The sequence below is a fragment of the Haemaphysalis longicornis genome, unplaced genomic scaffold (genome assembly GCF_048455015.1).
Source record: "Haemaphysalis longicornis isolate Haplotype H1 unplaced genomic scaffold, Haemaphysalis longicornis Haplotype H1 scaffold_7, whole genome shotgun sequence".
In the NCBI taxonomy this organism is placed as follows: domain Eukaryota; kingdom Metazoa; phylum Arthropoda; class Arachnida; order Ixodida; family Ixodidae; genus Haemaphysalis; species Haemaphysalis longicornis.
Genome location: NW_027526422.1, coordinates 181,174,910 through 181,319,088, shown reverse-complemented (window position 1 = coordinate 181,319,088; position 144,179 = coordinate 181,174,910). Strand labels below are relative to the sequence as shown.

Sequence of the window (144,179 nt, the reverse complement as noted above, 5' to 3'; positions counted from 1 at the left end):
TTAAAGAATTAAAGACAATGACGTTGACCACAAAGTTAATACGCCTAAAGATGAATGTTTCGAATCCCACACGGTACACATGCGGCAGTAGACATCACAAGCAAATTGGTGCTCCGCTTAAAACACCGTGTCTGAGCTGGGCAACACAATGGTAACAAAACATAAACAAAAGGACGCCCAAGGCATAGTTTGTGGCAATATTTACTTATGCTGATGTACTGTCAAGTGCCATAAACCACCACGAAATTTTGCAACAGCAGTAATGTAATTGAGAAAATATTAAAGGGGCCATGAAAGGCGCTTTGAGCACACTAAATGAACTACCGCAATCGCTAGGTAGGGTGTTCAAAGTCACCTGTGCCAAGTATAACATTTTATGTGCAGCAGAAAGCTCAAACTTTCGTTGCAAAGTTTGTTGCCGCGTTCCCATTTTTTCCTGTGTGTTTTTGGGCTTCGACATCTTTCCGCAAGTATGTACGTCATGTATTCTCCCACTTGCGCCACGAAGCAGAAATCTTGCAATTGGACTGCTTTTTCTCGCACTTGCGGTGAAGAGAGAGAGAGAGAGAGAGCGATAATTGCTTTATTGAGGTAAGGAGGCCAGATTCCCGTGGGGGGGGGGGGAGAGGTAAAAAGGTGGGGGAAGGAGCAGTTCAGCGGATGCTTACTGTTCACACATTTCTCTGCATATTCGTGTAAAGGCTCGCTGTTAATGTGGGGTTCACAGTTCACCCGCTGTTTTCTTTTCACTTTTCCCGCATAAACCGGGCAGATGGAGCGTGTGTGGTGCATTCTAGGGGACTCGGACAAGCTACTACACAATTTTAGATGCAACGCATCTCATGCTCGCCCCTCTGTCCTTCCTGCGTCTGTCCGGCGTTGTCCGCACAGCTACGCCTCTCCTCCTCTTCTCTCTCCCGTAGCGAACACTATCTCCCAAACAGCTGCGGGTTGTCGCAGCGCGCTCTCACTCCGTTGCTAGGCGCCGGTGGGCGGCGCTGCGCTCGGCGCTGCGCGCACTGCGCATGTGCAGTACTCTCTCCGCGCTCTCCTCTCCTTCGGGCGCTGTGAATATAAAGCGGCATGCCGCGCTCCGACGGTCTCAGTCGACGGTCGTCCGCGCTACGCTTGCACTCTCTCGCAGTACTCGACGACTGCTTGATGCAATCGTCGAGCCCCTAACTGTGCACTTTACGGACCACAAGACACTCATTCTCGTCTGCAATAAAGACCGTACCTGAGCATACGTGTACTGCATGTGCATTGCATGGTGAAAATGGAAAATTACGCCCACCTCCCCTTCGCGTGAGAATCCCTGCTATAAGCGTAATCAATACGCTGAAAAACGCCAATGGAACCCCCCATGAGATGCGTTGCATCACACCAGGGTTCCCGCGAGGGGAGGTGGGCGTAATGTTTAAGAAACCATTCTCAGGAGCGCATTCTGTTATCTTTACAAAGGTTGACGGATCTTCCTGCACCCGGCGTAAGTGTTCGGAATTGCATCTAGGTGCAGGGCCAATAGCTAAAAGCTGTGCACTGCCTCGGTCGAAGGGCGGACAGAGTCAGATTAGGTGAAATAAATTTGGTGTGCCATCACAACCACAGTATGGGCAGTGGTGGAGCTCGGACCCTGCACGAAGACAAGCGTCGTCTGCTCTACGTCAAAGGTTCGCGCCGGCGCCTTTGGTTAATTAGCGCTCTTCGGAGCGCGCGTAACGCTATCGTGTTCGTTCATATTTGTCTTTTTTTACTTCCATTCCCCGCTCCTCGTTCAGGCGCATTGGCTAGGCTGGCACGGCGACAACACGACGGCGACGCCGACATCCGAGTTCGCAGAGCGCCTTGTCACACGACGCAGACGGCGACACGAACACGTTGGCCGGTCGAAAGTCCGCGTGGTGTGACTGGCTCGCTGACCGAAGACGCCGATGATACCGATCGGCGAGTGGTCGTGGGTAATCGTCTGAGAAGCGAAAACTGCTCCCCGATAACATTCACGCTGTAATGAATGCAGCTCTGTTCTCTTAGCTCCTGGAGTGTAATAGACGTAGTAAAGTCCATGAACTTCATACAACTCACTGGCGCTAATGCGATTCGCATTTCGGCTTACGACGCTTGGCGGTTCGCTTTGGCGACAGATCATTTACCGGTAGCTGTAAACTGCATCTTCGCGTGCAACCAGCAATGCTTGTAGAGAATATTAGCTGAGTTAAGGACAGAAGAGAAGTTCTGGAACGTTTAGTGGGTAATAAGGAATCAATATATACCAATGTTTTCAGGGTAAAGCGGGCCTAAACATGCGAGAGAGCTGACGGGCAGAGTTTACTTGTTCTAGAGCCGTTCAGATTCAAAAAATGTCTCTTGAGAAAGGCGGAGCAGTTTGGCATGCAGTGGAAATGAAAGCCCTGAGAACAGAACCCAGCACTCCATCAATACACTTAGAGGTGGTGTCATATAGCGCACGGTATTGCAACCCCTGCGCTTTGTTGCTGTAAATGACCCCACAGATGGCGGCTCATCACCATATTCACCAGCCTATCTGCGCCCACTGCAGGGCAAAGGCCTCTCCGCCGCGGCCGGCGTGGCGGGGTTACTCGAGTGAGCGCCCCTTCCGCATTCCCCGTCCTTGACCTTGACCTACTCCTCTAGCCGCCGTGGCTCCCTCCTTCGCCAAATGGCCCCTCTCCCGCTCGGCGCTTCTTTTCTTCTGCGTGTGCCTGCCTCGCAGCCGCCGCCATACCCAAATTATACACCTCCCTCCCTATCCCCCCATCAACATCTCTCCTACTAGTTTCCCCCGCTATACCATCCTTCCATATCCCCTCCTCCCTCCCCTACAGGCCTGATAAGGTGTCGGCACCCTTCGCCAGACAGTTTCGGGCCCTTTCCTCCTACCTCCCCCCCCCCCTTCAAAGCCTCATCGCATCGCATCGCAAAGGCCTCTCCCATTAATCTCCAATTATCCCGGTCCTGTGCTAACTGCGACCAATTTGTTCCCGCAAACTTCTCGATCTCATCTGCCCATCTAACTCTCTGCCGCCCGCTGCTACGCTTGCCTTCTCTAGGGATCCACTCTGTTTCCCTTAAGACCAACGGTTATCTTGCCTTCGCATTACATGCCCTGCCCACGCCCATTTCTTCTTCTTAATTTCTACTATGACCCACTCCACTCTCTCCATGCCCCTAGTGCTAAACCTATCATATTCCGTTACACCTATCAACTTCCTCAATTTAAGTTGAATCCTCTTTGTGAGCCACGAAGTTTCTGTACGTTCGGCGAGTGCCGGTAAGATGCAGCTGTCATACACTTTCTTCTTCAGGGAAAATGGTAGGCTGCCATTCATTTTCTGAGAATACCTGCGGAATGCATTCCACCCAATTCTTATCCTATAATTATCTCTGCCTCATGGTTGGGATCCGAGGTCACTACTTGGCCTATGTAGATATATTCCCTTACCACTTCCACGGCCTCGCCACCTATCTCAAACCGCTGTGCTGTCGAGGTTATTGATCATTACTTTAGTTTTCGGCCCATTAATTTCCAGGACCACGGTTCTACTATGCTTGTCCAGTGCGGTAAGGATGCTTTGGAATTCCTCCTCCGAGTTACTAAAAGGAGCCATGAAGACAAAATACAAGTTGGGTTTATTAGAAAGACTGCTTCTTCCCGATAACAATGATACCAATATCATCGCAATCTTCGCACAAATAATGGAGATATTAAAGAATACATGTGAAGCAGTGGCGACTCCCTAGTCAATTTCCCAAAACTTTTCTATGACGTCACATAACCTTGTTTGTGCGATTGGCGGCCACCTAACTGACCAGTCGCGAAGACTGTGGAGAGGGGGGCAATTGCGGAAGCCCGCGAGGGCCGGAGAGGAGGCGCCGTTCCCCTCGCTCCGCAGCCAGGGCACGTCTTGGGTCACGCGGAAACCCGGCCGTCCAATGGGGCGGCAGTGCGGTGAACATGACGTCATTCGGGAGGTGAGAAGAGGGCGCAGAGAGAGCGCGCGGGACTCGGGAGGCGACGACCACCGGAACTGGAGCCGGGCGAAACCGGCTCATCTCAACGAGCATCGACGAACATCGGCACCGGTAAGGTGGCTTTATCACCGGTAGCGCCTGAGGCAACCGACTCGGCCGCTCAAGCAACGCGGGACCCGTCGACGACGCCGAAGACGGGAGCGCGAGGGTGGTTTGGAGAATAAACCACCCCAGAGGATTACCGCCCGTTGTCCTTGCCTCTTGCCTGCCTTCCCACGCCGGCGCTCTCAACATGGCAGCCGCGTGCGGAGGATCGTCCGAGTTAAACCCACGCCACATTTTGGCGCCCCTAACGTGGGGCGTCGTCTGCAAACGCAGTTGAGGCGAACAATCAGGCAATATGGCAGGCAACGCCAACGAGTGGTGCGACCTGATGATGCTCGCCGGCCAGGCTGCGGAAACCCCTCACCGGCCGACGTTCCTCACGCCACCAGCGAACGCATACGTGAGTCGGGAGCACCCCCCCCCCCCCCCCTACGGCCGATTCATGAGCGCGGAGCGCGCACAGTCGGCCTCTGCACATTTTCGCGAGCACGGCGAGCAACTGGCGCCGACCGGCACCAGGCGCTCGCCTTTCGCGTACAAGGCAAACGCCTTCCTCCGCACGCCATTCCCCGAACGCAGCGAGCACCCCGCGCCGATCGGCACGGTGCCCTACCAAGCTGCTCGTTCGGCGCGCCCGACAGACCCCACGGTGCCGTGGACGAACGACGCCGCGCCGGACATGCTGATCCGGTCGCCCCTGCAAACGGTAAGTGAGCGCACAGAAGGGCCAGCAAACACGGCCGGTGTCGCAACGGCACTCGCCAGCGCGATTGAGCAAGCCCTGCAGGCTGTACGGCCGCCCGGCCCCCGCGTCAATCAGCCGGTTCCGACGTGCAGCGGCGGCAGCGACCAAACGAGCGCCAACGCGTTCTTGGTGGCGCTGAATCGGTACCGACAGGCGACCGGCTGCAGCGACAGCGACGCCCTGAGCAGAATTCTGCCCGCGGCCTTGGTGGGGGACGCTGCGCGGTGGCACAGACTCGTCGGCTGCACAGCGGCCACGTGGGATGAGTTTCAGGCGGCGTTCCGCGAAGAATTCCTGCCGTACGACTACCAACCGCGGATGCGCCGGGAGCTGGAACTGCGTACGCAAGCTCCCGATGAGCCGCTGCTCGAGTATGTCCGAGCGATGCAGGAACTGTACGAGTACGCCGACCCGGAAGCTTCGAATGCGGAGCGGGTCGAGCGCGTCGTCCGGCAGAGCCACCCCACCTTCGCTTTATACCTGCGCGGCTGCAGCTGCCGCACTCTCAACGAGCTGGCCACGGAAGCGCGCAAGGTGCAAGCCGCAATCGCGGCTTCTCGCGCCTATCGGCCACCACCGCCACCAGAAGAGTCGCTCGAACCCAGTTGCGCCTGGCACGGAGGCGCGCTCCTCGGGCAAGCAGATCGAGATATCCGGGAGCAGCAAACGCGGCTCCCACTTTCAGACCGAGCGCTGCATCCGTACCCATCCGGGCTGCGAAGGGCGGAGTCGGGAAGCCCGGACTTCTCGAGAGCGCTGATCAGCGGTTCAAACCAACCGCTTCGGCAACTACCGGCACCGCCGACCACCACACTAAACGACGACGGCGCGGTGCCTAACGGCCGCCGAGCGCCGGAACAGCATCGAGCACCACGGCGTGAAATACGGTGTTACGGCTGTGGCCAACCTGGTCACATAGCTCGCCCTTGCCCGTCGGGTCAGGGAAACGGAGCGGGCCACCGGTGAAGGCACCGGCGGCCGCACCAGCTAACGCAGACGTCATCACAGCGCCGACAGCCTTCCGAGTCGGAATCCCACCGGATTTTCCTGCGCCATTCATCGACCTCGCAATCGCGGGGCAGGAATTTAAGGCGCTCTTGGACACGGGCGCGAGCACCTCTCTCATAGGGGATGAAGTCGTCCACCACCTCAGGCGAAACGCCGTTCGGTTACGCGATCGAGGGAAGCCCCTCCAGCTCGCGTGCGGGGAAGCGCGGTCGGGCGGCGCCGTGCGCATCACCGTCCGGTGGAATCGGCAGAAGCGACGAATGCGCTTCGTGCACTTGCCTGGGCTAACTGTCCCGGTCATCTTGGGCAGAAACGTCATGTCCAAAACCGGCATCGTGGTCGACATCGGCATGGGAGGCTATCGGGAACCCCCGCTTATGTCACTCGTGCCGTTCGCCGAGCCACCGGCGGTGGCGGTGCCGACAAGCACCGTGCCGGAGCGCCGTGCCGGCGGCACACCCGCAAATGCGCCCGGAGGAGAACCAGCCGCGGGGCGGCCGCCCAAGCCGCTCGTAGCGGCGGCGGAGCCCCCGCCAGCTCGGGAGAAAGGGATCGCGGAATTACGCGCGCTCCTGGCAAACGCTTGTGAGCTGTCCACTCCCGAGCAAGATCGCGTCCTGTCACTGCTGGGCGAGTTCAAGGAAATGTTCACCGAGTAGCCGGGCTGTACCAACCTGGTACAGCACGGCATCGACACGGGTGAGGCCCAGCCTTGGAAATGCAATCCCCGCCCGGTAAGTCCCGCCAAGCGGTAGGCGACTGACGCCGCTTTGGATGAGTTGCTCAAAGAGGGGATCATTCGCCGCTCAACGAGCTCGTGGGGATTCCCGGTGGTGCTGGCGCGCAAAAAAGACGGTAGCTGGCGTTTGTGCTTGGACTACAGGAGGCTGAATGCAGTCACCCAGAAAGATGCGTACCCCTTCCCGAACGTACAGGAAATCATCTCAAACCTTGGGGGTGCTAGCTACTTCTCCATCTTGGACGCCAGCAAGGGATACCTGCAGGTCGAGATGCGACCGGGCGACGAATGCAAGACGGCATTCACGTGCCACCGGGGGCTGATGAGTTCGTCCGCATGCCTTTCAGTTTGTGCGGAAGTCCGAGCACATTCCAGCGGCTGATCGATCGGGTGCTTGGAGATGCCAAGTGGCAACACGCACTCGCCTACCTGGGCGACATCGTCGTGTACTCCCGCACCTTCGAGGAGCACCTCAGCCACTTGAGGGACGTGTTGGGGAAACTGAGGGCGGCAGGAATCACACTGAACCCATTCCAGGCTCAAATCTGCAGTTCTCAAGTGAGCTTGCTCGGCTACAAGGTCGAGCGAGGGCAAGTGTCCCCGGACCCAGGGAAGTTACAGGCAATCCTGGAATTCCCCGCGCCGAAGGATGTGAGCGGGGTACGCCACTTCCTCGGTATGGTAGGGTACTATCGTCAGTTTATTCCGGCCTGCGTACGCCTGCAAGAGCTCCTCACAAAACTACTCACGAAGAACGCTCCCTGGAAGTGGGGGGAAGCGCAGGAGCGCAGTTTCCGGCGGCTATCACAAAGCATTGCCGACACGACATCGCTAAAGCTGCCGCACGTCAACAAGCCCTTTGTGATACAGACGTACGCGAGCGACCTCGGCATAGGAGCCGCGCTCCTCCAAACGGAGGGAGAGCAGCTGCAACCGGTGGCGTTCGCCAGCCGAGCACTAACGCCCGCCGAGAGAAACTACTCGGTGATCGAGAAAGAGTGTCTGGCGATTATTTACGCGCTGCGAAAGTTCGAGATGTACGTAGAAGGGACCAAATTTACGGTCGAAACCGACCACATGGCACTAACATGGCTGTCCCGCCTACGGGAGCCTAGCGGGAGGCTTGCAAGGTGGGCCCTGACCCTACAGCGCTTTGAATACGAGGTAGGATATCGCAAAGGGGCCACAAACGTGGTAGCCGACGCGTTGTCAAGGGCACCATTACACGACAAGCAGCCGGCGGGAGAAGCTGAGGAGGAGGCCGAGGGTCAACGACCACTCTCGCCGCGAGAGGAGCGTGGCGGAGCGCGGGAGCATGCTCTTCCTGAAAGCGCAGAGCACGTGCATCTTGTGGGGACAAGGGCTCCGCTGACGATAGCGTTCAGGCGGACAGAGCTGCTACAGGCCCAGCAGGAGGACGAGTTTTGCCGGAAGGTGATCCGCAGTCTCAACCAAGAGACGGGAAACCGGGCAATTCAGAGGCGGGAGAACCTAGGAAGCCCTGAAGCCATGGATACGGCGGAGGGCATGAGCTCTAGCGCGGCTAGCGAGCTGGACAGTTTCCTGCTGGATGCCGACGGGGCTCTGCTGAAATACGTTCCCGGAAAAGACGACTCGGAAGAGTGTTTCAAGGCCGTAAATCCTCGCAAACTCAGACGGGCCTCGCTGCAGCACTACCACGGCGCAGACGGTCACGGTAGTGCGCCCAAGACATGGCAAAAGCTTTGTCGGCACGCTACCTGGCCGGGCATGAAAGCCCAGGTGTGCAGGTACGTACTTACGTGCCACGTCTGCCAAGAGCGCAAGCCGAGAGGAGGGAAACCACCGGGCCTCCTGCAGCCCATAGTAAGCACGAAGCCGTGGGAAATCCTGGCGTGTGATCTGATGGGCCCGCTGCCCCGCAGCAAACGGGGGTACAAGTACGTACTAGTGGTGACATGCCACTTCAGCGGGCTCGCAGAAATCTACCCGCTGCGCAAGGCGCCGGCGCAGGAAACCCTGCAAAGGCTGTCCGAGGTGTTTTGTCGCTACGGCTTTCCCAAGCAGCTGATCGCCGACAACGCCACGTATTTCACGTCGAAGGTGTTTCGGGATGCGTGCGCCGTCATGGTGGTCAGGCAGCAAACCACATCGTGCTACCACCCCCAGTCCCACGGGACAGAGCGCCGAAACCGGGATGTGAAACCACTCCTCGGGGCCTACGCGCGCACCCACCGGGATTGGGATGAACACCTGAATGCCATCTCCTTCGATCTGCGCACGAGTGAGAATCGCTCGACCGGCTTCACGCCGGCGTTTCCCACCTTTGGGAGAGAACTTCCTACACCCACCGACACAGTCCTGGCCAAACGGCCCGACGACGAGGCAGCGCGGATGGCAACGGCCGACTACGCGCGCCGCCTGCGCGACCGACAGGCAGACGCCATCAAAGCCGCAAATCGGAACCGGAAGGCCAGGGCGGCGCAAAAAGCCACATATGACCGGGCTCACCGAAATGTGGAGTACAAAAGGGATGACACCGTGCTGAGGCGTAATCACGCGCTCAGCGATGCAAGCGCGGGATTTGCCGCAAGTATCGCGCCCAAATGGATCGGGCCGCTTGTAGTGACGGAGAAAATCTCGCAGCTGAACTACATGCTGAGAGACTCCATCACAGGACGGGTTTCAGGGCCCATTCATGTGAGCGAACTCAAGCCGTACTTTCAAAGGAATGAGACGGCAGGAGACACGCAGGAAACCTGTAACCAAGAACCAATGGAGGCCCCATCCACGCAACCCCCAACGCGTCACCGTTACAACACTCGCTCGAGCGGGCGAAATCGCCCGGGGCGTAGACCGGCTCCCTGAACGGCCGGAAGGGAGGAGGAGCGGTCGCAGCTCAAGTGAGCTGCTCACCGCGGTCGGCGAAATCCAAGGTCTTAGTGAAATCGCTCCCCTGGCGCCCTCTTTCGACCAAGGTGGCATCAGTTTTAAGGGAAGAGTGTGGAGAGGGGGGCAATTGCGGAAGCCCGCGAGGGCCGGAGAGGAGGCGCCGTTCCCCTCGCTCCGCAACCAGGGCACGTCATGGGTCACGCTGAAACCCGGCCGTCCAATGGGGCGGCAGGGCGGTGAACATGACGTCATTCGGGAGGTGAGAAGAGAGGCGCAGAGAGAGCGCGCGGGACTCGGGGGGCGACGACCACCGGAACAGGAGCCGGGCGAAACCGGCTCATCTCAACGATCATCGACGAACATCGGCACCGGTAAGGTGGCTTTATCACCGGTAGCGCCTGAGTCAACCTACTCGGCCGCTCAAGCAACGCGGGACCCGTCGACGACGCCGAAGACGGGAGCGCGAGGGTGGTTTGGAGAATGAACCACCCCAGAGGATTACCGCCCGTTGTCCTTGCCTCTTGCCTGCCTTCCCACGCCGGCGCTGTCCACACGGCAGCCGCGTGCGGAGGATCGTCCGAGTTAGACCCACGCCACAAGACATATGACTGGACCACTGTAATGGGGCATCTTGTTCCATTTGACCGCATCACTTGAATGCTGACGTGCGGTTAACGCACTGAAAATTATGTTTTATTGTTGGGTTGGCTGGTATGACGTCAACGCTTGTCCATAACACGTAACTGTGGCGCAACATGTGAACGTTTTTGAATACTTCTTGGATTTTGTTCGTTAAAAAACATCTTTTGTGGCTGGAATGGAGCTGGGTGAGATACTGAATCCTAGTTCTGTCAAATTAAACGAAGTTGTATTTTCTCTTCATGGCCCCTTTACCAAGGCAGCGTCATAGGTTACTGAGGTATTCTCCATTAACCCTTACTCCCACCTGTTCCCAATCCAACGTTTTGAATACTTCTTGTAAACATGCTGTGAATAACATAGGAGAGATCGTGTCTCCTTGCCTGACGCCCTTCCTTATAGGTATTTTACTGCTCTCCTCAGGAAGATGATGGTAGCTGTGGACCCACTCTAAATATCCTCCAGTATTCTTACATAATGCTCGTCTACAACCTGGCTCGTCTACACCCTGGTTCGTCTACACCCTGGTTCTTACATAATGCCTGAATGACTGTTCTGGTTACGACCGAGTCAAAGGCTTTCTCATTGTCTATGAAGGCTATATATAGCGGTTCAGTATACTCAGCGCACTTCTCCATAACCTGATTGACCGTATGAATATGGTCTGTTGTTGAATAGCCTTTACGAAACCCTGCTTGCTCTTTAGTTTGACTGAAATCTAAGGTGGCAGAAATTCTGTTAGCGAATATTTTGGTAAATACCTTGTAGACTACTGATAGTAAGCTGATCGGCCTGTAATGTTTCAAGTCCTTCATGTCAACTTTCTTACAGATTAGTATGATGTTCGCGGCCTTCCAAGATTCCGGTACACTCGCGGTTATTAGGCATTGCCTGTACAGGTTCGCCAGTTTTACCAGTACAATGTGCCCGCCATCCTTCAAGAGGTCTGCTGTTACCTTATCTTCACCAGGTGCTTTGCATCATTTTATTTCTTTCAAATCTTTCCTTAGTTATTCTGTCGTTAGTGGTGGGATGTCTATCTCCTCTGAGCTACTTTCTCTTTCGGCATTGTCCTGGATGCCCCGGCTACTGTACAGATCTTTATAGAACTGCTCGGCTACATTTCCTATTTTATCCCTATTTGTAATGACATTGCCTTGCTTGTTTTTCAGTGCATACATCTGATTCCTCACCACACCTAGACGCCTCTTCACTGCTTTCAGGCTGCTTCCGTTCTTTACAGCATATTCGATCCTCTCCATATTATACTTCCGTATGTCAGCTGTCTAACGCTTATGAATTAACTTCAAAAGCTCCGCTAGTTCAATTCCGTCAGCTGGGGTGGAGATCGTCATGCTTTGTCGTTTTCTGATTAGATCTTCCGTATCCTGGGAATGTTTGCTAGTATCCAGTCTAGCCATCGTGCCCCCAACTTCTACTGCACACTCCGTGATAATGCGTGTAACATTGTTGCTGGCTTCCTGTATCGTAAACTCTGCTTCCTCGGTAAGAGCTGAATATCGGTTCTGTAGCGCGATCCATGAATTCTTCAACTTTACGCCTTACGGTTAGCTCATTGACCGGCTTCATTGATTTATCGGTCCCTCCTCAAATCTAGCCTAAACCGAGATCTCACCATCCGGTGGTCACTACACCTTACCCATCCGAGCACTTCCACATCCTTCACGACGCCAGGGTTATCGCATAATATGAAGTATATTTCATTTATATGCTCCCCATTCGGGATCCTCCACATCCACTTCCGGCTCTCCCGTTTGCAGAAGAAGGCATGCATGATGCGTAGATTATTCCGTTTTGCGAACTCGGCTAGTAGGTCCCCCCTGCTATTTCTAGATCCCAGACCATAGTTCCCAACTGCCTTGTCACCAGCCTGATTCTTTCCTACTTTAGCATTGAAGTCTCCCATAACAACGGTATACTGTGTTTTCACTTCAGCCATTGCCGATTCCACATCTTCATAGAGGCGTTCAACTAGCTGGTAGTCATGGCTGGATGTAGGCGTGTAGCCCTGTACCACCTTGAGTTTGTACCTCTTATTAAGCCTAATCACAACACGGACTACCCTTTCGTTATTGCTATAGTATTCGTTTATGTTGCCAGCTATGCCTTCATTGACTAGTAGTCCCACTCCATTTCTCTTCTGTCCACTAGACCACGGTAACAAAGCACGTGCCCATTTTTAAGCACCGTAAGGGCTTCGCCTGTCCTCCTAACCTCACTAAGCCTTGTGACATCCGATTTAATTCCCAGTAATTGCTCGAACAACACCTCTAGACTCGCCTCGCTAAATAAAGTTTTCGCGTTGAACGTTGTCAGGTTCAGATTACAATGGCGGCCTGTCTGGTTCTAGGGATTCTTAGGATGAAAATATTTATACCTAAATTGGCTCAGAGAAGCTGCCGCTGTGCACATGAGTGACAAATGAGACTGCGAGTACCGCAAAAAAGCAGGAAACTATGACATTTTAAGCAAACACTATGTCGCGGGGTGTCGGTCGTACGTTTTGGTAGCTTTTACAGAAACTGTGTGAACTACTACAGTAAAAGGCAAAGCTTGCTGCTGCCTAACAAGTTTGCCCGATTCCTAGTGGTAGAACGTCACAGCAACGAGCAAAATATTTTTCACTTCTGTACTTACTTTTGAGTTTTAAGGTACCCATGAAGTAAACGCCCTTACATACGGCCGTTGTAAATGCATCTGTCAGCACCTCCTGAAAAAGGGTATATCACTCGGAGTTACGGCAGCGATGCATGGCTGTAAGCATTACTAGGCCTTTTTGTGGTGTAATTTGCGACATAAAAACACAGTATTTCACGGTCTTCAAGTTCTGCAAGCCAGAAAACACAGCAAAGGCAAACGTTTGTATGAAAAGGTGAGAAATGCTGTACATAATGGCTCGGGTGATCGTTGTCTAGGAAGAAAATTGGGCATGAGGGTGAGAGCAATAAGCCACACTTTTTTATAACTGCAGTTTCGGATATACATTGCGTTATATTTATGGGACACAAAAAATTCTTAGTCATTTGTACGTAACAAAGCTCAATTGCATTTACTGAGACACGGATGTCCACACAATGTTACGTTTGTTAACTCCGTCTGCAGTAGAAAGCGCTACATTTCTTATACCAGTAAGAAAAGGGGTTGCCACGTGAGTAGCTCGCCCCTTCGTCGTCGAATTCGGCGCGCGGACCCGTGGTGTGCCCGTCGCTACAGGGCTCCTTCCCGTAGAGGAGGAGTCCGTTGTGTTGCCACGTGACGTTTTTGGACGGTTGATCTAGGGAATTCCGGGGAGGCGTTCTTCTACTCATGGTTCTCTTTTCTTTTTGATATTTGCGAAAGCATAACGATCAGCGCATAACGATCAGCGCGCGAAGAGTTGATGTTCCAGGTCGCAGCTCTTCGGGGCTTCATCCAACCGTGGTGAGATGGTTCTTAATGCCGCTTCCTTCGGTTGTTTGTGGCAGTCCCCCAGGGTTTGGTTCTGGTCGGCCGTCTCCCTACGGCAGACCTTATACCTGTCGGTCGGGTACGCTTCTGGGCACATTCGATGCATCAGGGCCGGAGTGGGTAGCGACCCGCTCTGTAGCTGTCTTAGAAGTACGGCATCCGCCCGGCTCAGCCCAGCCACGGGTACGGGTGTTTGAGAGCTCTGCAGGCCAGGCGATAGGCCTTTGATCTCGCCGTAGTCCGTCATGGGGTCTTTGGCTCCGAACCGCGCGGTAGGGTCGTTCGCGGCGGCGCGGTTGGTCAGAGCTCGTACCGCCGCGTGTGCCGTCCCGTTGTGGTTCGAGTTTCTCGCCGACGCGCACTCGCCCGCATGCGCCGGTAACCATACACTTGATCCTCACTGTTTTTTCTTTCAGTTTGGCTCCGCGCAGCACGCGCAATGCCTCTTCACAGATGCGTCCCTTGGCGTAGTTGCGCACAGCTGAGAGAGAGAGAGAAAAGACCTTTATTCGGCCGATGTTACAGGCCGAGCATGTCCACCGCCTGGGCGACCAGTCTGCGCTGTTCTTCTCCTTCAGAGCCAAGCCAGTCGGTCCAGGTGTTGATGGAAAGAGATGGGGAGGGATAGGAGTCGGATAGCTGAGCCACCGGGCAGTAGAATGAGCAATGAGGTTAATCAGCGTAGGCAGTGGGGCAGTTGGGACAAGAGGGGTCAGACCTATAGCGATAGAGGAAAAGGCGGGAGAGAGTGATCAGGGCATTCATTTGGATGTGCCGGAGGAGTCGAGCCTCCGTTACGGTGAGTGATGGGTGAGGAGGCGGGTAGAGGCGTTTGTCAAGACGGAGCTGAAGGTAGACCTCCTTGATGGTACGGCGAAGGGAGAGCCTCGCACCGTCCTCCGAGGGCCCGGGCCAGGGGATCAACGGTGCCCGGTGAAGAGTTTCGCGGGCGAGTTGATGCGCCAACTCATTGCCGTCAATTCCGGAATGTCCAGGGACCCAACGGAGGAAAACGATGGATGGCTGTAGAGCGGAGACCGCTCGTTCGACCTCCTGTTGAAGGATAGAAGGTAGTGAGCGATTTTGTATCTGTATAATAGCGGCGTGACAGTCAGAAAATACTATGTATTCGGGTACGGGGGGTAGAGAAGCAAAGGACTGAAGGGCATGGGCAATGGCGAGAACCTCAAGAGACATTGCTTCCGGAGGGTGAAGGTACGGGCCGCTAGTGTGGGTTTCTGCTTCAGCAAGGTGAGGGTGGTACAGAATGTAACCGCACGAGCCTCGAGGTGCCACAAAGGAGGCATCTGTGTAAGCAATTCCCTGGGTCGCGAAAAGAGGAGAATGATGCTGCGCGGCCGCATGACGGCGACCTGCATGAAGGACAGGGGACATGTTTGACGGGAGAGGGAGAATACGAAGGTTGGGCGCCGAAATTGCGTCGGGAGGGGTAATGGGGGAGACGGGAATCGGAGATATACCCGCCTGAACCAGTAACCATTGACCTTGACGGGTAAGGGAGAGCCGAAAAATCTGGGAATCTCGATGGAGATTGAGGAGAGAGCGAAGGGAATGAAAGAGGCCCGTGGCAAAAAGCTTATCTGTAGAAGTGGTGATAGGGAGGTTCAGTGCTGCTTTGTAGAGTCCCACCAAGGCGGTCTCAAGGGTATTGAGTTGAGTGTTGGTGAAGGAGATGTAAGGGATAAAGTACAAGAACTTGTTGAGCGCGAGGGCGTGAGCAACCCTGCAGGCATTAGCTTCGTGAAGACCCGCACGTCGAGTGACCACAGGACGTAGAAGGTGGGTTACCGAGTGGCAGGTCGCGGCGGCGCTGTGTAGGGGTTGTATGTTCTTGGCTGCATGCAAAGGAAAACCAAGAACCTTGCATTTGGTGACGACAGGAATGGGAGAACCAGAAATATGGAGAGAGATGAGGGAATTGTGGGCGCGCTGGTAAGAGGAACGGTTGAGAAGGAGAAGCTCGGACTTTTCCTGAGCAGGGGAAAGACCAACAGCGGTGAGAAAAGAGTCGATGAGATCCAAGCCACGTTGCAGGGTGCTCTGCACATGGCCCGGAGAGCCAGATGAACACCAAAGGGTGATGTCGTCGGCGTAAAGAATGTGATGAAGATCAGGGATTTTAGATAGTTGGGAAGCCAGAGGAGTCATAGCAATATTGAAAAGGGTGGGGGAAAGAACAGCACCCTGAGGAGTGCCTCGAGTGATGTGGTGGGGGTCGGACAGATGATAGTCGACTTGAAGCCAGCCACTCGGTGAGAAAGGAAGAAGCGGAGATAAGAGTACATGCGGGAGCCGCAGGACATTGTGGCAAGCTGTGCCAGGATATGGTCATGGCCCACACTGTTAAAGGCTTTACGGACATCGACGGTCACCAGAGCGTGGATTTGGGTGGGGGTGGAAGAGAGAAAGGTGTGCTGGAGAAGCAAAAACATATCCTGAGCACCGACACGGCGACAAAATCCGATGAGAGAATGAGGGAAGTCCCTCTTTTCGAGAAATTCAGATATGCGAGTCATAGCCATACGCTCAAGGTTCTTACCAACACATGACGTTAAGGATATAGGCCGAAGGTTGGCGATGGAAGGAGGTTTTCCAGGCTTGGGAATCATGGTAATAAGGGAAGAAGTCCAGGAGCTAGGTAGGCCACCACTGTCCTAAGCTTGATTAAAAATCTGGAGGAGGAACTCTTTCGCAATGTCGGGGAGGTTGCGGAGAGCCGTGTATGTGATGGCGTCTTCTCCAGGAGCAGAACGCTTAGCATTTCCAACCAGGGCCGCCTCGAGCTCCCGGAGAGTGAAAGGGCGGTCCAGATCAGAATTTGGTTCACTTGAGTAGTCCATATAGCTAGGAGTAAGAGGGGGCGGGAGATAAAGAGAGGCTAGTTGGTTGAAGAGGCCGGAGGCTGTTTCTTGAGCAAGAGCTTTAGCTAAAGTGGGAGCAAGCGTGGGCTTAGTGCCTAGGAGAGATTTAAAAAGAGACCATGTCGATCGTGAGTGCAAAGAAGAGGAGGAGGAATAAACGTGTATCTGAAGCTGTCAGCCCTGGGGAAGAGTCCTCATTCCAGGACCCCTTGAGTCCGTCCGGCTTCTTGGGCTCGCTGCACCAGCCAAAGCTGGTTGTCAGGGTCCGAGCTGGACAGTGCTCTCTCCCAGTGCTCAAGGGAGGGGAAAGGCAGGGGGGTAGGTGGGGGTTCTTATCCCAGCCCCACATGATATGGTAGAGGGTGCCCGGAGCCTCGCAGAAGCGGCATTGCGAGGAGTACAGGGTGGGGGGCCAGAATGTGGGCTCTAGTGGGGTGGGGAAATGTGTTTGTCTGAATGCCTCGGAGGTGGCGCTCTTGTTCTTTGGTGAGGCTTTTATGCGCAGGAGGATATAGCATTCGTTCCAGACGGTAATGCTGAGTGACTTCGTGGAACGACAAGAGAGGAGAGACCTGCCACTGCTCGCCGAACTCCTGGCTTCCCCGTTGGTCAACTCTCGGGCACGCTGATGGGCAGCTTCGTTACCAGACACGGCGGAGTGGGCTGGAGCCCAAATAATCCGTACGGGATGTCGAGCAGGATGCTCGAGTAGAATTTTTCGGGCAGGTCGGGATATGCAACCGCTGGAGAAGGATCTACAGGCTTGTTGGCTGTCTGTGATTATTTCTGCCGAAGTTTGTGCAATCGCTAGGGAGATGGCCGCTTCCTCCGCCTGCAGAGAGTGGATGGTGGTAATTAATACGCATGTAACGAGGTTTTCGGTTGTAGAAACCACAGCGGTCATAGCTCTTCGTCCGGGATATGAAGCGGCGTCTGTATAGACTGTGGCAGAGTTTCGGCCGTATTGATTAAGAATAGCTTTCGCTCTGGCTTCCCTACGAGCCTCGTGATGTGTCGGATGCATGTTGCGTGGTAGTGGGGCCACATCAATGAACTTGCGAACCTCATCGGGAAGCTGAGTCGGATCCGCCTGCGGGTGTTGCAGAGGAGAGCGCAGGTGTAGTTGAGATGGAATGGCTCTGCCGGTAGGGGTAGAGCTCAGACGTAAGAGTTGGCTCAAATTCTGGGCTTCCAATAATTCATCTAAGGTATTGTGGACTCCCAACCGCAAACGTTTCTGCGTTGAGGTGGTAGCAGGCAGTCCTAATGCTAGTTTGTACGCCTTGCGTATCAGGGCTTCCACCTTGTCCTTTTCGGTCTTGGAGAATATGGCGTAGGGGAGGGATTAAGTGACCCTAGACACGACGAAGGCTTGAACCAGCCTGAGTACATCCTCCTCTCGTATACCCCTCGTCTTGGTACTAATACTGCGGATCATGTGCGATACTTGCTCTGTGTTGTTCTTAAGTCTACTGAGCAGTTGCGTGTTCGAGCGATCCGCTTTGAAAAGCATGCCTAAAACTCTGACCTGTGGAGTCGGAACAATTACATGACCGTCCATGTGCAGGGAGATGGTTGGCGACACAGGAGAGAGTTTCTTCTTTCCTGAGACGATCAGCAGCTCCGATTTCTGCGGCGAGCATTCTAGGCCACACTGCCGTGCATATTGAATGACTATGTCAGCCGCCTGCTGTAGATTGTTCTCCATGTCCCCTACTGATCCATTAATGGTCTATATGGTAATATCGTCCGCAAATAATCCATGGCGTATGCCTGGTACGGCAGCCAGGAGCGGAGGGAGACCAATCAGGGCTATGTTAAATAGCAAGGGGACCAGAACGGCACCCTGGGGTGTGCCCTTGTTGCCGAGGAAAACGGGATCTGATTTCAGGTCACCCACCTTGAGAATAGCTTTTCGGCCTTCGATGAAGTCTCGAACGTAGGTGTAGGTACGTTGCCCGCAGTTTAGGCCGTTTAGCTGTTTCAGTATGGCTGTGTGGCTGACATTATTGAATACTCCCTTTAAATCTAGGGCTAGTGTGGCTTTTGGGTGGTCCCGGGAGGCTTTAAGCATGACCTCTTCCTTGAGTTGAAGAAGTATGTCCTGGGTACAGAGGTGAGTGCGAAATCCACACATGGTATGAGGGAACATGATGTGCTGTTCGAGATAGTTCTGTAGCCTTTTGTGGATGATGTGTTCCAATAGCTTCCCCAAACACGAGGTTAGGGAGATGGGGCGTAGATTATCTGTGCTCGGTGGTCTTCCAGGCTTTGGAATAAGGCGCACTTCTGCCATCTTCCATTCTTCCGGGAGTGGACCTGACCTCCACACCATGTTGAGATGGCCCGTGAGCTCAATAATAGACTCGTTATCTAAGTTAGCCAGCAGCTTATTTGTTATGCCGTCCCCTCCTGGAGCCGTGTTGCGCCTGATGATCTGAAGGGCTGCTTTGACTTCGTGGATGTAAATGTCCTCATCCAGTTTAATATTGGGCTGCCCTGTATATGGAGGTAGTGGTGTTTTGGGATAGACCGGGAGGTATTTATCCTGGAGAGACTTCATGAGGTGAGCGGAATCCCCTGGGTGGGTGTGAATCACCTTTCGCATGATGTGATTGGATTCTGTTTTGCATTTGGAAGGGTCGATTAGATATCGGAGCAGTCTCCAGGTTTTTTATGTAGTTAGTGTTCCCTGTAGACTGTCACAGAGGGACAACCAACTTTCTTTGCATAGGTGAGCCGCATAGCGGGCTGCTTCCTCCGTCAGCAGAGCTATCCTTTTTTTCAGGCGACGATTAAGGCGCTGGCGTTTCCACCGTTTGATTTGGCTCCTTCTTGCTTGCCATAAGTGGAGAAGGTGTGGATCTACACAGGGGGCCGTCGTTGTAAGCTGAATATTGTTTGTAACGCGATTCATGTCTTCGCGAATTTGGGCGGTCCACTCCTTTAGCGTGAGGGGCTGGGTGGCTGCACCGTCAAGTCTGGCTTGCTCCCTTTGTTTGCGAAATTTCGGCCAGTCCGTTAACTTGGCCGCACCTAGCGGGGCAGCGTATATATTTTCATGTATTGTGGTTGCAAGGACGAAGTGGTCGCTTCCCAGGGTTTCCCCCGTGTGAGACCACATAGCCTTGACGTTCCCTGTGGTAATCGTGAGATCAGGGGACGTGTCTTTGGAGACACCATTGCCCAAACACGTGGGAGCATGCGGGTCCGATAGCAGAATCAAGTTTTCTTCTTGGAGGAGGGAGTGCAAGGTGGTTCCTTTTTTGTTTGTGTAGCTGTAGCCCCATAAGGAATGTGTAGCGTTAAAATTTCCCATGATAACCAGTGGGTTAGAGGATGCAATGCGCTTTGCTTGTTTGATTACATGAGAAAGATTACTTTCCTGGCCTCTGGGGCGACAATAAATGTTTAACACGTATAAGCTCTCTGCCACTTTAACCTTACTCGGTACGATTTCAGTGAGTATTCCTATCTTCTCGGATTGCTGGAGTGGATGCTGTGTAGCTGTGAGTCGTTTGCTTATTAGCGTGGAGAGAGAGCTCGTGGGTCCATCTTCATAGGTGACGAAGCCCGAAAGTTTCGCAGTGTAGTTTGTTTCCTGAAGTATAATGATATCGGGTGAATCCCCAGTGGTGGCAATGTACTGAGCTAGTGAGCTTGACTTGTTCTTGTAGCCCCTACAGTTCCATCGCCATATGGTAAGCTTTGATTCCTGCTGAGAATTGCGCCTATTCTTGGGAGTCAAGATTGTCGCAGGGAGCACTCCATCGAGAATGTTCGAGGGAAGCGCAGTGAGCAACAATCTCGTCTCGTAGAGCAGCGATTCTGGAAGCGAGCTGAGTATTTTGGGGTTGGAAGCGGAAGGAGCGCTGCAGTCGTTTACGCCGGCGCCATAAACCGAGAAAGTGAGGGTCAGGGTCTTGGATTAGATGACGGATGCGAGCACGGCGACTGCTGCTCGAAAGCGCAGCGGCAATGCCCGACGTCCAGTTCTCATACGACTCAAAAGAGTGGGAGGCCAGAGCCGTGCGGAAGGCGTCCCAATCAATGTGAGTGACGAGGCGACGTCGCGGGATGTGGGAAACGGATATGGAAAGATGAATCAGAAAATGGTCGCTGAGGAGGTTTTCCGCTGTGACCCGCCACTGAACTGAAAGGGGCCCCCGAGAGAAAGTAAGGTCGGGTGTCGTGAGCCGCTGTGAGGCAGTGCCGGCTCTGGTAGGGGAGCCCGGAGTATTAAGAAGGGTGAGGTGGCGTTCCTGTACTAGACAGTGGAGAAGGCGGCCAGGTTTGAGGGTCTGCGGGAGCACCAAAGAGTGTGAGGTGCATTTAAGTCACCCCCAAGGATTAGATTGGTGGTGGACGGAAGTGAGTGAAGGAACTTGCCTAGCGCACTGAATAAAGAGGAAGTTACAGGCGGGTTGTAGAAAGAGAGAAGGGCGAGTGAGATTTTATAAGAAGGATCATATTAGACCACGCCGACTAAATATTTGAGAAGGGTGCAGGGTATGTCCAGTGGTGCCACGAGCATGTCGCCACGCACATAAATGGATGCTAGCGGCGTGCTTGTAGCGGCATGATGGGCGCGGTAACCAGGGATGGCACTAGTGGCACGGGCCTCTAGTATCAAAAGAAAATGGGGGAGAAAGTGGCGGTTAAGGAGGTACTGATGGAGAGGCGTCTTATTATTGCGTAAGTTTCGGCAGTTCCACTGCACCACCTCCGAACCCTCAGCACTGGACATCTAGGTAGCGGTGGATGTAGAAGGACGGTCCTTTTTTTTAGCCGGGGGGAGTGATTCTTGTAAAGAAATAGCAACCAAAGGACTTAAGTTGCTCGGATTGGGCATTCAGCGCGGTAAGTACTTTGAGGATGGAGGTTTCGAGCTGAACCAATCGAGTGTGCTGGGCGGTGGACGTGCTTTCGACTAAGTCTGCCAAAGGCATGAGTAGGGTTGCAGAGGGAGTTGTGGTGAACGTGGCAAGGTGCTGCTTGAGCTGCGCAAGTTGGGAGGTAAGACAGGTGGTGGTTGCTTGGAGTGTTTCGGTGAGAGACTGAATCTGCTGTTGCAATTCCTGGGAAACGCGCTGCTGCTCACGCAGCTGGCGTTCGAGCATCGCGAGTCGGAGGTCGAAAGAGTGACGGTTCTCCTCATTCAAGGACGGTGAGGGTGTAGCATTGGAGGAAGCGGGCGGTGGCACATACGGTCCTTTCAGTTTAGCAGCGTACGAGCCCGGTTGGGATGTGACCGGTGAGTCAGATGCAGGTTTAGAGGACGGAAGGCAAGGGGTGTCCTGCGTGAACCGGCGCAAAGCTATGCGGCGTTAGAACGCAGCTTTAGCACATGCGCGTTGCTTTTCGATGAGGAAGGGGCAGGCAGGGTCAAGAGAGGGGTGAGTGTTCACCTTGCAATGAATGCACCAGGGCTGAGAGCATACGTGGGTGCTAGGGTCATGTGGTAGAGGGGCAGCACAACGGCGGCACTTGGCCGGAGCACAATGCTGCGGGCAATGCTGAGCCCGGTGTCCCAGAGCGAGACAGCGGGTGCATGTGGTAGGTTTAGGCTTGTGGGGGCGACACCGACAAGCAACACGTTTGAAATATACGAAGCGGGGGATTACGGTGCCAGCAAAAGTAATGAGAACTCATTGGGTGCTACCCATCATTCGTGCAGCAAGAATATCGGTGGTATACGACTCTAGTTCGTGCATAATCTGAGGAGGAGCGAAATGGCCGCCGACGTTATGGATGACACCAAGGCAGGAGATGGGAGGGCTGTGAGCATAAGGTTTGATACTGATGGTCTTACCATGAAGCCGAACGTGAGAGAGGGAGAGAGAGAGCAGGAGGTGAGCGGTAAGGGGGGAGTGAGTTTTCAGAAACACAAGGCTCTGAGTGGGCTTCACCTGGAGGGTGATTTTTTCACTTGTCTTGGAAGAAAGTTGTGCAGCGGAGGCAATAGCGGTGAGCAAGTCGTAAAGAGGTAGCTTGGGAGTAACGGCGCCTGGAGGAAGTTGGATGCCGACAGTGATCAGTTCGGTGCGGGATCGGGCGGTGGAAACGGGTTTACGGGCGGAGCCAACAGTGGTCCAGGCGTTTTCCGAAGATTGCGTTGTAGCGTCATCTCATGGCGGCTGAGTAAGGTCCATTTCGGCCGGCGCGTCTTCAGTCGGAGGCACGGCGGGCTTATAGGAGGAGGCAGCACTACGTAAGGACTGGGTAATGGAACACACGGTAGAAGGTGTAGCTATGAAAGGTCCGGTACCGGCGGCAGCGTCCAGCGGCGACGCGGTTGGCGGGTGAGGAGGGCTCTTGACTTGTTCCGCGGCCAAGGTCATGTTCGGAGACGCTATGGCGGCGCAATCTGCGGTGAGGAACGCAGACGCCCGCAACGGGGCCGTCGGCCCTGCGCTGTCGGCGCCTCTCACAGCGTTCGGAGCTGGCATCGGGGCGTTTGCAGAGGCGACTTCAAAATTTTGGCTTGCGGGGTCGGCCATAGCACTGAGTGTGATGGGAGAAGGTGCAGCAGCATCGGAGGCAGGAGGTTGGAAGAACCGCGAAACGTCGGTGGTGATCGGCTGTAGGGGCGTGGTGCTGTCTTACATTCCCGGAGTGCCACGGCGACGCTGTAGTCTTAGCGAGGCGACGCGGTGCTTCGGACTTTTGAATGGGCATGGGGGCCACCACGTCGTCGGACCGGGACCCCGATGGTGGCTGAATGATCCTGAAGGCTTCGTGAAACGAAGGGTAATAACTGCGCGGGCGGGCAAGGCCCTCAGCAAAAGCAGGGGCAAAGAAAAACGGAGCACGATATGCGGCTATGAAACCTGGACTGCGCCATCTAGCGGCGTCCCGCACAGCTGTTCTCGAATCACTCGGCCCCGTGCGGCATTAGGCGTCGGCGATGGCCAGCGCGATGGCGACCTCCTCCGCGCATTCCGCCCTGGTGCATCTCACGCTCACCGCCGTCCGCACGGCACCCGTGGACGCCTCGATAACAGCCGTGGCGAAAGCCTATCGTTGATATTCTGCCGCGTCCATGAACTGCGCGTGTCCGTCATTGGCGTTAGGTCAATCAGGGCCTTGGCCCTCGCATCCTTTCTTCCCCTATTGTATTCCGGGTTCATGTTTCTCGGCAAAGGTTCCACCCTGATCTTGCTCCGGATCTCGTCGGGGATGGAGAGTATGGAGTGCTCCTCGTCCTCACGTCCGAGACCCACGTCTTGGAGTATCCTCCTCCCGGCCTTGGTCGCAGACAGGCGCTCGAGCTGAGCCGTTCGTTCCGCCTCCGCGATCTCTTCGAACGTATTGTGTACTCCTTGCTTCAAGAAGCGGGTCATGCATGCTCGTGAACTCGAACAAGCCCAGCTCCAACTTGTATGCTTTTCGGATGATGGCGTTGATCTTGTTGCGTTCGTGTTGCAGCCAGTTGTGTATGTGGCTGACGACGAAGGACTGGACGAGCCTGATCAGGCTGTCCGTCATGCCGGCTTTGTGGGGCGTGACTCTTCTGAAGAGACGCATCGCGTCGGCCGCCTTGGCGGTGAGACGGGCGATGGTCTTGCCTATTTTTAGTGCTTCTCAATGACCATGCCTAGGACAAAGGTTTGAGAAATGCATACATTCATGCTAAGATTGAATGCGTGAATAAATTCTTTACTGAAAATGACGAAGAAAAAGAATGGTGCAAGACGTCATGTTGTGTGGGTCATCTAACGTTAATACTGCTGTGAACCGAGCCCTAAGCTGCTAGCCTCTACTCGAAAAATTTCGTGTCGTAAACAGAAAAACCCAGGCTGGACCCAGCAGTTCTTGGTTAAGACGCTGACTGCATGCGTCAGGCTAATAAGGCATACAGCATAGAGCTCAGTATTCATTTAAAAAAAATTGGCTCCAATCCACGCTGTGAAATTAGTTGGAAAGCAAAGCTTTAAACGACACCCACAACAACTGTCCATGCGACGTCGCTTGAATTCACACACGTGGCTCTACGAAGAGTGGAGTCAGTGATTCTGCCAGCGGTTACCTGGAATTCGCGGCCACGGCCACGGCCGGGCTGGAGAGGCGGGCGCCGTTGCTGTAACCCGGCCGTGCGTCGGGAACGAGAAAACGGAGAGGAGGGTCTTTCGAAGGGGGAGACAGCGGAACCTAGCCGTCCTGATGTTCTAGCCGGGGGCTACACCACCGCGGGACACAAGCGCAGATACTGAAACAATTCGACATGTGAGCTTAATCAATGTCATTTGTACCGACTTAAACTAGTTGAGAATGTTTGAGAATGTTTGAGCTAAACTATGTTTTAGAATGGCGAGAAAGCTGAGGGAACTTCGCTAATCACTGTTTATTAGAGCCAGTTGCTCCTTTCGCCTTTTGTAATACCTGTTAAGACACAACCGAATTGGTATTCACCAATTTAGAAAACGGAGGCCTATTCGTGGCAAGCAGTGCTCAAAAGGTAACAGTTTCTCTAGAGGCCAGATGTCTGTATGTGGTCTCTACATTTTGTTTTCCCTCCCTTGAACCCAATCCTTAACGTATCTTTGCCCTACAACCACTTTATTCCGTCGGGTCCTGGTTAACCAGCGGGTGCTGTCGAACAAGTTAAGCCGTGCAAAGGAAGCGCACGATAGACGGGAAGCTGCGCCAAAACAGGCCCACAACAAGCGTCGCTAAACCACACGATAAAGCCGTCACGCCGACGCACCCGCCGGTGTGAGCAGCGCGCGGGGAACGTTGAACCATTCGCCGCGCCATCTACACTGTGTGACTTGAGGGAAAACCGCCCACCCCTTCCCCAGCCGCGTTGCGAGATTCTTGTCCCGCACTCCAAGAAGGAACCGTTAGCTGATAGAGGTAGAAAACTTCGCTTTAAAACAACGTAACAAGCATCGAACCCCATTGTGAATGATAAGGCGCCTGTTGTACGATGTAGTACGACGAATTAGTTTGATGTGGTACGATTGCAGTACGACGAACGGACAACAGGTGGACCACGAGGGCAACAGAATAGGCACCGAGAGACGGGACTAGAAGAAGAGGAAGGCCATTAACTCTATGGAGAGATGAAATAAAAAAAATCGGAGGCAAAGGATGGACTCGGGCAGCGCGGAACAGAAGCGGGTGGAGGTCAATGGGGGAGGCCATCTTCCTGCAGTGGAGGCCATCTTCGTGCAGGCTGTTGATGATGATGAGGATGAAGCCTCAAGTCTGTATATATCATGGAAGGCGTACAAAAAATAGTGGGAAGGTATGCAGAATCGCAAATAAAATTGGCGCAGAAGAGGTTTGGGCCATTTGGTGTAACATGCCTTAAATATAGCGCACGAACAACACAGCAGAACACCAGTACATTGGAGAAACGCAAGGTTCTCTGTACTTGTGGTCTTGTGTCCTGCGCGTGTGCTGTTTTGCTCTTTCAGAAAATTGGAGCGCGAGCCCGTACTCACGCCGCGAAAGGAAAACAGCAGTGCTGGAGGAGGAGGGTCGGCGGAAGATTCTCTGGGAGGGTAATTTAGCGTGAGCTGGGAAAGGAAAACACTGGCGCCAAAGGACTATACACCGCAGTCGTGCGTGCATTGCGAGCCGCTTTGGGAGGTAAAGCTAGCGAAAGCGGCAAAGAGGTGACTCTTGGAAGAGAGGCTAGTAAGCGGAACGAGCGTGGTGTGGGGTGTCTGTGGGGCTGGTCGAATGGGGACTAGAGCGGCGGCAATTCTAAACAAAAAGTTCAATAGCAAATAAACAGAAGGCACGACTAGGATTTGGCGATCACATTCTTTGAATGTTCTTGGCAGCCCAGCTGACACGATGTAAACGGAGACCAAGTCAACGAAGCAGCCACCAAGTATTTCTGCATCCAAAAAACAGCACTCGCGGCTTCCGCCGCCGCGAGCTTTGTCATGGTATTCCCTCTCGTAACGACATCTCCTCAGTCGTCAGAGTAGTAGCGTCTTCATATGTTTAGAACCTGTATATCAAGAATATATAAAGGGGCCATGCAAACAAAATTCAAATTTGTTTTGTTCGAAACATTTCGTGTTTTTTAATGCAATCAGCGTTTGTCCAGAAGGAAATGATGCTTTATTCTCTGAGAAATAATCAATTTACCTTAACATTTTGATTCTCCTGCCATCTCGTGTGCCTTCATGACGTCTGCACTGATGTCACAAGAACAGGTCTTCAAGCTGCCGCGGCACGGCCGGACTGGAGGAGCGGTGTGCGCGCACTTTCATACGGACTGCGCGCAACAGATTCTTGACAGAGTGAGGGTGCTTCGAACCAACCATCTACTCTCCCAACCCTCTTTTTGCTTTGTCGACGCATCGCCTCTGGCCGAGGGAGCCGACCACGCCTGCCGCACGTGTTTTAGATCTGCTGCGGAATATCAACTATACCAATGAATACATTCGTTGCTATATCTCACCAAGTATGCTTGTGGTGCGGTTCAGTTGTATGATTAGAGAGTTTTAGCTCACCGTTTTAAATGCAGAGCATTTCTTTAACTCACGATGTCACCCGTTCTTGGCGTCCGTAGTTGTCCGCATCGCTCGCCTCGACATGCCCGGCTCAGACGTTTCGCTATCGGCGCGATCAACATTCGATAGCGCGCCCAGGCACGTTTCAAGGACACTCTCTCCCCTCTCTCGGACTTAACGTGCGCCGAGGCTGCCAATTTTACTGCTGACGAGCGCTCTCTCGTCAGCAGTTGCCAGAAGTGCAACAACATTAACGTAACGCAAACTACTTAAAGGAGCCATGAAGACAAAATACAAGTTGGGTTTATTAGAAAGAGTGCTTAGTCCCGATAGCAGTGATGCCAATATCATCGCAATCTTCGAACAAATAACGGAGATATTAGAGAAAACGTGTGAAGCAGTCGCGACTCCCTAGCCGATTTCCCGCAACTTTTCTATGACGTCGCGAAACATTGTTTGTGCGATTGGCGGCCGCCTAACTGACCTGTCGCGACGACACATGGCTGGACGTCTGCAATGGGGCCTCTAGTTCCATTTCACCGCGTAACTTGAATGCTAACGTGCAGTTAACGCACTGAAAATTATGTTTTATTGTTGGCCCGTATGACGTCATTCTTGCTCATAACACGTCACTGTGGCGCAAAATTTGAAAGTTTTTAAATACTTCTTACTTTTTTTTTTGTTAAAAAACATCTGTTGTGCCTGTAATGGAGTGAGATCCTGAATCGTAGTTCTTTCAAATTAAACGAAGTTGTATTTTCTCTTTATGGCTCCTTTAACGTCGTGCGCCCCCGCAAATGCTCTGCATTTGATCGTGCCCCTCGCGAGGGGGATGTTTCACTGCGTCGCCATGCGAACAGTTTGCCACGCTTTAGTTTCACTTCCGTATCTCCCCGCCGCGGCCGTGGAGAGAATGCGGCCGGCCGCGACTTTCGCCACCGCGGCGCTGCGGTTGCGAGTTGCGCTAGGAAAGCGAGCGTCGTCTGCTAGCGGGGAGCGGAACGCGTTCCGCTCGGCATCTCCGGTCTTCGCCACTTCTGGCTGCGCACTGCAAAAGAAATTTTCTGGCCTGTTTAGGCTGAGTGTGGTCAAGCATATGCCGTAGTATAGCCCATGTGCGGCGCATGCTTAGGTTTCCCCGCATGTCATCGCGAAATTCGCCCCATTGCGTTCGAGCTAGTTCAGCGGCATACGGGTCGATCGTGCTACTTAGGTTAGCAAGTTTCAGTCGAAGGCGCCGGTTGTGCTTCTGCCGTCTCCATCTTTATTTGACAGTCCGCTCTACTGGTGCCGGCATGCGCAACCCGACCGGATCGTGGGCAGCAGAAACGCTTTTAGCTAAGTGATAACCGTATCCCTCACGACGGGGAATCACTCGCGTCACTGGTCGTGGCCTGCGCGTGTGCAAACCAAGATGTTATCCTGTAGAAAAAATAAGAAATGATATTTTAGTCAGGCAAAATGCCACGTTTGTTACCTGTTTAACCATTTTAATATAATGCAGTCGCCGATCAGATATATTCCTAAATATTTTCAAGGAAACCGTTCAACTTTCGAATAGCCATGACAAGGCTGTCTTTCTAGGAGCTGCATAGAAGTAGGCTCGCGCTTCAGTCGACGCTTTTGGCTTCCTTTCTAAACCTCGTTGAGGTGCGTGAGCTCTTTACCTATTCAGAAGCGCTAGTGTGGTTCTGTCGCTCATAATTTAACTGAAGAAACACGAGTTCCCAGTGGCGCGCTCACCGCGCCGGGGACAGCCAGCTTGAAATCCCTGGCGGGAGCGTAACGGCAGTACAGTGGCTGTAACGGCAGTGTGTTGCACACCTCGCCGACCCGGTCATGCTGACGGAGAGGGCGGAACGTGCGAATACGACGCTTGGACTTCTGGACTAAGAAGCCATCCCCACGCATATAACTGCTCAATAAAGTTTTCCTCTCTCTCGGTCGGCTCAGCATGCTCCGGGACCGGAGCGGGGCTCCGCTATGCTAACGCTGCTTCCGCCGGAGCGCTCCCGCTTCCTATCGGAGTGAAGCAGACCGTCAAAAACGGCAGCTAAAACTCTGTGTTTTCTTAGTTGCTTTCTTATTGCGTCGTCATAACATTTCCAGGGTGCATCGGGTTACGTTGGTACACGTGGACTGGTCGGCCTCTAATTGTGCACTGCTGCGTGCCCTTTTGCCGCTCGCGCCATGGGAAAAGCCCAGGAGTTTTGTTTTTCCAAGTGGCAGAGAGTTGTGCGCGAAATGCCAAAGGAACATTGCACGGAAGGATTTATCTATTAACGATAAGTCGCCGTCTACGGTCGTGTGTAGCAAGCTTTTCCTTCTGACTGACTACGCTTCTGGGTGCCGCATAAAGAAGCTTTTGAGAGAGAGAGGTGAAACGTTTACTTGAACTGAAAGGTCTTGATTGAACTAGGGTAGGTTCCCTCCATCCAGGGCCCCTGTTTCCTCTGCCCCAGTCTTGGCCCTAAAGATCAGATACTTCTGAACCCCAGGGTCAGAGCTGGCCAGAGCTGCCTCCCATAGCTCATATAACTTGGTGTTGGTGTTTACTGAGGGCCATATAGTACGACAACCCCAGGATGCTTGGAATAGGGTGGATATTTTGCCTTGCGCTGTACCCACCGTTTTTGAAGGCTATCTGGCGGACATGACGCCTCCCGCGAAAAGGCCTCGCAAGGAACCTGTTCCTCCGGTACCTACTCCAAAATAAATGACGCGTGAAGCCCAGCCGCTGCCAGTGGAAGAAAATGTGTCCGTCGAATACCACGAAAACACCAAAAGCATGAGCACGCAAACCACGAACAACGATCCCCAAAGTGCAAGGCGGTGCCTCTCTACAATCTCGAGGCTTCGCTCTCAAGTGGCATACCACCATTCCAAGAGTCGGAAGTTACTAGACAAACTCGCCTAGGCAAAGCAGCGCAGTGCGTTATATCTGGCAAACAAACAGTATGCTTCGTTGAGAAAAATCGAGGAGGACTCCGGAGTGGACACAAAAAGGCCGTGTTCCTGGTTCACAAAATTGCACGATACGAGAAGCAACATCTGACGTACCCTGAAGAGGTCATTAGAGAATGCGTGATATGGAGAGAGAGAGAGAGAGAATAAACTTTATTTAATGAGAGGAGTCAAGCGGGCGGTTTCCTCAGTTCAGGACCCCGTTGGAGCGTCCAGCCACCTCAGCTCGGTGGATCAGCCGAAGCTGCTCTTCGAGGCTAGAGCTGGCCAGCACTTCCTCCCACTGCTCAATCGAGGGATGAGATATCGGGGAAAGTGAGGGGTTAAGCTGGCACTCCCACACGATGTGATACAAGGTGCAGGGCGCGTTGCAGAATTGGCACTGTGAGTAGTATATTGTTGGCCAGAATAAGTGGAGTTTGGTCGGGTGGGGGAACGTGTTGGTTTGGAGGAGACGCCAGGAGCGCTCCTCTGCCTTGCTGAGGGAGGGGTGGCCAGCGGGTAGCATAAGCCTGGTGAGCCTGTAGAATTGGGTCACCTCCTGGTATGACGTTACAGGGATCGCTGTCTCAAGCCAACTTTCTCGCGGCGCTCGGTTGGTCAGACCTCGAGCAGTCTCATGAGCAAAGACATTACCGCAGAGGGAAGCGTGAGCTGGTGTCCAGACAATCGACACCCTTTTCCTCGGAGGGTTCTGGCCGAGGATCTTCATGGCGATGCACGAGATGCGGCCTTCTCTCACCGAAGGATTATGAACATGATCGAAGGTCAGTGCTCCTAAACGTACCAGAAAAATGCACAATCCAAAAATACATGGGCCCCAGTCCAACCACAACCGGAATGAGTGCTGCAATGCGAACAAGACTGGCTTGCGAAGCGTCACTTCTCAGCAGCATATGGCATCATTAATTACTGACGAAGCCGGTATTAAGCCAAAATGCATCTATGACAAAAAATGAGCTGCTGTGTTTGGTTTTAAGGACCGACCGGGGAGCAGCTAGCTCGTCGAACACACAGGAGATATTGGCGAAGAGGGTTTTGTGCTTTGTTCTGTGTGCCACTAACAGTCAATTTAAGATACCTTGCTCGTATTATGTTACGAAGCACCTAAGTGGAAAAGACCTTTTACAATGGGCGAAGGAAGTGATCACCGCAGTCGAGTCGTGTGGTTTCAACATCGTTCGTACTGTAACCCGCAAGTGCTCGGCAAACACTACGATGTCAAGCACATTGGCAGTGGCTCCTTGCGCATGGTTATCACGCACCCGCACAACCCTAACTGGTAAATATTTCTTAGCTTTGACCCGTGCCATGTGATCAAAAATATCCGAAGCCAGTTCCTCGGAAGGCAGCTCACAGATGGCTGCGACGTTATATGTGGTACATGCGTACAGAAATTGTACGAGTATAACAAGCCGATGACTGTGAAACTTGCTCGCAACCTAACACAAAAACATGTGTATCCGACAAATATTGAAAAGCAAAATGTGCGGCGTGCTGTCCAAGTGTTCTCGGCACAGTTGTGTGCGGCCCTACGACATCTGCAGGAAAATTACCGTGGAGGCAGGGCCCTGAATCATTTCGAAGACGCGGGTATCACCATTCGTTTTATGAAAACCATTAAGGAATGGTTTGGTATCCATGATACTTCCTTTGCTAGAAATGGTTACAAGGCGCTGATTTGCAGTCCACAGGATTATCATTTGCTGTGGCTTGAAAACAAGTTCACTGTGTAGATAAAAAATGTCAGTCGTGTTCAGTCGCCTCAGGCAAAGGTGGCCAGAAGAAAGTTTTGAAGCGTTCCTATTCACAACGCAATCTATTGTGGAAACAACACGCTCCTTGCTTCAAGAAGGCGCCAGTTATGTGCTGACTAAGAACCTAAATAGCGATCCGGTTGAGGCCCTCTTTGCACGAATTCGACTAATGTGTTGTGACAACGACCACTTGGACGCCAGAGCCTTTACGGCTACCCGTGATCGGATTGTGAAGGCTAAAGCATTACAAAAGAAGCCGAAACGCCCGATATTGATGCTGAAGAAGGGGCAGCCACATTGTCTGAAAAGTTTCACCATGAGCTGGAAAACGTGACGGAATGCCAAGCCCATACTTGAAGGCCACTGACTTACTCCGCCTTGTCATATGTTGGCGGCTACATTGCCAAGCTAATAACATATTTCGGTTGCGAATCCTGTGAAATGCTAGTCACAACATGCAGCAAGAACAATCCTTTGTACGCACTGTTGCAAGGCCAAGACAGGAGCGGGCTATATGATACACAAGGCCAGAGTTTCTTGCTCTTTTGAACAAATTAATTAGTTTGTTCGAGCGCGTGGCAACGCATCTGCCAAGAACGAATACGCTTGAAGTTCTTCCGCTACTCTTAGAGCCTCGGCTTGAACGTGCGAAAACAATAAACTGTCCAGAATGTGTTCAGGACAGACATTCGAAACGATTCGCAGCTTTAATTGCCGAAGAATTGATAAGAATACTTCTAATCAACCACACACGAAAAATCACCGACTCACAACAGAAGCCCTCCTATTATGCCCACAAGCCGTCCAGAAAATTCGTCAGACAGTGACAAAATAAACTCTCGATTCTCGACGAGGCAGCAAAAAAAAAAAAAAAAAAACCTTCTGCGAGCTGGTTCTTTGCGTAATAATGCCTTTTCTATGTTTTTATATTTTTCTCACTCCGGGCCCCAGTTTGCTAAAATGAATGTTTGAAGTGCAGCAGGTGCTATTCAATAAAAACTATTCGGAACAATCGCTTCGCATATTTTCCTTCATGGGGCCCGCGTTAAAATTTTTCTTTCAAATGTTTACGATTCGGCGCTTCCAGATGATAGTGTTACGCTGTTTGACCCTATCAGGCAGATAATTCAGAAGGGGGAAGGAATCGCCTATTTTAAGGACGCCCATAAAAATTAGCACGGACATGTATCACCTGTAGCCATGGCAGGAATAGAGGAGCGGCAAATGCTCACGCGCCGCCCCTCTACCCGCCAGTGCTATATCTCACCTGCCGAGGGTTTGCCCGCAGCGGAACGAAGCAGCAGCGGTGAAAGGTGGATGCGGAGCCTTGTTTGCCGTTAATCAACATAGATGGCGCCACCATACCGCGGCGGGCCGTTTTCTGATATTGCTTTGTCTTGACCGTATTTGTTTGTACCTGACTTGTTCGCTCGACACATATGGTCACGTAACGCACCGTCGCTTACGCCAATCGGCGAGTGTCGTCTGAAACAACCCCAAAGCGCCGCAGTGCTGTGAAGGTAGAACAAGCATAGTGCGCGCAGTACCAACAGCAGTATGAATCGGTACTGTTATTCGTAACTTCCGCTGTTCACCCCACCAATATTACTACTATAAAAATAATGTGCCCTAAATTTAGGCGCAAATAGCTCGTTCGGCAAGCTCATAAGCACGGCATAATTTGCGTTTGCTTTTGCTGCCATCAGCCAATCGCAGAGCTGGCACATATGACATCATAGGTTGTTGCGGGAAATGAGCTCGTGGGTCGCATGGCCATTCATTTTTTCCTAATTATACAGCTTATTTGAGGGAAGTGTACGTTAAAAGTGGTGTCACTATGATTCTAACGAGGCGATCGTTCGAAAGAACCAAACGTGTGTCTTGTCTGCAGGGCCCCTTTAACAATTTTTAAATTAAATTCATGCACAATAGGGGGGCGCTGCGAGCTGCTGAGACATGATGACGTGCTTCACATCGGCTCTGCAGGTTTTCGAAGATTGCGATGGTTGATCACCTTCTGCCCCAATTATTCTTTGCTCAAGTTATCCGCGAAGTCACCAGGAGTCTGTGGATACCTACTTTTGATGTGGAAATTCATTTTTTTGGACTTTGGAACTCCAGTGGGGCGAGTGGGCTCTAAGCCTAACCGCCAGGCCTAGCCGCCGGAGCCGCCGCTGTGACGGCGGCTTCAGTCAGACAGACGGCGGCGTCGTCGACCCACGTCAGCGATACGTCTACCATGATGCCAGTGGAGGTAGAGGAGGAGGATGTTACCCCCGACCAAGTCACCGAAGCTAACGGCTGGAGCATCTCCGCTGCGCGAAAGGCACGCTTTCAAGCACCCGGCCTGCTGCTGCACGACGGAGCCCGACTACAACGAGACCCAACGGAGCCACCCACCCTAAAGGAGCTCGAGACAAGGTAATCAAGAACGCTCGCATGCCTGCGCTACCGCGCGACGATTTCAAGATCGTTTTGAGGCCCGTGGGGGCATCAATATGAGCAAGATCGGCCACGCTGACATATCCGAAGCCGTGAAAGAGGCCGCAAGGATTCCAAAGGACGCGAGAACGAGGGATGTGATATGCCCCAACTATCAACAAAACATTGTCATCGCGAGCACATCGTCGCGAGAAAATGCGGGCAGGTACGCACGAATAAACAAGATCATCATAGGTGGCACCGTCCACGAAGTCAGCGCATATGAAACGGCACCGCACGGGATGATGAAGGGCGTAATTCGCGACATCCCCCTGCATCACACGCCTCAAGACATCAACGAAAGAATAGTCACCGAGTTCAACCCGACCGCGGTGGAAGCCAAACGCATTAGCAACACTAGATCCGTAGTGATCGTCTTCTATAGCCACAAGGTCCCCAACTACGTGAGATACGGAAACGGACTGGCAAAGTGCACGCTATACAGGAAGCAAATCGACGTGTGTTACCAGTGCGGCAGGGTCGGCCACCGCATGGACGTGTGTCCCAACCCGACGCCCGCGCCTGCAGAGGATGCCGTGCGCCGAACCCATCCGAGGTTCACACGTGTAACCCCAAGTGCAGCTTATGCGGCGGAGGCCATCCGACCGGTCACAAGGCTTGCCGCGGACGCTACAAAATTCCTTACGTGGTGCGCAAGCGGCAATGGGAAAGAAAGCACGCTAGCCAAGTCGGGAGAAGTCCCGGTAGACCGGCAAGCCGCGAAAAGACACCGTGGTTGCGGCGCCGCTCTCTCTCAAGAAAAGGGGAAAGGAGACGCAGCTGCGCACCAGGTCACTCAAAGAAGGCATCGACACCCGGCGCACCCGCAGCCGGGTGTCGACGATGGCACTGGCAGGCGCTCACGCTCCAAAACGAGGAGAGACGCAAGCGCCAACGGGCGACGCCCGCCCAGCGACGGAGGTGTAACCTGGGCGGACAAGGCCAAGTCGACCGAATTAAGGAAGAGTCAAGGTCAGTACAGCGAATGGCAGCCACCAAGGCCCTCAATGGCACGATGAGAACCACATACTCAGGCAAGAGAACGCCGTCATGAGGGCGAACATGCAAAAGCTCAGCGCCGAAAACGCCAACATGATGGCGGCGATACAAAAGCTCACGGAAGAGATAGAAACACTAAGAAGAGAAAGGTCGGCACCGACGAGCGCCCCCGCGTCATTGATCGAGCAACGCACGCCAGCGGTAGAAGACGACGAAGATATTGCGGATGAGGTCCAGCATGACACAACACCTGCCCCCCAAAAGAGGGCGGTAAGCGCATCGTAATTTAAATCCAAAACCCACGAAGCCACCAAGCAGCTTCAGTTGCAAACCAAGTTGTCAAGACGGAGGTTCAAGGCATCAAGTTGGAAATACAAGGTGGGTGTCAAGTGAGAGGTGCAGGGTATCACGGCAGAAATGCAAGGCATTAAAGAAACCCTCCGAAACATCCAAGAATTCATCACGACGCACCCCATCTTCGTGCAGTATTCCCAGGCGCAGGAGGTGCAGAGCAACCCCCCGCAACCGACATGGCCACCGAAGAAATAAAACTAACAATCTGGCAGTGGAACTGCCGAAGCTTTAAAAACAAAAAAGCGGCCCTGCAACAACACAGCAAGCATTGCTGTAACGCACCGCACGTTATTTTACTACTGGAAACCATGGAAGAAACCACGACCCTACTAGGGTATAAGTCGCACGCAACGGAGGAGGGCACGGGCGTCTGCAAGGTAGCCAAGAAAGGCATCCCTTTCGTGGAGCACGACTATACGAGTACCAAAATTCTGCACACATTCGTAGAGGTCATTCCGACCTAGAACTGTAAATACAGCATCTTCATCATGAACATATGCACAAACCCATCACAGAGGCTGCAACGATTCAAGGCACTACTGCACAGAGCCTGCAAGACCACGGACCGATAGAGACTTCTGATTGCAGGGGTCTTCAACGCCGCCGACATGGCCTGCGGCTATAACCACAGCTCCATTAAGGGACGAAATCTGGCCCAAGACGCGCAAGTTATGGACCTCGTTCTCATCACTGAACCGGCCCACCCGACAAGACTGGGAAATTCGGTGTCCCGTGACACAACATCCGACCTCACCTTCATCAAGAACTTCGGGTCGCGCCCGGCCAGCTTGCAAAACGCCGGCGTTGACATGGAAAGCGACCACATGGTCACAGAAATCAAGATTCCCCTTCCGGGTGCACGTCTCGCCGAAAAGCGAAAACTCAGGTGGATAGACTGGAATGACTTCCGGAAGATCAGAGAGGCGCAGGCACTGCAACGAGGCGCCGAAGAAGGAATCACGAACATCGAAGAGTGGTGCCGTGACCTGACGGCAGCATCGCGTCGGCGACCAAGGAAATCGAGACCGAGCTAGAAGTGGAGAATATGGGCAGCAGACTGGCCCACATGGTCGAGGCCAAGAATTCGTTACTTGCGAGGTGGAAGAAACAACGCCTCAACCGCAGACTCCGTAAGAAGATCGCCGAGCTCAATCGGGCCATCGAGGCGCACTGCAGGGAGCTATGCAAACAACAGTGGCACGAACTCTGCAACGCGATCGATGGACAGATGAACAACGGAAGGGCGTGGAATATTCTCAGACACCTGCTGGACGAAACAAAGACGAAGACACATCAACGAGACCGACTCGCCAAACTACTGCACGAAGCGGTCAAGACCCAGGGAGAAGATGCCGTCAAGCAGATGCTACTGGACAAATACCTCCAGAGTTCGCCCACCAGTGCAACACGGCCCCGACGCCGGCCGGCCCAACGACGAGCTAGACCGAGACATCAGCGTCGAGGAGGTGAGAACGGCGCTGCACGACCTCAAGGCCAAGTCGGCACCTGGCCCGGACCGGGTATCGTACAGAATCCTCAGAAACCTCGACGATCGGTCCGTCGAAGACCTCACGAAATACTACAACGAGTGCTGGCGGAAGGGCGCGCTTTTTTTGCAGTGGAAGAAAGCGAAAATGATCCTAATTCCGAAACCGGGAAAGCGGCTAGATCCAGACAACCTGAGACCCATCTCGCTGACGTCCTGCGTTGGCAAGGCCCTAGAGCACGTCGTCCTCAACAGATGGAAGAAGTTCCTAGAGCGAACAGGGGCCTTCCCAGACTCTATGGTCGGGTTCAGGGAGCACCTCAGCACTCAAGACGTCATGCTTCAGATCAAGCACCAAGTGATCGACGGCCAAACTCTCGACAGCAAAGCGATACTGGACCTAGACGTAGAGAGCGCTTTCGATCAAGTCGACCACGCCGCGATCCTGCGACAAGTCTCGAAATTCGACCTCGGGGAACGAAGCTATAACTACGTGAGAGACTTCCCCTCGGCAGAACCACTGAACGCCTGGCCGGAGACCTCAAGGTGGGTGAACGTAGCACGGGAAACAGAGGCTCCCCGAAAGGATCCTTCATCTCCCCGATGCTGTTTAATCTCGCCATGACAGGAGTGGCACGAAGACTCGACAAGTTAGAAGACGTCGAACACACGATCTATGCCGACGACATCACCCTGTGGGTGTGTAAGGAAACGACGGCCACATCGAGACGACCTTCCAGAGAGCGGTCGAAGAGATAGAAGACTACCTCCAAGACAGGGGGCTCCGGTGGTCGCCAAAAAAATCCGAGCTGCTCGTGTACCAACCATCGAGAATGCAACGACACCACATACAGAGACAGTGCGATCAGATCACGATCCGGACTAGGGACGGCACCGTCATACCCATGGTACCCAAGATAAAGGTACTCGGGATGATGATTGAGGCCAGCGGAAGACAGACGGAGACAATCAACCGTCTGACGAGCAAGGCGGCGAACTCCTACAGGCTGCTCAGAAGAGTAACCTCGAGAAGAGGGGGTATGAAGGAAGACGACCTCGTCCAGTTAATACAAGCCTTCGTGATATGTCACGTTACATATGTGGCGGCATACCACCAGTGGTATCAGAGCGAGAAGAAAAATATTGACATTCTCATAAGAAAGGCGCACAAGACAGCACTCAGTCTTCCCGACAGGGCAAGCACCGAAAAGCTGCTTGAGATGGGAATTCACAACACGCTCGACGAAATCATCGAAGCACAGCAAAGGTCCCAGCTCGAGCGACTGTCCAGGACGAAGGCAGGCCGCCACATGCTTGACAAGCTTCGAATTGGGTACCACAATCAGCAAGGAGTCAAGACCACACTGCGCGAAGACCTCCGTCAGGCTCTACGCGTGTACCCAATCCCGTGAAACGTGTCCCCGAAATACAACAAGGGCAGACGCCGAGCCAAAGACAAGGCGCTCACCGACAAGTTCGAGGAGGACCCCGGCGCACGGTTCGTCGATGCGGCGGAATGGCCGATCAGCTCAAGCTATACAGCCGCGGTGGTAGACGGGTACGGAGTTACGAGAATGGCTGCAAGCATCAAGTGCGACAGAGGGCAAGAGGCAGAGGAAGTGGCCATCGCCCTCGTGGTTGTAGACGGGGACTGCGCCACGCTGCTCAGCGAGTTTCGACAAGCCATTAGAAATTACGCCAGAGGGCAGGTATCACCCGCCGCCGCCCGCATCCTGGAGTGAGCCGACCTTAGGTTCAAGAAGCGCCTGGTCTGGTTTCCAGCACATGAGGGCAAGGTGTCCGACAAAAAGGAAAATGGAAACGAGACTGCTCACGCCACGGCGCGCGCACTATCTCTCCGCGCCGCCGGAAATGAGGCAGACGCCGAAAGCCTCTGGTACAGCACGAAAGACAGAATGGTCACCTACATCGAGATCACGAAGGCGTACCGACTGGCTCGAAGGAAGCTCCCTCCACCCAGCGAAAAGCTGGACAGAGCCCAGGCGGTGACATTGGGACAACTGCAAACGGGGACTTTCCCGGCATCACTACTCCTGCACAAGATGTATCCCGAGACCTACTCCGACAGCAAGTGCAAGGTCTGCCGCAGGGATACGGCGACTCTAACGCACGTGCTGTGGGACTGCAAGGTGCATCCCGAAGAGGCAAAAACAGGGACTCTGCCTCCGCGACTTGAAGCGGCACTGTCGTCGTGCGATCAAGACGACCAGCTGTGGGCCGTCCAGCAATCCCGAGAGGCAGCGGCTCGACAGGATCGGGACGCTCCCTCGAAGGCGACCTAGGCCCGGTCGACGGGCGTGTCGCGGGCCACGGCTCACGTCGCGTCGGTTTTGCAGGCTAAAGAAACGCTTCTTCCACTTCACTCATGCACAATAAAATAGTTACCGTACATAAACTTAGAAAAAATAGTGCTCTTCCACTCTGTGAAGGAGGATGACCTTCGAAGCTGGACGCAGTCCACAGAGTGCACGAAAGAAAACACGTTTGTTCGTAATTTGAAAGTGAGCATACTTCCTAGCCAATTAGCTGAATGAAACCTGAAGGACCCGAGCTTCAGTCTCGCGGACAAACATGAAGCTGACTGTTTTACTTCCGTTTCATAGACATTTTACTGTTAGTGTAACACACCATACCAATCCACTCGACCACTGAGGGGACACGGACAAGTCTTATTGGGCCGTTTGACGTCCACGTTTAAACCCACCGCCAGCACAACGGACATGTCATCAGTAAGGACATGAAACCTACAGCTTCGCGGCACGCCCCCCCCCCCCCCCGTCGTGAGACGTGCTACACGTGCAACGGTTGGGATGGGAGGAACGGGATGCAACGATTATGTGCTTATATGCTCTCAAGCGAAAAGACCGTCAAAATGTCTCTCTAAAATCCCTTTAAGTTGAATAAGTAATACTCCCTCACGTCGGCGTTCCAAGCGGGCAAGTTGCCGTTCATCCGGGATGGATTCGCAGCAACTTGACTACCTGGAACTAGAGGACGCAACGGCGGCGGCAGCGGCTTTCTATTGCTTGCGCGCCTATTCGCGCTTCTGTTCGGGCCGACGCTTCTTCAATCCCCGTTCTTTCTCCAAACGAACGCCATGTGTCCGTCCCTTAGCGAGTTAAAGCTGGAAGGTCTCGAGCTTTACTCTAGCGGACTAATATGTGACTGTCCGGTTCCCTCCCCCGTCATAGACATCTTACTAACACCCCAACCCAAACCGAAACCGCTCGATTACGGGAAACATTGAGCCATGGGATTTCCACGTTTTGATCTCGAACCAGAACAATGGACATTTTTGGTAGCGGCATACAGCGCAGCTGTGTGTGCGCGCCTCACTTGTTTCTCCACTGATCAAACAAAACTGGTCCTCATCACGGACAGTAATCGGCCATTCGCAATCTACGAGAAAATCATCAGTACCCCCACATACGCTACACACCCGCCAGCATCACACGCAACCACCCCGAGCTTCATACTACAGTGAACTGGGTCCCTGGACACGCAGGTGTAAAGGTGAATGAGAAGGCCCACGTCTTAGCCCGAGCTGCTCCTGATGATCCGGGCACCCCAATAACCTGTCCTCACTTGTACGACCCAAAGGAGCACCGCCGAGAAATGCATCAGACTTGTAGAAAGTACTTACGGGACGTGAGAGATCAGAGAACCACGCTCCCCTACCCCAGAAAATTCGCTCGCCCTGACGCTGTCCTCAGTAGACGAGCGCAAAGCGGCACGCTACCAACGCAGCGCATACAATACTACAAGGCGGGCTTGTAGGCAGACCAAAATGCTCACACTTCGACCAATACCCCGCCAACGAACACACCTTCTGTGCATGCCCAAACATACAACGTACCCTCATATCTTCCGTGCAACCAATTCCCGCCACAAAGCGCCCTCCTTGCTCGAAGGCATGGGTCAAACCCCCTAAGGAGCTTGAAGAGCTCTATTGGACCACGCTTGTGAACCCCATTAAAAACCCGCCAAGACTGTAGACGGCCAGAACTATATTCCCTGTAACCCAACCGAGAAGCCGAGCAGTCCTTTGGACATAGGTTTCAAAATAAAGTTTATATTTCTCTCTCCCTGCAACCCGTGCGCGGAGAAACCGGCAACCGGTGATGGGCGCACACTTAAGGCACATTCCCACTGGCAATTTGCCTCGTCGCGCGACGGCGCGCGTCGCGCGATGAGGCCTTGAAGTGGTGTTCGTACTTGCGATGAGCGATGATGCGACTGCGTTCAGCGCAGCTGCTTCCCGACTTTTACGACCTCGTTGGTGCGTCAGCCATTCGCAGTCAAATAAAATGATGTTAAGCGACAAAAGCAGGTAGAAATCAAACTAAAACACATGCTACTAACATGGAGCAATGCCGAAAGCATTTGCGGGTTGCGGGAGGAGCAGAAAATAACAAATTCAAGAAGGCTCTTTTCAACATAGATATATTATTGCACGAAGAAATGCACACGCTTGCTTTCACGCCACAACACCTGCATCACGGCCCACAAATGTCGCTTCTTTTCACAGGCGCAAAGTTCTGACGCCTCCGAACTTTACGCGTGTTTACCAGTCGCCGAAGAGGCGGCAAGTCAACCTACCGTCGTGCTGTCGACCTAGCTTTTACAATCCATACACGCTTCTCCACCCTGATGAGTTCCACGCTATTCGTTGATTAGTGCACGCGTACGCTGAAGCCACTGACCAAAGAACCGATGCACACGGGAAGTTGCTTGCCGGCCCGACCCGGCGAGTACAGCGATAGCGTGGATAGCGGGCCAAGCGCCTGGCCGAGCGAGCCAGCGGCGGTGGCGGCGGCGGCTCCGACGGCTCGTCCTCGCCCGCCCGTCCGCAGCGTTTGCATACCGGATGTAAAGAAACGTTTCGTTTCCGGCTACGTCAGCCTACTCCGCAGCCATGATTGGCTTACCGGTTTTGCGGGGCCGTCGCGCGACGAGGGAATTCGGACCGAGAGAGCGATCTGCTCCGCCGTCGCAAAGCGACGAAAAGCGACGGCCGGCTCGTCGCTTTGCGACATTGCTTTTCGTCGCGCGACGAGGCGGATCGCCAGTGGGAATGTGCCTTTAGGCGTGAAATCCGCCGGTGAAAATGTCGTTCGGAAAGCCTCTCAAGTTGAAGGATAATTAATGGGATCGCGCTGCCGTTCCAATAGGACAAGTGGCTCTTCAATTCACACCTACAGAGCGAGGAGGATAATGAAGCGGCCGTGGCGGCGGCGGCTTTCGGTCATTTTTGCGCCCGTTCGCACTCCGGTGCATTCTCTGCAATCATCTGATAACGGCGCTACCGCTGTTGTCAGCCGATAGTGCCACTTGTGAAAGAGGCATCGGGGGTGGCGAAAGGAATAGTGGTTGTGAAAGAGCGGTTGTTCGCTGGAGAGGAGGAGCGTAGTAGCGGCGCCGATTAAATCGGCTTTACCGGAATGAAAACATACACTGCTTCGCAGTAAAATGTATGATCGATATGCAAGTTCTACTCATATAACCAACGTTATCAGCATGATTTGTGGGTAGTCATGCGCGCAAAGAGTGAATTCTACGGCACTAAAGTGGGTCTGATTCTGCACAGGGAAACTGGAATGACTTACCTGTTCTTCCATCAGAACAAGCTCGCCGAATTTTATTTAACTTTTATCTTCGTTTATTACTTGAGCAGTTGGAGCCTTTTCACAACGCATAGAGCAGTCACCAAATTTTTTTCTTGAGTTCTCGGATTCACCTACAGCTTATTCTCTTTTCTCCCACTTTCTCCGTCCCCTGTATTTCAATAAACCTTTTAATCAATCAATCTGGATTAGAAATGCTATTAGATAAATTCATTTCACTTGTTTGAGGCCTTGGGGAATGAAGTGCGCAGTGGCGATGCGTGCTCAACGGGGTGACCATTGGCGGATACAGAGTAGAGATCCGGGTGTCCTTACCCCTCCCCTTAATTTTCATTTCATACCCCTAAGATGACCAGTCAGGTCATAGAAAAAGTCTAGTTGATAATAGTATCCATGTCTTGTATTTTTGGTTTTCCAAAATTTCGGTGAATAGAAAAGGCTACTATCTTCCACATCCTCATCATCATCACCATCATCATGATCATTACTGGTAGATGCTGACTCCTCCTCCTGACGATGACCCGCCACTGGGAGTGACTTAGCGAACATTTAACACAGCCTTGGTCACCGGTCACCGGGGCAGGCGTTCACTGAGGTCGGCAAATACAAACGCTGCGCCTGCGTAAAGCGCCGTGCAGAGGTCCAGTTCTCGGCGGTCCAGCACAGTCATAGTGTCGCCATCTGTGTGATGAAAAATGAAGTACTTCTCGTTGGCCGTATTCAACGAAGCAGCCGGGACGCCCTGCTTGACCCAAGGTTTCAGGTCCGGTACGGAGGCTCCCAGGATCAGCCGCGTTGCGTTGATCGGAGCGAACAAGCGCACGACCTCCGCTGCCATGCAACGCGCGACGTCGTTCGAGGAGGTGAAACCGAGGCCGATGGGCAGGAATGCCCCAGAGTCGGATTCCATCACCAAGTTCATGAGGTTTAGCTCGCTCTTGACGTGTCGGCGGAAGTATTCGTCGGACCCTATGGTCCCCTGCTCTTCGCCCGTCCAGAGGACGCAGCGCATGGTGCGGCGTGGTTGCAGACCCATCCGCCTGAGGACGGCCAGGGCCCGCCAGGAGACGAAGGCGCCTGCGCCGTCGTCCATGGCTCCTTGGCCGACGTCCCAGGAGTCCAGGTGGCCGCTCAGAAGCACTACCTGCGCGTTAACGACAAAAACTTTAGCAGGTATTATAGACTCCTGTGATGTACAGCTTAGTACAGCACGTAGTATTTAGTTGGTGTTGCATATTTAGAAAGCACGGGACGGTGAAAAGCGACCGACAGGACAAGCGCTTGTTAAAAGTGGTCTGCGCCATTGGTTTTTTCTTCCCTTGCAGCGCATTTTGTCGTGCCGCTGAGAGGTTCGGCACGTGCACGTCTTGCTTAAGCGTAAATCCTTTGGAAGGGCAGCGGATCGGCGCGGTGCCCCCCGGAGGAGAGAAAACCAACGCGGAATTCTTTAACGTATTCTCCAAAGGCCGCAAAACGGTACTTATTGTATTCTAATAAAGGCGACCATTTCTCGTTAGCTAGGGCGAAAACGTTTACATAAAAAAAGTGAAGATGACCGACCGAAACATGTGAAAATCTTCTGCCTGGAGTTTGGTTTTCTCGAGTCCTGAGGATAGAGGCACAGGCTTTCATGAAATTTTGAAGGGCGTGAAAAATCAGGTTTCTTTCGTGTATTTTTTTGTTGTCAGAAATATATGAGAAATTGATAGCGTACTCCTCTAAAAAAGTCTCGATATACTTCTAAGGCGAGAGCTTTAGATATCGCATCAGACGCTAAACGTGACCGTAGTTGCTGGCGATTACAGGAATTGAACCAAATTATGACCGCTGTAAAAAGAAAATAGGAAATGAAACGTAATAGTTGGCGCAGCTTGAACTTGTGGTGCAAGGCTGGACAAACAGCAGAACCTAGCCTACCTCCTCACTGACAGCGGTTACCACGATAGAGAGCAGCCCGACCCCGGCAGTGCAAAGCCATTTTGAACGGAAGCCTATGTACGCATACCCTCTGACAGTTAATGGCGAAAGGGTATCTACTGTGAAGCATCACAAGTTTCTCGGTGTGGTCGTCGACAGAGACCTTTCTTGGAGCCCCCAGGTTCGTTTTTTGAAGAGGCTGTCTACAGTGGCCCACATTCTTCAGTTCATCGGCGGCAAGACGTGGGAGCATCTATGAAGTCAATGTTTCAGCTGTACGACGCACTATTCTTGGGCTCCCTACGGTACAGCCTGCCTGTACTTTCGGGTGCGTGCCCTAGCAATATTCAGCAACTGCAAGGCATACAAGCGCAGGCCCTCCGAACTTGCCTTGACCTACCACGGTGCATGCACGTCAACAGCTCCAACCATTGATGTGGCTCGTGATCACCCCTTACCCACTTAGGTGACAATTGAAACACTCAGGGCGCATATTAGGCACCTAACCAGGCTGCCGGATCATCACCTCGCTAGTCTGCCATCTAAACGCCCCCATGCGTCTTTAGCAAAGGTTGTAGCTTTCAACATCACCGGCATGTCATTCAACTACACGCCTGCGATGAGGCCGCCACTCCCACTTTGGTGTACGACGCAGCCTCGAGCATGCCTCACTATCCCAGCCTTAACAAAGAAGCAAGATTTTCCAACGCTGGCAGTACAGCAGCTAAGTCTCATTTATTTACACGAGAGGTACAGTGACCGCACCCATATTTACACCGATGGCTCCGTAACAACATCTAGTTCTGCCGGCGTCGTTGTTATACCACGAATGTCCATGTCCACAGAATTCAAAATAGCCCATCTTACCACTTCCACGGCTGCAGAACTTACCGCCACCCAGTGTGCCCTTCACACTGATGAACAAACTTCATGCCGAAGATGGGCGATCTTCTTCGACTCAAAGCCTGCGCGTCAATCGCTCCAGTCAGCCCTGTGCCGTGGACCTCATGAACAGCTGCTGGCCGAGGTAAGACTACTGTACGCCCGTGCCACCCAAACGGGTCATGCCATTGCCTTTCAGTGGCTTCCCAGTCATTGCGGCATTGTGGGAAACGAAAGTTCGGACGCTGCCGCACGCTTGGCACACCAAAAAACGGAGACCATATCTATTCTGTTATCCAGGACGGACGCCGCTAGAACTCTCCGCAAACTTGCTCGGGAGACCACGCTATCCAAATGGACCCCCCCCCAGAGTTCACGAGCGCTCGTATCCATGCCCTGGACCTCCATCTCCAGCGCCCCCTTCCATTAGGCCTGCCACAATCTGATGCAACCATTCTTTGTCGTCTCTGGCTTGGAGCCGCATTCTCAAATGCTTACTCCTATTTGATTGGAATAGCAGCCAGTGAGGCGTGCGAAGTGTGTGACACACCAGAGACCATACGACATGTCCTCTGCGATTGTCCACATTTTTCATCGGAACGAAGCCAGCTCTCTGCGACTCTACGAAAGTCAGACTCTCGGCGCCCGTTCTCTGAGGAGACAATCCTGGGCCACTGGCCTTCTCCGTCGTCTGCGGAGAAGGCGACAAAAGCCTCCTGTGTTTCCTCAATACGGCGGAATTGCACAAAAGACTGTAGCGCAAAAGACTACCCGCTATGAACTCAGTGAACTTGTTTGTCTATAGTGTCCTACCGCAAGGCTCACCACACTGCGCTATGTCTGTCCCTTTCGCCTTCTTTTTTTGTTTTCCTCTTTTTCCTCATTGTTCCCCTTTCCCCCGTGCAGGATAGCTGACTAGGCCGCAGCTTGGTTAACATTCCTGCCTTTCCTTTAGTTTTTCTCTATCTGTCTGAACGGTACTGTGAAGCAAAGAACATTCGTTATGTACAGTGTTGAATTCAGTAGCAATCGTCGTCATTCCTTTCATTGTCGTCTTCAGAAGGCACAGCCGCGTAGGGCAAATCCTCTTGTAGCACATCTTCGCCTCGGAAGGCCTCCACTTTTTCGTCACATGGTCCCGTGGCCGTTTACACGTGTGAATTCTGAAGGGATGGCTTAACAGATTCGTAGTCATCGTCTTCGCGGCGGACCCGTGGCCCGCCGGCGGGAGCTGCTGCATCACTAAGTACTAGCAGAGCACCCGCTCTCAAAATCATCGCAAGATTTCACGTCAAGGCATTGATTTAAGGAAGCGCTTCCTTGGCTGCAGATTGGTGGCGTCGCAGGAAATATCCCCGGAATAGCTCTGGTTGTTTTTTTTTTCAGTGTTATCCTGGTTGACTGGTTGAAAAAAAAATCGGAAACCAGTTTTTTAGGTTCTTAGTTTTTTTAACCGCGCACACCTCTTCCCGACCGTAACACCGGTTTGAACTTCTTCATTCTTTGCTTGCTGCGTATCAATTTCACTAGCGGCAGTTTATAATGCTGCAGTGGGTCTTTACTTAACTTCTAGTCGGTTAATAATTATACCTATTCCATAATTTATTTTTCAGACAAATTGGGAGTGTCTCGCCATTGTGAAACATAATATCAAGGAAAGTTTAAGGTTGTGCACTGTAAGGGAGAAAACATTCTGCAGAATATTAAAGACCCGCCAGTGCGGCAAGTATTTCGGCTACAAGTCTCGATGGATAGTTGCAGCTCTTCAAGCTCGGAGTGCAAACCGGCTGGTTTGCTGCTTCTTTTGGGAAAGCATAGCTTGGATAAATAATGCACGCGGGAAAGGCAAAAGAATATACAAGACAGAATTTGGGGATGAAGTGGTGTGCTCTTTGTGAAAACCGCAACACTGCGTGTAATTGTCGATATGGGAAGCATGTGACTGACTAAACATTCGTGATGACGCAGTCAACCCCAACAATGCCCGCATCGAACACATAGATTCCTAACGTGGAAAGCAAAAAAAAAAAACGTGACAATGCGTCAGAACAGATGAAAGCGTCGTATGAATGTTGAAATTTGTCGCGTTCAAGCACTAAATAGAGAGTGTGGAAAGAGAAAGAGAACGAACATCTCAGACGCAAATGATGGCGGTTTAGCCGCGACTTGATCGGGTGGGTTGGCCTTAGGTTAGTTAAGCCCGGGCCAAGGCTGCAGCGCCGGCACGGGTGACAAGGTAGCTCTTGTCAGCATGGTCGGAGTTGGTCAGCAGGTTCTCCCGCTGCTACAGAACGGATTGGAAATGGTGACGAGAAGTGGGATGTGTTTGAGGGCCCAAATGATGTGGTAGTTAATATTGGGAGCAGAACGTGCAGTTTAGGAGGTATAGGGCAGGGTAGATAGAGTGAAGGATTCGTGCGTTGCAGTATGTATTTGTAAACGACGCCAGATGCTTCCTCCTTGGGTAGTTGAGAGTGGGATTGAGGCAGGGTAAGGTGAAGGCGGCGATAGTGGTGGAGGATGCCATGGTAGCGTGAAGGACCAGCGCTGCCCTGGCTTCTGGCCCTGAGAGAAGTGGGCGGTGCGGAACGGCTCGGGCATCAACGCGAGCCGTCTCCATCCTCTCGAGGGACGAGTGGCCACTCGATTGCGTTATGAATTATGCGTCACCATATTGTGTGGCCTCGACCATTGCCGAACTGCTGAAATGCACAACCAAGGCATGGTCTGGTATTCCAGCACTGTGGGAAGACACTGGGCTATTCCTATTCTAAAACCAGAAACTCCTTATCAGATATTTGCAGCCTTCGACCCACCTTTTCACCTCAAGCTTTCTGCCATCCCAGAGCAGACTGAATTTAACCAGATCCACTGGCACTCGCTTTAACAGGTACAGGTGGCCCGCTCGAAGTAAGGTGCTCTTTCGGGCCCTATCTGTTCGTCCAAGAAAGAATCATGCTGATTTTCCACCATCAAACTTTCAGACTTTCCACCATCGCAGAGCAGACTGTATGTAATCAGATCAACTGCTACTCGCTTTAATAGGTTGACGTGGCCCGCTCGAAGCAAGGTGGTCTTTCGGGCCGTATCGTTTCATTTAAGAAAGCATCATGCTGATTTTGAACAATGTTGTGCACTCGAGCACGCATGCCAACAAACCGAAACTAGTATTCCTAGCGAAGCGACAGGCCAGAAAAAGAGTTTGCCTCAATGGCGCATAGTACCGTACTGTAAGACAAAATCGGGTGCAGCAGAGCAAGTTGATAGTCCGTACTCCCAAAAAAACTTTCGAAAGGCCGCACTTAAAGCGTGATAGAGAGAAGCTTTGCACCTCATCCATCTGGCAGCGTGTGAGAGTTCAGCAAGTTGAAGTTCTGTCCAAATCGTTGGCCAAAATGTCCAATTCGTTCTTGAAGATCGTTGAAGTTCTGTCCAATTCGTTTATCAAAATGCCCAATTCGTTCTTGAAGATCGTTATGTCCGTAATAATATCTATCTACTAGAGATTTCAGCGTTGGCGCTCAGCATTCACGTTGAATATATCAATTTGGTATCTAAGTTTTGGTTCATTTGGTAGTGACAGCAGGCTCTACCACACGAAATAAATCACATGGTTAAATATCTTCGTATCTTAGGGTTGAAACTTTCCAAACACAAAACTGCAGGTGTGTTCGTCCTCAACAACCACAAAAAAAAAAAAAACGGGCTGATTTTGATGCACTCGTGGTGAGCCTATTCATACGATGAAGTAGTCTCAAGGGAAGAACACGAAAAACATGGTACCACTCTCCAGGGGGTCACCCACGCAGTAGTTAACACTAATATGTGAAAACTAATACAGTGTGGTCAAGATCTGTCTGCTTGTCCAGTCTGCTGTAGTATGACCCTAGGAGTCTAAATAGACAGCCGTAAATCAAGATGCACATGGCTAAGATATATTGCTGACAACCAAATTACAAAAGATAAACAAATAAATTGGAAGCATAGGGAAAGCTCACATTACTACAAAATTTCTCATTTCTGTCGATACATCTGTCATTTAAGATCGGCCTGAGGTATGAATACACCCGTGATGATAGAAGACATAACAATTGACCAAAGCTAACGTCGTGATAGCAATAGCGAAGTGGCGGGAATGACCGTTTTGGCACTGTACTGGAGTCACAGCTACGGCCACACTACTGCCCACTGTGACAGGTTGCAATAGCCATATATTTATGCCGTTGCCAATCCTGTACCAACCTGGCACACAAGACCTTTTAGGTCGTAAGCCCCCCGACAGGACCTATATATACACGCCCGACGGGCCAGTACAAGTGTCGCATCTATGTCTTGACAGGCACGAACCTGCTGACAGGCACGAACCTGCACGAACCTCCATTCTGCATATTTAGGTGATTCTTGCGCGCCCCAGTTGTCCCACATATAACTGTCCTCCAATCTTCTGCAGGACACTTCTACAGGGAGTGCTATTAGCCAGACGTAGCGCCATACTTCTGCTCCTGCATCACTTCCTGGGAAGGAACAGTGGGTGGACTACAGCAATGGAGTAGACGTGAAGTCTACGCAAGAACTCTTGGTAGCCCATTGCCTTCGCGCTAGTGATGGACTGTGGAAGAAAGGGATGCGTCACGATGGCCCGGAGTGAGGTTGTCTGAACTACGAAGTTTTTCTCTCCCTTTTCCCCTCACTCCCGCTCATCTTGTTTTATATATTTAGATGAAGGGCATGCGTGCTTGCACCTCCCACCGTCTAGTAGCAACGCCTATGCCTCTTGCTTACCGTGAAGTACCATGTGGGCGAGTCTGCAGCAGGATTGCAGGCTTTGTTTTCTTGAAACGGTGGTACTAAGACAACTTGGGTTGTTTGGGAGGCGGCTATAACGTCCCGATATCGCATTACAGCACATTTACTCATCACCAATCCTTTACCTGCGTACTGACTTATTACCCGTTGCACGAAAGTGCATACCCTCTTCAGCTCATTTCAAGCTGCGTCTCAACACTTCCAGCGCGTGAACGTTGACGCACGACTGCCTGACGCACGACGCACGAAAGCATATGAACAATATGCTGCGCATCTGTTACGGCAGCGCATGCCAGGATATTCCCCTTCACCAAACGCACCGACACGAGGACTAAAGTTGGCGACGCACCCTCGCTACGCAGTCTATTATTTTTGCCCACAAGCTTAACACCTACATCCACAACACCCCTCTCTCCCCCAGACACACACAACTAAGCGCGGGCGCTAGGTCGCTGACGTCAGCCACGTTCCATGCACAGTACAACGAAGTATTCACAAGCTCAGGCTTCGGTATACCACGGCTTTCCCGATTAATAGAGCGACATGACTTGAAGCCGTGTGCTTAAGCACAAAACTTAACATTGAATGTAGTGGCGGCCGCACTTGAGCAGTACCTGGTCGCAACTTGGTTAGCCCGTAACAGAGGAAAAGCAAGTGCAGCCCGTACGCAAAAAAGGGAAACGTGCGGATTAATACATATGGTGTACCAACATACCTCCTGGGGACTGTCCTTGCCGCGAATCTCCGCTACGGTGTTTCGGGAGAGAGCTGGTGGCATTGTTTTCGCCCCCATTATCAGTCTCACGATGGGCTCGATTCCTGCAAGCCAAGTAAAGACAGCAATTTTATTGACCTATTATTAACGCATTGTAATCATGCGTCTGACGAGTTTGCAGAGCATGCGTTATAAAACGCATGTGAGGCGAAAGCATTTTAAGATACATTTTTCTTTTTTGTCCATTATTGAGGCGTAAACAGTTAACTCATACTGGCGTGATTGAACAGAGATGATGTGTTTTTGGTTCTTGCAGTTTCCTTTGTCTTTTGTCTTTTTGCAATCAAAACACAGGTTAAGGGTGCATATCTGAAGCGTATCAAAGTAAACTGACCGAATATACAGAATAGTTTTAAGGTGTTGAGATGACAAAATTTTAGATGTTGTCACTTCGGGCAAATATGACAAAAAATAAAAGAGGCCCGTGCGTCGACAGTGGTTAGCGATGTTTCGGTGCTGCTAAACGCTGTTCCAATGTAAAGATCATATTCAACTGAAGATAGCCACTGATCCTTAACCGCTTATTCCTGTTTAGACTTCTGAGGGGGGAACTATATTTTTTTTCGATGTTGATATGCGAGGACACCGCTAGGCAGTTCTTAAAACCTCATGAAACATCTTATGTTGTTTTAGGCTGACTAAACATAAAAAGCGATGCTATTCTTATGATTGCCAAGCACTCCTTTTTGAGTTTTGAATGTGAGTTCGTAAGTGTGCAAGTGAAATCCATGAGTGCTTTGTCAAGTCTTGCATTGCGTGCACTTCAAGTTTCGCGATCAAATTGGTACCGGTTATTGTGCTACAGAACGCGTCGCCAATGCGCATTGGCAAGCCCTGCGAAGTCCCATTTTAAGGACGCGCTATTACGGATGAGCAGGGCAACCAATGCGCATTTATAGTAATTGCCTAGCGCCGCATGCGTCTTCATGTTTGAATATTGCTTAGCGCGCGTTATGGAACGCCACACAAACAATGGACGCTTGCAAGCGTTGCATTGTAGCGCGTGCTTTTTTTGTTTCTTTTAATGAAGCGAACCACCCGCTTTGGATGGTTCTTAAGTACAAATGGTTTAGGAGCCGTTTCCCTGATACGTCGAGTGGATGCTTACCATATCGCTCAATGGCCCAATTGTAACTTTCGCAATAAAACGACTCTGAAGAGCCGGGATGTTTTCTCAGTTACCATAGATTTAACCGCTGCGGAAACACTGGAGCATTGGTTACATGCAGTTCACCTGCAGAAAGCATACTACAGTCAAACCCGGCTATAACGAACCCGGATAGAGCGAAATATGCTATATATCGAACAAAAATATTTTAGTTACGGAAATACATGGGAAACATATTCCTTATAACGAAGTACATATCGGATATATGGAACTCTGGGCGCCTAGAATGGCCGCCGAAATACAGGATCTCAGAGCGGCGATTGAGATGTGGATTGGCCGCGACCACTGAGCAAGAGCCGCGACTGAGACATTGCGCCTCGCACGGAGCGATGTAACGCCCAGTACTTTCCGTAACCGTTCCCGACGCGCGGGACTCGCGACGGAACCCGCCCAGTAAGCGAGTTCGTACAAAGACAGCAGCATCGGTGAACTGTGGGAAGAGCTCGCCAGCCTTCCCGATGATATTGCGAGTGAAATCCGACCGACGCTTATAATGAAGCGCTTTCGGCAGTCAATGTGCTCCGCCAATGCTTCTTAGATTTTTGAGGACGCGGACTCGAACTGGTGCAAACAATGTTTCTTGTAGAGAATGCTATGCTAGTTGAAGCCGCCAAAACGAAATTGAAAACAAAAATCACCACTTTTTTTGCAACGTTGGCACTTAAGGTGGAAAGTAGCTTTATTACTTGCAAAAAATGGATTATTTTGGTATGGTAATGGCTACTGTACTGTGTTCGTTTCTGCATACGCGGATGGCGGAGATGGGGGGGGGGGGGGGCACAATAAGCTCGTTATAGGCGGGTTCGGCTTTATCGAACTATTGGATATATCGAACTAATCGCGGGCGGTGCATATTGCAGTTCGCTATAAACGGGTTTGACTGTAGTCCGCCTCTCCATTCTCCCAGAGACAGGTGGCTACTTCTATTCCCTACAGGGAACCCTATGTGGAGTAACATATTTTCGCAACTTTAAGGGGACTTACCTCTCTCCTGAAGCCTAGCGAGAAACTCGGCGTCTTCGACGGTGATTGACGCAGTCGGTATCTTGGGCACGCCAGGTTCGTACTTCATGTACCCCGTGTGCGGTGAGTAGACGGACTTCGGCGTCACGGAGCGCACCAGAGCGGCGACGGCGCCCACCTTGGCCGCTTCGGCGGCACCACGGACACGGTAGTCGACGGTCTTGCCGTACGTTGTGTACTCTTGGTTGAAGACGAGTATTTTCCCCTGCGCCTGAAACGATAAATATGTTTGTGGGTACCCGGTTTTCTAGGGTAAGCCGTGTTTTTGCACAGAAATGCACGCCTGATCACAAAGTTCGAGTGACACACGTATACTACACCGTTGTGGAAAGCACCGCAATAAAATATCCGAACACGACATACATAAAAAAGTACAACTTTCCTAAGTGGAAACATTGGGGGGCACGGTTCAAACTTGTCGGCAATATTTAGCGCAAGGAAAAATATGGGCACTTCAGCCGCAAAACAAATGTACATAACCGAGGGTAGCGGTGGTATTTACCATGGTTGTCACAAAAACGACGAAAAATGGGCACTTCTTGATCTAAAAACGTTAAAAAAGCAAAATTCATGGTCATGCAAGGCCAGTAAACGAAGAAAGTTTTAAAGAATACTGTCATAACCAAATAACTGTAAAAATATATAACAAAGAAAAAACCGTCGTGCGCAGTGCGCAGAATTCCGCGATGGCGTAGCTGATGCCACCGGGAAGAAAAAAAATAATGTAACCATGTGACGCTGATTAGTTCTATGAGTAAAGGCACGCGTTTTGTTTATTTGCGTCACTAAGCGAGTCCAATTCTACCTTGCTTCTTCTCTTTGAATTGAGGGAATTAGAATTTAACGAAGCTTATTACTGCAGGTAGCAATCAAGGAAACGCTTCGTAGCATCCGTGTGGCCTTCAAGCTCAGTCAAGGTAAACCAAGTGCCTCGTGCGGTCTTGCGGCGCTGAAGAAAGCCCACCGGCCCCGTTTCGGCCCCTGACCAAAGCAATCCGTTATTCCGACGGCTCCCGCAATGGAAGCGCCTAATTACTCGTTTTTTCCAAAGGAAAAGGTGCAGACAGGGGGATAGTGGAACGAGTAAGGGAGGTCAGCCCTGGTCAACCAAGCGGTTTGTGCGCTTCCGCAGTGAAAGCGTTTAATAGCTATTTTGTTCCGCGAGGAGGAGTGCAACTAATGGGATAGAAGGAAAAGTAAGAACGCACTTCGTCAAAAAAGCCTACACGGCCTTGGGTGCATCCAAGTTCACCAACGACAAAAGCAGCGATTGCTGCTAGCAGCGTCGGTGTTTGTCTTACCATGCAATTATGCACGCGTTCACTTCGCGCTCTAGCCTCAAAACCTAGCTTTCGCTCAAACTTGCATTAATGAACAGCGTTCAACCACGGCAAAATGTGTGGCTGGAGTTGCATATGTATCGTTCCCGAAGCGCAAACCTCTTTGTTCAACGCTGAACGCTGTAGAAAAATGACATTTGCTTGTATACTGTTTACCTAAATTATGTGGCCCCTCTATGTTGTATACTGAAAAAGCATCGCTGGTCATCCGCCTTCCAAAGTGGAGTGACTGCGAATTTTTCTCCCTTGACATAACGCCTTTACTCCGACCAGCACGGCGCGCTTCTCTCGTGCTGCTGCTGATCGCGGACGCCGTGCGCAAATGTACACAGAAAGTTCCTTTCACTACGGCAGAAAATTTCAGCTGGATGTAATTTCGGGCATGTGCAGCTTTCCCGCTCATGGCAGTCCTTTCAACAGAGATTACTGTGCAATTGTTTAGCGAAATGAAAAGTTATTTTGCACAGCTAATATTTGGGGTGAATGCTTGCTTTGTGCACAGTTTCAAGTCACGCACGTTGCGCAACTAGGTTCCTGAGCCATGGAAACTATCCCGTAGAAATGCATGGGGAGTAAGGTTTGACAGCGAATTACACACAGGATATTCAGAAACCTGGCAAATTCTTTCAGTGTTTTCATCTTCACGTTGACTTCTGGCTTTATGCCAAATATCACTTTCCTAAAGTGGTTTTGCTAGGTTCCTGACAGGTTGGAATTTTGAGCGAGAAAGCTGGGTATGAGCCGCATTTGTGCGTTGTAACACCTGTATGCTCGTTCTATTCTATACGAGGCGAAATCAAAAGACTTTAGAGGCAGTACACATCTGAGCAGATGGCAGTGTGGTGGTGTTTCATACACGTACATACATACAGTAGCGGGTGCGGTAATAAGATGTGAAAAATAAGTGAAACGTACAGTAATTTCCCTGCGGATGGAGGCTAGAAAAATATGTCTCATAACTCTCGGCGACGGACGTACCTGACATGCACAATTGTTAGAGCGTAAAGTCCAAAGTACGCGATCCTTGCAGAGAACCTGCGCTGCGTTGAAGATACTACGCCCAGTGAATACTGGTTGATCAGCCTTGCAGAAGTGTGGAGCTTCTTAGCTACTAGTCACCCGTGGCGGTGGCTCACTGGCTAAGGCTTTGTGCGGCTGAGCCCGAGAACGCGGGTTCGATTCCCGGTCGCAGCGGCCGCTTTTCGCGAAAAGCTAAGACGCCTGCTTGCTCGAAATTTAGGCGCACGTTAGAGATGCCCAGGTGGCAGAATTATTCCTGAGCCCTCCACTACGGCGCGCCTCATCGCCTGTGTACCGTCGGCGCGTTAAACCTCATAATCATTCACTTACCTACTAGTTAAATCATTAGTGTTATAATGCGTGTTTAGTTCATTTTTACGTGAAGAAAATGGCAAACTGCGCACGTGACTCTTAATGGCATCCCTTAATGTGTCCCATTGCAGCGCTCAAGGTTGTTGCAACGTTGTTACAATGTTGCAGCGCTCAAGGTTGTGAGATAAGACAAAAGACTTGTTACTTCGTCTGGCTGTATTTGTCGTAGTGGTCATTTTTACCTACAGTTTCAAAGCTTTTGATCTTTAGTCTTGCTCAGTGACTGCCAGCCCCCTTTTATAATGGGCCAGACGAATGAATTTATTGCACAATTATTTTCTTCTATCACACTTGAGCCGGCGTTTCTGTGCCTGTACCCCACTACAGTGGTCTTCATTCTATTACTCCATCACTTATAATTCCCATAACACTTCCTTCCAAACTGCACTTCTTTCTTTTAATTTCAAGTGCGATCTGTCGACCTACTTATTGTCTTTTCTCAATCAATTGCTTGCTTCTTCCATTAGTTCACCTGTAAGAGCGGCACCTGCTATCTTTACTTCTATGGCTGTTTGGGCTGATCGAAGTTTCGTATCACTACTCCGAGTATCAGTTCAGCGTTTATGATTGATTGATTGTTGGGTTTAATGCGCCGACGCAACGCAGACGGTGAGGCGCGCCGTAGTGGAGGGCTCCGGATTAATTTCGACCACCTGAGGATCTTTAACGTGCACAGAAATCTCGTACACACGGGCGTTTTTTTGCTTTTCGCCTCCATCAGAAAAGCGGCCGCTGCGGCGAGGAATCGAAATCGCGTCCTCGTGCTCAGCTGTGTCGGTTCAGTAGATGGGATGAATGGCAGCAAGCTATGATATTTAAGCGAAGCTGTGTACGCCTCACTGCTGGTGCCGTTCGTCTCGCAAAACGCCCTGCAAGAAAGACTACTTTACGTGATGGGTTGTACAAAGCAATGAAGATGATAAACGAAGACACATCGAGCGCCTCGAGAAAAAAAAAAAAAAACCCTTCCAATGGTCGGAATCAAACCTAGGTCCCCTGCGATTACAAAACCGACGTCTATCCGACAGTGCCATTCCAACACGGTTGAAGCAGTTTGGATTTCTGACTTTTACTTTGAATATGGTTGCATGGGAGAATAGCTTGGCGTTTTAATTGCCTTTCTCTTAAGAAATAGGCTTTGACATTTGAGCAGTTCTTCCCATTCACTTCCGCAGACATTTACAGAACATTTTAGTTTATTTATCTTGACCGCTTTCCTCACCGTAAGTACTAGAGCCTGAGGCTACTTTGCGCAAATGCCCTTTTTGGATATCACCGTAATGACAACCACAACGCTTTTGCCGCGCCATTAGTGCTCGCTAGACGCAGCAACGCACTAATTCATTGTGAATGCATAACTAATGTTACGCCCTGTAGATAAAAAAAAAACTTCACGTGTATCTTCAGAAATCTGAACGCAGCTTACAAGTCACACTTTCACGGCGCCTGTTATAAGCGGTGTAGTCAAAGCCCAGTAGTCAGACATTTTCAGCGCTGAAGGCGACGATTGATTGGTTACGGGGGTTCAACGCGCCGACGCTTCAATGACGATGAGGCACGGCGTAGATGGCTCCGGATTAATTTTAACCACGTGGGGATCTTTAGCGTGCGCCGAAACATCGAACACACGGGCGTTTTTTTTTTTTTTCTCGCCCTCATCAGAAAAGTGGACGCCACAGCCGCTTAAGGCCACGAAAACCATTGGCCATACTAACATCGTGAAGCCTAACACGTCATCTTTTCTCTCACGCGATGATAGAAACAGTCAGCACTTCAGTACGTCACGTAATTACTGCATCGGAGCACGAGCGTTCATTCCCGCACAGGAGTTCCGTATTCTTTACGGAGGCGATGCACGAGAACAGCATCAGTAGCAATTGACGATGTGCGTTCCATCGGCTTCTAGAGCCATGGCTACGGCACTGCTATTTTAATGGTGCAGTTTGAGAGATGGTCTGGTGTCTTTTGCTAAGGGACGGATGAATTCCCGCTCACCGCGTAAAACGTAGTTTTAGCAGAATTAACGCACGCAATGGTTTTGAAAAAAAAAACGTAATGATATCGTACTCCAACCTTCTGTAAACGCCAGACAGTGTGCAACGGAGAGTTAGAAGCAGTATAGAGGAAATAGAGGGGCTGAAATATATGAAAGCACATCATTTGCATTTCTCGAGGCGCCAGGGGCTTGCAACTTCCTGAGTTGCGGTCACCTGAAGCTGCGTCTCAACGATTTTGCGGAACACGTGGTTGTGGATTAAGACGTGACTGCTTTTTTGGCACATACACGACCAGGTCACCAGATGCACGTGGATTTTGCAAGTGTACAAATCACCGCCATTAAGAGGCAGCGCGTTCCTCCGCCGTTGTGTTTTCTTTATTTAAACGCACAAACATGCGCATTCTTTGTTCGTTTTACGTACTCGTAGGGTTTAGGACGCATTGCGGCTGTCAAAGTGCACTGCACTACAGTGCCATCATTGACCAACTGCACGTTCAGAACGGGCGCCAGGAACGGCGGAAAAATTTTCATGAACAGGTTTGCTGTAGTATAAGATATAGAATATCTCCTCACCTGCTAATTACACATGATTGCGGTTGTTTTGTCTGTTCAAGTAGTGAACCATCTCAACTTGGTCCAGGCCAGCTTCCAACGCGCGGAAACGCACGAACACGGTATCAGACGGGTTACGCTCACCTAAAACTGAACCTAATGGTCTTCTCCCATGACTGACCTGACCTTGTAGCAACCCCAAGCAGCATTTAGTGACCTTTGAGTGCCCTTGAAGCAGCCCCGTCACGTGCCATTTAGGACCAAGGTTTCACAACGCGGGGCTGTGGAGCCTGCATTTTCTAATCAAAGTTTAAGAAAGGATGACACGACGTCAAAAACTTGGATAACATGTTTACCCACCTTGGCAGCGTTCGCTTGAAGGTCGTCGAAGCAATTGACAACAAACACGGGTGCCTCTATTCCTTCGGCTGGCGTCGCAATGCTGCCGCCGAGACCCAGGATGTCCATCTTCTTGACCCTTGGCTTCACTATCCAGGCCTCTTCGTGCCCTCTTCGCCAGTCCACCACGGTGGCGTTCTCCGTGTGCACGAAATCAAGTCCCTCTTTTCGAAGCTTTTCGAACATGTAGTCGATAGAGTTTTCCAGGACCTGGCTCCCCGAAGGCCTAGCGCCGAAGGTGTCCACGAACTTCGCCAGTTCATCGTACGTCACGTTCTGTTCCGCTCCCCGCAAAACGGTGTCGATTATCTTGTTGACCACAGGCGCGTAACTTCGAATCTCCTTCACCAGTCTTTCGGGAAGCACGCGGCTAGCGTCACATGTGTAGTCCTCGCCGGCAACCAAAAGCACCGTGGCGTGAATCACAAGCAGGACACAGGAAAGGTGTTGCAGCCGCCTCATTTCCACTTTTCCTAGGCAGGCCTGGGAGAGAAAAAGCTGCGTATAAATGGTTTGAGCAGAGATGGAAATCACTTTACGCCTTCGCATCATTCTGGGAATACGAACATCTAATGCTGAAGGCCATACTTGAGGTCTTAGCAAGGAAGGAATCACGTCAGTAGCTGCCACGCCTAGTGCTCCGTCGTTAACCCCCAGATAAAGGTCGGCGGCCTTTCACTCCCCGTCACACGTGAATAGCACGATGATTGGCTCTTCACCTGGTTTATGTGTAATCACCGATTGGTAGCCCAACTGTGCTTCCAGCATTATAACCTGCGGCGGTTCAATTTAGAAAATCGTTCGGGCTACAAAACGCCGTTACGAGAGGTCGTAGTTAGCGATCTTGGGCGCCGTTATGATTGGGTGAGACTTGGTGGGGTGGGGGATTGGTTCTGTGACCGATGCGACAAGGAATGTATCATCGCTAGCCTTTTCTGGAACCGGATTTTTTTCCTCAGGGGAAGGGGGGGGGGGGGATTCCATCGAAATCGCTAGGTTCCAGCGATGTGATAATCTCGTGCCGTCTCCTTTACAGCACGAGCGGAAGAGCTAGAATCAACTCAGACGCGAATGTTTTGGAACTGCAGTCTTCTTTTTTTTCTAGGCCCAACTGCACAATACGTTACGCGATGCTAGTGATTTTGCACTCAACAAAATTCCCCGTAGCACTTGCGCATGCTTATGTGATTTAAAATCGGTCACCTGGTTTTACTGATGAAAAGCTAATGAACTGCTACAAAGAATCTGCGTCTCTTTCTTCGTTTTTGTTTATTCGTCTTTTGGAGCGAGTCACTTCAACAACCAAACTGGCGTACTCAACAGCTTCCCTAGATTCACAGTCCTGAATGGCTAATGGGAACCTCTTCTACTCACGTGCAATCACGTTAACGTCTTGCGCTGCATCTGTAACGTCTCCGAGTGCAGTTTAAATTTTTGTGAATCAGGCACTTTAGCCCCCTCTCCCAGTCCCCCCCCCCCCACCAAAGTTCAGATTACCTGACCTTTCCCAACAGTAGGTATGAGCTACAAAGGCAACAATAGGAACTGTTCTTCCACCGTTGCCAATGTGAATGCAATGTGAATGCATGTGAATGCCTGGAGCTTTTTCCTTAAATTGCACGCACATACACACTCAGTTGAAAGCGGATGCAAGAAAGGGGAGTGTTTTTTTCCAGGGGGTGGCAAGCACTTGAGGTCATAGCACGCATGTCCCTGCATTGTTGGGCTGCATTATATTTGCAGGATCTTCTCGAGAGGACCATGCGTTTGGAACTTCCGCTACATCCACAGGGCATTTGTTTTCTGAGCGTGAACAATAAGGAAGAGCGTTCACTACTATTTGATCTGTTTAGCTCGCCCTCAAGCGCATCACGCCCTCAACAGCTCTCCCTTAACAGTTCACGTTTAGCCTGACTAAGGTGCTACAGGTGCGAAACCAGCAAAGCAGTATTTTCTGGAAAGTACTTCGCAGTTTGTTGAAGAACAGAGGTCGAAAACCGAATCTCAGATTCACATAGCTGTCGAGGGGTGAGCCACTTACGGCTGTTGAGGAATTTTTAATGACATCGTCTTTCGACGACATTTGTAGCGCAGTGGGCAGACACGTGGCCCATCTTTCTTCTGTAGTTTTGTGTGCCACTTTATATGAAACACATTAAATAAAGAAAAAAAGCAGAGATAGGGTGGCGGTAACTCAATGGGCTCCTACTATGGAGAACCGCCTTTGAGCTCAATGCGAACTAAAATGTATTTTAATGGGACAGCCGTAAAAGGCTCATTGAGCGAGAAAGGCTGCGTCCAGCAATCATATCTGAGAACAACTCATTCGGAAGCGTTCCAGTGCTCGAGTTCTATATCCCGAAGTGTTCCAAAGCGCGAGGTTGAACTTGATTTAGCGAGAGGTACTCGTTGCCGCCAGTATACCGCAGATGGAGGGAGGGGACGAAGTAGCGAAATGTTTCATCGCCGACAACTGTCCCATTTCGCGGTTTCATTAAAGAGTGGCGCCGCAACGAATAGGAATAGATCGAAGCATTTTTAAAGAGTTAAAGTGGTTTGCAAAGAAAAGCGGTTCCTGCGGTAAGATTGCAAAGCCCTTATACAACGCAAGACAAAACAATGTGTCTCAGGTGTTCATCTGAGGACTCACGTATTTGTATTCACAAGCCATAAGAAGTTCTTAAGTGGCCTCACAATTTCTATTTACTTTTTACTCAAGGCTTTCGCCTCAAAATAAAACTCGCTCAGCGTTGTGTTGATTAACTGCCCATCCGCTGCCTTTTTGTTCTTCGTCCATGAAAGCTGAACGCTGTACGTCGGAACCTCCCGTTCACCAAGATTTTGCTGTGCGTTTTTAGTACACGATCGAGTAAATCAATCCGTCACTCTCCACTACGATAGCCACAGTATCAACTATCATCTTTTAAAGAGTACTTCGGTGATTTAATGGCCGCTCGACTACCTCACTTGTTTACTCAATGCCTTTACATTCTTTTCAGCCAGAGTAGCATGGAGGAAAAGAACTCAAAAGACTCCTGTGCGGGGCTTGGGAGTGCTGTGGGTGTGAGCAAAACTAGCGGCGGAGAAGGGGAGTACGGCTGATTCCGAACAAATTTCGTTGCGTCCGCAGGTTTCTTAATCACTCGCGTGCCCAACGTGCGTGATCAGGTGCTTTATGAATGAAAATACCGGCAAAAACTGCGAGAAGCACTAACACATAATGGAACAAACATCCGCTCCTCCCGGGAGGGGCTTCACAAGAAGTCACGTCAGGGTCTCTCCTGCGTATTCCTGCTCCCATGAGCTTATAAATGTCGTGAGCACCTGGCGAAAAAATTATCTACAACTGAAAACCAACAAAATATTAAAGAAGAACTTGACAACAAGATGTGTTCACAAATGGCGCTCACTTTCTGAGTTTCTGCCATTTCTTTTCGCATTCGTTGTTGGGGACAAGCAATAGAGGCAAAGAGGGTACGCGGTTACTTTGGTGTATACGCGCATTTAAAGCGCCGTCACCGCGATCTCCCACAACCCCGAAAATCTCGAAAATGTCAATTTTTGTGAGTTGTAAATATACTTTTATTGGCGGACTACCGACACAAACGGCAAATTTTCCCCATTCCACACCACCAACTCACAAGGGATGAAGCAACAACGTTCAGACGACTTCAAACTAACACGTATCCACACCGTATCCTTCTTCATGCCATTTATCCGACAGACTATCCAGCCACCTGACACCGGACCTGCACCCAATCCCCAACCCCTCTATACAACAGTGGACGGCGCGGTTGACCAGCAAGGACCCTACGTTCCAGCTTGACCTGGTGCAAAGGGCCCGCGCAGCCAGCCGCAGCCAGGGGATCCCGGACTAGGGATCCCCTCCTCCAGGCGGGTGCCCTAACAACTGCACCTGTTGTTTTAATAAAGATTTGTTTCATTCATTCATTATAGTATAAAGAAGTGCACCCGAAACTGATATCTTGTTCTGTGGTCCAGCGCAAGATATTCTTAACCAGATTCCCAGCAAAGAGCAGACAATGAGTTTCTTCGCAGTCTTTTCTTGTGTGCGTTGTTGGCTCTGGTTCTTCGCGCCTCACAGTTTCTGCAGCGCGGCACAATCCCATTTTACAGCGAAGCTGCTAGCCCCTCGTTGGTCGAAAAATTTTGTGCCGTAGACAAAAACCCCAGGCAGGGTCAAGTAGTTCTCGCTCAAGACGACGAGCGCATGCGTCAAGCTAGACAGGACCCAGTATTTCCCGCCACAGAGGCTCAGCGCAATCTTTTTTTTTTTTTTTTGCAATGAGGCATGCAGCATACAGTCCAGTATTCATTAAAAATCACAAACCAAACATCGAAATCACATGATAGATGATAGGGCACCTGTGAAAAATAGGACCGCCCTATGTGTTCCTGGCAAAGACTAGGGCTGCGTTCCAATTCGCCGACAGCTTGGTAGACAGCTTACGAAGCATTTACACCTCTAAAGGAATAAAATTGCAACGACGCAGCGATACCGAACGCAACACCAACGCAGACGACAACCTCGTAGCAGACATTTTGAGTAACGCAAGCCACAGGCTTCCTACATTATATTACTGTTATTAATACAAACATTATGGGATTTAAAAATTTATCTTCACCACTAGTAAATTATAGTACTAACCATTTCAATAAAAGAATGTGTGCTTTTGTTACAACATTTTTACGCAAGAAGGGGGCGCTGGCGCCAATTATTAGTTTACACAGTAAGGTAGCCTGCATCGTTGCTGACTTTGATGCCGTCTCCTATGAGCAATCTTCGGTGACTGCTTAGTTCGAATTGGAACGGGGCTTAAGATGGTGGGCCGTCCGCGAAGACGGGAGCGAATCTGCCTAAGGGGGAAATTGGAACGCACCATAAGTTTTCAGCTGCTCGCGAAAAGGCGGGAGACGTCATTCGAGGGCCAGAGTATGCGTCAGGCTCTGCCGTCAGAAAAGCCGAGCGCAAGTGATAAGTCCGCCGAAACGACGAGGAACATTTCATACCCTATGACATCAGTATGTGTAATGGTTTAGAAAAGCCTCACTGTACATCCGCTTTCGCAGAGTGGGATGGCGGCCATTTTCTGAATGATCGCGCCATACGTGCCGTCGCACTTCTGCCGTCTGTTTGTGCGCTTGGGCGCAACAATACATAGCAAGAGCATAGCGGCAGCTTGGTTACTGGAGGCTGAGCTTTCCCGGTATTGCTAACTCGGCAAGGTTTGCGGTGTGCAAACAAATTTGTACATACTTGTTGGGCAAAAGTTGGCCAACTAACCAAGGAAAGCAGTTCCATGTTTGTGCGTTGAGAAAGCTGTTCACCGTATCAATGCAATTTCTACCACTCGCGGCATGCGCCACATGGAAGTTCAGACATGTGTGTTTTTACATCCGTAAATATAAATGAGCCGAATAGGGAACAGCTGGCAACGCGGTACACGCATACAAGGTCGCCCGCTACAGTAGGCTCGTAACGCTTTGCTGCAGCTGTTTCGTAGCAGGCCTAAACATGCGAGAGAGCTGACAGGCAGAGTTACTTGTTTTAGAGCCATTCAGATTAAAAAATGTCTCTTGAGAAAGGCGGAAGAGTTTGGCATGCAGTGGAAATGAAAGCCATCAGAATAGAACCCAGCACTCCATTAATACACTGAGAGGTGATGTCGTATAGCGCACGGTATTGCAACCCCTGCGCTTTGTTGCTGTAAATGACCCCACAGATGGCGGCTCATCACCATCATCACCAGCCTACGCTTCAGGGCAAAGGACTCTCCCAGTAATCTCCAATTATTCCGGTCCATTGCTAACAGCGACCAATTCGTTCCCGCAAACTTCTCCATCTCATCTGCCTATTTAACTTTCTGCCGGCCCCTGCTACGCTTGCCTTCTCTAGGGATCCACTCTGTCACCCTTAATGACCAACGGTTATTTTGCCTTCGCATTACATGCCCTGCCCACGTCCATTTCTTCTTCTCAATTTCTACTAATATGTCCTTAACACGCGTTTGTTCCCTCACCCACTCCGCTCCCCTCTTGTCCCTTAATGTTACACCTATCATTTTCCGCTCCATTGCCCTCTGAGTCGCTCTCAATTTAAGTTGAACCCTCTTGGTGAGCCTCCAAGTTTCTGCCCCGTAGGTGAGTACCGGTAAGATGCAGCTGTCATACACTTTCTTCTTCAGGGAAAATAGTAGGCTCCTATTCATTATCTGAGAATGTCTGCCGTATGCACTCCACCCCATTCTGATCCTTCTAATTATCTCTGCCTCATGGTTGGGATCCGGGGTCACAACTTGCATAAGTAGATATATTCTCTTACGACTTGCACTGCCTCGCCACCTATCTCAAACGGCTGTGCTCTCCCGGGGTTATTTATCATTACTTTAGTTTTCTGCATATAAATTTTTAGGCCCACGGTTCTGCTCTGTTGGTCCAGTGCGGTAAGCATGCTTTGTAATTCGTCCCCCGAGTTACTTAGTTAGGGAACGTGATCAGCAAATCTGAGGTTATTGACGTATTCTCCAATAACACTTACTCCCACCTGTTCCCAATCCATAGTTCTAAAAATTTCTAGTAAACATGCTGTGAATAACATCGGAGAGATTGTGTCTCCTTCTCTGACGCCCTTCCTTATAAGTATTTTTCTGCTCTCCTTATGGAGGACAATGGCTGGTAGTCAGCTTCAAATCTGGAAAGACGTACTAACAGCAAACTGCGCGAGTTGACAATCAAAACTGTAATCTGCCATTTTTCATCTGTCAGTATTTACAGATTGTTGTCTCGCGATTTCTTTTGAAGCGCTAACACCCTTTCAAGCGGAATAACACAAAATCATTGATAGATATGTTACGGCCTGTAAGAGGTGTAACCAGCAAAAGCTCTTTGGGCCTTCGGGACGGCCATTTGATATCGTATGTGCAATAAACTTGAAATGTCATTCAACTGGCACTGATTTGCCCTGTATGAATGCCATGAGTATGTTTTTAGGAACCGCTACGAGTGGCGCAAATCGATCCTTCGAGTGGAGTTGGTGTATGAAAACGAAGTCGCAGCGCTCCAACACTTCCTACGAAAACTGCAGCTTGAGCCGACGTTGGAGCATCGCGATGCCTACCTCCTTGTGCGTGAATTAAAGCAGCACTTCCGGCCGTTCGGGAAAAAACACGAAGAGCGCGTTTTTAATAAATGTTTCACCCGATGGCATCTACAGAAGAGTTACAGCGGGACAGCTATGAAACTGTTGTTGTCCTATGTGGAACACTTATTACGCATAGGTACAGGTTTTTGGTGCGCCTGTGTTACATTTACCCGAAGCAATTGTCAGTGAGCGTGATTCGCAAAAACTCCGTCAGCAATTAGCAGCTCAGTTCTGCGCATAATTAGTTTTTCCTTCCTAGCTTTATGTGACCGCTTATACCCATCTCTATGTGCCTTTTTTTCTGCATTGTCGATCTCCAGGGTGGGCTTTGTGTACCAAGTAACACTGAAAAATGTGAAATAGGCCTTTTGTGCCACTACTTGCCAATCATGTGCATTCTAATTTATAACTACGTTTTTATTACCTTCTTTGCTGACCTCCCTCCTTGCGCCATACCCCGCTAGGGGCCTCTAAGGGGAAAGTAAATGATAATGATGATGAACCCTGAGCTACATTTGTGCTTCAGACGGCCAAAAAATGCCCTAGACCTCTGGGGCATCTGTCGGTTATGAGGACTAAAATTGCTTGGAGCCCATAAGTGTTTATAATGGTCCCTGCAATTACAACAAAGAAAACGCGGTAGAAAGCACTCGAATACACAATAAAACACGCTTACCTACTTGCACGGACTGCAGGTATCCGTCAACTCCGGGACCTGGGACAGCCGTACATCCACGGGACGACTACAGGCTAAAGCAGGCTTTGTTCTATAGGCTTTGTTCTCGGCGACAGAACACAACCAAACGGTGCCCTTTCTGACCACGCAGTACCTGTGCGAGCGTGTGTGAGACAAGATCGCTGACGAGGCACATATAAAACCCGTCTCAACTGCCTGGCACGAGCGGAAGCAGTCCAGAGTGCCAGCAAAGAAAAGTGTATGTTGGTCACGCACTGCCTGCCGGCCTCTGTCGCGCGCGAAGGTCGGCGGAGAGCTTCAATCTCCGTCCTTGGCGGGAAAAAGTGATTACAAAGCCAACAAACAGGCTTCTACAGCCGCCGTCTCTTTGAAGACGCTGTTTAATTAAGGGCTTATGATTGTGTCTTTGCAAATGATGCTGACAGCTGTTGCTCCTTTCGTTTAACCACAAGGAAACTGCGGACGGCTAACATTTACGTGCAGAGAAGCATTTAATGCCCCAGAGTGAACCCCAAGTCTACGTTTTACAAAGTCGAAGCCTCTGCGGCAAAAACGTATGGCACGTTGGGAACTGACGCAATAGGTTGTTTCATGCGCTTTGACAACGTGAAAATATGCCACAAGTAGTGTAGAGAGCCGTTTTTTTTTTACTGAGAAAGCATTAGAAGACCCATTCATCAAAATGCCCACATCGACGCTTTAGCAGCGAAGCGGCTTCTTGTGAAGCATTCCACAGCACGTGGCGTTCCACAGCGTCAGCTTAAACGCGTCATTAGCGAAACGTGGCCATCAACGGCAGTACATCGCGGAGAGGAAGAACGTAGCAAAAACGAGCGAAGAAACGAGAAGCGAACTGCAAAGGACTCTGCAACTCTTCCGATAAGCACTTTCACTCTTCACTCCGCGTCTGGAAGAATTGTAGAGGCTATGGGTATCTCCAACACGGAGCGGCACTGCGTGATTAGCTCGTCGCAGCAGATACTCCATATGACACACCGCGGTGGCTCAGTGGCTAAGGCTTCGTGTTGCTGAGCACGAGGACGAGGGTTCGATTCCCGGCCACTGCGGCCGCTTTTCTGATGGAGGTGAAAAGCAAACAACGCCCGTATGTACGAGATTTCGGCGCTCGTTAAAGAACCCCGGGTGGTCACACAATCAGGTGGTGCAGGCTGGGAACCTCTTTCCTTCTCACACTCATTCACTCACTTAATCCGGGGCCCTCCACTGGATTGGAGGATAGCCACACTAAGCCCTACAATCAATCATATCACAATCAACCAATCAATCATATCACAATCAATCAATCAATCAATCAATCAATCAATCAATCAATCAATCAATCAATCAATCAATCAATCAATCAATCAATCAATCAATCACATCACAATAAAAAATCAATCAATCAGTCAAGGTACTGCATCCGTTTCTGCTTTGCTTTTGTGGCTTTCTTCTTCAAGTGGCTATCGAATGCGTTCATTTCTCCAACAGAAGCAAAGCCGGCCAATAGCCGCTATACCACTGTAATGACGTAATTCCAGCGTTCAAAGATCGCGAAAACGAGTAAACAGAGAAAAATCTTTCGAGCAAGTTTTTAAGTTATCTGATGGCCCTAGAGCCGTAATTTGTGGTAAAGGTACTTTGCGACCCCCTAATCTAAGTACTGGATGTCTTGATTGACTACGTTGTGCAAGAATTTATGATTTCGAAAAAAAAAGTTGAATAAAAGTGCGGCATGGCCCCCTTAAAGGAGCCATGAAGGCAAAATACAAGTTGGGTTTATTAGAAAGAGTGCTTAGTCCCGATAACAATGATACCAATATCATCGCAATCTTCGAACAAATAACGGAGATAATAAAGAAAACGTGTGAAGCAATCGCGACCCCCTAGCCAATTTCCCGCAACTTTTCTATGACGTCACGGAACCTTGTTTGTGCGATTGGCGGCCGCCTAACTGACCTGTCGCGACGACACATGACTGGACGTCTGTAATGGGGTCTCTAGTTCCATTTGACCGCATCACTTGAATGCTAACGTGCCGTTAACGCAGTAAAAATAGTGTTTTATTGTTGGCCCGTATGACGTCATTCTTGCTCATAACACGTCACTGTGCCGCGAAATTTGAAAGTTTTTAAATACTTTTTTGCTTTTTTTTTGTTAAAAAAACATCTTTTGTGGCTGTAATGGAGCTGAGTGAGATAATGAATCCTAGTCCTTTCAAATTAAACGAAGTTGGATTTTCTCTTCATGGCTCCTTTAAACGCTCCAGTAGCGAAATGCGGCCGTCAACGCCAGCACACCGCGGATGAAGGGAGTGGAACAACGGAGCCAAACGGGCGAAGAGACAAGCAGAGAACGTCACCGCCGTCGTCGCCTCTTCCATTACTCGGCGGTATAGGGGCAACGGTGCACTGGTGCCACAGAGTTTCACACTAATATAGTAGTATGAAACTCTATGATTGGTGCGACGCGTAGGAGGCAGATCATTCGCAAAATAGAGCGCCTAAAGCAGGAAGATAAGCCCTTTACAACGCAAGGCCAAAGCAACCAAAGCAAAACGCCTTGAGCCCGCTCTACATTGTGCGAATTTACGTGCAAATTCTCAGCTGTGGCGCAGCTTGTTCAGCAAAGCAATCTATTTCCGTTGCTGCCGAAGCTGCGAAAAGAGGTCGCTTTGCCGCCCGAGCTGCATCGCAGCTGCCCATTCGCAGGCAATTTCGCACAATGTAGAGCGGGCTTTAGGCGTTCTACTAAGCATTTATGCTTTCGCATTACAAACCATAATAAATAGTCAGATGTCCGGTGTTTTTTTGATCACTACAGCGCTGGCGTGTAGCCTGGAGGGCACATTTGCTTTATGTGCTCCGTTTATCTTGGTGATTATTCGCGAATTTTCTACGGAGAGTTTTTTTGGCGCTTCTTTTCGAAAGCATCTTTAGTTTCACGGGATTTTCGGTGATCTTAATGTTGGGGGAAAACTGAGGCAACTCTCTGTCGAATGCAAACACCCTTAGACGAGTTTCATCACCTTTGGTGAGGGCGATGGATAAGCACACTTATCTCAAGTTTCATTGGGAAGTTATCTACTTCAATGGCAGTCTGAAAAAGACATTTGTTGTTAGCAAGAGCGGAAGCTTGGGCGAGGTGGTAATATACCGTGGTGGTGAGAAGTATGAAACAACTAACAACGGGAACACGAGAAGAAAATGAGGACGAAGACGACACGAAGCGTTTCTTGTCGTCCTCATTCTCATTTTCTGCTTTTGTCCCCGTCGTTAGTTCGCGCTTCCCACCACTATACGATTTGTTTCTAGTCTATTGACACTTCCTGGGACGTGCGCGCGCGTAGTTCACAAAGAGAGTAAGATCATCCGTAGCCTTCCCGAACCCTGAAGAAAATTACGTTATTCTTAACTTCTTCAAAATAATTTGAAGGCCAATGAAAGTTAGCGAAACATTTGCAAAAAAAGGTGCGTTTCACCTTGAGCATCTTTGTAGTAATGACGGTGTTTGTCCTTGGGCAAGATAATGTAGAGCCGCACGGGCGGAAACAGGCGGTAATTAGGAAAAGGGTGTCCAGGACGGTCGGACAGGCGACACTAAAATTTGGTGCCCTTCCATTCAGTGAAGATTGACGACCAGGGGCGCTGTATGTGGCTCCCTTGTAAGGGGCGCAGTCCAAGGAGTGCATGGAACAAAACACGGTTGTTCGTAATTTCCGATTCAATATACAGTAATACCTCGTTAACTCGAACTCGCATATCTCGAAAAATCGGCTCAGTCGAAATTTACCGCGGCACGAAACTATTTCCTATACGTCCCATGTATTTGTTGCTCTTTATTTCGAAGTATTTTTGGGCCAAACTGCGGATACCTCGAAATCTTGAGAGAGTGGAACGAAAATTTAGCCTCCGCGGCCCGTTTCCCAAGATTCGAGCGATGCTGCCGAGCCTAAGTCCCTCAATTATTTTTTTTTCTCGTTTAGCCACGCCTACCACAAAGCCGATGTTTTCCCCGAACGTGAAGTCTGGGCCCTAGAGGCATATCAACTTCGGCAAGCAACCCTGTAGCACGTCATGTGACCGCAGCGACGTGCGCAGAGGGACAGTGTACTAAAAGATGAGGTGTGTCGTGCAGGGAAAAACCCAACGGAGATCAGCGGCGGGGAAGATCGGCTGATGCAATGCATCAAGCAGTTAGAGGACTCCTTACTAGGCCCGGGTGCGACCGCAAAGCAGACCAGGAACACGCAGTTCATTTCTACTAAGTAAAATTGCAGTGCCACAAAATCCAGCCGGTGAACGTGTCTTGTATTTTTTTTTTCTCTTTTAAACCTTCATGAAAAGCAAGATTGGAAGCCGGTGTTAAAGAGCTGGAAAGTAGTTTCGCCCTTTTTTGCAACTAACTCTATATTTCACTGCAATTCGCGCAACTTTGATTATCTCGAAAATCCGCTTACCTCGAAATAGTACCGTATTTTTACTACTTCGAGTTAACAAAGCGTTACATGTACTTTATAATTACTTAGATGAATGAAACTTTGATGGACTAGAGTCTTTTTGTAACGGACAAACACGCCGCTGTCTGTTTCCGTCCCTGAGAAGCCCCTTTGTAGCAGTCCGGAATTCCACAGTATTTACAACTTCGCTCTGCAATAATTCCGACATGTACATGACACTCGGTGTAATGATACATTCGTCTTAGCGGTTAATTGGCACATAATTTGTTTCGGGATATCTTCGATAAAAAAGGAGTTACAGCCGTTTTCTGCAACCATACTCCTTCTGTAGACGGCTGTGTACTGACAGTAGCCGGGAAATCTGTTGCGTTGCGTTTGGAATTTCGCTGTGAACCAACAAATCAAGAGAAGTAAATCAAACTCGATGTAATGATGGAGTACTCTAAACAGCCAATTTTAGAATAACTTTTTTCATGCTAGGTATATTAGATTGAGAGCTACGGAGCAGTCCCTAGGAGAGAGAGAAAGAGAGAAAAGAGAGAGAGAGAGAGAGAGAGAGAGTAAACGTTTAATAATGCGACCCATGCCCGGGTCCGCGCTCTGGGAGGTTAAGGTCAAACGACCTCCCCCCTGATAGTGAGCAGGTGCTGCAGGAGAGTTGTCCACGAAGAGATCGTCTTGCCGAGGTGGGTAACCCAGGCCTCGCAGGAGGAAATGCGATGAGGTAGTGAGCGACGTTGTGGTGTGTGGGCTCTGGGACAGGTCCAGTAAGTGTGTGTGAGTGTGGGTATGGAGCCGCACACTGGGCAATGTGGTCTGCTTGGATTGTCCCTAGGAGGTTGGTTTTCCATCTAATTTGTTGACGCGACTTCCAGCCGACGCGCCTAGTTTTGGTGATTACTAGCCTATAACAGCTCCGCAGTAAAACTTCCATTATGTCGTGTAATAGAGTTGCGCTATGTGTGAAAAGGAAAATATAATGAGCACTCACTGCAAGCACTGCCGAAACACTGCGAGATGTTGGGCCAGTATATGTTTCATCTCCCTGCAGCGTGCAGCTGCATGCGATACAAGAGGTCGAATTCGTTAAAAGCGTGTTTTTTGGCAAAGCGTGTTTTTTGGCAGCGCCCGCGTTCATTTAGTTAGGAACGCCAGTTGGGTTGGTTTTTACGACAGTAAGCGAGAAAAGCGGCCACGCAAATCGCGCTTTCGAAATTACGCAGAAAGGCTCCACACGCAAGAAGAAAATGGCGCGTTCGAAATGCCCCAGAAAGGCTCCAGCCATGCAAGAAAAAAATTTCACGTTTGGAATGACGGAGAAAGGCTCCAGCCGCGCAAGAAAAAAATTACGCGGTCGAAATGACGCAAAACAGCTCCAGCAAACGAAATTAAAACAAGCACAAAAAGAAGAGAATTCCCGCTGGAGCATTTTGAGGCAGAGGGCGCGCGAGCACTGCGAAGGCGGGAAATTTGAATTGCATGGGTTGGTAGCAGTTAGGGGATAACGGAGGTAAAGCCCATTATGGCGAAGCACTGCTCTGCACATCCGAGTGCAACGGCTTTAATTTTAGGTTTGGCCAGCTTTTCCTTACAATTTCAAAATTCTCTTCGACCAAGGGACTCCATTCACGCCATTATTGCCATCAAGCGTGTTAAAGAAGCCATCATGAGAAAATACAACTTCGTCTCAGCTCCATTACAGCCTCGAAAGATGTTTTTTAACGAAAAAAAAAAAGCAAGCAGTATTTAAAAACTTTCAAATTTCGCGCCACAGTGACGTGTTATGAGCAAGAATGACGTCATACGGGCCAACAATAAAACATAATTTCCAGTGCGTTAACTGCACGTTAGCATTCAAGGGATGCTGTCAACTTGAACTAGAGGCCCCATTACAGACGTCCAGTCATGTGTCGCCGCGACAGGTCTGTCAGGCGGCCGCCACTCGCACAAACAAGGTTCCGTTACGTCATAGAAAGTGGCGGGAAATTGGCTAGGGGGTCGCGACTGCTTCACACGTTTTCTTTAATATCTCCGTTATTTGTTCGAAGATTGCGAGGATATTGGTATCATTGTTATCGGGACTAAACAGTCTTTCTAATAAACCCAGCTTGTATTTTGCCCTCATGGCTCCTTTAACTTCGTCAATTACACCGTTCTCTGCAAGTGCAGGGCATTAAAATGTTAGCGCTGGAGAGTCGGGGGTACTCGCCAGAGAATGCTTGCGCATTAATGATAACTACAAGATATCGATCTAATTAAAGGCGTTGTCACATACGAGTATGGGGTTTGCCTACGGTGCTTCCAAGAACCACAGGTACTAAACAGTTCGAACCACCAGAGAATTTTGCGGATGGCTTTACGCGAAAAAGGAAAGTATTTTACACGCGCTTTAAACTACCGGTGTCCTCGAAGGGGTAACAGTTGTCTCAGTTTAACATTGGATTGCACAGAAGAAATCAGGGGGCCGCGTGGCCGCTTTTATGATGGAGGCGAAACGCAAAAACCTCCCGTGTGTTCGAGATTTCGGCGCACGGTAAAGTTCGCCAGGTGGTCATAATAAAACCGGAGCCCTCCACAACGGTGCGCCTCATCGCCTGTGAGGCGTCGGCGCGTTAAACCCCACAGTCAATCATGGAGTATCCAAAGATGAGGTGGAGGGAAGAGGGGAACTGAAGGACGTCGGCTTCATCGGCACCGGAGGAAAGAGTCGAGAGCTAAAGCCCCATCACACTGCTCTTGTGTTTCTAACTAACCAACAAACCAACCCACCAACCAACCAACGAAATAAATAAATAAATAAATAAATAAATAAATAAATAAATAAATAAAACCAGAGTGGACGCGAGGGATGGGGCTTAAATGAGCGCGAAACAAGCCTGAAAGCAGCCACTTAGTCGCTGCGATAAACTCGCTGCCAGCTTGGCGGTGTTTACATCCGCAAATAGCAACAGCCAGTGACACCGAACGCGGCGACCTTTAAAAGCGTTGTTTTCCAAGCACCCTCTCGGCTCATTTGGAAAGCGTATTTGCCCGCCCTAGCCGCAGGGCCGGTTCTGCCGCGCAGTAGGATATGTGCGCCGTCGTGGCGACCATGTCGTGGTGTTAGCGGCCCCACACTTCTCATTGTAGGGCGAGCAAAAGGAGCGGTATTTCGGCGAAATTTTCGCGCCGCTCTGTCAAAAGAGTGAGTGACAGAGGATCGGACAATGACAGAGCGCAAACAGCACCAGGTAAGAGCTGCTTTCGCAGTGCTGGACACGTGGCCGCGGAGGCAACAAGAGCCTGTCTGTGCCTTGACGAGTCTTGCGATTCCCACAACCGCTTGTATACGTCGCGGATTCGAGTTTGCAGACAATGTGGATGGGAAAAGAGGATTGTGGATGATGGTACGAATTGCCGCTGCTGGTGGAGGAGGAGGAGGAGGAATAAACTTTATTTATGCGAGCCTTAGGTGATGCTGTCTGGGCACCCGCCTGGTGGGGGCTTTCCTCTAGTCCCGGATACCCTGGCTTGGGCCACAAAAAGAGTGATAGGCAGCAAGTGCCTCTGCAAAAGCTATCGGACGTGACAAACTGAGACGGTTAGAACACAAAGTACGATTGGCACGGTGCACGAATGATGTGCGAGAAACTCCGCGTTGCAGTTTTCCGAAGCCGGGCCAAAGTATTGGTAGGGAGAGGAATTAGATGTTAAAGCATTGTTAAAGATCAAGAAATAGTTCTTCAATTGATTTTTGTTGGGGATATGTGCGTGTACTAAAGCGACTTGGGAAAAACATTTGATACTGTTACAGTGATGGCCGTCCTTGGTATGAATTTATGTTTTCTGAGCCTGCTACACTTCTAGAAGTCCCATAGGCTGTGCATCGATGTCGGTTGCCTTTTACTCTGTCCTTAATGGGACACTGAAGTGAATTTGCCAAGCTCATGTTTTTGCTTGCGCAGCGTAGACTGGCCCAAATAAACTCACTTTTCACCGTCTCTCCAGGCGATAAGGCGGTATTTGTTTTATAAAGCCGGAAAGAATAAAAAAAGGGCCCATCTCCCCGCGAGGGGGACTCGAGTAAATGCGTCACATAGGGGGGGGGGGGGTGTATTGCGTTAACGTTTAGTGCTTGGGGAGTTGGTGGTAGTGATTGCGTTGTATCAGCAGCTTCTTGACGTAGTTTGAATGAGTCAAGGATATAAGGCGCGTTCGTAGCCTTCCATTCTGTATCGGCTTTGTGGCGCAGTGGGTAGAGCACCATGTACATTGCGTTCCGCCCGCAGGGTCGTGGGATCGAAACCAGGCGCCGGTAAGTATTATTTTTGTATATAGTGTAGGGGGAGGGGTGCGGACCTGTTGTTGAGAGCGAGGAGGGTAGCGTGATGCGGGAGAGGAGGAGCGGGGGAGAGGGCGCACCTGCGAGCGATGCGGACTACTACGGACACCTAGAACGGGTGACATCGTGAGTTAAAGAAATGCTCTGCATTTAAAACTAACATGCACGGCCCGCGCCTGCTGCACCGACTAACATCAGTGACGTCAGTAAAAGGTGCCACGTAATTGGACGATATCCAAGATTTGCGTTCAAACAAGTTTTGGTTTCGGTTCTGGGAAACGGCATGCTTCGAATCCGAGGCTATCGTTGGACGGGAATCTCGATATCTGAGTAATCGGCATACCGCACTTTTGCCCGTTTGTCGGCTGCAAAATGCATCACATAAGCCTACCAGGACGGCTTGGAGTCGTAGCAGTCACTGGCCGAGGACTACGCAGTGGATGAACGTCCTCCGCGTCACCACAGACACTCGAATGCGAAGCGCCTTTCCCCCATCTTTGGAGCTTGCCTGACTCATGCCTGTATCGTAAAAAGCGTGTTCGCACCAGGCCAAGGGTCTGCTGATTCTGGCCTGTGCCCACTGTCCGCAAGTAGTCGGTGCTTATGGCAACAGCACGACAACGAGAACTCGCTAGCGTGTCAGTGTCACTCGCGTGCGTTCTCCGAACTCGCTCGTGGAGCAGTGAACGTTGAAGCGCAAAAATGGTGAATTCAGTATTAAAAACATCGGTCAAAAGAAAAAAAAATCACATAAAAACAAAAAGAAAAGCACGCACTCTCGGGATTCCAACTTGCGTCCTGCAAAACATACCTAGCGCTCCAGACCACTCGGCTACGAGCGAACAGGGTCCAAAAAAATTAAAACGGGCGCAATGGACGAGGACACAGAAACACAGTAGACGAATGGACAAGGACACAAAAACACAGTAGACGAATGGACGAGGACACAGAAACACAGTAGACGAATGGACGAGGACACAGAAACACAGTAGACGAATGGACGAGGACACAGAAACACAGTAGACGAATGGACGAGGACAGAGAAACACAGTAGACGAATGGACGAGGACACAGAAACACAGTAGACGAATGGACGAAGACACAGAAACACAGTAGACGAATGGACGAGGACACAGAAACACAGTAGACGAATGGACGAGGACACAGAAACAGTAGACGCTCGTCCCGTCTACTGTGTTTCTGTGTCCTCGTCCATTGCGCTCGTTTTAATTTTTTTGAAGCCATGAACAAACACGCCCAACAAAGCATTTTATTGAGTGAACAGGGATAGCAGAGGAAATACGAAGTATATAATGTACAGCCAGTTTACATTTTTATTTAGTTTTAGCATTTCAAGCAGTTTAGATGACTCATTCCTCACACGATATCTTATGTCTAGCGACTGCATTTCTTCGGCGGGAAAATGTACGCAGATGTGTGGTCGCTGCTGACCCCTGTGCTTGTTCACTCAGTGCAAGAAAGTGATTCTTCTATTCTCGTTTTACGCTGTACAGTAAAAGGTTCTTCAGTACGTATATTGACCTCTCTTACTCTTCTCCAGCCTTCAATTGGTCTTAAATTTCTTATTAGCGTAGCGGTCAGCGAAGCATCGCATGTGCGCTTGTGCAGCGCTTCTGTGGAGCGACCTGGTCTTGGAGCTTGATACAGTGTACAAACTAACAAACTGAAGAAAGGCACATTCTTTCATTCACAAACATGTCGTGGCTTAGGTTCAACTGAGCGAACGCATTGCGACGACCCGTCAGCGGACGGCGGACTAAACGCTGGGCCGACTGACTCGGTCGTAGGGTCGGCGAGCCGTGCAGTAGCGGAGTCAAGCCAAGCCTCCTTTTTGTGATGTCACATGAAACGCCTCAGAAAATGGGCTAGGATGAAGAGAGGAGGACAGCATTTTCAAATGATTTTTATGGCGTATAAATTCGCATAAACGCAGCGAGACTTGTGGAAGCATGCCCTACAGACTCCAGGCTACAATGTGCGCTCGTAATCCCGCACTGTTTACAAATAACTTCAGAGTACACATAAGCATGTTCGAAATGCGTCACAGGTTTGGGTGAAATTACAAATGCGTGCTCTCGGCGTCTTTGGAGCATCAAACGAGTCGCAGCGTACACCCGCCCAATTTTTTACCAATATCACGGGAGCGTCGACCCTTCGGTCGACCAGCGCAGCGGGATGGAGTGATACGGCAAACGCGGCGTGAGTAGCCGCATGTGCACTAAGCAAAGGCCGCAGCTGTCGTCGTCTGCTAGGCTGCTGCAAGAGCAGAGGACCACCCCCGATTTTTGTTATTCGCTTATCACACTGCCTGTCATACTCGAAATTTTAAATGCACAGCATTTCTTTAACTCACAATGTCACCCGTCCGTTGGTGATCGGCGTCCGCAGCCAGCCAGCACGTGCGCCCCTCCCCCGCTCCTCCTCGCTCTCAACAACAGGTGCGGGCGCGCATGCGCGTGCTCCGGCGCTGAAAGAGGCGTTGCAGCAGCAGGTGCTACCTCCTCTCCCTCTACTGCGCGCGCTACGAATATAAAGCGGGTATCGGCGCGGCTCACTCTTTTTTTTTTATTGCCTGCTTTGACATTTATACAGCACATCACACATCATGTCATGTAATGATCTGTCAACCCTACTTGGCTGACTACGTGGCTTTAAAACTTTCTAAGACGCACTAAATTGTCAAGCACAGGCAACCACTCAGGGGGATCATACTCAGCACGAAACACTTCCCGTATATACTGTACGCTTTCAATGAAATTTTCCCTGACAGGCCGGGCATTTATATCCGCATTCCTCGCCGCCATTCTCGTCCTCCATATACTATGAAGGCTGAGGAGCATAATCAAATCGTACGGCACACCGCCCTCATTTTTTTCAGGTAAGAACCGAATTCCACGCGGCGTTATGGGTAAGTCTTTCTTTAACGTACGTTGGAGGACGTCCCAATGGAACACTGGGTCCCAACAGTCGATGAAGACGTGATTAATAGTTTCCGGCTTTTTGCACAGTCTGCAGTCGGTTGTCCACGGCACAAAAATACCTCTTTCGGCTAACCAAGTATCTACGGGAAGGGTTTCACTGTGTAGTTTAAAAAAAGAAGACTTCATTGCAGGCTTCACAGGCACACTTTTAACCCTCCTTAAAACATCGAGCCCTGTGCCCTCACCGTATAACGACCTATACAGTGGCACAGGTAAACAAACATCCACTAAATCTCTCCATTCTACTGTTCTGCTCTGTTCTGCTTAAAGAAAAGAAAGAAAAGAATAACAATAAAGATCCAACCGATTGCCCCGCAGAGAGGGTGGGGTGCAAACGATGGCAATAAATAACACGTTACGTACTTACGTCTCTCGTCTCTCTCTCTCTCTGTCGTCTCGCAACCCAACTACCCAACCCCTACGACAACAACAACGACAACTACCACCGCCAACTACCACAACCTACTCCACGTGACCACCCCCAATGCTCTGCATTTACTCGTGTCCCTCGCGCGGGGGCATGCGACGGAGGTTTTTTTATGTAAGACCAGGCACGTTGCGCCAACTGAAAACAGTTATCAGCCTTGCCGAACGCAAGGTTCGTTCGGCAACGCTGATTACTGTTTTCTGTTGGCGCCACGAAACTGGTCTTGAAGAAAGATTTCGAGTATGGCTAGGCAGTGTCATAAGCGAATAACAAAAATCGGGGGCGGTCCTCTGCTCTTGCAGCAGCCTAGCAGACGACGACAGCAGCGGCCTTTGCTTAGTGCGCATGCGGCTACTCTCGCCGAGTTTGCCGTATCACTCCATCACGCGGCGCTGATCGACCGAACGGGCGATGCTCCCGTGATATTGGTAAAAAATTGGGCGGGTGTACGTTGCAGTGCCCGCAGTGTATGAGTCGCTGTATGTTTTGCAAGCCGCAAGTTCGAATCCCGGAGAGTGCGTCCTTTTATTTTTGTTTTTATGTGATTTTTCGTTGTTGGCCGATGTTTTTATACTGCATTCACGATTTTTGCGCTGTAAAGTGTCTTGAAGGGGCCCAAAGTACAGGAAAGTGGGCACGGCAGACCCGACAGTGCCATGATTCTAAGCCGCTCCTACTTGATCTTGCAGACCATCGTGCTTGCCCTGGCCGCGCTTCCTGCAGACGGCTACACGTGTCAGCAGCAGCATGACCGAATGAAAGGACAATTCATCGACGGCGATCAGCGCGCACTGCCTGTCATCGTCTTCAAGGATTGGACACCCCCTGGTGGCCCGATCATTCAAGTGGCACATGACTTCCGTGACGTCACATCATCTTCGGCGACTACTATAAAAGAGGCCCCTCAGAATTTCGTCTTTTGTGGGCCCGGCAGACCCGGCAGTGCCATGATTCTAAGCCGCTCCTACTTGGTCTTGCAGGTTAGTTTTCACTCAACCTCATTTCGTAGCGACAGTCGTGGTATAGTGGTCGTGCCGTGCCCCCACCAGTGCGTGAAAATTGCGCATGATTGCTTCCTTGTATGTAAACTGCTTGTTTGTGGTGACGTGGAATCAAACCCTGGTCCCGGTCCTTCGAACAAAGACGTCTTAGAAACGTTGCTTGCTGGTCAAGCTGCGATCCAGGCAGATATTGCTGGAATTAAGGCAGAACTCGCCTCCGCAGTTACCGTGCTAACTGATCTGAAGTGCACCCAAATTGACAAAAGGGTTTCCGAACCTTCATCGTCTCTAAAAACCACGGAACAAGTGCAATCAAGCCTTAATTCAATGGCCAATGTCATGACTTTTCAATCCCAAAAATTAACTGATCTGGAAGATCGAAGTAGACGCTCTAACCTGATTATCTATGGCCTCGAACAAAGTGCAGAGGAAACAGGCGAAACTCTAAGCGAAAAAGTTGTCACAGGCGTATTCAAGAAAACTTTAGAAGTCGAGTGCAAATCTATCGGGCAAATTCATCGGCTTGGCAAAAATACCGGTAATAGGCCAGTAATCGTTTACCTTCAAGATTTTAATGAAAAAAAAAGCTATATTTGGAAACGTCACAAAGTTAAAGGGTTCAAAAATTTCTGTACAGAATGACTACTCCCCGCAAACCTTGCGCAAGCGCAAACTGTTGTGGGAAAGTGCCAAGGCGGACAAGAATAATGGAAAGAAGGTATATTTGGTCCATGACACACAAAAATAGACAAGGACGAGTACATCTGGGATGAATGCAAAAATGAACGGGTGAAAGTGACGAAAAAAACGGCAAACAACCTTCCTTATCGGAACCTTGACTGAATGTCATATCAGCCGACAAACAGCTCAGACTGGTCAACATAAATGCGCGAAGCCTAGCGAATAAGACTGATATGCTCGAAGTTGCACTCATTGAAAATTATCCACACGTCGCCATAATAACTGAAACCTGGTTGCGCGAAGAACTCTGTGACGAGGATGTATTTCCCCCTTCCTACAGAGTGTTCCGCAAAGACCGGTCTGGAAGGGGTGGTGGTGTAGCGGTGCTTATCAAAAGCCCAATTGAAGCCGTATCACTAGGAGAAGTCACCGACCTAGAATGCTTGTGTATCAGTCGGAGTTGTTGGGGCCACAAGTTCATTTTATATGCTCTGTACAGGCCACCTTATGCACCGATTGACTATCTTGAAAAACTGCAGGCTCACATGACACAACATAGCAAAAATAAGGTAATCTTGGTTGGTGATTTCAATCTCCCTGACGTTAGCTGGGAACGCCTTCAGGATTGTTCGCAAAACAGAAAGCAAGTGAATATTTTATTTAATTTAATGTTTACACATGACACTACTCAGGTTGTTCTCCAGCCTACACGTGTCCAGGAAACTTGAAGCTCTATTCTTGATTTGGTTTTCCGTCCCAGAACTTACGCTGACACTACGACAGTCGCCATTGAACCAGGCATATCTGACCACCTCCTCGTAAGCGTCTCGATGCCTATGGTACGGCTCAAGAGGCACAGCAAACCACCGCTGGGCTGTTTTAAAGATTTTTCTCGTGCGAATGATGCAAGGATTATTGAATACATGGAAAGTGCTTTTGAAGGCTTTTGCGAGGAAGGCGTCCGCACACTTTGGAGCCGTTTTAGGAATATGTGTCAATTCTGCATCAGTAACTTCATACCTAACAAATTTAAACGTACATCTATACAAACCCCCTGGATGACTCGTAACATTATCCACCTTAAGCGAAAGATCAAGCGTCTTAAGAAAAAGCACACTCCGTCTCATCTGTTAAAGGATTTGCGAGAGAAAATTTCATGTGAACTAAAGAGCGCGAAGTAGCATTACTTCCAAACAACATTGCCTGACTTTATAAAGAATGAACCTCAAAAATTCTGGAATTACATAAGCGAAAGAAAACAGCCCGTCTCAGAGCTATTTATTGATGGAGTATGTATTACTGACCATGCATCAATTGCAGAACAGTTCAATAACTACTTTTGAAGCGTATTCTCCTGGTCAAACCCACCCAATGCTGTATCTTTTGTCCCCTCAGATGTATCTTTCATTTCTTATCCTGGTGTTGTTTCAATGTTGTTAAACTTAAAAACCAAAACGTCTTGTGGCCCGGATGATATCCCGAACTCGTTTTTGAGGTGATACGCCGAATCCTTAGGAAAATTCCTTGTAGTTTTGTTCCGTGCTTCACTAATGTCCAGTGTGCTGCCTGAAGACGGGAGGGCAGCCCGAATTGTACCAATATTTAAGAAAGGTGACCGATCTTTACCCCTAAACTACCGTCCTATGTCCTTGATATCGTCCTGTTGTAAATTTATTGAACACATCATAGCTAACCGCATACTGGTTTACTTAGAAGAACGTTCTGTATTAACACCTTGGCAGCATGGATTCAGGAAAGGTTATTCGACAGTAACGCAGCTAGTAACGATAGTTCATTCATTCGCTTCAGTAATCGATAATAACGGTCAAATTGATACCATATTTCTAGATTTTAGTAAAGCATTCGACAAGGTCCCGCATGACAAACTAATTTTAAAATTAAGTTCAATAGGCCTTCCAGATATGATAATCAGCTGGATCACAGCTTACTTGAATAACCGCGTACAGCGCGTAACGGTAGGTGGGCAACAATCGGGGAGTCTTCCAGTGACTTCAGGCGTACCTCAAGGAAGTGTACTAGGACCCTTGCTTTTTTTATTGTATATTAATGATATTGTGTATGTCGTGTTTCCTGGTGTTAACATTCGATTGTTCGCGGATGATTGTGTCTTGTTCAAAAGTATTTCCTGTTCCAACTATCAAGGTGACCTCCAAGCAAACCTAAATAATATCAATGAGTGGTGCAGGGAGTGGGGAATGTTGCTTAACAATGATTAATCCGTCCTTCTTCGCATAACTCGTAAAAAAACGCCCATTCCTTTCACATACACACTAAGGTCTTCTCTTTTAACACAAGTCACCAACCACAAGTATCTAGGTCTAACACTTACCGACAATCTGTCCTGGAATTCCCATATTGACAATGTCTGCTCTTCTGCTTTGCGAAAGCTATGTTTCTTGAGGCACAAACTTCGTAAAACACCTCCAAACGTTAAATTACTTGCTTATTTCTCACTTATTCGCCCTAAACTTGAATATGCATGCATTGTATGGGATCCGTTCACTGATGCTAACATTACTAAACTCGAAAGGATTCAAAGAAAAGCCGTTCGATTCGTTTTCTCTAAATTTCCCCCACTTGATTCCCCCTCTGACCTTATGCAAGCTAACCATATCCCTCTCCTCCAACTTCGGAGGAAACAATTTCGCCTGGATTTTCTAGCGCAACTCGTCAACAAACAATTGGTTAATGACGCCACTCCGTATCTATCCCCTCTAATGAACGACCTTCGCGCCATCACCACCCTCATTCACTAACGCCCTATTTCGCTAGAACCGACACATTTAAATTCTATTTCTTTCCTCGTACAATAGCTGATTGGAATTATCTTGCAGAGCCCGCACCTTGTTCAAAATGATGTCTGTTGCTTTGTTTTACTTATGATTCTCTTACAGGCCCTATATCTCATTCCAAGTGACGTTCGTTGCTACATTTGTTTCACTGTATTCATGTTCCATTGTATTTCTTGCTTTGAATATTATGTAATTACCCACCCTGCATGGACCTTCAATGGTCAGCAGTATGAAATAAATAAAATAAATAAAATAAAATTTAAACGGATTGTGTGGCGGCATGTTATGCGTCACATGCGTGCGGGGAATGTGTACAGAGGAGTGAATTACGGGTTTTAAGGACTGCTTTCTTTTTAAGGCACAGGTCGGGAACTTTTCAGTGGCATCGCTAAGGGGGGCGGGGGCGAGGGGGGGGGAGGGGGGGCTGGGTTTCGGGTATCAACCCCTGGGTAAAGAGGGGGGGGGGGTGCCACTTGTGCCCCTACACTGTGTAATGCGGATGTCTTACACTGGAAGACGACTGTAATGAAACCACAGCTTTGGCCTGTTCAAATCACGCCCCCACCAGTCTATTCAAGTTTGTTTCCTGGTGCAACGGAAGAAAGGGAGTAGAATTTCGGCATCCAGGAATATCGCGGCAGTCGACTACCGCGGTATTCTCGAGGTAGTCGAGAAAATCACGGTAGTCGACTGAGCGCTGGTCCAGTCTACTGTGTTTCTCTGTCCCGGTCCTTTGCGCTCTTTTTAATTTTTTTGGTGTCAAGAATGGGCGTGGCTTGAGGAGTTAATTGGCTGCAGGGTTAGCGGAAGCAAACAAGGAACGATTTCTGGAGAGGGGGTGCCGTCGGCATGAGTCTGCGACGTAAATAAAGCGGATAGCCTTGTGTTCATTTTCTTTCTATTTCATCATGGTTTTCGTGTGGGCGTCCCATGGAGTTCTAACTAAAAAAGATTTGAAGCTGATGACCTAATTATTTTGCTTTGGTAGAGGATGAGTAGGGGATTTGCTTTGGTAGAGGATCTTTTAAGGTGGAGTATCAGTAAAAAAAAGGACAGGGCAACAAAATTAACTGCATAACAAAAAAAAAATCGCGCCAATCCACCCCGTGAATGTGGTTGGAAAGCAAAGCTGTAAATGGCACCCATAACGATTACCCATGGACGTCACTTAAATTCACTCACATCGCTCTGAAAATAGCAAAACCAGAGAGAAGTGAAATGCACTTAGCCACACCATTTATTACTTCAAAGAGATATTCTTGTTAATGTTAAATCAATACATGAAGCATGAACGGTGTTTGGTTGAGTTGTATTGGTGCAGCACAAGAGTGGAAATTTTTTTTATAAAATTTAAGTGAGCTCCAACCCGGTGTTAGACTATCTGTCTTCTCCGTCTCTCCGCCGCGGATGGAGGCGACGAGATTTGCGGCAGAGGAGGAGGAGGAGGAAGAAATACTTCTGTTCAGATTTCTGAACGGCCCAGAGTGCAGCCCTGGGGAGTGATTCCTTCTTCTGTGGTGCCCATATGCAGTCCGCGCGGCCTGTGTTCTGTCCACCCCCTGAGGCTGGGTAGGTAGAGAGGGCCTGGACAGCATCATCTCCCATTGCTCTTGTTGGGTAGTTGACGGAAAGAGAGGAGGGTTCTCAGGGCTAAAGTCGCACACCCCGATTACGGGGCGGAGTGTCCCTGCTTCTGAGCAAAATTTACATTCAGCGTCGTAGTGATTCGGATACATTAAGTGAAGACGCGTAGGCTGTGGGAAGGAGCCCGGATTGTATGAGCCGTAGAGTAGTTTGTTGTTCTCTGGAAAGGTCAGGGTAAGGCGAAGGTACGGTCTCTCTCAGAAGGCGATAAATCTGGGTTATCTCCCTGAACGTGACAAGCGGGTGACTGTCCTAGTGCAGCTCCATAGCATGGCAGGTAAAAGCGCAGGCTTTTTGGGTGGGCGTATTTCTTGCCCTCCATTGAAGCGTGAAGGGGTGTCAGATGAGCTGAATGTAACCGTTTGGGGAGCAGTTTTTAGCACGCGCAGTGCGGTTCAGGACACCCAACCCTACTGGTAATTCCAGTAGGCTTGCTGGGAATCGATGACTACACTCCGAACCCCTGGTTGAGCGAGAGCCAAGGTGATGACTGGCTCTTCTGCTGCCGTAATTTCTTGGGTCTTAAGCGAGGTACACGCAAGGAGGTTGGTTCTGGAGGTAGCCACGATGATGGCGTATTGCTGCCCACGATTTTTGGAGGCTTCTGTGTAGATAACTGCATTATTCCCACTGAGGGTGGTGTTTAGCGCTTGAGCCCGTACTTTTCGGTGACCCTCGTCATGTGAGGGGTTCATATTTCTAAGAAAAGGGAGCATATTTAGTTTTAGTCGCCAAGAGTCTGGGAGTACGTCAAGCGGAGTGACATTCTGGGCTGCCCAGCCAATGTGGTGAAGCATGCGGTTACCCATCGCAGTTCTGAGTCGGACCATCTGGTTAGAAAGATGGCCTTCTATCAGCTCTTCCACCGTGTTGTGGAGCCCCGTGCTAAGCAGTCTGTGTGGACGCACTCATGAGAAGACCAATGGCCTGCTCGACCGCCTTTCTACTTATTATATAAAGCATCTCTAAATCTTCCTAGTCGAGAAGAAGACAGGGGGTTGATGTAAGTAACCCTCGAGAGGATAAAAGCTTCAATTATTCGAAAGGTACCGGATTCCTTTAGCCTTCGCTTCTTGGTGGCAACTTGCCTGATCATGTGTATGATTTGATTAATGCTGTTTTTCAGGCACTGCTAGGAGACGTCATTTTTGGTGTTAGCCTCGAGATGTAGCCCAGGATCTTGATGCTGGGGCTTGGAGTGATGGCCTGGCCATCAAGGAGTATTTGAATGTATTCCTTGATTTGGCGTGAGGGTGGACGACAAGGAGCTGTGATTTTTTACGTGAACACTGGAGGCCACAGGCTTTAGCACATTGGCGTAGTAGAAGTGAGATGCCTTGCATTGGTGTGAGCTTCCTTTAATTTTTGTAACTCTTAGCACATGAGCAAGGTGCGCACAGGGCCGCTAGACGGGCGTGAGTGGTCGCGTGACGCTTTCACGTGGCATTCAGAGAGAACGCAGGGTGTAAACCCGTAGATGTGCTTGGTGAGTACACCACCCGTCTTCCTTGTCTTCGTGTGGGCTCGTAGCTAAATCGGTAAGACATCGGGATCTCGCTTTGTTAGTCTAGTATGTTCCAGGTTCGATTCCCGGCGGTGCCAGTAAATTCTTTTATTTGTTCGCTGGAGTTTTCTGGTGACACCAACGGTCGCGAAAGAACCCTTGATGGGTAGAGGTAAAAAGCTTTGCTTTAAAAATTGGCCGCGTATCTGCTCCTTTCGTTGCAAATGACGTCAAATAACGATAGTCTTTATCGGCTTTTGCGAAGTAAATGCCTCCCTTCGCTTTACCGCTCACCTCTCATGTTGTTCCTCTTGCGTCGCGCTCCTCCCAAGGTAAAGACGCCAAATGTTTGCTTAAATCATTTTAAATTTTGAGCGTTCTACTGCTCCAAACCGGGTGTCTCGATGCGAACGCTGCCGTACGGCGAAGACGCGCGTTAATCGAGGCGCCCTACTTCGAACCGCGTTTCCCTACTCCACGTGCGTTGCAAGCAGAACGTGGAAACTATCTAGTGGAACCTTTCGTAACTGTTGCCGATTGATTTCTTAAAATGGCGCCAGAAGCTATAGTGGCGCGGGCGACAGCAGGCGACGGCGGAGTGAATTCTTTTTCTGAAGTTGATGAAGTATTTAATTTCGCAAAAGTCAAGCATGTTTGAATTTTTATAAAGGAACACTGCAAATATCACTTCTGTATTGATTTGTTGTCTCATATTTCCGTAATCTCTTGTTCTTCTTCAACAATGTTGACAAGTATGAACATTACACCGGACCAAGACGGGTAGATTTAGCTGTGACTATATAAGACTATTGCGCAGGCATTCTTTTGCTTTGGCCGGGTGGCTGAATCGAGTCACAGACAGACAGACGGACAGACATACAGACATACAGACAGACCAAAATTTCTGGGTTTAAGTAGCCCAAGAAAGACTATCGTCTTTAAAAGCAAACACCTGGGGGCCTGCCGCCTGTGCGGGCCTCACGCCTGCCTCGTCGACTGCGCTCGGCCATCCTGCGCCTCCGCGTGGGGGGCGCGAGGACGGCGGAGCGAAAGCACCTACTGGGGCGGATGGCCAGCCCCGCCTGCACTCACTGCCGAGCGCCCGTGCAGCCCCTGCCGCACATACTGTACGAGTGCCCAAATATTGCGGCAGGGCGGGCAGAGCTGCTGGTCGTGCTTCAAGGAGTGCGGCCTAGAGCTGTGCACGGGCCGAAAATTTGGTCCCGAGCCCAGCCCGGGCCCGGTGCTTATCGCAGTAGGCCCGGCCCGACCCGATGAACAAGGCCGACGGGCCGGCCCGGGCCGGCTGCGTGTTTCCAACTCAAATACCGTAGGGGCCCGCGCCTGATTGGGGCACGTTTGGAAGTGAAAACTACCTAAAGGCGGTAAAATACATCTTAAGTAAAATGATAACCGGCAAAACCAACATTAAACGGGCAAAACAACCCCAATTAAACATAACAGTCATGCACACATCCCTACCGCAGCTGTCCTTCGCTCAGCTACATACGAAAGAATTGAAACCGACATAAAGGTTACCGAACCGCCCAACCTAAAAAAAAGATGAACCAAAAACCCTCCAACCACGAACAAATTCATGGTCATATTAAAAAATATTCAAGAAAAGTAGCCGAAACCACAATGGCCCAAACCACTGAAAAGCAAAAAAAAAAAGGAACTGGAGCTCACCTAACAGGAACAAAACCACCCGGCATTTTGTGTAGAATTTCATAATGTTCCCTAAATGTATTAAAACAAGCAATTAAAAATAGAATGGCACCTTGGGCATTTGAACCTGATTCTTCCGATTGCTATACAGAAATGGAACCTGTATGCCAGGGGACCAGCCGGTTCGTGTTTGTTTAAACAGGGTGTGTACTTGCTTTGTTGTTTCGTCAGTATACGTTTCCTTTTCTCAAGAGTATATAGGGCTGTCGGACTCGGTCCCTTCTTTTTATCGAGATGCAAAGTACACGCGTGCATTTATGAACATTTTATCGTTGCCGCATCATATCGCTTATCTATAACGTTTCAATCATATTAACTGTTCCTGTTTAGGCGGCTGTTGGCGCATTAAACCACCCTAATCCCCTTTTGCGCTTTTCCTTTCGTCTTCGTCTGCAGGCCACGACGCCCGAGGGCACAGGCCACCTCGTACCACCAGCTACGCTCGCCACGATGTTTTCCCGCCGAAACAAAGAGCAAAACTAAAGTTGAATTATCACCTCAGACTTTGACAGCTTCGCTTTTGTTGGCTCAGAGAAGGAAACGCAACTCTGAATAGGGCACTGCTACAGAAAACAGATGGAGACGCAGGTTTCTCTGGCAGTGTTTGAAGTTCAAAGTGTTCCATCTTGAAAATTTGTTTTTGCCCGAACTTAGAGGTGGAAACTAGTCCCGCTGAATTGTCATTCGTTGTACTTGCCTAGGCGGTGTGTCGCTGAGCCACATGTGTTGCTCAGTTCTTCCCAAGACATGCAGTTTCAGATCTCTCACACTTACCGGCTTCCCATACGCCCACATGTGCCTCAGGGCCTAACGATAATAAGTCCAGTGGAATCTAAAAAGAAACCTGACCCGTGCTTTCACCGTGTCAGCAACATGTAGTTTCTGTGATATCATAGAAAACCTAAGTATTTCTTCACTGTGCCGGGCCAGCCCGGGCCGTCAGGACGGCGCGGCCCGTCCGAAGCATTTACATTTCGACCCGAGTCCGGCCCGGGCACGGGCGATAAGTAAGTCGGGTGGCCCGAGCCTGGCCCATGGGCCGGGCCGGGCCCGGGCTTTTGAGTAAGCTCGAGCCCGTGCACACCTCTAGTGCGGCCATTTGAGGAGCCGTTTGGCCCCCCTGGCAGTGCTCGGGAGGGGGACCAAGTGCTCGAGGCCCTGGGCACATACCTGGGGGCCTCGGAGCTGCACAGTGCACTCCACTACAACTCCGCCTAACTGCCCAGATTGTAGTGGAGTGCTTCTGCTTCTCTACTTGTGTGTGCGTGTGTGTGTGTTTCCCCTTTTACATGTGTGTTAAACATTGTCCTCTGTAGTTTCACGTGTTGTCTATATCTGTAGTGTTTCTCTGCAATGCCAATTTCCTCAATGTTTAACTCTTTTTTCGTTTCTTCTTCTTTTCTTCTTATTCATCTTCTTCTTTTGTGTTTCATATTTATCCTTGTGAACTTGCCCAGTGTGTTATATATATTATAATGTCAACCTTCTCCTCTATCCTCTTATTTCTATGTATTCTTTCCTTCCTATCCCCACCGACACCACCAGGCGTTCCGGTGTCCGCCCCCAGGCGAGAAAATTTACGTCTGTTGGTGGATCTTCCCTTTCCAATGAACAATACATACATACATACATACATACATACATACATACATACATACATACATACATACATACATACATACATACATACATACATACATACATACATACATACATACATACATACATACATACATACATACATACATACATACATACATACATACATACATACATACATACATACATACATACATACATATGTCGCGACCGGCGCAGAGACAACCAGCCACGACAGCGTTTGGGCTCGAACTGATTTTTATTCCTCCAGCACGAGCGCACGTGAGCGTGCGCCTCGTGGTTCCGCCTTCGTCGTCGTCGTCGCCTCGGCGCGGTGGACACGCGCCGCTACAGGGCTCAGGGGTGCGAGGGATGACAGCTGATGGCTGAGTTCATCAATGCGGCTCTCAAGTCGACCAAGCCTGGAGTCGTCCCTTGAGGTGGAGGGCGTATCGACGACTGCGGCGATGCTTGGGGACCGGGAATAGTCCGCGATGCGGTCAGCCAGTTCCGCGAGTTGGTCGAGTGGCATGTCAGCGGCTGCCGCAAGTACCAATACCATGTTCTGGGGGAGGCGTTGAAGGAAGAGCTCCCGAAGAAGTGGGTTGTTGAGGTCCTGGCCATGATCGCCCAATAGCTGCCGCATGCGATGTAGCAACTGCGAGGGTCGCCTGTCACCGAGCTCCTCGGTGTTCAGAAGCTGCTGCAGCCTGCTGCGCTCCGACTCCGACTTGCGTTGGATGATCGCTGCCTTTAGGTGGTCGTACGGCGCTTCAGTATGTGGGGCGTCGAGGATGTCGGCTAGCTCGTCCGCGATGCTGCCTGGCAAGGAGGTCACGACGCTGTTATATTTCGTCTCCTGGCTGGTGATGCGATGCAGACGGAAGCGCGCTTCGACTTGCGTGAACCATGTCCGCGGGTTCCGAGTCCAAAACGGGGGTAGAGTAGCGCTGTGCACAGCCGCGGTTGTAGCGTGAGCAGGCGGAGCTGCTTCGTGGGCGGGCGTAGCTGCGCCGGGTTGTAGTTGGCCCGCAGAATCCGGTGAAGCCGAAGGGGCCGACATGGCGCGGTCAGCAGAGGCGAGTTCGGTCCACGTCACCAAATCATGTCGCGACCGGCGCAGAGACAACCAGCCACGACAGCGTTTGGGCTCGAACTGATTTTTATTCCTCCAGCACGAGCGCACGTGAGCGTGCGCCTCGTGGTTCCGCCTTCGTCGTCGTCGTCGCCTCGGCGCGGTGGACACGCGCCGCTACACATACATACATACATACATACATACATACATACATACATACATACATACATACATACATACATACATACATACATACATACATACATGCATGCATGCATACATGCATGCATGCATGCATGCATGCATGCATGCATGCATGCATGCATGCATGCATACATACATACATACATACATACATACATACATACATACATACATACATACATACATACATACATACATACATACATACATACATACATACATACATACATACATACATACATACATACATACATACATACATACATACATACATACATACATACATACATACATACATACATACATACATACATACATACATACATACATACATACATACATACATACATACATACATACATACATACATACATACATACATACATACATACATACATACATACATACATACATACATACATACATACATACATACATACATACATACATACATACATACATACATACATACATACATACATACATACATACATACATACATACATACATACATACATACATACATACATACATACATACATACATACATACATACATACATACATACATACATACATACATACATACATACATACATACATACATACGTCACCCACTTTCTATCATTAGGCATTCGATCGGCGGAGTGCTCCCATCCCGGAAGGTGGTCGGGGGACCACACGATACTTGAGGAGGGCAAGAGGGCCAGTTTCTGTGCTAGTGAAAGCGTTCTGCTGAGTGCTTTGCGAACATTACTAGAAAAAAAGATGTCAGAGACTGTGCGACAAAGGACAGAACGTCCGGTGTCATATACAAGATTTTTGAGCTGAGTTCCCCTCCCCATGCATTGCGGAGAGGAAAAATCTACTGGAACGAGTCAGGCAGCGTAACAATGACGTCCGGCTTCAGAACCATCGCCCAGTACTGTGAAACATCAGACCGCAAAACAGACTTCGGTGAAACGTTCCCGAAGCGTGACCAACTGGAGAAAAAGATGCAAAGAACATAAACCCTTCCCTCCGAACCCTCCCACTTGTGTACACGCGGGCACCGCGCTCCACAGCGAGGTGCTTTGTGAGTGACCGGGGCTACAACGTGACCCCAGTAAATCCTGAAGAGGGAATCGAGCTGGTTCCCAAACGTCTGTTCTTGGTTATTGCTTTTGGTTGGAGAAAGCTATATGAATTTCCTCAGCTACTTGAAAAAGGTTGATTCATCTAGGAGTCGTCTTGAGCTAGTCGGCTGCACAACGGCATAAATGAAATCGTTGCGAGAAACGGTTGTGAGCCAGTGTGTGGCGCCGATGCACTCAGGCCCGTACGAATTTGATAGTTTACTCAAAAGTTCCTTCTTTATCGCTTCGTAACCTCCTTCGATTCAAATTTTGCTCCATTGGTTGGTGGCTGCTTCACTGGTAAGCCCGAACCTCACATTTTATACTGTGTTCATTTTCCCAAGACGCCAATGTCAATTTAAGCCCGAACCTCACATTTTATACTGTGTTCATTTTCCCAAGACGCCAATGTCAATTAACTTATTTGTATGTGTGATGGAATATTTTATCAACGTACGAAAGGAAACGACGACATCGTCGCCGACAAACATCCACAGGACCAGCCCGGCACTGGTCGCGTAGATGATTCGTGTCGTCCAGTCGTCTCTTTCCCCGCTAATCCCCTTTCTATCTGCTTCCATTCTCAGTAACCAAATAGCCATTGAAATAACGAGACCCGAAAATGTATCCATTTCAAACGTACTGAAATGCTCACCTAGAGAAATTTCCAGCATGCAGTTGCTGCCACAGAGGCTGCCTTTAGTGACAAACTGGTGGGCTCAGGCGGTTTTTCCGAATTTCTGGGACAATTACTTTCTCTCACATTTTATACCACGTTTACTGCACAATATTTAGAAATAACCATTTTTTTGGCCAGTCCGACTTTTGCTTATTTGCTGGGACGTCTATTTGTCCCCCAGCCTTCTTTCACCAGGCTCCGCTTGTGGTCCTTCAAGCTTCATTTCTTAAAGGTGTGTTCCTCGACACACGATTTGTCTTGCATTTGTTGCCTTTAAACAGCGCTGTCATTGCTGGCCACCCTCCTCCAGGCCCGCGTGACGTCTGCACGATTTAGTCGGAACAGCGGGCTGCAAAGCTTTCCGAACGCCTCTGGCGACCACCCTATAGTGTCGTTTTATGACGAGGCCTGAGACTCTATCACACCCCCATTGCTCTTGCAAGCATCCATTCCGCATACCCCAGTACGATGTGGTACTCTCACGCTGCCGCATATCAGCCTTGACTTTTACCCTACCCCACTTTAGTTTGGCGCATTACACCCTGTGCTGTCGCAAGTAACTCTTGGCCACTTCTTTCTCCGCAGCTAACGGTGTTTTCGTGCTCACGAGCGACGCACTACGGTGCTCTTTACAGTTAGAATTTTTATCCATGCCTAATTTACTGAAAGGTCGGTGTTGTGTATTCGAGATCTGCACCCGAGTCGGCGTCTGGGGTTCTTTAAACCAAGCTCGTGTAGCTATTATGGTTTAGTTTGCCTTGTTATATAGGCAAACTAAACAATAATAGCTACCAGGCTATATAACACGCGTATAGCTATAACACACGGCTTCTTATCTTGCTGCTTACTTTCCTGGTATATTGCCCGACCTTCATGAATAACTACACATCAATTATTATCCTGTGGCTTCATTTCGCGTCGCATGTTGCATATTATGCATGCTTGCATTGACATTTCGAAGCCCACGCATTCAGTATCTGTGAAAAGTCTTTGTACATTGGCATCTAAATGAAAGATACAAAATTTGTCGAGGCCAATCGCTCCTGTCGCGCGACGAGAGCGATGCCGAACGACAAGAGCGACTGAAATCGCTTGTGGCAGCTCCCGTCGCAAGCGTGAACCAGCCTTAATATGGTAACAATGAAATTCATTAATAATATTATTATTAACAATAACTAGAGTTTTATTATTAATAATTGTTTTGTATTTGTGAGAGGGTGACAAATTTTCTAGGCCCCGGGTGCAAGTTTCCCCAGCAACGCCACTGAAACTTTTGAGTAGTTTAGTTTTCGAATATGGAGTGCGCAGCGTCGTGCAGGTGCGGCGGGGCGTCTATGCGCAGCAGCGCGTCGAGGGGTTTCTGTCATTTTTTGCTGGCATCTGCGCTCCGCAATAACTTAGCGCCCCGGCACTTGCTGCATGCCCTAATCTGGGTGGCTTTGGCGGAGCGAGCTAGCATTTCAAGGACCGGTATTTACAAAGTTTGGATTTTGTCCTGGATAATTAGGAACCCGCGTCTATTTGCCAGATGAGGTGACGGAGAAAGGTTCACCATTCGCTTTTCGACGCTAAGTGGAGCCCGTGGAGAAACAGGAACACCTCGAAGTTTCTTGCTTGCCAAAAATGACATGTAAGCAACAACTTTTCGGAAATTCCCTCGCTCATACAGTAAATGCTGGCTGCATGTACTAGTAATAATTAACGCGTGCTATTAACTTATGCTATCGTGGAAGCCTAATTTAAATGAGACCTAGAATTTGTATCAGTCCATCACATCTAGTCGATGGTCACAAGCGGTTGGTAGAGAAAACAACTGACTCCTGTCTAATAAATACCCACAATCCTGTCACGTTTTTCTGGGTCCCCTTTCCTCGTTTTAAAGCAAAGCTTTCCAGCTCTACCAGCCAACAGTTATTTCGCGGCATGCGGGACAAAAACTCCCGATTCGGCAAAGGCGGCCCCGCGGGGGAAGGGGGGGGGGGGAGAGGGTTTTACTCACGGAGCACACTGCAGATGGCGCGGCGTTCGGGATGCCACCCCCGCGAATCAAAGGTAACGGCTGGAAAATTGTCTCGTTTGACTCTTTGTAGAGCCACGTGTGTGAATTAAAGTGACCTCGCATAGGCAATTGCTGTGGGTGTCGTTTAAACCTTTGCTTTCCAACCACCTTCACAGCGTGGATTGGAGCCAATTTGTTTAGTGGGCGGACACCGATTACAGTGGCGACACGTCATGGACCAGCAGGGGCCTCGATTGAAGTAAACTACCGCTGGTAACGCCCTCCTCCAATATCATTGTTTGCTTGCAAGCAATGTGGCATTAGGCCTGTTAGACTAGCAACGTAAGAAAAGCCGTGAGGCTGCGATTTCTATACCGTATATAAGAAACAAGAAAAAAGAAAAAAGAAACAGAATTACCGTTGTTGCATTGCTCTGGGTGATATTAGAACATATAAACAATATAAAAGAAACACTTCGACATACGTACAAGCACCCTAACATGCATGTTGCGTTCATTTCAATATTGCAAAATACATACCAAACACATTGACGCGCTAGAGGCGATTCCAAAGTACCAGCTGCCGCAGCCGCCACTCGGTCATGTTTTTCGCCGCTGGCATCGTGAAAAATGGGCGAGCGGCAGCTGCAAGGCCGGCCATTGCGACGGCGCGCCGACCAACCGAAAAAATAAAATGACGGCACGAGTACGAGCAATGTCACGCAACCCCTCGCTCTCCATTCCAGTAGTTGGCATGACGATCAATGCAGCATTTCCTCGAATGCCCCGAACTGCCAGGGGGAGATTTGTCGCTGCTGTCTGAATTATGTTGGAGGAACCGTGATGAATGCGACGAAGGCCCCACAACGCTTAAGGTACATAAAAATAAAAATTATGGTTTGTCTCTCTCTCTTCCATCATCCAGCCGCCTGGGCAAAGTGAAAGACTCTTTGAAAAAAAAGTACACGTAGGCAAGGCCATTGAAAACTCGTGGCAAGGTTCATACATGTCGGCATTTTTCACCGCAAAAGAAACCTCCGGCATATTAGAGGCAAATGATGGAGGCTAAAAGCAAAAACGCCCGTGTGTACGAGATTTCGGCGCACGTTAAAGATCCCCAGGTGGTCAAAATTAATCCGGAGCCCTCCACTACGGCGCGCCTCATCGCCTGCGTTGCGTCGGCGCGTTAAACCCCACAATCAATCAATGAAATATTAGAGGCAAAATAAAAGTACATAAGCAAGAGTACCAACGTTCACTGGAGTGGTTTACAGTAGAAATTAACCAATAGGTGTTCAGAACGGTGTCAAAAAGACGCGAGACAAAAGCGAACAATAAAAAAAAACAATTTCGGATTGTGGCGCTCCAAACCAAACAAAAGATAAATAATAAAAAATGGTCGCGTATCTGCTCCTTTCGTTGCAAATATCGACGAAAGGCGACAGTCGACCGGAGCCCGTGCCAAGTAAATGCTTCCCTTCTCTTTCCCCCTCACCTCACATGCTGTTCCTCTCCGGTCTCGTTCCTTCCAAGATAACACGCTAACGCTTTGCCCAAGTCAATTTACATTTACAGCGTTCTTCTGCTCCCAGTCGGGTGTCTCGATGACAGCGCTGCCGTACGTTGGAGACGCGCGTGAAAAGAGGCTTCCTACTACAACGTTTGTAGACCCACGTTGCCCTATACTCCACGAGCGTTTCAAGCGAAACGTGGAACCTCTTTACTGGAACCTTTTGTTGCTGTTGCCGTTTGATTTTTTTAATGCCGCCAGGAGCGCGGGCAGCAACAGGCGACGGTTTTCTGCGGTTGACGTAGTATTGCGTTTGCTATAGCTAAAGCCAAGCATCTTTAATTTTTTTTAATAAAAGAATACTGCCAATATTCCTTATGCATTGATTTTCTGCCTCATATTTGCGTAATGTCCTGTTCTTGTTCAATAATGATGACAAGTATGAACATTGACACCGGACTTAGACGTTTAGATTTGGTGTTGTGCTGTCTTTTTTGGCCCATTCGTTATTTGGCTGTGGGTAAATAAGAATATTGCGGAGCTTCTGTTCTGTTTCACTTTGGCCGGGTGGCTGAATCCAGTCACAGACAGGCAGGCAGACAGACAGACAGACAGACAGACCAAAATTTAAGCGTGTAAGTAGCCCAAGAAAGACTATCGCTCTGGCCAACTCATGACGGCCGAGTAGTTGGAACGCGGGGAAGACAACTTCATTGAACAAACATCCATTGCATTCATCACAGGGATAGCGAAATGGAAAATAAGGCGCCGAGGGGTGGAAAACGGGGAGGGATGAGAGGGCGTTACTAGGGAGGCAGAGGGCTACTGCCTTTCGGCAGAGTTGCGCCGATGCAAGCAGATACGCTGGCAATTCTTTGAAAGAATTACGCTTTGTGCAGTCGAGATCGTGCAGGCATGTTGTACAAAGCGAGAACATTGTTCACGCATGTGTCATTGTGAAAACTGTACCATTCCTTTCTGAAGAAAGTTGAGAGAAAAGCGAAAGCTTTCTAACACCACAACTGCGCCAAAAGTGAGTCAAACCTTGGCTAAAAGGGCCTCCAACCTGCGCTGAAGTGCGTCCGATGGATCGTCAAACTTTGAAAGACCGAAATCGCAACCGAAGAACGAAGACATGCGAAAACTTTGCGCGCTAAGTAAATTAATCTACGAACGATCTAAATGTATGCCCAACGTGGTTTATGAGATGATGGTGTTTGTACTATTGTCTTCTTCGTTATCGATGCCTCTATTGTCTTATCTACACCCATTTCTTATCGCCATTTTCAAGTGATCGTTTCGACACAATGCAAGACCGGTTTCACGCGGGCACAGCTTGTCCAGAGATGTTATCAGAGCTTTTCAGTCGATGAACTGGTCTATGAAGAAATACATCGGTTTCAAAACGCAACCGGTCCCACTGAGGAAGTGTTCGCTTTAATAATGACCTAATCCGCCGTGATATTGTGGTTTTCTATTCGTATACAGCAAGCATGTTATGGGTGATGCATGTACATTTTAGGCATCACAAGGGTCTAGCTACAGTAGCAGCGCAAATACAGAGCTGATACCGAAGGGACCACATCTGGTGGGATTTCATTTTGTTCTGTATGGCTCCAAAGCGACAACGGAGTAAACGTGGCGATTTTTAAATCAGGTGTCCCCACCAATTCTTGCACTGAACTGCAGCACTCCGATTAGAAATAACGCAGGCAGCACCCACGTGTGCATAGTACGATGCGTAGTAAATGCAAGACCAATAGAAGACGTTAGAGAGTATCTCGTTACCTTTGACGCAGAAAAATTAAAACGTGTAGGTTTGTGTCGAGTTTTGAGAGAAATGAACCATCGTACAAAATGAAAGATCAAAATTTTCTAGTGCACCATTCATGGGGTATGCAAAAAAGTATAAGGCCAGAAAAATTGTCCTCAGATCTGCTCACTGTGTTGCAAATGTCGTTGAAAGCCCATAGTCTTCCACCGTTCCTCCTGCCTAATAAATGCCTCTTCCTTCCTGTGCCCACCCATCACGCTCTTCCTTTCCCGTTTCGCTCCCCCACGATACACATGGTGAAAGCTTGCTCAAGCACATTCACCTTTCCCGCGTTCCACTGCTTGCGCTCCTTCAGTTGGAAGCTTTCGAATGGAACCACGAGGGGTATACGATCGGACGTGAGCTTTTTGTATTTTTAGATTTTGATGTTAAAACATCGTTTCCAACGCGAATGTTTTTCCCTACAGAAACTATCACGCGCATGCCTATTTTCAATTAGCAGAACACTGCCCAGTAGTACACATGTGTTGATATTTTGCTTCAAATATGCCTAATGTTTTCTTTTTGGTGAACAATGCTGACTCGAATGAGGTGTGGTATCATAGTTGGAGGTTTGGAGAGATTTTGACTATATAAAGTTCTCGTTTCAGAATCCCCTTATCTTGATTGATGCTTTGTAGGGTTTAACGCGCCGACGCGACGCAGACGATGAGGCTCGCCGTAGTGGAGGGCTCCGGATTAATTTTGACCACCTGGGGATCTTTAACGTGCGCCGAAATCTCGTACACACGGGCGTTTTTGCTTTTCGCCTCCATCAGAAAAGCGGCCTCCGTGGTCGGGAATCGAACCGGCGACCTCGTGCTCAGCAGTGCAACGCCTCAGCCACTGAGCCACCGCGGCGGTTTTCACTTATCTTTTCGCCGGGTGGCTCAATCGAGGGACACACAGACATACAGACAGACCAATCATTTAAGGTTTAAGTAGCCGAAGAAAGACTATCGTATCTTAAATACACTACGGTACAGATCACGTCCGGTTTGTAATTCTCGTCCGCAAAGTAGTGGCATATTCAAGTATGGCTTTCATTGGAGTAAACAAAGCAGCAATATTTGTGTCCGTTCTAAGTAGAAACGCCAAAGAAAATGAATGTAGACAACCATCGTTAAGCTTATAGTTCAAACACTCCTTTGTGGCGGCTGTAGATAGGCACAAGATTGCCCTGTATTGATATTTACGCTGACGGAACTGTTCGTACAGGGAGACCCTACACATTTCCTTAACAAGCTGCTTTCTGGTGTAAGGTTCAATATTTCTGCGCAGTTATTTGTCGATAGGCACACCGCCACTAATGGTGGTTCACTCACCGTAGCGTGAATAGAGGCACTGGAAGCGTTACAGCGGTAGTGCGGCTGTCACTCGGCGTCTACGCTCCACCTGATCACAAGTGGCGGTGTCGTTTTGTGCGGCCTGGCATTTCCGTGTGTGTGAGCCGTCCAACTGTGAGCTTCTCTGCGCCGATATTTGAGCGCGGGATAGACGTGCGCCCAACCAGTGGAAGGGCTACCGGCACGGGCATTTGCACAGAAGAGACCAGCCGCGAGCGAAACCACTCTATGAGTACTGATAGCTTATCTGCGCACAACAGACGATTCTTCGTTACGCGTTCTGTTGCTGGATTCTCCTGGCATACCTGGGGAGTGAGCGCACGGCGAGAGGAGAGCGCATACGTAGCTGTGCACCGCGGAACTGATTACGGCTGGGATACGGCGCTTATCGTACTAAGAGTTAGCGGCGGGGAAACGAAAGCGCGAGTGCAGCCCGATTCCAATCACTAATAAAAACGATTTTTCATCGCACAATATGATGTATACGTCTGCTTCCTAGTAAAAAAATTGCCCCGTCTCAGCTCGCTTGGCTACAAATGTCGTCAAAAAACGACTCTTCTGCCACCCGTGACTCGTAACTGCCTCTCTCTCTCTCTCTCTCTCTCTCTCTCTCTCTCTCTCTCTCTCTCTCTCTCTCTCTCTCTCTCTCTCGCTCACGCTGTTTCCTCCTGTCTTGGTCATCCTAGGTGGAGGCAGTGGATGTTTGGTGAATTCAATTTTCCCGCATTCACACTACTGCCGCGTCGTCTGTTAGGACTCCCTTTTACTGTTGGGCTCGGCGCTCTTCCCACCTGTACAAAACTCGGGCGGGAGCCCGTTTTGTATTTCGAGCAAATAAATTGTTTTAGCGCGTTTTAGGGGCAAAGCACCTTTGGGGCTCGGGCTGTCAAACTCTCCTGTCGTCTCATGTAGTAACGGTGCTAACGAGGCGCTCGTTTTCCAAGGTCTCGTGCTAGAACGTTACGCGTACAAAATAACACGAAGGGACACTCATTTCCCAATGTCTCGCGCTATTTCTTAGTATACCTTTTAGCATCCTGCGGCGTGTGACACGACCCCGAATACAACATACGGCCAGTCTGCCTCTCATTTAATTGCTTAAATCCGGTTCAACACAAGATACGGCGTCGCCGCCTCCGCAAGCGCACGATTGCTGCTCCCATCAGCGCTTCTCCGGCCCCCAGTCCGCGCGCGCCGTGTGGCAAGAGAGAGAGACTCACAATACTTGAATACTCCTATGCACTGCATGCATCGCCCCTCCCCAGATTTCACGTTCGTAGAGATGTCCCGCGATTTTTTGATTTCGTATCGGAAAATCAAGCAGAGTTCTATTTTCATTAAAAGAACGCTGCTAGCAATTGTCTACTGATGCTTTGCCTGAAATACCTCTTTTGTTTTTTCTGAAAAATGTTCACAAGTACGGAGCACTGCCAGACTTAGTCATTTCGAATTGTGCTGCCAATATAAACAACTTGTTCTAAAATTAGTTTTACGTTTGTCCGGGCGGGTGAATCGAGCAACAGACAGACAGACGGATAGACGGGCAGAAAGGTTTCTTGAATAAGTAGCGCGAGAAAGACTATCATTAAAAAAAATACCAGTATGCTCGTACGTAAGCCGAGATTCCTCCTCATCATCATAAACACAGCCCGCAGCCCTATAGCCACTAAAGCGGTAACGCAGTTGCCGCAAATTGGGAACTGTATCACTACGGGACGGCGTATAACGATCACGCTAAGTGGTTAGCCGTCCGGTTTCCCCATTTTAGACAGAGCGGAACGAGGAACTCGAAAGCTGCGCCAGTGACTTTGACATGGAATGGCGGATATATAAGCACGTGGAATGACACTCAATTCGCCCTATTCGATATAGTGCTCAATCTCTTATTGTGGGGAAGTAGTGTGTCATTCAGCATATTGAAGTGTTTAATCATTGATTGATTGCAGGGTTTAACACGCCGACGCAACGCAGGCGATGAGGCGCGCCGTAGTGGAGGGCTCCGGATTAATTTTGACCACCTGGGGATCTTTAACGTGCGCCGAAATCTCGTACACACGGGCGTTTTTGCTTTTCGGCTCCATCAGAGAAGCGGCCGCCGCTGCGGGGAACCGAACCCGCGTCCTCGTGCTCAGCAGCGCAACGCCTTAGCCACTGAGCCACCGCGGCGGGTAGTGTTTAATCATGGTATTCTGTTCCTGTAGAGCGATAATCGTGCGTCATACCCTTTTGGGACAACAGCGCTTGTTCCCTAACAACTTGAAAAACAGTGATATGCTATCCCAGGTCTCGCCAACATGAATAAACAAGCCAAACACGACCAGCAAACTAAAGACGAGTGCAACGGCAGAAGACGGAAGGGTTCGCAAAGTTTGAACAAAGTTTCCTCGTACAGTTCAGCAATTATACAGGCGACCCGTGGACGTGCATACTACAAAGTGGTTTATGAAAAACGCCGTTCAGCCCCATGCAGACGCACACATGTGTGAGTAATGTCCCTTTTGTCCATTTGTTTTCAAGTAAGAAGCTTGTGTGTGTTCTGGACACTTGTAATGCTCGCTTTTGGGCAAAATCTTCACGAAAGATATCCTTGGTTCCAAGGTGCAGGCTGAAGAATGGGCAGAGAGGCGGGTGTAGTCCCTAATTTTAAACGGGGACTGTGCCAGCACCAACGGTAATTGATGCGCCGTCTAGTGTGCCCTTAGTACGCCTTTCCTCGGGTTAGATGTATCTGGTTCACGACAACAGCATTGCTGCCCGTGTGGGCGGACATTTGGCGGTGCCTGTCGGACTATTTTATGCCGAATGCCACTTATTGCATATCTTATTAGCAGTGCGGCTGTTCTAGGGCTGGTCCTGACGACAGCCTCCGCTGGTATTGCGTCACGCTCTCGGTCTTCTTGAGCAGGTTTCTCCGCCGCGCAAAAACCGTTTCGCGGTATAGATAAGAGAAAAAAAAATTCACCCCACCTCCCCGAAGGGAATCGTGAGGAAATGCGAATGCATTTCTTTTGCGCGAGAGTGCGCGGAATTTATAATTAATGAGAGACGGTGATTTGTAGCGTAACCATTTATTTAACACCTGTTTGTGTTGTCGTTGTACTTGACGGCCACGATCACTGCCTTGTGGTCGGTAAAGTGCACAGTCAAAGGGTCTTTGAGAAGCATGCGGGCGTGGTAGAGTGGGGCGAGCGTCGAGAGGAGAAGCACCGAAGCACCGCGCCTACCCTCGCCGACACTCTCCCACCCACGCGGGAGCTCCGGCGAGCTCCCGCGATGCGAGCGCCCTCACACGCCCGAGCGCGCTCCTCCTCTCCACTTACTCGCCGCTGATCCGCCCGCACCACCTGCTCCGGTTGCTAGGGAAGAGGAGGAGCGCGCGTGCTCGCAGCTGTTGCTATGGGAGAGGGGGTGAGAGCGGAGAGATAACACCTGCGGGCGCGTGGACGCCGCACGGCGCCTGACATGGCTCGACTAAGAAATGCATTCGCATTTAAAAAACACAACTCAGGGCCTTCATATTCTCATATAAGACTGCTTATATTGCCCATGGAAAAATGTATTCACAACCGTGTATATGGGTTTTTTAAGGGGAACCTTACTATAAGGTTGGTAATTATTTAGAATGGCGGGCCATGGCGACTGCGTCGAGAAATACCATACGTAAGAAGGAGCATTCAGCGTCTCAATCGCCCGCAGCTCCAAGCGCAGGGAACGTGATATACACATAAACTAGGCGTACCCAGGCACCTCCCCTCTACACCCCCCCCCCCTATTTGCTGCCCCAACCGACTGTTCAAGCGCGGTTTAAAGAAGCGTACATTACCTTGTGTAACTATATATCAGAGGTAAAGTTTGAGTAGAACATTAATTATGAGTTTGCCGTAGCATTTTTGCAAAAATATTTATTGTAATTACCGTAGAACGTCCCGGATATATTCAAGCCATCAAAGCGCCTGACCATAATTTATCCCTTCTCATAAAATCTTCACTTTGACGCTTCGTTATTAACGAATGTTCCCTTTGAGTAGTGTCGAAATATCTTTTATTTTGTATTGAGTCTGATACTTCATTTACATTTTTGAAATGCAGAGAGTGTATATGATCTGCCTTTAAATTTTGTATTGTTAGCTCATTGTTGAAATGCTTGCATTGTCTGGTAGCACATACAAACAAAGGGTTTGCATGAGTCTGTAATATTTCTGTTGTTAGCTTGATGAGCAAGTCTTCGCATCGGCAGATGTTTTTATCGCTTTGACTGAAGGCGTTATGATTGCCTGCAGAGAGTGAGCGTGTTTCTGTTTCTTTATTTATTTATTTATTCATTCAGATATGAGAACCTTGCAATCATTTCTCTAGCGTATTCACTCAACCTTAGAAAGGTACAAAAGTTATGCAGCGTTCGGCGTCGTCGTGAAAGAGCGATGGCCCTAAATATGGTGGACGGGCAAAGAAAATGAAATTAAATGAAAAAAAAATTCATGCCCTTCCCTTCTGTGAAGCAGGATGACCTGCGAAGCTGGACTCAGTCCACGGTGTGCACGAAACAAAACAAGTTTGGTTCTAATTTGCAATTGAGCACACTTTCTAACCAATTAACTGAATGAAACTTGGAATGACCCGAGCTTTATTCTAGCGGACAAACATGGAGCTGTCTGTTTCCTCCCTCGTTGTTTGGGTAACACACCAACCTAATGCACTCGACCACTGAGGACACCGGGCAGGTCCCATTGGGCCGTTTCACATCCACATTTCCCACCAGCACAACGGACATGTCATCCGTAAGGGCATGAAGCCTACAACTGCGCGTGCACGCGCCCACCCCTGCCTGCAGTGACTGCATACGTCTTACCATTTCCTAGCACTCTTGATGATTCACTGGTTATGCGTTTTGCAATGTGGCCTAATTCGTTAAACATTTTCTGTACTTTGGCGATTCTGAGAACAACTCTGACGCTTCAGTGTCGGGCCGCGCGCTTTGAATTCTTGCTTTTGTGTTATCTGGGAAGACATGCTCAAGTGCTTTGGGTGCTTTTTTTCATCTTTGTTGCGTGGTGCCATCACTCCTTTGCCCTACACACCTTGCAGCGATGACAGAACCGCAGAAAATTCCAAAAGTAAATTAAAATTGGAGCAATTAGGCGCTATCCAATTAGTGACTGCGAGTCTTTTAGTTCGTTTCTGCTCGTACTCCAGAGCTTCCTTGGTGTTTGAGAGAGTGCGATAATCTCCTGTCCCTGTTTTTGTTATGTGACACAATGTTGATGCCGGCATTAGTTATGACGGGAGAGCCGCTTTGGGGTGATGGCCTCAGTTGCGGACAGGGCTGGCGATGTTCTACCGAGCATTCCACCAACGACTGAGCGTAGAATAAATTTCACTGCGCAGGCACTGCACCTGACGAATTCGCGTATCTTTCCTTTTGCGTCGGCGGTACTATACTCGGTTACTGAGCACGAGGTCGCGGTTTCGATTCCCGGCCGCGGCGGCCGCTTTTAAGATGGAGGCGAAAAGCAAAAACGCCCGTGTGTACGAGATTTCGGCGCACGTTAAAGATCCCCAGGTGGTCAAAATTAATCCGGAGCCCTCCACTACGGCGCGCCTCATCGCCTGCGTTGCGTCGGCGCGTTAAACCCCCGCAATCAATCAATCAATCAGTCAACTATACTCGGTTACAACTCAAGAACGGCACCACCTCATGTAGGGTATCACTCCGCCAAAGCGCCGGACCCGTGACGTCAGTGCGCGCGCGTTTTGAAAGGGGTTTGCTATGAATGCTTGATATCGTCTGCTTTGTCTCACGCAGTTTGTTTGTCGTCACTGGAGTCGTTTATATGCATATGAAGTCCACAAAATCACGGGAACGGCTCACGCCATGTTCAAAATATTCCCAGTAACGCCCTACTTGCGCCGCGCGGAGAAACATCCGGCTACGGTGATAAGGCACAGCGGCAACTTCCGGTGCCGTTCTTAAGTTGTCACCGAGTATATCACTGTCCTTCTTTAGACATTTTAGTTGGTGCTAGGCGTTTTGAAGATTACGGAGAGCCTTCGCACCTGCCTTCCTCACTTGTAGCTTCCGGATGGAATTGACGTATTTCCGCGGACGCTTGATGAGCACGGCTGATAGCGGACGGCTGGCAGACAGTGGAAAATTGAAAAATGGGCCCTATTCTCCACTGCATAAATTCACACTGAATTCGCCATGTATTTTCCGTAGGCAAAGCGTACGCAATCAGGGACCTGATGGACGTTTAGCTATGACTACAGGCAGTGTAATGTGACGCTTCACTCATAAAGATTACAACCTAGGTATCGAATATGGCACATAAAAGATACAAAACACTTGGCACGTGTTATAAAAATTAGGACGCCAGCTCAGGCTGCCAAGCGAAGCAGGTCAAAATTGGCGTCAACCCCAGAAAGCGATCGAGTAACGTTGATCCAACAGCGAGCGAAAGGCGGGTCTTGAGCCAAAGGTCATCACCCAATCTTTTTTACCATATGTCCTAATTTTTTTCAATCGCTTTTAGTCACATAGTTGAGCTCTCTGATTCAATGAAAGCTTTGTTACATTTTCGCTTTCCTGGCCGTCACCGCCGCCACGCTATCGTCTGCTGCTGTGTTAGAAGTCTATGGCGTGATCACACAAAAAGACGGCCGTAACCATAGGTTGTATGACGCGTAGAGCAGCGAAACGCTACGCCTGATAACGGCGGAGCATAGCGATGCCGTCGATTCACTCATTCGTCAAGCTCAACTTCAATTAGCGTTGTAATGAATAAAAGCGTCACTTTGTTATTTTTCTCCTGAGTTTGATCATGTGACTCATCAGGTTACTAGGAGGAGTGTGGAGAAATGCCCTGCTTTAGGCTCTTTGTAATGGAGATGCTTGTACTGCCCTCTTATGGTACTGTCACCCAAACAAACAATTGCTATTTTACTGCCAAACATAGAAACATGATGCGGGACGTTATTTTTAAGCGCAGTAATCTCTTACTTGGAAACTGTGAAAACTATTATTTCTTACGCTCGACAACAGTTTTAAACCTCGCGTCGTGCGAAACTGCGCCTGCTGCAAATTCACGGGGATTTCACGACGCCGAAGGTCGGTGGAATTTTTTGCCCTATTTCACAACGACAGCAGCCGCCATTTTCAAGCTTTTACGTAGCTGTACGCCGCTTTTACGCAGGCTGAAGTTACCAATGTGGGACGTAAACCTTCCCGCCAACTGTTTAATTTACGGCAGGCCATCTCAGACAGTCACAGAGAGGGTGTGACATACAAGCTGTGTTGTTATTGAACAGAAAGACAGGTTTACGTTGTCCTGTCCGCCGCTATTCGCCTAGTGTTTAATTGCCGGCGAACAATAATGCGCTTTCAGTAGAGAGAAAGGAGGCAAACTTCAGAACTGGTGCCAGTAAACGTTATGAAACGTCAAAATAATGAAAGCATGCACAACCGCTTTGTCAACCGGAAGCATGTTACGAAAATCGAAAGCCAATCACAAAAGACTTCCGGCAAATTCACACTTCACGGCGAATTTCGTGCGTCGAGAATAGGCCAATGAGCCTGATAACGCTATACCGTTAAAATGGCGCCCCGGATTCCCTCTGCGGCATTTTCGTCTCTGAAGCGCTCTAAACCTTCACGGCATGGCCCACTGTGACGTACTTTAAAGCGCCACGAATAAATGTAAAGCCTTATTCTCGACTGCTCAAATTGCCGGCAATACGCCCATGTTTTTTTTGCGTAAGCACGACGTAAGCAATCAGTGACGTGCTGCACCTATAGCTATGACAACATGCAGTGTAATGTGATGAGTCACTCATAAAGAACGCTAGCAAGGTATCAAATAGTGTGCAAGAAAGATATAAAAACACTTGGCATGTACTATAAAATTAAGACGGTAGCTAAGGCTTACAAGAAAAGCACATTTTTGGAGGTCAAATTTGGCGTCAACACCACAAGGTGATCGAGTAACGTTGATGCAAAAGCGAGCGAAAGGTGGATGTCGAGCTAAAGAACATCACACAATTTTTTTTACCGTATCTATTTATTTCTTTCAATCACTTTTAGTAACATAGCTGGGCTCTCTGCTTCAATGCAAGCTTTGTTGCATTATCACCTTCCCTGCCGCCACCGACGCCACGCCATCGTCTGCTGCTATGTTACAAGTTTATGGCGTGATCACAGAAAAAGACGGCCGCGACCATCGCTTCTATGACAAATAAGAGCAGCAAAGCGCTACGCCTGATAACCGCGGAGCGCACCGATGTCGCCGATTCACTCATTGGTCAAGCTCGCCTTCAATCAGCGCTGTAATAAACCAAATAGTCACTTTTCTTTGTTATTTTTCTCTTGAGTTCGATCATGTGACCCAACAGCTTACTAGGACGAGTATGGACAAATGCCATGCATTGGATTCTCTTTGTCATGGAGAGGCTTGTACTGCCCTCTTATGTTGCGGTTACGCCAAACAAATAATTTTTATTTTATTGCCAAACGTAAAAGCAAAATACTGCACGTTATTTGTATGCTCCATGATCGCTGACTTGGAAGCAGTTGAAACTGTAATTTGTTTCGGTAGCAAACATGCTTTAAACAGCGCGCATGCGAAACTGCGCCTGCTGCAAATTGCCGCACATTTCGCGGCGCCGTAAGCCGGGGCAATTTTCGCCCTATTTTGTTTGTAGTTTGCGCCAGAAACGGCCGCCATTTTCAAGCTGTTGCGTAGCATTACGTCACGTTTACGCAGGCTGAAGTTGCCAATGCACGACGTAATCGTTCCCGCCAACTGTTTAAATTATGTCACGCCTTCTCAGCCAATCACAGAGGGGGTGTGTATTACAAGCGGTATTGTTGTTGAATAGCAAAGGCTTACTTTGTCATGTCCGCTGCATTTAGTCTGGTTTTTCATTGCCGGCCAAGAATTATGCGCTTTCAGTAAGGAGAAGTAAGGTAAGCTTTAGAACTGGTGCCCGTACACGTCATAAAACGTCAAAATGACGACAGCACACACAACCGCTTTGTCAACCGGAAGCTTGTGACCAAAATTGAAAGCCAATCAGAAAAGACTTCCGGCAAATTGCCAGAATTTCCGGCAATTTGTGCAATCGTGAATAGGGCCCCAGAGGGGAGAAAGAAATGCCCCTTAATTTGTTTTTCCGCAAGCTAGACAAATACTGCCGCGAAACACGCATTGGATTTGTTTATTTATTTTGTTTTGTTACCTGTGTCCCAAGGGAAGCGCGTGTTGCATTCTTTCTTTCTTATACCGCCCGGGTACGCTACGCTGCGATAGAAGTGGGAGCGCCATCGCGCATGCGTGGCGCGCCCTTGGCAGCGAACGGCATTGGCTGGAGTTGCGCTGATCGGGCCGCTGGTACCTCAGCGGACCTTCTTTAACGGTCAGCTAAAACTCTAATATTTATCAGGCAGAAACTCGGTTTCCCTTGCCTAAAACAAAACGGCCGGAGTGCTGCCGCGCTCGCCCTCGAGGTCCGACACCATGCTAAACACTTCACGGATTCTCCCGGTCGTTTTATCTCGTGACTTGAACAAAATTTGAGCCTTATGGAATGTTCGCAATTCATTTGCACTTAGAGCAGTGTAGTGCAACATTGCTCGATATGTTGATTGATTGCGGTATTTAACGTGCCTAAGCTGCACCTGACGGAATTCTCAGTTTCGAAGTCCGTTTCAATATCCGTCTCGAAGTGTCCGTTTCGAGCGAGCCCTGATTGGCTGAAAGGAGGCCACCGTTCGGGCCGCAGAGCATCCACTAATCAGAAACCTCGCAAACGTAACAACGTCAGGTCTGAAACGAACACGCAATGGACATTTTTGAAACGGGCACAACCCAGAATTCCGCCCGTGTGGTGACGCGCACCGTAGTGTATGGCTCCGGATTAATTTTGACCACCTGGGTGTCTTTAACGTGCGCCGAAAGCGCAACACACGGGCATTTGGACATTTCGCCTCCATCAGGAAAGCAGTCTCCGCAGCCGGGATCGAACCCACGTCCTCGGGTTCAGCAGCACAACGCCTTAGCTACTGAGCTACCGCGGTGGGCATTGCCAGATGAAGTCGTCTGCTGACACGACTCACAGTGCTCTGTAAGCCGCTCATTAAGGCAGGGCAAGCGATACCGACTTGCTACGAGGTAATTATGGATCACTTACGTATGCGGGCAGTGTTGCACGAAGTGGAGGCATATCCATATATGCTTTTATAGCGTAGCATTCCTTGCCGAGTGCCCCGACAGCTAGGACCGTGAAACGCCCTCAATTTCCACAAAAAATGCAGATTTGGCGGAAGCAACCCCTACAGAGAGAGAGATTAATGTTGGCTGGAGAGGTCAGCCCTGCTAGCAGCAGTGCTTGCTACGCCAGATGGGAGTAATCGTTGTAATAGCGTATATGGAAATGGAGGTCGGACAAAATTTCGGAACACTCCCCCCTAAAAAAACAAAATAGAATAGGTAAACTTTTCCCAAGAATGATCTGACGAAATCAGAAATATGCATCTGACATACCTCCCCCACGAAACCAAAAAATAAACACAGAAAGACGGCGAAAGAATGTTCAAAGTACGAATAAAAAATGGGGAAACTGAGCGAATAGTGTAGCGCCCTGCGTTCCTACAAGAATAGAAATTTGGCGGCAGTGACACCTTTGATCATTATATTGGCGTAACGGGCGATAATTGGTCGGACGTGATTGTGAAAAACCAAGCAATAAGGACGATAGAAAATATAACATTTCCACAAAAAGCGTAGGGCAAAAACAAACGTGCATCTCCTCCCAAAACCGAAGACTAAACAAGAAAAGTCCGCAAAAGAACGTTAGAAGTACGAATAAAAATGGCATAAACGGACCAACTCTGCAGTACGCCTTCCTTCGGAAAAGAAAACCTATGTGAGCGAAGTAAAGAAAAAACAAACGTGCATCTCCTCCCAAAACCGAAGACTAAACAAGAAAAGTCCGCAAAAGAACGTTAGAAGTACGAATAAAAATGGCATAAACGGACCAACTCTGCAGTACGCCTTCCTTCGGAAAAGAAAACCTATGTGAGCGAAGTAAAGACGCTTCATCGCTATAATGGTATAAATTTACATCATTAGCAAAAATAAACACAAGAAAATAAAAAAATGATGGCAGAGCTTGCACTAAATCGCGCAAGGTTTGAACCATAGCGAAGCTGGAGGATTTCTTTCTATGTAAGCACTGAAGGCACACCACCACGCATTGCATTAGGTTTGAAATTGTTCATCTACATGTTCCGTCGTCGCTGAGTCACTGTTATTAGTAGTCATCGCCAAGTCCATTTATATCCTCGTCTTCCTCATGCATGACTGGTAGGCCCGCATCGTTTTGTACGCAGGCTTTTACATTTCTCTCAATGTGAAACGCGCAAGGGCTAGAACCAGTGGCAACCAGCTTCGGGAATTGGGCGTCTGTAGCGCCAGCTGTGGCTTGTGCTCCCCCCTTGAAGCGAGGACACACGCAAACTGTTTTCTTGGATTTTTATGCGAGCGCCACGCGCAAGGCTGGACAACACCGGGCGATCCTCGTAAAGCGCAGCTCAAGGGCGCGATAAACAGTGGGAGTAACTGTGCACAAGTATTTTAGTGACGCCGCACACCGCACACGTTACGGCCAGCAACAACAACTTCACTGTCAAAATAAGAAAATATTCCAATGTTTTTCGTTACTCGTAGCCATATTTGGCTGTAAAGAATTCACGCTTTAGGCAAGCCTCATAAGCATTAGTAGACAATTCTCTGAATTTTCTGCATATTTTTTCCGTATTGTCAATAATGCTGAACGCATCAAGCGTTCCGCTCGTCCCTGTCTGTGCATTTGTGTCTTAGGCTGTGTCTTAAATTTCAGCGATTCCCACTTACACAGCTACCGATGCAAAAGTGTCTTAACACAAAAGCCCTTAACTAAGGCTACTTGGTTTTGACCTCACACCATATTGCCAGCGAAAATTACGCGCACATTTTTTGGGGTTGCACTTGACTATTGGTTATTTGTATATTTGTTCATACTTCAACTTTATCCTTGATTTTTAGTGTTATCATGTGTTACCTGTCCCAAGTAAACTTTTCAATTGGAGTCTAGCGATTGATTGTCCTGCCTGTTTCTTTCTTGGTCCGTCTTACATAAAGGCTTTACTGAATCGAGTGTACAGGTGTAGTGAGAAGATTAATGTCGTCATTAAGGCGTAACGAATGACCAGCATCAGGACGACGCGTATATTCGTGTCTGTTTCTCCAGCTGCCGTCTCCAAATGTTTCGCTGAACTTGCAGCAATGACCACGCTATTGCGGCACTTCATTTTGTGTTTGATATATATATTGCGTCGTCAGACATTTGCGCCGTCGATCCGTGGGCTCAGGGCAATGGAACAGCGGACGACACACTCGTGGGGCGAGGACCTCAAGGTTGGCCCGACTCAACGGGAGAGCGGCTGTGGAGAGGGGAAGACCAGCAATAGCCCCTTCCCGGCGGCTTCGTTGGTTGCCGTGGCGCTGTTCTCGCGCATTGTGTCTCCCCGATTCGCCCACCGTGAGGCTTCTCTACGCACCCGGTCCTCAATCGTGCGCACTTTAAAACGGAGTGTGACGCTGGCGCCGGCCGGAGTAGGTGGTGAAATAGGATAGGATTTGCTTCGTGGACAACAAACAAATAACAAACAGCCGACGCCTGTGCTAAAAAGCCAGCAGGCGCGGCCACTCACGAATGGATCTTCTATGCTTCTAAATCAAACGCTTTTTAAAGCGGAAGCTTCTTGAGTGGGACTCGTGGCGTCCTGTCAAAAAAACAATGCAATTCTCCATAAATCGGTTGGTCGACCGAAAAGCTCTAGTCAGATCTCCGGACACGCGGCGCAAGCGTAAAACCTGGCTTCCATTCTGTCAAAACGGTTACTCGAAAGTCGCGAAAAATGAACGGATATAGATGAAACAACACACGCATCGATCATGAAGAATGAGAACAATGGTATGCCTCTATCGTATAAACCACATATCGGTATACATTTACATCGTTTGTAGAAGCGGTTTCTTAGCGCGCGAAAATTCGTCGCACGGGTTCGTTGTTAATTTGCGATGTGGGTCTCTGAAGGTTTCAGAACCGATTAAACACAGTTTCAGCGAAGGTTGGACGCATTTAGCGAAGATTTTCACGCACTTTTGACACAGTTATGACGTGGAAAAGTTTTCACGCCTCTCTCAACTTTTTTCAGGAAAGGATGGCAAAGCTTTTTTCTGAGAAGTGTCGGCTGCTTCGGACCACATACCACTTTGCAGCCAATGGGGTTGTTTCTTGCCGCCGGACGCCTACACCGTTTTCTTGCTCCATGAGCCAGCTCCGATTTCCCATAAAATATAGTTTCAAATGTTAGGAAAGTAAGCAACAAATTTTGAAAAGTTCCGAGATAGCTTCCCTTGAAGTCAAAACCGAAATTCCCCGCTCTTACTGCCTAAACTTCGGCCCAGACGTACCCATAGGGTACACATAAAGCTGCCTACTTGAGTACCTTAAAAGGGTACTGACACAAAGTTTTGAGGGCGAGATAACTTCTGGGATTGATTGTTGTGAACACACATACATCATCTGCAAAATATCAGCGGAGAATGCAGCCTCTATTTAGCCTCAACATATTTAAAATAAATTTTAAAGTGTGCGAAGCGCAACCGAGCAGCCAGCAGAGGACCTCGCGCAATCGACATCCCCTGAATATTTTGTAAATAAACAACATCCAAGCACGTCACGAGTTTGTGTTTGCCGCTTCCACACTGCCGACGTTTTTCGCCGGCTCGCCGCTCCAATCAGAGGGTGGAGCTTCTGCTCGCGAGAACGAACGACCCGATCGTTGGCGGCGGAGGCGCCGTGATTTCGTCGGCTCATCGGGCAGCTGGCCACGACGAAAGTTCTACAGTGATTCCAGCGACTCTATTTTTATTACTTTTTCTTTACATTGGACGTGAAAACGCGCCGGGGACACGAAAAGCCCACTGAGCGAGCCGCATGGTCGCTGTGCAGGCGGGGGCTTGTTACCGCTGTATGAAATAGCTTGCTGCACGAAATTGGACCCAAGTCCCAACCATGGCAGCGTATACGAGAATGTAGTGAATGATGCGATGGCGGGTTGCATTAAAAATTGTGATCTGCACCGCTTACCAGAGCGGCGATCAAATATCCGCCGCAGTGCTAAGCCGAACACATCTGTAGGCGGACCTGTAGGCAGACCGGCCGGCTGCTCCCAGGGCGCGTTTTGCCACCCACTGTCTGGAGCGTCGCGCGTCGTTCTACAGCCGCGGCAGCATTTGCACTCGCAGCGCCTGCGTCACGTCCACGGTCGCTTTTTAGTTAACAGGCTCACGAGATCAGTACGTGGGGGCATTCGCACAAACTGCCGGCGACGCGGATTCGACAGCGCTACGACAGCTCTGCTCTGTGATGTCCCTCCGACGGTCACGTGGTCAGCTTTGTTCACACAAAATCCATGGTTTCGCAGCACCCGCTTAAACCGAAACTGCGACTGGCCGCATTGAAAATGCCTCTAATTAAACAACCGTCGCACGCTGAAGCAAATGCGGTTGCGACAGGTGATAAGTAGGTCATTAGCTACTTGTCGCAACAAAAAAAAAACAAGATGCAAAATTTTTGTGTTAGTGCCACTTTAAGGAAGTAGGAGTTGTATCTGTATGCTGACAGAGGTCTTTTGTTCCCGGAGAAGATAGCTCAGTGGAAAAGCGCCCCTTGGAAGCATTGTATTACAGTTTCGACCAGACCGCCCTATGCCCACACGTGTTTTCCTGGGCTTTGCCAGCCACCCTGTCACAGAGTACTTTGGAACAGCGATACAGTGCTACAAATGCCAGCCCCATGGACACATTGCCAAGTTTTGTCGCGGGCCCTCGCATTGCAGGGTGTGCTCTGTCCCCCATAGTCCCAAGCTTTGCCCATCAAGGAGACAGCTAAATGTGAGCCAACTCCGGCGCATCACATGCATCAACTTTCGCAGGATGCCCCCACAAAAAGCTACTACAGCAGCAAAATAGCATATAATAATACACGGAAAATCACCAACACCAAGGAGCAATAAGCCGAACAAAGGTAACGCTAGAAGCAATGCCTCCTTTCAACAGCAGCTGTCGCCATCGCGAGGAACATATGCCGCAGTCAATGGTACTCCACAGAAAAGACACCCCGGCCTGCACCTCGTTGAATAAATTTGGTACCTAACTTGACTACAGTGACCTCATGCTCGGCCCCTAAGGGGGATTCATCATATCGACGACCCTTGGATACACATACCCGGCGGTCCCAAGGCGTATATGCACGACCGAAGAGGCCAGCAGATCCACAGTCTGATGAAGAAATATTGGACAAGGCTCTTATACCAATGCTCATTTTAGCGCTCCGTTTCATCATCCGTCTCCTTCCGCGAGCTGGTTCCCTTCCGGAAATCTAACCTCTGCTGTCGCTAGCACAGGCCCGCTCTTTCATTGCCGATCCGTTCCTCGGGTGTTTCTAACACATACCAACGGACAGCAATTTTCCAATGCAATACTAATAACCTGTCCAACAAGACAAGTGGATTTCGTCAATTTGTGCATTAATATAACTTTCGAGTTTTAGCTGTGTGTGAAACACGGGTAACTACCCCTTTCGCCTGGTTAACTATGTGCAGTATGCCGCTAATGGACTCCGAATGGGCTCAGCCGTGTTATGCTTTGTGAGTGAGTGAAAAACTTTATTAGACGAGAGGCCATGGGGCCCTGGGGGGGTAAGGATGAGGGGAAAAGGGGAAGGTAACAACTCTCACAATGAACACAGTTGCAGTCTTGGCGTCCTAATCACAAAATGAACACATAAAAGTCAGTCAGTGGCACTAAAATGCACAGCTCACACATAATGTACAGTTCACACTGTAGACAACGCGGTTCACACTGAAAACAGTGCACGCTGCAGTCAGTTCACATTGTAGGTAGAACGGGGAAGTCTACCAGGCCGTTACACTAATTTGTAGAGTCCGTTTTCTAGGGCGTACTCGGTGATTGCTTCTAGTGTGGTGGGATCGTCGCGGACCCGACTAACATGTTCCTGTTCAGTCACAGGGGCGGGACCTAGAGTTAAAAGCTGGTGGCGATTACGGTCGAATGATGGACAAAGCCAAATTAAGTGATAAAGATTTGGTGTGCCTTCACGACTACAGTGGGGGCATCGGCGCAATTCGGATCCTGCGGGAGCTGTCCATTTATAAATAATGTGGGGGGTGTACGCTGCATTCGCATACACTTTATTGGCGAATACTTCCCCGGGACGCGAGAAGCGCTTGAGAGGGGCAAGGATGCCAACAGGAGTTTCTGCCTGTAAGCGCTTGCAGCTTTCCTTTTTGAGGTGACGAAGCTGGAGTTGCCAGTCTGCTTGGAGAGGGGGGACGGGCGTGGCGGGCACCGTGGGAGGTGATTGTAGCCTCTCCCTGGCAGCGTCGTGTGCCATACGGTTGCCTTCTGCGCCTGTAGTGTGTCCTGGAGTCCAAACAATTCGAACTTTGAAGCCTTCAATTTGTAGGTCTCTTATCAATGTGAGAATGTTTGTTGCCGTATTGTTCGGTGAAAACGGACGATTTAACTCTCGGACAGCAACATAGGAATCCGTGATGATGCGAAATTTCTTCGTGGATAGATGGCCGGAATGGTTATAAATTTGCTGCGTCGCTCCCAGAATTCCTAGAAGTTCTACCTCTTCTACGAGGCCGAATGTGTTAGAAATGTGCCTGGATCCATTCAATTTCGGCAGGTCCGCAGATGTCCAGGCAATGGCCGCCGTCGTTCCATTCATGGCCGCGTCGGTGTAGATGTCAGCTTCGTCGCATTCTTTGTCATTTGCGAGAGTGCGAACGTATTGTTCGCGTACTTTTCTTTTATCCCGGCGGATCGGGCGTCGACGCAGAATTCCGATGGATGGGCGTTCCCACGGAGGGAATGCTGTCGGCAAATCGGTGCTCTCAGACTGACTATTTAAGTGGTCCCATTTTTGGAGTCTTTTTCCTTGTGGCGAATGGTCCAGATGATATTTGAAGCGTAGTTTTGTCTCTTCGATGAGGTTAGCAAGAGGCGGAAGGGGAACTGCATCGTGTAGAGTGTTTACCCTTGTGAAGGCGGGGAGGCCACTGATCGCACGGAGAAGGTGCCGATTCATTTGGTGGAGGGCGTTTACATGTGAATGCCGTAATTCGTAAACCGGGAAGCCGTACGTGAAGCGCCCATGCGCCACAGCACGGGCGAGCATGGTGCAAGCTGTTTGGTGCGCCCCACCATACTTGTTCGATATCCGGGTAACTAGGTGTAAGGTGGAACGCCAGGTTTTCCTAAGTGAGGCTATCCACTGTTTTGGGCTATTACAGCTGCTGACGGGAACACCCAGCAGTCGAATGGTACCATTGTGGGATTCGAGCAGCGTATCTCCCACTTGAAGGGAGATAATTTGTTCCCTATTTGTGCCACGTTTACCATCCACGCTGAGCAGTTCTGTCTTGGTTGGGGATAGCTGTAGCCGGAACTTGGACAGCGTATGTTCCAAACTTAGGACTGCTGCCTGCAACTCTGTTTGCATAGTTTCTTTGGAATTGTAATCCTGGGCTTCTGTCCATACCACAATATCGTCCGCATAAAGCGCGAATCGGGCGGCAGTGTCCTGCTCGAGAGTTCGGGCCGCACGGTTCATTGCGAGATTAAAAAGGAGAGGAGCCAAAATGGACCCCTGTGGGACTCCTCTATCGAGGTAGAACGTTGTGGGCTGATGTCCTTGAGGTAGTGTGCGCAGTCTTACCGTCGTCTCTTGTGTTCTCATCGACCTCTTCATCACCGGAGTACGCTGTAGTGAAAGTGCGGTGTGCATCCTTCATTTTCACTATCGTTAGTGTCTGTCTAGAGCCACAAACCACTTCGAGTTCATCTGTGCTTAGTACCTTATTTAGAAACCTGTCATATCCATTTGTTGTACGCGGCGAGTTTAACGCCGATAGTTCATCATGGTGATCCCAGCGGATAGGCAGTCGGGTCCGATTGGTGGAGGAAATTATTGAGCCTATAACGTATGTGCTTTTAATGATGGGACATCAACGTATACTAGAGGAGTAGGGTATACAGTAGCGTGCTTGATTACACGTTATGCTATTCAGAAATTGCATTCGAGGTGCCATGGTGTGCGATGCTCACACTCACGGCAGCGATCATCTCCCTGTCTTAATTAAAAATTTATGAATTTGCTTAACGCAGCAGGGAAGGATGGCATGCATTACAAACCGGGGTGCCTTCCGCTTTCATAAGGATCCCTCTGAAGATACCACTGGCAACAATGACACCTACGTACAAATGGTCAAATCAACTACGTCAAAAATTAGCAAGTGGATTCCTGTTCCACACGCCAGTGCTGGCATAAACGGAGAGTATGCACGACTGCGCGCAATTTGAAGTCGTGATGAGCGGCGTTTGCAGCTCTCAGGAAAGCTAGAAGGTTACCGCACTGCACAGGGAATGTTAATGCCAATGCGTAAGGAACTGCAGTGTTTAGACAGACGTAGGTGGAGGTCATTCTATGCCACTTTATGCCCGGTGACATCAACGAGCAAAGTGTAGGATATGATTTCCGCTATTCGATCCCCTCTGCCAGCGAGAATGCCTTTTAGATGCGAAGCAGCCTATGATCGAGCCTGTTCCCTCCGCCGTTGTGTGGGCGCCGTTGCGCGGCGTCCACACCCCCACTGCGCATGCCTGGCCAGGCACCGCTGATGATAATTGGGGCAGGATGCCCCTAGGGATCGGCCAACCAAAGAATCCATCACGAGATAGCTTCGCGTTGAACCACCGTCGTCATCTTCCCGTAGGGGAACCCTGAGTACCACATCCCCCATGCGCATGCCTGGCCAGGCACCGCTGCTGATGATTGTGGCAGGATGCCCCTAGGGATTGGCCAACCAAAGAATCCACCACGAGATAGCTTTGCGTTCAATCACCATCGTCATCTTCCCGTAGGGGAAACCTGATTGGTATGCGAGGCATTCCTCCTCTCCTTGCCGAAGCTCCTTTCGTATCCGGGATAGCGCAACGAATGGCAACACCTGCGGCTCCGCGCGCGATAATGCGAAGCACCTTAGGGTTAGAGACATGACGGTAGCCGCTGCATACTCCGCTAGGGGCGCCACTGTTCCTCCCCGGTATAAATGCCGCACGCGCGCTCCGCTCCCCTGATTCTCCTCCCGCAACGCCGCGATCGAACTGAAAACTAATGGGAACTTGAGTCTACCCCATGGCTGCTTCGCATACTACTCAGGGTTCCCCTACGGGAACACGGGAATTTTTTTCAATGGTTATGGTTAGAGAGAGGATTGTCATAAACGGTTGTTGCGGACGAGTTCTGTGCATAGGTTACAAGGCCTTCAGAGGCAATGGCTGTGATGAGGTTATCAAATATCGCAATAGCGCTCGGTCATCCTTCCAAAAATACAGCACATCGTGCCACGCAGAGCCTGATGTAGGATTCTCGTTGACTGAGCTCGAAGAAGCCCTGCGAAGGAGTCGCCGCAGTGCTGCTGCTGGACCAGACAACGTCACCTACGCTCTCTTTTGCAATCTTGGTGCCCGCATGACCATCCATACGCAACATTTATTCAGTGAATTATGGAATGCTGAAGAGATCCCCGAGTGCTGGAAATTATAGAACATTGTGCCTCTCCTCAAGGCAGGAAAATCATCACGTGTGATCGACTCGTTTCGGCCTATAAGCTTGACCAGTTGCATAGACAAGCTATATGAAAGGTTAATCTATTATGAATGAATTTGCTTTTTAGAAACCTCTCGTGCTTTTCCATCATGTATGTCAGGATTCCTGCCACGTCGGTGCACTATGGACAGTGTCCTAGACCTGGTGACTTCTACTGAACAAGAGCGCTCAAGGAAGCATAACAACAGCATAACAATACTGAGCGTTCATACTGAACGAGGAAGCATAACAATAGCTGCTTTTTTGGGTATTATTCGAGCATCCGACACCGCAAGTCATTTCTACATTCTTGAAGGCCTCGTCAAAATTGGAATTCATGGCAGTATACCTCGATGCATTGAGAGCTTCTTGAAGAACAGAAGACAATATGTGTGCACCAGCCAAAGAGGAAGCCCACATCATGCAGTGGAACAAGGGGTTCTTCAGGGAGGCGCACTGAGTCAACTGTTGTTTAAGGTTGTAGTGGCGAAGTTGCCAGCCTTGCTTTCACAGGAGCTCCACGTAACCGTCTACGCTGATGACACTTTCATTTGGTGGAGCGGCGCCTGTTACTTGTCAACTCAAGCTGAGCTCCAAGCCGGCATTGACAGCATTGAGAAGTTTCTACATGCGCGAGGGAATGGGCGGTAAGGAGATCCCTTGAAAAAAATGTCACAAGTTTTTCGGGGTATAAATTTACCCATCGCTCACATGATGCCGGCGTATTGATTATTTGCAGGAAAGGGCATCACGTGTAGTCCACGCTTTGCGTTACTTCGCAGGCATTTGATGAGGCTGTTCACCGAATTATTTGCTTTGACTGTGCACTGCTCTTGTACATCAGGCCGTAGCATATTCTATACCTGTTATTCATGGTCCGTCAAATCCTTAAGAACAGCGACTACAAGCATTGGTAACCAGATGCCTCCGTCTCGTCCCCGAACTGTCCAGGCCGACATCGGGAAATCTGACTCTCATGGAAGCAAGAGAGCCACCTGAAAATGCTTTGAGAGTGGTGGAGGTGCGCTGCCATTACTCGCGTCTGACGAAGCAGCGTGAATCGCACCCTTTGGTTCCCCGCGATCAACAGCATTCAGCGTCCAAGGTTCATCAGGCCATATTTGGTGATATCATGGCCCTGCCCCTTGTGTATCAATGGCAACGCGGGATTGGGTTTCCTCCATGGACTGTTCCCTGCATTGACACCAATGCAGGGAACAGTCCATGGATGCCTAGAAAATTACCAGTCCCCCGGATGCCTAGAAAATTATCTATAACTACAGTGGCAGCAATGCAGGTGACGCTCAATTACATGCATGAACATTATGCTGATGATGTGCATATATACACCGATGCATCGTCGACAACCATCTCGTCGTCGTCAGCTTTCACAATACCGAACATCCACATTGATCAGGGGGTCACGCTTTCGCACCCCCATCATTGACGGCTACAGAGCTTTACGCTATATACTTTACAGTCAAATGTATCGCTACCATGTCTTCACCGACTGAATGGGCACTATTCACAGACTCTAAAGCGGCTCTTCAAGCCCTAATCCACTGGCGGCTTACACTGACAACAATTTCTTGGCAAGACGCACCTGCGATGTGAGAGCAACTGAAATGGGAAGAACTAAGCGAATAATGTTTCAGTGGATTCCCGCCAACATTGGACTAAGTGGAATTTCACGAGCTGACCAAGTCGCAGCAACCGCTCATTAAAATTTCACGTGTTGCATAGTGCCTTTTACGAGAGGTGATACTCAAAAAAGTATTTAAAGCAACTGAGCACACACATTACTTTGGAAAAGAGGTTGACCGGTAAACACCGTTCACCGCTGTTATATGAAGTGTACCCGCCCCTTGCCTACCGCTGTGCGTCTCTTCTCGGTCGTTTGGTTGACACGTTATTACATCGCATTCGTCTTGACGTGACCTACGCCAAGCAATTCCTTTACCGTATCTCTTCTTGTGAACACCAAACTGAAGACGTGTGTCATGTCCTGCTTATATATGCGACTGAACGGAAAAAAATAAGTTGCAAGCTTAGTCTGCTATCTTGGACACCCCTACTTCTGCAAGGACTGTTTCGACTGCGGGACAACGGCGCGTAACCAAACCAAAGCCTTGCTTGCTAAAGAGAGTTTTTAAAGTGACGGAGATGTGCGAACACTACTAAAGGCGTACACATTAATCTGGATGAGCGTGGATACACACAATGGTGCTAGGTATATAGATGAGAGTATCAGTGTCGCGTCATGGCCATTTTGTGATGTTTGTATAAATATGCATATAGCCGGTATTCATTGTAAAGTTTAGCTGTCAATTTCTTTGTTTGGAAACACCGAAATGGCCACTGACATGGGTGAAGCGCCACGGATATGGCGCGGCTTGTGCCACTGCGGCCGCGCGCCGAAGAAAAATATAACACCGGCGTGCGTCGTCTGCTCCGTTTCAACCCGATACTCAACGGTGGTGTCAACAGAGCTGTTATTAATCGCATTCACATTGGAGTCGAGGCATTCTTAGCGCTCGGCGGGCTAGAGCTTAAAATTTCCAACCCATATCATGCGCTTAGGACGGACAAGTACCGCCATCCCGCCGAGCCCGACGTAACCAGTGACGGCGCACTCATATAGTTGCCTGCATGCGTGCCTGGCTATTGAATACAGGCTATAGGTTGTTTGGGGATGTTTCAACCGTTGCTCTTTCAATGTAGTTATTCTAAACTTGAGGTTCATTAGACAACTATTGTACCTTTTATTACTCCAGTGTTTGTAGTAGCAGCTCCTTTTTAGGTTGGAGCTGAACTCTCCAATAAATCATTACTTCTCTCTCTCTGAAATTGTTAATACGAATAAGACCGACAATGCGCCCGACTTAAACGAAAATAAGCTATGAAAGCAATCGCCTTTGTCGCATTTGGATGAATTTATGCATCGCTTCAGGCACCTATTAGGTAGCGCGGTGGCATAGGGAGATTTTGATCTCAGTATACGACTTCTTGGCTGATAACCTACGGCAAAACAGTGGAGAAAACGTACGGTCGGCGCAATCTGGCAGCCATGGTCAATACACATCAATGCTTCCTGAAGGAATGTTTGCCATAGATATTAGATGCAACGCATCTCATGCTCGCCCCTCTGTCCTTCCTGCGTCTGTCCGGCGTTGTCAGCACAGCTGCGCCTCTCCTCCTCTCCTCTCTCAGAGAGCGAACACTCTCTCCCAAACAGCTGTGGTTTGGCTCAGCGCGCTCTCACTCCGTTGCTAGGCGCCGGTGGGCGGCGCTGCGCATGTGCAGTACTCTCTCTCTCTCCGTGCTCTCCTCTTCTTCGGGTGCTGTGAATATAAAGCGGCATGCCGCGCGCCGGCGGTCTCAGTCGACGGTCGTCCGCCCACCTCCCCTTCGCGTGAGAATCCCTGCTATAAGCGTAATCAATACGATGGAAAACACCAATGGAACCCCCCATGAGATGCGTTGAATCACAACAGGGTTCCCGCGAGGGGAGGCGGGCGTAATTTTTGTTGTCAACTCTTTGTCTTGGACAGGGATTTTTTCAAGACTTGAAAACATGACGGAAGCGCTCACGTCTTTCAGCAAAAGGCCGGTACTGCAGGATACCGAATGAGTACAATCCCTTACGTCAGGAGGGTTAAAGACCAGAATATATCGTCCCCCCCCCTGCCACCACACACATAAAATCTGCAGGGAACACGAATGCACCGCAAATTTTAGTTTTCACTTTATAAGTCGACAACCCCGCTGAGGTTATCTAAATTATACTATTGTGAGGATTAATTTGCGTGAGGCGGCTGTCTCCACTCGGAGGGGGGAGTAAGTGTTACGAGTGATTTGCGCCCCATAGAGCGTTTGTAAATCCCCCCATCATCACCCAGTGGCGTCAAGGTGCTTCTGCTTCTCTTGCTGATAATCATCATCTTCTTGCGTGGTTTGTTGTTCTGCGGCCCGTTCGCTTAAATAAAGAGCTGCTCTGAATCCCTGTCTTTTATTACTTCTACAATCTACCAAGTAAATACACCTCATGTTAAAGTTGCGATGTAGCCGATTTAAGTTCTTGCTTGGAAAAAGTGGAATACCAAGCAACGCCGCCGAATGACTACAAAACATTGTTTTTAGGCACCGTCTTTAAAATGCCGAACTCACCGATGCCTCCAAAGAATCATTTCCGAGTTTCTCAAGTAAGCAAGAAGATGCAAAACTTTTAATTTAAATTGCACTTACGATAATACATGTGCCCTTCATCTTGCTTTCATGCTCGGATGTGCTGGAGCGCGTCACCCCTCACTCTGTCGCATGATTTTAAGCATTTGTAGCTGGCCTAACCCAACATCTAAAAAGGGAGAAGCGTGCCGTTGAACAATGTAAGATATATATAGCCTCCGTGGTGCTCTTTTCAATTAATAAAATAAACGCTGTGAATGAGAGACAAACGAGTTTCGGCGCGTGCCTCCCTTCTTGATGTGAATGGGCTGCTCTGACATGTAAGACAGCTTCCAGGTGTCGTGCATGCACCTGGAGCATGCACGACACAGAGATGCACAAATGTAGTTTCGGTGGACCCTCAATACGCATCTGTACGTAGTTGAGTAAGCATCCTTGCTGTCGTTTCCAAAAGTGGCAGATGATGTTTTATCTAAATCTGTGCCGTAATTCTTCAATGGCGCGGACGCAAGATCAGAAACGATCTCACCTTCCATGGCTCATTTCAAGCCGTGGACTGTACGAACAGATAATGTGCGTGTGTCTCTTATTTAGCGATTCCATGGTACCAGTCGGCTCCGACAGGCTAATGTATATGACGTTACAGCTGTTTTGTTCGCGTAGTGCGCACTTATGCACCAGCTGCGACAACACCTACTTGATTAGAAAGCCCGTTCATAGGTCATGACGTTTTTCGGTCTTTTCCCCACAAGCGATTGCCTGCTCACGGTTTATGCTGGCATCGCGATAGTTGAGATTTATGACGTATCTTCTAGAGTTACACGCTGATATCAACCAGATCGCCTCCGACTAAGGCTATCTTGAATCTTCATTCTTCCGCTATACTCGGCGCTTATCCCAAACCAGCTTCAGTACAGTTCACCGCAAAGGAACCCAGATAGGCCTGGCAGCGCCGGTGTGCCTTCCGCGCGTTAGACATCATTTTTTCATGCGGAAAAGGTACGTTAACATGAACTGAAAAAAACAAACAAACTAGCAAAGACTCTTTCACCACGTGTTTGCGCCATTCTGCTGCGCAGGACGCAATAGAAAGAGCGATAGCTCCGAACCTTCGGTTTCAGAATTTAGCGGCAAGATTATGTATTGCATATGATCGATAACCAATTAGGTTGCTTCAATGCTGCCCCGCTTAAGACGCATTGCCAAAAACAACAGGAAAATACGGGTCATAGAATTTGCCGGGGGAGTTAGGCAGCGTCAAGAGCCGAATTTTTTGGGGGCAAGTTTTCATGTGGTGGTACTTCCCCAAAATAAATTTTTGATACCTCATGTTGGAAGCTAACTGCACCCATCGCCACGAAAACTTCCAGGCAAAACATAATCACACAATCTACCTGTGCGATTCGGGAAACCTGGTGAGAAAGAACCTAACACTGGTCGTGGTAATGGCTCCCGTTCCAGTTGTGGTACTACGAACATTTTGTGAACAGCCTAGCGCGTACGGTCAAAAATGCAAGAGTTTCGGTGAGTCGAAGCAGGTGAGTAGGGCCGATAAGGCCTTTATCGAGCCACCGTAGAGCCTCAAAGGAATACAAAATCCCCAAAGGTCCCCAGAGAACTACTGCAGCGCTGATGTTGCATCCAATGCTACCTGACAGCTGTTTTTTTTTCTGACAAGAACTTGAGCAAGCAATAAGACCAGGTGATGCATCACCACATCAACCTCGCTGTATACGCACAGTTGAAATTCTTGATGGCCAGGCACGCACACGAGACTAACTGGATGCTTTGCTGGTATCGTAATGCTGAATATTCCGCAAAATCAAGGCCGCGTAATGAATAAGGGGCATAACATAAAAGAACGGTGCAGTGTTTGCTTTTAACGCTGCAATTAGGCTACGTTTCCAATCGGTGAATCCCAAAAAAGTCGGCATGTACCCAAAAATTATCGTTGCATCACCGAAAATCTCGGTATGCGATGGCGTTCTAATTGAAACAGGAGTGGGGTCTGTCATTGCGTAATATGCGCGAGATAATGAAAGAATTAATACTGCGCCACACTTACAATATTCAATGGAGCTGTAGTAGGACAAAACATATTTCCGCCAAAATCTGAACTCGTGTCCGCAGTGACCTGTTTTTTTTTCGAGAGCTGCCACATTGTGACAATAATGGAGAAAAAAAAAACGTTGTACAAAGTACAGCAGCTTTGCTGTATAATGCAGGTATACTGACAGTTGATAAAAATGCCCGTCTGCGCCAATTTGCTGCCCCCAGATGTTTCTCTGCGGGTGCACACGCGGCCTATGCAAACACTCCACAGGGCAGCTGTGAAATGCTGAGCTCCGGGAATAATGCAACGCTCCGTTGGACACAAATATAACCACGGAATGTTCCAAGTAGAAGCTACCCGCTCAGTTGGAATATTGGCATGAACATCGCAAACCATGGAAATCATAAAATCAGCAGCCCACCAAGTGTTATAAAACAGATCTATGGTAAACGTACATTGACGAATGAGCAATGTAAGCAGAGAAACAACAATACATGCGGTCACAAAGAACTGCTTGCTATAGGGTGGTTTATTACCTCAAAGCCACCACTACGTACACATTAAAGAAAGTGTGAATCAGGATACCACAATTACGGCACGTGGCACGGTTACTTTTGTGTACAAGACATACAGGCGCCCACGAATGCTTCTCATCCGCATTGCCCTAAAAATATAGCCACCCTCCTCGGTTTCAAGGGTCACTGAAGACTGGCTAGGGCACGTGGCATTTTTGGGACGCGATATGCTTTGAATATTGTGCGCGCACTCTGTTCGTAACACGGGCGCAAAACGCCTGACAAAACGTTGCGCTTAAGGGCACGTGCTGCAGCGCAAGATAATGTTAGATTTGGTTGCCCGATTTATCTAAGTGGCATGTCCCCGAAGGCGTGCTTTAAATGGGTCATTAAGACAAAATACATGTGTGTTCAGTTTAACGGAACCATATTTTGGTAACTATGTTAGCTTTATTCCAGCCAGGAAAGACGTTTCTTGGCACAAAAACGCAAGAAATGTTGAAATATCCAGTTTTCGCACAATGAAGGGTTTTACGTAAAAAAGTCCAGCACCAAAATGTCGTTATCTGTGGGTTAGCTGCAGGTTATCATTCAAGTGATACTGCCAATTGGAAGAAAACGACCGAATTCAATCGTGCAGTCATACTTCATGGACGTGGCTTTGATCGACGGCTGCCAATGTCATATTATAAACAAAATTCTGTTATGTCAAAGACGTCGCTTAAAAGTGGCTCCGGAGTCACTACTGCTTCATATGTTTTCTTCCGATTACTTGTTTGGTGTTCTGCGATCAAAATGTTATCATTCCTATCAGGATACAGCAGCTGCAGGTTATCATTCAAATGATACTGCCAAATGGAAGAAAACGACCGAATTCAATCGTCCAGTCATACTTCATGTACGTGGCTTTGATCGACGGCTGCCAATGTCATATTATAAACAAAATTCTGTTATGTCAAAGACTTCGCTGAAAAGTGGCTCCGGAGTCGCTACTGCTTCATATGTTTTCTTCCGATTACTTGTTTGGTGTTCTGCGATAAAAATGTTATCATTCCTATCAGGATACAGCAGGTTCTTTGATAAACCAGACTTGAATTTTGATTTCATGGCCATCTTATGTCATCAGACCCCTTACTCGATGTCCACAGGACCGCACGATAAAGGTGAACGGTACGCTCCCCTGCCACGTACGCCCGCGTACTGGGGGGAGGGGGCGACCGGAGAATTAATAAAAGGAGACAGCGCTGCACGGGCACGCGGGTACAGGCATAGCTTGCGCCTCGTGCTCGGGGTAGTTTGGTCCTGATCAGCACAGCGAACGGACGACCGGCTGTCTGGCTGCCTTCTTGCGTCGCACCCGCGACACGGTCTATAGCCGCGAATGCGGGGAATTGAGCATCCAAATTTCTGGCATTCTGACCTGTGATGAAATACCGAGAGGGGGGGGGGGTTAGGCTACCCGATGGAATGCATTCAAAAACGTTTTAGGAAAGAGTAAACATGATTCTGCATACAAGTACAGCGCAAGCAGTATCGCAGCGAGCCGTCATTCGGAACATGCCAAACGACGTAGGGCATGTCCTAGTCCCATTGTGTATATTTTTGAGCTTCACAGAGGCTTGGTTTGTGCTTTTGGAAAGAAGAGCAGCCCAGCAAGTCTACAAGCGCATCGTCATTCCACAGGGAACAGGATGCTGTCAGGCAAAGTAGCACGCGTCATTTGCGTGCCCTTTTGCACCATATAACCCGTGTATATGCGGCGACTTGGGACGTCCCCACAAACAAGGCAGCCAGTCTAAACCGGGGAAACCGCCGGTACTTTGCCGGGACCGCTTTCGGGAAATATAACCCGCCTGGTGCTACAGTATCCGGATGATCGCCTACCGATACAATACTTCCAATGCATGACATTAAGTATGTTCTGTGAGTTCATCATCATCATCATCATCATCATCAGCCTATCTACGCCCACTGCAGGGCAAAGGCCTCTCCCACTATTCTCCAATTACTCCGGTCCTGTGCTAACTGCGACCAATTTATTCCCGCAAACTTCTTCATCTAATCTTGCCATCTAACTTTCTGCCGCCCCCTGCAGCGCTTGCCTTCTCTACGGATCCACTCGGTTACCCTCAATGACCAACGGTTACCTTGCCTTCGCATTACATGCCCTGCCCACGTCCATTTTTTTCTTAATTTCTACTAATATGTCCTTAACACGCGTTTGTTCCCTGCCCCACTCCGCTCTCTTGTCCCTTAATGTTACACCTATCATCTTCCGTTCCATTGCGCGCTGAGTCGTCCTCAATTCGTCCTGAGTCGTCCTCTGTGCGTTAGTACCGAAGTAAAACGACTCTAATGAAGGCAAGTCCACAAGGCGAAATGGAAGCGTGCGACTTTATTGGAGTTGTTTTCTATGCGTGGACGATTTTTCATTCATGTTATTTTTACTGCCCTCTGCGAGTTTATTTCAGCCGGGACAACATATATCATCGAGGGTTGGGATTGCGCATATTTCGTGAGTGAGAACTTTTCATGAACCCGTTTTATATTTCCGTGGATTTAGAGCAATAACAACACCCAGGTGTTTCAAAGCCCAAATAAGTGCTTACGCATGTCCAAAATAGAAAAAAAAACGCAAACACAACAATTCCAAAAACTGGTGAGATAGAAGATACTGCATTAAAATGTTTAGTTTAAAAGTTAGCTAAATTACAACGACTTGTTTTAAAATACGGAGTTCCGGAGCTCTACTTGTTATGGCTAGTAGAGTCCTAGCTACAAAATACTGCTTTGCTGGGACATATGCACCGTCAAAACAGACGTCAACTGCATCGGCGGTTCAACTCTGAAGTCTGCAGCCCCTCGTCATTAAGATGGCATGAGAGCTCGAGTGCGAGTGGCAAAATGTCTTGCAGCTACATTCGGTGCTCAACATCTAGATTCGCATGCAAACAACCAAATTTTTATGTAGTAAGCGTGCCTTAACCCTTTCGGCCCTGGCGTCGTCATTTGACGACACAACACATAATATCCTCTAGCGCCTAACCAACGAAACCAAAACTGCTGGTTTTCAGGCTGAGGGTTGTTCAAGTATTCCTCTTGCGATAGACACCACTATTGTTGAGATTTCGCGAGGCTGGACGATATGAAAAAGAGGAAGCTTCAGTGGACACAGGATATGACGACCGTGCGGGTAAGGAAACGGAAATTCCGGTTCGTCAAAATGTTTATAAATCCGTAAATACTTGGATTACCAGCTTGATATTTTTTCTGTAAGATCAGGGTGTCATGGGGTTTCCGACAAAAAGAAAAAAAACTTTTTTTACAAAAAAGAAAATTTTTAATTACCTAATGACCTAATTAATTAACGTGCCTGCAAATTAATAAATACTTGCACTATTGGCGTAATTTTTCATTTCTGTGCTTCTGATGTCCAAAGCTGTAAGAAAAAATGCGTAAAAACAATTTGCGCTTGAAATAAAAAATCCAGGGCTGAAAGGGCTAATTACAAAATTTCAGTGGTCGTTCCCGATATTTTAAATGCTACCGTAGACCGCTGTATGATTTTTAATGTACTTGCTGAAATAACTTATTCGAATTACATCCTTTGAACTGCAAATTGCCTGAAGGATTCGGTGTAGAATTCTTCACCATTGATGTTTACAGCGCCCATAATGTGGGCCTTATGCGTTCCCATCTTATTATTTCAAACATACTTGAACTTGCGGACTTTTGGAGGCCCTTGAGCATCCATTCCATCGGGATTGCATGCGCGTGTGGTGCAATAGCCGAATACCAAATACATACGTTGCAATGATGGCTGTTACAAATGAATGTTGGGCTGCAAAAGAAAGCTCAGCAACTCACGTGAATGAGGCGCCTCGTTCTGAAACGTTATTTTGGCGCACACAGCCGCTGGCTGTCCGCTAGTAACCGCTTGTGTACAGCTGGGCTCATCAGCTCCTCTTAAATGTGACGGTAGCGCCCCCATCAACACCGACTAATCGGTCACGTTTCGTGTTCGCCAGGCAGTAAATCACGCAAGGGGTGATGTAATCTGCCATCACTTATGATACCGTACATATGACGCGGCGCTAGCTGATTCTCTTGTGCTGCGATCAACTTGTAATATCTACAACTAACTAGTCCACGACTGACAGAAGGCTTAGATACAATAGAATATGTCAGCAGAGTCATGAACAGGGAATTGCGGCTTATGCAACGCTGTATCTTTTAGCGCGCAGAATCGTCAGTGGCGCCGTCTGACGGCCAGTCAGCAGCTACTTTACGGCAGGAACGGCGCCTAAAATTTTCCCCCAAACACCCAACGACCTGGGTATGCTTGTGTTTGCGTAGCTGTGCAAAATTAGCTTAGATTATGTCCTTTAATGCGCCGAAACTGCACCTGGACTACGGCGGCTGGCCGCAAATAGTTGATTGATTGATTGAATAATTGATTGATTGATTGATTGATTGATTGATTGATTGATTGATTGATTGTAGGGTTTGACGCGCCGACGCAACGCAGGTGATGAGGCGCGCCGTAGTGAAGGGCTCCGGATTGATTTTGACCACCTAGGGGTCTTTAACGTGCGCCGAAATCTCGTGCACACGGGCGTTTCTGTTTTCGCCTCCATCAGAAAAGTCGCCGCCAAAGCCCCTCAAGGCTACGAGAACCATTGGTTATACTAACTCAATGAAGCCTAACACGTAATCATTTCTTTTACGCGATTATAAAATTTCCCTCAAGCGACAGTGAGCACTTCAGTAGGTCACGTAATTACTGCACCGGAACCCGAATGTACGTTCCCGCACAGAAGTTCGGTATTCTTCATTTAGGCAAAGTACGAAAACAGCATCAATAGAAATTGACGATGTGCTTTCCATCGGAATCGAACCCGCGACCTCGTGCTCATCAGCGCAACGCCTTAGCCACTGAGCCACCACGGCGGGTCGGCAGCATATAAATTTCGCCCACCTCGCGACCTTTTACCGTGCGCCGAAATGGTGCACACAAGCGCATTTTCACTTTTCGGCTGCATCTGAAAAGCATCCGCTGCGGCCGGGATCGATCCGAGTGTAGCTTGGACCAGGAGCCCGACGCCGTAGCCACTGAGCCACTACGGCGGGTCTCTGTGCGAAATTCACAAAGGCCTCCGATGGGTGACGGACACGACGACCACCTTTTAGGTGCCTTCACATTGTGCGTGAGCGTGACGGCACTTTCCTGCAAGTGCCAACTAAAAATAGCCGGGAGGCTTGCGCTCGGCATGCAAGAGCGCGTGCATTTTGTTTGCAAATCGAGTCAGAGAACCTTCGGACAAGTTTTTTATCTTCCTGTTGGTTTCTTTGTGTATTCAAGCTTTTGTTTACTTTGGAGCTGATGGTAAAAGCTCGTTCCTTTTCGCCACACGCACAAACCGAGAGCCGTTGAGTGCTATTGGAGCGACAATACTTTATTTGTTCTTCTTACCAAGTTTGCCGAGTCGTGCAGTAGGTGTAGGGTTCGTGTGTCTTAGATAATCGCCCGTGAATCACTTGTTTCCAGTTGCTCCCCGGCCCAGCAGTTGTAACACGCATACGCCGACCAGACCTTTGAGGAGAGCCTCGGCTTATAGGAAGGAGAGGCCGTCTAGTATGCCGGTCATGTCGTCAAGTTCTAATTAAGAGACTGAAAAGGCCCGTGCCGCTCTACTGGTTTCGTTTTACACTGACGTACACTCCCCAGTTACCCACATTAGTCGAAAATCAATTTACAATACACGTAGGGGGATAGAGCAAACTGGTCATGTCAAGCAGGGTACCATTACAGGCATCTGAAGACCACAAGGCACCGCCTACCCACTGAAAACCAATAGGGTCTTTTGCAGTAATAATGTATATTCCCACACCTGTGATTTTTGTTACTTTGACACCGCACTATTCGCAGAAAAGAACCATTAAGGGGCAGTTGTTCTTGCTACGGGTCTGAGCTAACGGCTGCAAAATCTTTTGGTTCACAGTTACTATCGGCGGAGACGACACTTGAGTTATTGTACGGCTTAAACTTGGAAAGGTAGTATTCTTGTGTTTTTTTATTTATTTCCTAAAAAGTGATCAATTACTTTTTTCAATTTTCCCGTGCCTGCTAGCCTTAGAGTGTTTTACTATATAAACTAGAGAAAAATATGACGCTAGCGTCTGTGCGGCTCACATGAAGGCCATCTGTGTAGTCATGGGCCGCCATTATGCCTTGCGCTAGCATTAGTTTCATGGTTACTGAAACGTTCCAGCGGCCCTATATTCAAACACAGTGCCAAAGAAAACACAAAGAATGGTGTGCTATTATATAGGTGGAAAATAATACAGGCTGTTTTAAAGCTAAGGAAAAAAAATTCCCCGCATTTCCCAGAGGGGAAGAATGTGAAAGTGCGAATGCACGAGTTGAATTTGCGCGGTTCAGTAATGTTCGCGAAAGAGAGATCACACACACACACACACAACTACAAAGAAAGAAAGATGCATTTATTCACAGACACCTATTTGTGTTGTCGTTGTACTTGATTGCTAGAGCGGATATCAGCTTTGAAATTTTGTGTCAGTACTCCTTTAAGCGGGTGCATTAGCCCTTCTCACGCCCGATTCTTGGCCAATTCCCCACGTGGGTATGTCCCATGTCAGCGGCCAGGCAGCGCGCGCCCATCTCCCCCCGTTGCCAAGGAAGACAAGGAGATTCCTGGCCAATCCCCCACGTGGGTATGTGCCATGTCAGCGGCCAGGCAGCGCGCGCCCATCTCCCCCCGTTGCCAAGGAAGACGAGGAGCGCGCGCACCCGCAGCTGTTGCTATGCGGACGGCGGCGGACGCTTCAGGCTCGCTTAAGAAGTGCATTCGCACTTAAAAGGATGTAAAGCGTGTTTTTGTCAAAACGGTTGCGCCTACTATTCTGCAAGACGAGTTGGTAGTCAACAACAATGTTAGTATTTGGTTGGAAACTCATTAGAGACTCTGATTTGATTAATTTTACCATTATTTGAAATAGTAAGTTGTTTGAAGAGCCTCGAAATGTTTTTGAGCGTGCTTATGAAAATGTCGCCTTCGTGGCGAACGGCTGCACCGACCGCCCACTACAGTTTAACAACACTTGTTTATGAGCCAGTTGGTTCAGAGATGAAGAAAAAGTAAAACGTAACGAATTTGTTATTTATCTGCACTGTAAGTCTTTGTAAAGCTCTTAGAGGAAGCGGGCACACGCATGAAAACGAAAATTCAACTGTGGAAGTATAAATGGAAAATAAAACACTACAAATAAACCACGCCCTTGCCAAAGCAAGTACAAAAATTAAACCCCGTTCCAACCAGTGTGAAATCTAGCGAAACAGCAGTGCCGTGGTTCTCTTGTGTCGGCTAGAACGTAGGTGGACGACCGCCAGAGATCGGCAGCGCCGCATCCACGCAAATTCTACGGTTCGAGGGAAGAAATCGGCAATTAAAAGTCAGCGGTAGGAGGCTCCCTCGTCCAGTGAAAAGGAAAGCAACCCACCCCTGCGAAACCCCTGCGCCCTCGCCGGCCGTTCCAAGACGTAACGATAGGGGCCGCCGGCGGGTCTAGAAACCTACTTTTACCCCTGCATGAAGAATGACCTAGAGTAGTATGAGATATAGTAGAGTAGAGTAACAGCTTCCTGTTAGATCAACAAACCAAGCATTCTCAATTTTATGTATTACTGAACATACAGTAGAAGGAGAACCGACGGTAAATTCTATAAAAGCAGTAAACGTTTTAAAACCCTACCGCGGCCATCAGGCCATCGCAGTGAAATATAGCAAGGTTTGAACGGCGGAGAGCTTTTGACCGCTGCTTTAATGATCACTGTAGAATTCATGTGACCGGTATGCTGCGGGTATATTGTGTTGCCCGAATACCCGCTGAGTTGGCATTTTGGTTTGCTTTTTTTGTTTGTAGCTTCTGTTGACGCTTATGTTGACCCTCACAACGAGGTATTACATTGCCTTACATTGCATTCTACATTAATGGCATTGCGGATTATGTTGTGTAAACCTGTTATCGAGGTTTCCTAAGTCGCAGGCCAGTATTATTTTACAAAGTCCACCTTAAGCCATCTAGTACCACAGAGAAAAGTTGCGCCATGAATGCGCAATGCAGGAGCATTGCGGCGGTCCTGAGATGACTTCCCTCCGGCCTCAAATTTTCTAAGTTTAATTGAAATTGAATTTCTTTACCTTAATTCTATATTCCCCTCCGGAAAGTTCAAGTACTGGTTTGTCGATAGAAGTACTTCTCTAGTCGATAGACCAATGTAGGTAAGGGAACTCGGCAGAACGGATCCGTAACCTTTGGAAAAGGATTGGCTCTGAGGGCTGAGCCGGTCGGGCTGGGGTCCAGAAATGGCACTGCACCGGGACTGGGTGAGGCTCGCCGCCGTAAAAAGCGGTGCGGCCGAGCCCGGACCAGCGTCGGGACCTTCCTGTGGAAAGCCACAGCTGTGCTTGTTTCCATGGGCTTCGCGCCTGGAGGTTCTTGCTTCGGCCGGCAGAAAACAGCCGGCTCAGAACAGCTCAGACATCAGGTCAGGACTTTCGTACTTAATGGACCAATTTAAGGCTGTGGCATTCAAACTAAAGCAGAATTTGGGCGACAACTTCCAAATGAGCAGCTCATAACCCGGTTAGATCACGTGTCTGGTTTGCGATGCGCTGATTGCAAATGTTGCGCCTGAAGGCATGTCTGGCAGCTTTGAGTGCAGAAGATGAAGAAGAAGAAGAAAGACGTGGCGCCGCGGAACCTGCTCGTCGCACTGGTGTTCCCCATTGCTGAATCCCTGGTGGAGCCGGCCAACCCGGCATACTACAAATTAGGTGAGGAACTTACGGCGGGCCTTCTTCATAAGACTGGGGTAGCTTTCGCACACTTTCTGTACTCTACCGTTTGTGATAAGTACCAAAGGTCCGGAGGCGTCTCTGCCTATTACATGTTACGATAAATTTCTCTGTACGCTGAAGGTTTTGAAAATTAATGATGTACTTGATGAACAAACACATAGAGCTTAGCCTAGGTCTTGGTTATGCTACACGGTGATTTATACAGCTGCGAAGGTATTCGCACGACGTGGAACTTTTGATGTTAAAGTTGATGCCGCGGTCCTCAGGAAACTGGCTGAGCTGCTATATCAAGATCCTACTAATCCCTTCGTGAGGACCAACCGCCAGGTTTCGAACACTTGGGTTATAGGTATAATAAGCGGATTGGTGATAAATGATAAGGGGATTGCGGTGGGGACCAAGTGGTTCTTGTGGCCTGCACAGCCCGAACAATTTAATTTTTGGGTGTTCTTTTAACTGGTCACGTCACTTAAAGCATGTTTTTTACGTTTTCTGTATAGTAACAGCTAGCCTAGCCGATATTCATAATTAGAAGACCGCTGGGTTTTTTCGCTTTTGTGCTTACACCTTGCGTGAAACATGCCTTAGAATTTTTGGCCCTGACTAATGGCGGCACCTGGGAGCCATGACAGCTGTTCTGGGGACTTCATATATAAACCTTGTGTTTAAGAAGCGATCTGTTTTTTGACCGCCAGAGTCAGTCATCTGGCAGAGACGGGAAAATTTCTTCGTGTTGAAGTAATTCGAGAAACGCTATCACCTTTAAAAATGGTGCGGGCTCTCAAGCTCACGGTGCACCATCACCGCAGTGTCTCTGAACGAGCACTGCGACAACAAGGAGAACCAGCGGGAGCTGTGGAACGCGACGCAGATAAAGTCGTCGGCCATCGTGACCGCCACGCAGTTCCGGGATGTCAGCGGTCGCCACGAGTACGGGTGCACCGTGAAGCTGTTCACCAAGTACGCCACGGGCCTGGGAGATGCACCTGCGCTCGGGGGCACTGAACGGCTCCTGCATCGACTACGTCTCCGTGAGTTCGCTTCACCCTACCTTTGCAAATCTATTGTAACGTGGTGGCAGGTGAAGTGGCACGAGCCGTGATTGGGTTCAATGCGATATATTTAAACAGGGTCAATGGTAGCTCGAAGAAGGCTGAGTAACAAATTTCGTCGTCATTGTTAGGAATGTCTCAGCTTGGCGCTACAAAATCCATTTTTCTTGGTAGCAATTTCACCGAAGGATACCATCCTTGTCGAGGCCGCTGGAAATGGGTGAGTGCGCTGAGCACGCCACATGAGGGGAGAAAGGGGGTGGAGAAGTGCTTGGAACCATAGGTCGTGATGATGGACTCGCTAAACACTGGCCCCCAAAAAAGATGCGCACCAATGCAACAAGAAACGTCCAAGGCACGGAGACACTTCGGTGCACAAGCCAGGTAACCACGCCGTCATAGGGCCACGTCGAGGCTGGTCATGTCGGCTGCTCTAGCCTGCTCTTGAATGGTGTTGGCGGGTCATAGGCTGGGAGCATGGGTCTTCGGAACCGGCGGAATCATCGCGCACAAGGCCAGGAGCGGGGAGATGCGATCCAAGTGCTGTCGGGCGACTGATTTCTGTATCGAGATTGGGCAAAGCTAGAGGGCCAGGAACGAAATGTAACAGCCAACCTTCACCATACTTGTTACGTGAAAGCCGGGCAAGTGACATGAGCCATTATAGAAGCGGATGCAAGTGGCCATGACAGCCTGAGCAAGGCTGGGTGCTACACACTCCGCCAACGGTGGCTACGCGACGCTGTCCACTGATTTTTCTTAACGTTGGATTATCCCTGGATGTAGCAAATCGACCCCCCGGCGTATTGTATCGTAGTTGTTCAAGCCATCCACTGGGCATAAGCATTTGTTCCCACCTCAGTTACATCTTTCTGCAGACCGAGTAGGCACTGAGCTTGATCGTGGTGCTGCAAAACATGGCACCTGGTCAATCAAAACCCGTAAGAGCATTGAAAACACGGAGCTACGTCCTTTTCTCCATAGCATGCGTGGTGCGGTGGTTAGGACCATCCCTTTTCTTCCAGGCTTAATACTCCAAGTTACCCTAGAGAAACGTAAGGAGAATAAATGCGGTCCATTTGCCTAAATGTGTAAGCTATTCCAGGTATTCGCGAGTCGTGTGGTAGCGTATGGACCGCTGGCTGTGTTATGTTTGTGGGCAACATTCAAAATTTTTGATGGGAAACCTGTGCACAGGAAAACGGCTCTCTGGAGCTGTGCAACTACAATCCATCGTATTGAATAACCGATGGTGACGTGACAAATCAGGGGTAAGAAAATTCACCACACGTTTTTTAACCTTAATGATTACATATATCACCGGGAAGACGTGCATTTGCCATATCGGCAATTCAACAGCGAAGCCGATGTTATCGCTCGAGTATTGCGTCTAAGGGCAACGCTGCAGGCTTAATTGTAATACCGTCATTTTAGAAAGCCAAGTTTTTGGCTAGGGTTGCGCTCATTTTTAATGTGCGCGATTGAAAACGCATGTCCAACCTGCCGCGAATGCTGTGAACGAAATGTTTCGTAGTAAAAGCGTTTCCCACAACTAATATTTGAGCACTGACTGCTTAGGCGAACCTAATACTACTCCGAGTTTCTTGTACTTGTCATAATTATTTGTCACCCTAGTCAAGTTGTGAACATTACGCAGTTCCCGTCTACTGAAAAAAAGAAGTCGACATCAACGGAGTATAATCGTTAGAGGAAACGGTTGTAACCCTCCTTTGAAACTATCATGCTACAAAATACGCGGCAGTTACCCGCCAATAGGACTCAAGATCACCGCGAGTTTCAATAACTGTTCGCAATTACGTACACCATTCTGAATTTGCAAATGTTGGGGAATTTCCATCCGCTCTCAATGCATGGGCTTCTGCACGAGAAAAACGAACAGGCGCATGTTTGTCTGATTGGATAGAACTCTAGTCCTTGTAAGTTTTATTGCGTATTCACGAAGCTATTCTAATTGGAATTACCAAAATATCGGCAAATGAACCGGCGTTCGTTGGTCATTAAGGTTCACAGAATGAAATCGGTCATAATGAGTTATTCAGCAGTCCACTGAAGTGGAGGTATACCACTGGCAGGCTGTAAGATTTACAAAAGCAACATTTTTATTCTCGAAAAACGCTCCGCGTATTCCAGTCCTGACTTCTTACAAGTCATAAAAAGCCAGAAATGAGCCGCTGTTTCGAGGTCCAGTAAAGAGCCTAAATACCAGGAAGGTAGCGCAGCCGTTCAGAATCCGAATGGATTCTTCACATGGCATGGTCCCCGGCTCGCAGGTGGAGACCAAGTACGGCACCGCCGCAGAACAGGACCGCTGTGGATACCTGCAGGATGATCAGCACTCTTTCTTCCACATGGCGCTAATAGCGACGCTGAAACTGCACACGCCCCCGCCGCTGCCATCCTTCTTCGAAGAATACACGTTACCCATGGTCGTGACCTCGTTCTCCCAAGGCCAGCTTCACCCACGTCAAGAGTTTGGGCTGTGCAGGGAAGACTGGCGACAGTAATACCATATAAAAATAGGAATAAAGCATGGAGTGGCAAGAGAAGCACTCGCCCAGCTTCCTCCTTTTTCCCTTGTAGGTAGCCTTAGAATAATTAGGGGTGCTATTCCACAAGGTCTGAGATTGAAGTAGGGGTGCTATTCCACAAGGTCTGAGATTGAGCGAAACTCGGGCGACATGAATTCTGGCGACGCCCCCCGTAATATGATGATAACATTTCGAGGCAGAGTTTAAATGCTTTAAAAATGCAATTCATGCTATTTTCTGATTATTGAAGTGACGTAACAGGGCTGCACGCTCCGACGAGGCGCGGCTACGGCGTGGCGCATTTTTCAGTGGGTTCTCTCGCTCCACCGTGGCACTGGTGGCTACTCAGGGCAAGCAAATCCAACTGAGTTAATTCACCGCACTTTTACTTTATTATTTTGTCTTTCCGTACAAAGTTCATTTATTTTCACAGCAAAGCTGTATCACTCTACCCCCAATGGTTTCATCTCTGCGGGAAAAACGCCAAGGTGGACAGGCCTAAGACGCCGGGCACATGCGTCAGGGTAATCAGTCATACAGTAAATAGCTCAGAATTTGGTTGAGGAAACCACAAAACAAGCATCGAAACCTCATTGTGTATGGTAAGGCGCCTGTAAACCATGAGACCTCCCGCGAAGTGTTCCTGGTAAAGATTGCTTGCAGATTATCTTTGGAGGCTAGGCAAAACTAGTGTCACTAAATAGAGCAGTTCTTACCCAGGGAGCCTTGAGCATGCATCAGGCTAGGCAGGACCCAGCCTTTGCCGCCTGAGAAGCCTAGCTTAGTGTCAGTAGATAAGTTAGTAGTGTACCGACACTGAGGCTCGCAAGTCAGAAACGGCGGCTATTTTGTCATTCATCGGTGTTGCGCATCTATGGCCCCGCCGTTAACTTCGACCTGGTCGTTTGTTAAAGGTACACTGAAGTGATTTGTAAACAATGCGGGATTACGAGCGCAAACTGTAGTCCGGAGTCCCTGGGCCCTGTTTCGACCACTCTGTGCGCGTTTACGCGAATTTATTTAGTAGAAAAATCAATTCGAAAATGCTGTCCTCCTCTCTTTACGCTCGCCCATTTTCTTTGGCGTTTTCGTGTGACGTCAGCAGGAGAGGAGCTGACAATTGGCTGCGCTACCAGCGCTACTGCACGGCTCGCCGACCTTCCGCGACCGAGTCAGTCGGCCCACCGTTTAGTCCGCCGGCCGCCAACGGGTCGTCGCAATTTGCTCGATCAGTTGAAACTAAGCCATAACACGTTTGGGAATGGAAGAATGCGCCTTTACTTACTTCGTTAGTTTCTACACTGTATCTAGCTCCAAGTCAAGGTCGCTTCACACAAGCGCTGCACAAGCGCACATGCGACGCTTCGCTGACTGGTACGCCAGTAGGAAAATATAAGGCCTCTTGAAGGGGGAGAAGAGTGAGCGAAGTCAATATAGGTACTAAGGAAATAAAATCAACTGATATTTTTACCGTACAGCGTAAAACTAGGGTGCGGGAAGCACTTTTTTGCGCTGGGCGAACAAGCAGAGCGGTCAGCAGCACGACTACGCATCTGCGAACGCTTTCCCGTCTACGAAAGGCAATTGCTAGACGTGAGCTATTGTGGAAACTCGGGGGACGCTTACTGCATGAGCGCAATACAACAAATAGTCACCTAAGCTGCTTGAAATACTAAAACTAAATAAAAGTGTAAACTGGTTATACATTATATACCTTATTTTTTCCACCGCCGCCAGCGGCCCCCTGTGGCCTAGTCGTCTGGGGTTCTATGTCATCGCAAGTGTTTTGCCAGTCACAAGTTCGAATCGCCGCGGGTACATGCTTTTTTTTTATGAGTTAACTTTTTTGTTTTCGCCGATGTTTTCTATACTGAGTTCACCTTTTTTTGGGCCGCAATGTTCATTGCTCCACGAACTAGTCCACAGAACTGGCGCAGGCTGGCACTGCCGCGCTAGCGACTTCTCGTTGGCGTGCTGTAGCCAGACTGCTTGCGGGCAGTGGGCACAGGCCAGAATCAACAGACCCTTGGCCTGGTGCGAACACGCTTTTTACGATACAGGCATGAGCGAGGCAAGCTCCAAATATGGGGGAAAAGCGCATGCATTTGAGCGTCTGCGGGGACGCGGACGGCGTTCATGCACTGCGTAGGCCTCAGATAGTGAATGCTACTATTCCAAGCCGTCCTGGGAGGCTTATCTTATGCATTTTACAGCCGACAACATGGCAGAAGCGCGGTACTACGATAACTGGGATATTGAGAATGCCCATCCAACGACGCCATCGAATGTCAAACATGTTGTTTTACAGACCGAAACCGAAACTTGTTTGATTGCTAACCTTGGGCATCGTCCAATCACGGCGCCCCTCCTCCCAACGGCACAGCTTAGTTTGTGCGGCCGCCGCAAACCGCGCATGGTAGTTTTTATTCTTTCGCGCTTTGTAAAATAATTATCGATTTGTCAACCGGATAAACGATGAAAAGTGTGCTAATTTGAGCCAGTCTACACAGTGCAAGCAAACACGGGAGCTTGACAAATTCACTTCAGTGTCCCTTTAACAACTCTACCGACGATATATGCATGCAGCCAAGCTGCATATTTGAACAGACTTCTGGTGCTGAAATACTGTTAGACACGTTATCTCTGATCCGCATTCGGAACGACGTCAGTCACGCGCAGCCGCAGAGCAGGGAGGCTACCAGAATTGACCGAATAAAACCTATAAACAACTAAATGGCCATTACCATGAACCGTCGCAGTGTAAACAAATGTCACGTAATGCAGACCGACAAATGATCATTGTGGAGGCACGGAGCAATAGGAGAAAGAGTGACCACACTCTGTACCTTTATCTCGTGACACTAGCTGAGCGCAAGTCCCAAGCCCGCCGAGACGACGGGAGACATTTCAATCCCCGTCCATCACCGTTTGTAGGGGTTTACAACAGCCTTGCTAGGCATCAACTTTTTCAAGGCGGGATGGCGACCAATTTCTTATTTCTGGCGTTCATATGAGCTTTTTGGTGGCAAATTTTCGACCTAAGAAGCAGTTTTTACCATCGGCGACAGACAATGCAATCACGTGACTATAGTCCGCTGGCCAAAAGAGAAAGCGGGTGAAGGAAGCGCGCCACACAGAAAATAATCGGTGCTTCGTATTACGTTATCCAATGCCTCCGCCCGATTTTCTATGTGAAATTTCCTCGGGGAACTTAAGTCTGCTTACGAGCTTTGAAGGCCAGACCTTGGCGATACTTATTAACAACTTCTTTACTGATACATTGTACTTGCGTCTGTTTCCTCGCTTTCATTTCTTTGTCTTTTAAAATGAATTACTTCGACCGGGCTCTTTTCTGCTATATCATGTTTGTATTAGTTTCCTCTCTTTCAGGTCACAGGGAATTACCTCCGCAAGAAGAGAGAGAGAGAGATAAAAACTTTTATTGACACTATTGTCCTAAGGGGCCGCCATGGCCACCAAGGCTTGTGCTCGGGTGACCAGTGGGCGCTGGGAGTCTTCGTCAGAGCGGCCCAGGACCTCCCTCCAGTGGTCAAGGGAAGTTATGGTTGGGTGGTGATTAGAGGGACAGGCCCACATGTGGTGTTGCACTGTGAATGTTCTTTCAATTCTTCATTTTCCTTTGAGAGGAGGGGGCTGGAGCAAATTCATTATACATATCGTAAGCAGAACTAGTTAAAGGTGTTTTTTGGACAATATATAATGCTGCTGACAAAATCTGAAAGGCGTATTACAGGTGTAATAAACACTCTTGCTGCTAACCAAAAGCTCAGGGGCTTTTTGTGCAACAAAAGGTATTGAGCATCAGAATAAAAATGATTCCGGGAAATACAAGGAACACAGTGATGTCAATAGAACACGTGAGTTCAAACGGTGCTACAGAATTGCTGGCAATGCAATCTAATATGCGAGTTGGGATGGGAAGTTACGCGAAAATTTTCTGAGTGCAGCCTGTTAAGCAGGACAGGCAGACTATCGGTTAGCGATTGTGTGTCATAAGTTGTTCGGGGAGTAGGAGCAAACGATTTCTCTGCATGACTTGCCAGAAGAGTTGAACTTTTTTCTGTCAATTCGGACAAACATCTAATGAAGTTATCATTTTTATTTGTGAACGATTTATACCTTATTAGTATCTGGTAATTATATAGTGCAAACACAGGAAGAATGTCATATTTTAGAAACCGCTGGCTGGTGGACGAAAGAAAGGGTATATTTGAAATGCACCGAATAGCTCTCTTTTGAAGCAGGTGTAGTTTTTTTAAGCTAGTGATTCCTGTCGTACCCCAAACTAAGCTGCATTATTTCAGAATGGAGTATACCAGTGCATTGTAGAGCAGTAGTTTGATTTTCTCGGGAAGAATATGCCACATTCTATTCATTCTACGAACCGCGGAAGACATTTTAGACTGGATATAGTCAACATGGTCATTCCAAATTAGATTCTTAGAAAAAATAACAACAAGTGTCTTTACGTTGTCCACAATTTCTATTATTTCGCTGCCTAAACAAATGTCGATGTCTCTCAGTGCTTTTCCCCTGGGCAGGTACAACACCACTTTTGTTTTATTGCTATTTATTGTTAAGCCGTTTGCATCTCCCCAGTTCTTCAGTTCAAATAGTGCATCATTTACCTTTCCCTCTACCTCTGTCTCAGATACGCCAGTAACGAAAACAGTTGTGTCATCAGCATCAGAAACGATTTCTGCATTTTTAACACCTTGTACTATATCAATAATTTAGCGCCACAATGGGGGCAGAGCGGAGAGGGGTAGGCGGATGGATAAATGCGATGAAGGAGGGCTCGGTTGGGGAGCGATTCCGTTTGGAGGAGGCGCCACAGCCGTTCCTCCGAGGGGGATCGGGATGGGTGAGCCGGGGGCAACGTGTTGCGGGAGAGGCGGTAGTAGTCAGTAACTTCCCTACAAGTGGTGAGGGAGTCCCTGGCGGAGTAAACGTCTTGACGGAAAGTGGTCTCGTCAGGCGCACGGGTGACGAGTGCTCGTGCCGGCTTATGAGCCCACTCCGCGCCGTCTAGTCCCGTGTGTGCCGAGTAACCAGAGGAGCTCCGTAGGATGCTGGGGGGCCTAATTTTAAAGAATAATTTTGCAGGCTAGCATGGAGATAGTGCCGCTAGCAAACTTTTTGATGGCCGTTTTTGAATCAGATAATATTAGATCAGGGAGAGGCCGGTGCGCGAGAGCCATGGCTTTGGCCACCTCTTCCGCAACATGTGGAGTTGTGGTGGGAATAGTGAGAAACGTGAGAGGAGTAGTAGTCGGCGAGGAGACGACAGCTACAGTGAAGGCCGGCTTGTGCCTGTGTGCTGCAGCATCTACGTAGAAGGTGTTTGGCGAAGGGGGGAAAGTGGAAACGAGGGAACACGCTCGAGCAGCTAATCGGGCAGTATGATGAGTAGGGTTCATGTTGGAGGAGTGGAGGGATTGTTATGCAATCTCTGTAATCAAATAAAATGCGAGCCGTGGGGGTTGATGTAAGAGGAGTGTG

The 144,179-nt window shown here is 49.3% G+C and overlaps 2 protein-coding genes across 4 annotated transcripts; one reads left to right on the top strand and one right to left on the bottom strand.

Moving 5' to 3' along the window:
• The first annotated feature begins 1,083 nt into the window (after window positions 1-1,083).
• LOC144146705 (uncharacterized) lies at window positions 1,084-6,507 on the top strand. Its single transcript, XM_077678634.1, has 3 exons — window positions 1,084-1,143; window positions 4,871-5,475; window positions 6,159-6,507. Exons 1-3 carry the CDS (start codon window positions 1,084-1,086, stop codon window positions 6,505-6,507), a joined length of 1,014 nt encoding a protein of 337 aa, XP_077534760.1.
• Window positions 6,508-42,620: 36,113 nt separating this feature from the next.
• Window positions 42,621-99,844, bottom strand: LOC144147300 (carboxypeptidase Q-like). Of its 3 annotated transcripts, none has more exons than XM_077679396.1 (5): window positions 99,618-99,844; window positions 58,823-59,344; window positions 53,141-53,390; window positions 50,929-51,032; window positions 42,621-43,752 (listed from the first exon to the last, which is right to left on the bottom strand). In XM_077679396.1, the coding sequence occupies exons 2-5, from the start codon at window positions 59,321-59,323 to the stop codon at window positions 43,180-43,182; spliced, it is 1,428 nt and encodes a 475-aa protein (XP_077535522.1). In that variant the 5' UTR covers window positions 59,324-59,344; window positions 99,618-99,844; the 3' UTR covers window positions 42,621-43,179. The 3 variants fall into 3 exon arrangements, with proteins under 3 accessions (XP_077535522.1, XP_077535524.1, XP_077535523.1); XM_077679398.1 differs by lacking the exon at window positions 99,618-99,844 and adding an exon at window positions 66,700-66,799; XM_077679397.1 differs by lacking the exon at window positions 99,618-99,844 and adding an exon at window positions 66,704-66,781.
• Window positions 99,845-144,179: the final 44,335 nt, after the last annotated feature.

What these genes read in the sequence shown, in the direction of transcription:
- LOC144147300 (XM_077679396.1), bottom strand. Translation starts at nt 59,323, where the DNA reads ATGAGGCGGCTGCAACACCTTTCCTGTGTCCTGCTTGTGATTCACGCC. An exon ending in CGCTAGGCTTCAGGAGAGAG is followed by an intron (nt 51,033 to 53,140) that starts GTAAGTCCCCTT and finishes CTTGGCTTGCAG; the next exon opens with GAATCGAGCCCATCGTGAGA. An exon ending in GCAAGGACAGTCCCCAGGAG is followed by an intron (nt 43,753 to 50,928) that starts GTATGTTGGTAC and finishes GTTAACGCGCAG; the next exon opens with GTAGTGCTTCTGAGCGGCCA.
- LOC144146705 (XM_077678634.1), top strand. Translation starts at nt 1,084, where the DNA reads ATGCCGCGCTCCGACGGTCTCAGTCGACGGTCGTCCGCGCTACGCTTG. An exon ending in TACGCTTGCACTCTCTCGCA is followed by an intron (nt 1,144 to 4,870) that starts GTACTCGACGAC and finishes AGCGCGATTGAG; the next exon opens with CAAGCCCTGCAGGCTGTACG. An exon ending in CACGGAGGCGCGCTCCTCGG is followed by an intron (nt 5,476 to 6,158) that starts GCAAGCAGATCG and finishes CATCTTGGGCAG; the next exon opens with AAACGTCATGTCCAAAACCG.